Consider the following 144179-nt stretch of genomic DNA (forward strand, 5'->3'; position numbering starts at 1 on the left):
GTTTAGTTTGAGTTAGGGGAATGAGGACCCTTTCCTGCAAATGTTCAGGTACTTGTCTCCCTAATGCAGTTGAGGTACAAGGATTTCTGACCTGTTTTCAGGTCCTGCCATCCTCTGTCTTTGGACAAAGTCCTCAGTCTTCTTTGAAGGTCCTTCATATCCCCATTTGGTATTTTCTATCATGTCCTCTGGATATTTTCTTCCTCCTTGCAGACTAATTGTGTGTGTGTGTGTGTGTGTGTGTGTGTGTGTGTGTGTGTGTGTGTGTGATGTTCAGACTTGAACTTTAGGAAAACCATTTTAGTATCTGACTGGAGGATAGATTGGAGTAGGGGAGAGACTTGAGGCAGGTAGCCCACCACCAGCTATTGAAGTAATCAAAGCACAAGGTGATGAGGTCCTGCACCAGAGTGGGGGTAATATCAGAGGAGAGAAAGGGACACCTTTGAGAAATGTAGCAAAATTGACAGGCCTTGACAACAGTTTGGACATGAAGGAGGAAGGTAAGATATAGTTAGGAATTCAGGACATAAAGATGTTTGCTTGTGGGATTGGGAGGATGGTGTTGCTTTCCAGAGTAATAAGGAAAATAGAAGGTGGAAAGGGTTTGGAGAAAAGATAATGAGTTCTGTTCTGGACATGTTGAGTTTAAGAAGTTTACTGGACATCTCACTTGAAGTGTTTGAAAGGCAGTTAGAGATGTGCATTTAGTCAGCAGAGAGGCTTTGGGAAGATAAGAAGATTTAAGAATCATCCCCATAGAGCCAAAAAATAAATCCATGGGAGCTGATGAGATTACCAACCAAGAAAGTCTATAGGAGAAAAGAGTCCAGAACAGAAACTTGAGGAACACTTACAGGTAGACAGTGTAATCTGGATGTGGTTCTGGCAAAGGAGATGAAAGAACTTTCCCATAGGTGGGAGGAGAACTAGGAAGAAGGAACAGCCTGGAAACTTAGGAAGAAAAGAGTATCAAATAGGAGAGATGATCAGTGAAGTAAGAGGAGTCAAGGAAAAGGAGAATAGCAACAAAGACATTGGATTTGGGAATCAAGAGGAGTATCACAATGAAGTAAGAAGTCAGATTGTAAGGGGTTAAGAAGAAATAGAGAAAGGAGAGAATGTGTGTTGTTGTTGACGACAAGGGCTTTTTCAAGGAGTTTGGCCATAAAGGATGAGCATTAGGGGAATGGAAGAATCAAATGAGGGGGTGTGTGTGTGTGTGTGTGTGTGTGTGTGTGTGTGTGTGTGTGTGTTTCAGGACGAGGGAGATGCGAGCATGTTTGTAAGCAGTGAGGAACGAACCAGTAGGCAGGAAGAGATTGAAGATAAGTGATAGTGAGGATGCCAGAGGGAGCAGTCTGTTGGAGGCAATACGATGGAATGACATCAATTGAGCAGGTAGAGGGATCAGTCTTGGTAAGGAGTGAGGCTTCCTCTTTAATGTAAGACAGGACTGAAGGAGACAGTAGAAGAAGGAATGTGAGTGAAATGAGCAGAGGAAGAGGAAAGAAGAGGAAGCTTATGCAAATAGCATTAATTTAGAGGCCACCTGGAGGACTCTTATTTTATAGAGGATTCTGGGGTACAGGGAGCTGAAGTGATTTACCATAAGCCTCAAAGAAGGGGCAAAGCTAGCATTGGAACCCAAGTACCCTCACTCAGAATTAAAAGACTAGAGGTTCATAAATCCTTTAAAAGCTTGAAGGTATTTGTGTTATCTGTTTTAACTTGAAAGGTTGAAAATGGGCAGTCTTCTTTAAATTTTCATCTTATGAATGGACCTCGAGAACCCTGGGAAATGAGGACCCTTTCCTGCAAATGTTCAGGTGTAGACTACTTGTCTCCCCAATGTAGTTGAGGTAGAAGGATTTCTGACCTGTTTTCAGGTCTGCCATCCTCCGTCTTTCAATATAGTCCTCACTCTCTTTTAGTGGTCCCTCATATTTTTTAAATGTTTGGTAGAATTCACTTGTAAATCCATCTGGCCCTGGAGATTTTTTCTTAGGAAGTTCATTAATAGCTTGTTCAGTTTCTTTTTCTAAAATGGGATTATTTAAGTAATTTATTTCCTCCTCTGTTAATCTGGGCAATCTACATTTTTGTAAGTATTCTAGATGGTGGATTTAAACCGAATGGAAGAGAGGGATTTATCCACTTGAGTAACTGATCTACACAGATGGTAGTCATTGGAAGCAAAACTTAACGGATCAGTTTGGTGAAGGCATCTTTGAAATCTTTACAGGGACCAATTCAAAGCCTCCCATGTGGCCTAAGATGATGGTTGCCATAGAAACAGACATGACAGATCTTTCCTTTGATGAGAGTCCTTTCGAGTCTCCTTCCCCATCCTTCCAAAAGTTTCTGTTCCCATGGTTCCATCTTCTTGACTCTCCATCCTCTATCTTAGTTCTTCCCTTCACTCTTTTGGTCATTGAAATTTTTTAAATAGTTGTGACAATAATAATATTTATATTCCACTTTACAGGTACAAAGAATTTCGCATAATCTCACTTGATGTTCACAACTCTATGCAGTAGTTAAGGTAAGTTATTTTAAAAATTTTTATCTCATTTTTTTTTTTGTTGTTGATACCTTTTCTTTTTTAAAGTAACAACTTTCTTATATATTCTTTCTCCCTTCCTTACATAGAGAACTGTCCATTGTAGCAAAGGTTAAAAAAGATAAAGAAACCAGCATATATGAGAATATATGTGATGTTTCACATCCACAATTCCCCACCTCTGCTGTGAGGGTACATTTGCTCAACCCTTTTCTGAGACCGACTTCATAAAGTCCCTAGTCCCCTTTCTCTACCTTCCTGAATAAGTTGCAAAATGCTTTACCGATGTTGTCTTACTTGATAGTCAAAATAACAGCCCTATGAGATAAATTTTGCTACTGTCACCCTTTTTACAGATGGGAAAATTGAATGAGGTTCAAAAATCACTTGATTTGGATCAGACAGCTTGTCAGTATGTGCAGTGGGATTAGAAGTCAGGTTGCCCTGACTCTAGTAAGCAGTAGTTTGCTTGTCAGTTAACATGAGTTTATTATGCTGTACTGATGTAATCATTAAAAGCTCAGCCTGAGACTATGGGAGGCACTCAGGCCAGTGACATAAGCTATGAGCAAACAGAGGAAATGCAGGTGAGATGGGAATAGCATTACAGTAGTTTTCCACGGGAGTTGCTGAGACCTCAGTAGAGGAAACCTTAGAACAAACTGTAAAAAAAAAAAAAAAAAAAATTATTTATATATATATATCAGCACACCTGCTTCCCCATCCCCATGCCTCAGTAAATCATACTGGCCCCCTTTACCCTATTCTCCCATCAACACTAACTCAGTATCTTTTACATGTTCGCTAATGGCAATATATAAAGTTCTCACAACACTTTTAGTCTTATTAAGCTTAGAGTATAAGAGGAGGCATGATTTTTAAACAAAAAGTTTAATGAAATATAATGCATGGCAAACTATTGCTATATCAGAAGGGGAAGAAGGAAGGTTACCTATCATTCTTACATAAAACTGTACTCATCTACCAGTTATATCTTCTGCATGAAGCTACCTTGACATTAATTTTGCTTTTATACTAATGAGTTTATGTTTTTGAAAACATAGTTTAAGCACTCCTACCACAAAAGCCAAGAAATTGTTGAAAATGTCATAGTATCATAAAATCTTGATCTGGAAGAGACATGTGCAGTTACTTAAAATATTTGGGCTAATGGCTATAATTTGAAAAATTATAATTTTTGTTATGTCATACAGAGATCAAAACTGGTAATATTTGTTAACATTTTTGTGATACTTGTCAGAATGGAACTTGACCTACAAGTTATATTTTTTTTTTTCATTTATTTATTTATTTATTTATTTTTTACTATAGCTTTTTATATACAAAATATATGCATGGGTAATTTTTCAACATTGACCCTTGCAAAACCTTCTGTTCCAACTTTTCCCCTCCTTCCCCCCACCCCCGTCCCACACATGTTAAATAAATATGTTAAAGTATATGTTAAATACAATTTATGTATACATATTTATACAGTTATCTTGTTGCACAGAAAAGATCAGATTTAGAAAGAAGGTAAAAATAACCTGAGAAGAAAAAAACAAAAATGCAAACAAACATTAACAGAAAGATTGGAAATGTTACTACAAGTTATATTTGAAAATATAAATCACTATAGATTTTCTAAAATGAATACTAGAAGATGTAGTTTGCAAATTTGAACTTTAATCTATTTAGATAAGATAAAATCATGTCTTTTTTTTTTTGCTTGCCCATGCAGAGAATTGTCCTCTAGTGACTGAAAAGAAAAACAATAAGAATTCTACTTATGCTTCAAAAAAAGAAAAAAAAAAAAAAACAACAAACCACTTTCAGTTTCTCCCTCTTCAAGTCATCAGAATTCTTTGGTTATCTTCTCATTTACTTTCCCACATGATTGTCACTTTTTCCTACTTCATTGTTTTGTTCGGCCTTTTTCATTTTGCATCATTTCATTATATTTTTTCCAGATTTGTTTTTCCTCACACTTGTTGATCTTAAATGTATTGTAGTATTACCTTACATGAATATACCACAATTTATTTAACCATTTCCCTATCATTGGATGTTTAAGCTGTTTCAGTATAATGCTTCTATGACAAGCTTTGATTTCTTACTTTCTTTCTTCGTTTCTTTTCCCTATGCCTCATCCTCTTTCCTTCAGTTTCTATTACTGTCTCTCCCTGTCTTCAATCCATTGCTTTGAAGAGGGGGGATTGGAAAAGGGTTCTGGGAAAAACGAGAGGGAAGAAAAAAAAAGCATGGCTCAACTTAACTAAAAGATGTTAGTGTATAAGCTATGTAATATATAACTTAAGCTATTTCCTCAGGGAAAGTTGAGCACAATAAGAAATACCCAGTTTATGGTCTTATTTGATTACCTTAAACTTGTTGAGACTCCTGAGACCCTTAAGTTTTGCACTGTCTGAGAGACTCTGAATACACAAATGAGTAGAAATCTTCAAAAAATGAAGGGACCAGATAAAGAGAACAGGCATCAGAAGAGAGAGTCCAGGCAAATGAAGATTCTTGAAAGGAAAAAATCGGATAAAAATCTGAAACAGAGATAGCCAGGACAGAGGACAGGTCATCAGTCAAGCTAATCTGTAGATCTAGGAACCAATCAGTTATTCAGAACAAGGGGTTGAAGTGGGCTCAGGAGATCTTGAACCCTTTGTTGCTGAAGACTGAATGCCTACATCTCCTTTCTTCCTTGGCCCTGATTCTTCCTCTTTCACCTCTTAGTTTTTTTCTCTGCCAACATTCGAAATAGTGTAGATATAAGAGGCTTGGGCCTTAATTAGTATTATGCCAAAAAAGAATCCAAATCAAATCTATTTCAAATTAAATCAAAGAAGCTGTCAAGTGGAGGACAGATTAGACATTTTCTCTTTGCACCTAAAGAGCAGAATCCATTGCTAGAAGTTTTAAAGAAGCCATTTTAGACTCATTCAGGAAAAATTTCCTAACAGAGTTGTCCAGAAAAGGAATGGCCAGCCTCAAAAGGTGGGGGGCTCCCCTTTCAAGTGTAGGCTGGATAGTGTTTAAGTAGAATTGACTTTTTGTCTGGATTGGACTATATGGCTCTCAACTTCCAAGATTTCCCTAGAAGAGGTCGGTGAAGAGTACAGTGTTGATGCAAAGGAGAAGGGAATAGAAAAAGTAACTACAACTGTTCTTTAAAGAATATCTCTAGCTTCAGCTACATCCATCTTCTAGGTGGCTAAGGGTTGGTCCTACTACCCATGCTACTACTTCCTGAGATAGCCTATTCCATTTCTGTTTAGCTCATTTTCTTGGCAAATTTTCCCTTATATTGATCTGAAATCTACCTCCTTATAGCTTTTACCCACTACCCCTAGTTCTGTCGCAGAAGCCAAACAGTGTCTAAATTCTTCTTCCACACTTTTACCGGATAAATCTTTTTAATGTCTTTCTTAAAATGTAGAATCCAGACCTGAACATGACAATTGTGGTCTGGCAAGCAGTGTACAATATGACCACTACCTACCTTATTCAGGACACTGTGTTTTCATTGCTGCAACCTAAGACCACATTCCTGTTTAGTAGAAGGCCAGGCCGGAGTTTTTTGTTTTTTTATTTGTTTGTTTGTTTTTTACAGAGGCAATTGGGGTTAAGGGACTTGCCCAGGGTCACACAGCTAGAAAATGTTAAGTGTCTGAGGCCAGATTTGAACTCCGGTCCTAGGGCTAGTGCTTCAGGGCTAGTATTCTATCCACTATACCAACTAGCTTCCCCCGTCTTTTTTTTTTTTTTTTTTTTTTTCACATGAACTGCTTTCTAGTCTTGCATAATTTCAGACTAATCACTGAAAAGAGAATGACCACAGAGGAGGAGGAACAACAGGCATAAGACCAGGAGATAGCAAGCTTTAGTGAGAGCATCTCGTTGGGGGGGGGGGGGTGCAAGAAAATTCCCTACAACAAGATATAGAAGGGAAATATGAGAGTATGTGATCTTCAGCCTCTTTATTTCAGTCTCTAAGATTCTTCATATTGGTCATATGTGGGCACATTTCTCTAATCCCAACAAACTACATAAAATTGCTTTTCTCTTTTGTACTTTCCTTAGAAAATCCCAGAAGTCTCAGCATTTCCTGACATGCAAGAAAAACATTAGATAATATCCATTCTCTCTCTTCAACCTGATCTATTCCTTATTCCTTTCTTCTATGAGCAAGGGTATGCTGGCAAATGTTTTGGCTGTACAACACCCTTTTAATTTTAAGTTCAATCTTCACTATTAATATTTTTTTCTATCCTGCTTATGGGGTATAAAGATGCTCCATGTTTCCCAATTCCAGACCCAGATCTAGATCTTACTCTATCTAGCCTAATCCTCTGCCCTCTTCTCTTGCTTTTGTTTATGCTTTTCATTTATTTTTTACTCTTATTGTCACTATCTTTTCTTTTTTTTCTTTTTTTATTATTTTTAATTTTTATAATAGCCTTTTATTTTTCAAAATCCATGCAACGATAGTTTTCAACATTCACCCTGCAAAACCTTGTGTTCCAAATTTTTCTCCCTCTCTCCCCCACCCCTCCCCTAATTAGCAAGTAATCCAGTATAGGTTAACATGTGCAATTCTTTTAAACATATTTCCTCAGGAAAAATCAGATCAAAAGGGGGGGAAATGAGAAAGAAAGAAAGAAAAAAAGCAAGCAAACAACAACAACAAAAAGGTGAATCCATATTCAGTGATTCATATTCAGTCTTCACAGTCCCCTCTCTGGGTACAGATGGCTCTCTCCATTACATGTCTATTGGAATCAGCCTGAATCACCTCATTGTTCAAAGTCCATTACAGTTGATCATCACATAATCTTGTTGCTGTGGTTTCCTTGGTTCTATTCATTTCACTCAACATCACTTCATCAGTAAATCTCTCCAGACCTTTCTAAAAGCAGCCTCTGATCATTTCTTATAGAACAATACTATTCCATTACCTTCATATACCATAACTTATTCAGCCATTCTCCATCTGATGGGCATCCACTTAGTTTCCAGTTCCTTACCACTACAAAAAAGACCTGGTACAGACATTTTAAAATTATCTCTTTGGGATTCAGACCCAAAAGAGATACTGCTGGATCAAAGGGTAGGCACAGTTTGATAGCCCTTTGGGCATAGTTCCAAATTGCTCTTCAGAATGGTTGGATCAGTTCACAACTCCACCAAGAATATATTTGTCACTAACATTTCTACAACTGGTAAAGAATAGTAGGAAAAAGAATCACCTTTGTTTTTCTTCTGTATTTTGGGGAAAAGCTTCTAGTGTTTTCTCAGCACATATGATACTAGCTCTTGGTTTCAGATATATATATATTTTTTTCATATTAAAAATGAGCCTTTGCTTTATATAATCTGTGCTTTATAGGTTTTTTTTAAAGCACAAATGAATGCTGTAATCTTTCAAAGACTTTTCTGTCTTCGTTAATGTAATCGTGTTTTTGGATATTTCTGGTTTTAATATTACTAATTATTTTGGTTAGTTTCTTGAAGTTGAACTATTCTTAGTATGAGCCTGAATAATTTTTGATATATTGTCATAGTACTTTGCCAGGACTTTATTTAAGATTTTGAGTAAATATTTTTAGTAATTATTTATATCTTGATGGGTTCCCAATTATTTTATATATTTTATTACAAATGGTTTTTTGACCAGTTACTCTTTATTTCTTTTGTTGGCTGTATATAAAAAGGCCAATTATTTTATGGGTTTTCATTGTATTATACTACTGTGCTATTTTTTTTTTTTGCTCAGTTAATTTTTTGATCTGAATGACTTCATTTTTCTATATACACAAGATTATTTCTCAACTTCTTTTTCATAGCTTATTGATTTTGCTACTAGTGTTAGATGGGAGTAATGAGACTGGGCAACCTTTCTTTGGTCAGACCACTTCAAATGTTTTTCTAACATTATATATAATATTAGCTCACAGTTAAGGATATATAAATTTTTTGTCTTAAGAGAGATACTTTTAAATTTTACATTTTAAAATAAATGAATGTTATATTTTAACTTCACATTTGCTGTTAGCCTTGGTTCATGAGATGTTTTTTGGGGGCTGAATTGCTTTTTTCTCTTATTTGGAAATGAAGGTGATACAAGCTTAGCTGCTCCAGAAAATGCTGCTACAAATAGTTGGATATAGATGAGGCCTTTCTCTTTATCATAGACCTCCCTGGGATATATGCATAGTGGGATCTCTGGGTCCAAAAATATGGTCATTTTAATCTCTTGGTTACCATATTTTCAAATTGGTTTCCAGAATGGTTGGATCAATGTTTAGTTCCACCAATAGTGCATTAGTATCCCTTTCTTTCCTTAACTATTCTATTATTGACTATTCTTAGCTTTTGTTTTTGTTTTTGCCAATTTATTGAGATAAAACCTTAGTAATGTTTAGATGTGCATTTCTCTTATATGTAATTAGGATCATCATTTCATATTCTTTTTTAAACTATTTATTGGAGAATAGCTTCTGTTATAATATATTTGTTTAAGTTCCTTATTAATTTTGGATATTAGACCCTTATTAGAGATATTTGATGCAAAGTTTGTTTTTTTTTTACTAATTGACAACTTTTCTTATAGTAGTTGTATTAATTTGATTCATTCATAACCTTTCTCATTTCATGTAATCAAAATTATCTATTCTCTCCAAATGTCTCCATACAAGTTAGTTGTGACATAATTTTTTCAGTCCCTCAGGCTAGAAACCTGTAGCTTTCCCTCAAGTTTCATCTTCAACACTGAAGTGCCAGTGCCAACTGGTCAGTGATTTTAGCTGAGTGACACAAGCTTAAGGTCATGAAAATTTAAGTGTTAAAAGTATACTCCAGCAAGCTAGGTTAAATAATACCCATTATATGTACATTGAACATAAAGTCATATTGCTATGTCATTTATGAAACTGAACTTGGTGGGGATTGTCATTTTTACTATTTGATACCACCTAACCACATATATGGAAAACCTTTCCATTTATTTGCCCTCCCTTTAGTTCTGTCAGTACAGATTTATGATTGCCTTTATAAAGATGATCTGTTTGTCTGACTAAGCTAATACTGAAGCATAAAATGTTTCTTCTTGTGTGTGAGGTTGCTTTTTTAATGAAGTTTCTATAATTTTTTTAAAGCATATAAAAATTTGAATGAATTTTATGAGTTTATCTTGTATCTTGCAACCTTGCTGATCTCTTATTGTCTCAATTATTTTATTGAGACATTTAGATTTCTAGGTGTACTGTTGTGTTAACTGTCAATAGAAATATTTTGAACTTTGTGTTTTCAGTGTTAATTCCTCATTTTTTCATCTTTTATTATAATTGCTAGCAGTACAAAAGTGGTGAAAATGGTACCCTTGTTTTCTGCCTGTTAGTTTCAAGTAGGTACTTATTATATTGAATACAAATCTTTTTACTCCTACTTTTAGTGATTTTATTGTAAATGAGCATGAATTTTATCAGTCATTTTCTATATCTATAGATACATCAATTCTTGATTTTTAAGGTTTTTAAAATATATATGTATGTAAGCATGTGTAAAATCTTTAGTCATTTTTCCCTTATATTCAATCAACTTTGCATGCCTGGTTTAAATCTTGTTTGGCCAGGATGAATAATTTTTAAAAATCTATACTGTTATATTTTCTTAACTACAATTTTATTTAGTATTTTTGCATCTTTAGTCATTAAGGAATTTTTTCTATGATTTTTTTTTACTAGTACGTTTTCAAAATCATATTAAAGATATTGGGTAGCCTTTAGTCTATGTACCACATGAATAATCTATATTTTAAAGTAATTATTTTCCCTTAAAAGTATAAAAACATTTACTTGTGAACCCATATAGTAAAGGTTTTTATTTTTTAAGCTTTGGATTAGACCTGGAATGGATCTTAGAGATTTGGTCAGTTGAACAAACATTTCAACTTTCTCATTTAAAGAACAGGAAACTGAGAGCTAGAGAGATGAAGTAGCACACAAGTTTGATTTGTCTAATTTTTATTTCTGAGATTTGCCCATTTTGGTTCTCAGTTTCCTGTTGTGACAATTTTGGTAAGTTATAGTTTTGCAAATAATTCTCAATTTCTTTTTTTTTTATTATTATAGCTTTTTATTTACAAGATACATGCCTGGGTAATTTTTCAGCATTGACAACTGCGAAAGCTTTTCTTCCAAGTTTTCCTCTCTTTTCCCCACCCCCTCCCCCAGATGGCAGGTAGACCAATACATGATATATATGTTAAAGTATGTGTTAAATAGAATATATGGATACATATTCATACAGTTATTTTGCTGCACAAGAAGAATCAAACTTTGAAATAATGTACAATTAACCAGTGAAGGAAATAAAAAATGCAAGCGGACAAAAATAGAGGGATTGGGAATGCTATATAGTGGTTCACACTCATTTCCCAGAGTTCTTTCTCTAGGTGTAGTTGGTTCTATTCATTAGTGCACAATTGGAACTGATTTGGTTCATCTCATTGTTGAAGAGAACCATGTCCATCAGAATTGATCATCACATAGTATTGTTGTTGAAGTATACAATGATCTCCTGGTTCTGCTCATTTCACTCAGCATCAGTTCCTGTAAGTCTTTCCAGGCCTTTCTGAAATCATCCTGCTGGTCATTTTTACAGATTGCCATGCTGTCTCCTAAGCAATGGCAGAGTACCTGATTTTAAAGAAACAGATATAAAAAATCCACTGGTGCCCCTTGAAGAATTTATATTTTTACAGAACAATTATATTCCATAATATTCATATACCACAATTTATTCAGCCATTCTCCAATTGATGGTCATCCACTCATTTTCCAGTTTCTGGCCACTATAAAGACGGCTGCTGCCACAAACGTTTTGACACATACAGGTCCCTTTCCCTTCTTCAATTGGAGCTCTTGCATAATCGAAGCAAATCAAATTCATGATCTTATAGAGTAACTTGGTTGTGTGTGTTCAAAACTAAATCTTCCAGCCCTTCAACCAGCTCCCTACATACCCAGTACCCATGTGAGCCTGATGGACTTGTGACAATGCTGGAATGAAAAGTCTGAAGTTCAGTGTCATCATAAGGATGAAGAGAATAGATTTAGGAAAAATGGGGCAGAGGAAAGAAATTTGAAGATTTGGAAGATATGATCATATAAGAGACATTTCAAAATTTTAAGCCATAGAAGTTTATGAGTGATGATGAGATCAGAGGCATGGCCATCCCTTTGGGTGGCTGAGTCATGAGAGGCGAGAAGCTAATATTTTGGGAATCCAGGATGTTTGGGTGTTTATGGCTTCTTATTAAACATGGCAAGGGGGATACCTAGGAGAAGTCAAGACAATAAACACTTATTCATTCAGTACCTGCTATGTACTGTGCACTATGTTAAGTGCTAGAAAAAGAGCACCTAATACTGAAGATGGTAGCCAGGGCAGCTGCTTCTTCTTTTTTCGTACCAGTAGGCACATGTAACCTGTATTGAATTGCTTACTTTTTCAATAAAGCAGGGTGGGGAGGAAGGAAGAGTGAGAATCTGGAACTCAGAGTTTTAAAAGTGAACATTAAAATTTATTTTTACATGTAACTGGGGAAAAATAAATAATATAATAAGTAAAATGAATACATGTAAATGTAAAGAGTGAAATGAAATTGAGGATGAGAGTGAGTTTTATAACAGTAAACATGTTTTCTGGAGAGTTTGGTGGAACTGGAGAGCAAAGAGGACATGAATTCTGGAGGAGTGGAGCTGAGATGACTAGAGATGAAAGCCTAGAGTAAGGGAAGAGTGATTTTCTTCTATGTAGATAGATGTTGACTCTTGTTCATGGGGATAAAGGAAATGGAGTTTGCCTACCATAGTATAGAAAGCAAACCAGTTGAACCGAAACCAGTTGATCCTCCCCCCCTCCAATCCCAGCCTTCCCCCTTCTCTTACCTCCTGCTCCCTATGATGGAGCCTCTGATGACGGAATGCAGCATTAATGCAGGGGCTGTCATGCTGGCTTTCCTGATTGGTCACCCCAAATTCGGGAGCTGGGGGCATAGGCAGCAGGGATTTATCTGAATGAGTAAAGGACTATTATTCCTGGTTGTACTGAATTCAAGGTGGCACCAGCCCCATAGTTGCCTTACTTGATGATATACACATTAAGAAAACTTAGAATAAGCATATCTACCTTCTAAACTTTTAGTTCCCAGAACCATAGACATGCTTTGGTACCATGAGACACAAGATTTCTGAGATACTATTCCCCTTCTAAGAAGCTTTCTCCTGATTTTGGTTCTCTGAAAAAGCTTGGGATCTGTCTTATTTCTGAGACAAAATGGTTATAGATGATCACCAACGTGACTAAGTCTGAAGGATCTAGGGTGAATTCATGAAAACTGGACGCCAACTTTATCACTTCATTCCAAGATAGCAAAGGATGAGCCATAGGAGATGGGAGATGCAAGACACCCCATTGCTGAATAATAACCTCCTTGCTTTAAACTTCAGCCAACTGACTTGGATCACTTAGTGACTCTAATTGTTCCTGATGTTAGTGCATCCTCTCTTTACAAAAAGTTTCATGATCTTTAGAGGATATCATCCCCACATAGATGAACTCACTGTGATCTCTTCTCTATTATCTATTTATAAAATTTGATTTCATGTTTAATATGATTGTCCATGTATAATCCATATCAGATTGCTTGCTATTTTGAGAATGGGAAGGAAAGGGAAGGAAAGAGAAAAATTGAAAACCAAAATCTTATAAAAGTTGAATGTTGAAAATTAAAATGATTTTAAAACCGGATCTTAAAAAAAAATTCCATTTCATTTCCACAAGAACCTTAAAAATATACTTGCTTTTCAGTTCTACAGCTACTGCTGCTAGACCCTCACTCACCATCACCCAGCTCTTATGACTGTCAAAAACTCTTCAACTCTCCACCCCTGTAAATGTATTCTCACTTGAGCCCTTTTCACAAGGTGGCACTGCCTTGGTACAGTTAAAACCCAGGAGTGAACAGATGGATGTATAAATATTTACATTCACTTTATCTATTCTTGTTCATATATTAAATACTTATACATGTTAATGTCAGGCAAAATTTATCGATAGAAATAAGGAAAAAGAAAATCATGACAAAATGAATGCATGTCATGAACCCAAGTCCTTAATAGCTTTCAAAACAACATTGAAATATAGGGAGAAGGATAAAAAGTCAAACAGGACAAAAGGAAGTCGATGCTCTCCCAGTAGGTCCATCCAGCAGTTAGGAAGAGTCACCATAAAAACAGACTAAATGGAGATAGGAATGACCAAATGAATTGGTGGGGGCGGGGACTGGAAGTGGTCAGGAGAGAGAATCTGTTAAGGAATGTATGGCTGAAAGAAGAGAGAAAGAAAAAATGGCTGGTAAGGACTGGGTATAAGGAGGAGGATGGTTCATAGCATTATTATTAGTAAAAGGGGTACCCCAAATTACACAAAAATGCATAAAATGAACTAGTGCAGAGGGAGCTTGGGTGGGCTCCTGCAGATGTTGTGTCCACAGCTGGTCCTCCTAGTTCCCCTAGGCCCTTGGCTCAGCTTCTGCTGGTTCTTTGTATACCTGGTGATCTGAATTATAAAATGATTAGCCTGAGGGTGGGAAAGTGATCAGAAATATTTTTCTAGCTTGAACTGCCTGCAGATCCCTTCCTTCAGTTCTAGACTCAGTGATTGCAAAAGAGTTGTGTTGTAGATCCTTTTTATTCCAGTATTATGTGTTTTTAAGTTTTGTTTATTAAAACAGTTTTTAAAATATGATAGAAAGTGCCAAAGATTAAGAGGAGGTTTTTGTTTGTTTGTTTGTTTTGTTGTTGTTGCTGTTTTGGACCTCAGGAATTGCTTGTCTATGTTGATACTATGGGAGTTGAGCAAAGTGATTGTAGCTGTAAACATTAACTACTTGTTGTTGCTGTTGTTGTTGTTGTTGTTGTTGTTGTTGTTGTTGTTGTTGTTGTTGTTGTTTTCACTCTTAATACCATCTAACCAAGAAGAAAGCCAACACAGAATATGTGAGTGACAGAAATATCAAATGAGCAAAATTCAAATTTTTAGCTATATGATTAGACTATTGTAAAATGTTCATGTTGTAATGATTTATTATTCTTATAAAAATATATAGTAAATGTGCAATGCAGAGGGATTCTGCTTTAAAAAAAGATAAAATAAAATTACCACCCCTAAAACAAAACAAAACAAAACAAAAAACACAGTTTTTTAACCTTGAATCTGCTGGATTAATCCAAATTTAGGTATATCCCATAATAACTAGAATTTCTGAACTCAAAAGGTAACTTTAATGTCATAGATATCACTTAGAGATGACTGGAGAATATTAACTAGAAGAGTATACTTTGTTCAGATAAAAGAAGTGATGAAATAATATTCATAATAGGATAAGTACTGGACCTGTGATCTCATCGACATAAGGAATCTCCAAGTGAGAAAATGACCAATGACAGTTAACACTTCTCTGCAATTTGCCCACAGTCCCACGGGTTACCCATATCAGAGGCAGGGCTCAAGGTCTTCTAAGCTTTGAGGACAGTTCTCCATCCATTATACCACACTACCTCTTTTAGCATTGTATTACTATTATGAAGAAAGCGAATCACTGAAGGGGTGCTGCCTCAGTCAAACTGAGACCTATTGAAAACCTTAGCTTAAAAAGGCCGAGATCTCCCACCGCATCCAGGGCCATCTCCAGTTATCCTGAGCTATATCTGGTCACCAGACATGGCTCCGGAGGAAAAAATGAGGCTGCAGACTTTGCACAGCCCCCCCTCTGTTATATCCAGTTCATTCACTTGTGATGGCATCACCTCCCTGATGACATAGTTGTCTTCAATAATGAAGGACAAACAACATGAAGAAAGCCACAAAGGAAGGTGGGAGTAGGTGGGATGGGGGACATAGTGAAGAGTAGTTAAAGATCAGTGCAAAGACAGTGTTGGACTATATACCATGCTAGTTGTAAGTAACACAATAGTCTGGGGAGTATGTCCTCAGTCACTTTGAGTAAATGGATGAAGAGTTCCAGAAGCACATTATACGGAAATATGCTTTGTATGGCTTCATGTGCATAACTGACATTATATCAAGGATGAGGGAGAGGCAGGGAGGAGGGAGAAAATTTAGAACTTAAAATCTTGTAATTTTATTTTTCCAAATACATGTAAAGATAGTTTTTAATATTCATTTTTGTAAGATTGTGTGTTCCAATTTTTTTTCCCTCCCTCCCTTACTTCTCCCCTCCCCAAGACAGCAAGTAATCTGAATTAGATTAAACGTGTGCAGTCCTTTTAAATGTATTTCCGTATCTGTCATGTTTTGCTAGAAAAATCAGACCAAAGGGGGAAAAAACATGAGAAAGAAAAGTGAACAAACAAACAAAAAACAATGAAAATACTATGCTTCAGTCCATATTGAGTCGGCATAGTCCTCTCTTTGGATGTCATTGGCATTTTCCATTCCAAGTGTATTGGAGTTGTCTTGAATCATCACGTTGCTGAGAAGATCCAAGTCCACCACAGTTGATCATCACATAATGTTGCTATTATTGTGTATGCAATATTCTCCTAGTTCTACTCACTTTAGTAAGCATCAGTTCATGTCGGTCTTTCCAGGGTTTTCTGAAATCAGCCTGCTCATCATTTCTAATACAACAATATTCCATTACCTTCATATACCATAACATATTCAGCCATTCCCCAACTGATGGGTATCCATTCAATTTCTAGTTCCTTGCCTCCACCCAAAGGGCTGCTACAAAAATTTTTGCACATATTGAATTCTTTTCCTTCTTTTATGATGTTTTCAGGATACAGTCCCAGTCATATGCTGCTGAATCAAAGGCTATGCACAGTTTTACAACCGTTTGGACATAGGAACTCAAAATTTTTTAAATTGAGTGTTAAAATAATAATTTTCAAGACTTTGGCAAATGCTTTGCAGAATTCTCATTGTGTGTGTGTGTGTGTGTGTGTATGTGTGTGTGTGTGTGTGTGTGTGTATAAATACCCCAGCACAGAAAAATGAATTAGTAGTGACAGAATAGTAAGTTAGGACTTAAGTATTGGGATATTTATTGGAGCTTTCTCTCTGCTCAAGCAGAGTACCTGATAAATTCTTGACTTTATAAATTTAGTCTTCAAAAGGTAAAGGAAACAATGTGGAGAAGTGCTAATCTGGCCTGGATTCAGATCTAGAAGAACAAATTAGCTGCCAAAGTAAAAAATGACTGGAATCTTGAGAGGATGTGACCACACCTTAGAGTCAATGAGAAGGAGGGGAAAGCTAGGAATAGTCTGACACTATCCTTGATATTGAGAGGGCAGATTTCAAAGAATTTAGAAAAAATGAAGGTAGGAGCCTCTTGACTATAGGAGAAAAGGCTAGAGATAGGATTTTCTCAAGAATGAAATTCTGATGAAACAAACAAATAATTTCAATGAGGAGAGAAAAGAGGAATGATTCCAAACAGAGATCTCTGGTCAACTAATTTAGATTTCAAAAAGCCATATACGGAGAATGAAATAAAGCATAGTTACATATAGAATGAAATAAAGGGTAGTTAACAGGATGAGCTAGTGTTCAGGAAATAGCCACCAATAGGGTTACACCTAGAATCCTAGGCCACTCCTCTGAGTCCCAATATGTCAGTGGCAGTGAGCTCCACAGGAGTGTTATATTTTATTTTATTATTTTTTTCTAATTAACAAACATTTATTTTTCTATGTTCCATTCTTCCCCAATAGAACAATAATTCTTTAAAAAGAAAAGGGAAAGTGATGAAAAGAACCATCTACACCCAGAGGACTGGGGGAACTGAGTGTGGTTCACAACATAGCATTTTCACTCTTTTTGTTGTTGTTTACTTGCATTTTCTTTTGCTTCTCTCCCTTTTTTTTTATTGGTTTGATTTAATTTTCTTGTGCAGCATGATAATTGTATAAATATATTGGATTTAACATATATTTCTACCATGTTTAACATGTGTTGGACTATTCACCATCTAGGGGATGGTGTGGGGCAAAATTAGAACACTAGGTTTTGCAAGGGCTAATGTTGAAGAATTGTCCACGCTCATGCTTTGAAAAATAAAAAGCTTTAATAAAAAAAAAAATTTTTAAAGAAAGACAGGCACATATTAGTGTTCCATAAGAAATGAAAAATGGACAGTTTCAGAGAAAACTAGGAAGACTACTATGAATTCATGCAGAATAAAGTGGTTCTGCTGATTTCACTCAGCATCAGATCATGTAAGTCTCTCCAGGCCTCTCTGAGATCATCCTGCTGGTTGTTTATTACAGAAAAATAATATTCCATCACATTCATATACCATAACTTGTTCAGCCATTCTCCAATTGATGGGCATCCACTCAGTTTCTAGTTTCTTGCTACTACAAGAAGAGCTGCTACAAACATTTTTGCACATGTGGGTCCATTTCTCTCTTTTAAGATCTCTTTGGGATATAAGCCCAGTAGTGAGACTGCTGGATCAAAGGGTATGCACAGTTTGATAAGTTTTTGAGCATAGTTCCAAATTGCTCTCCAGAATGGTGGGATCCGTTCATTGTTCCACCAACAATGCATCAGTGTCCCAGTTTTCCTGCATCCCCTCCAACATTCCTCATTATCTTTTCCTATCATCTTAGCCTATCTGAGAGGTGTGGTATCTCAGAGTTGTTTTAATTTGCATTTCTCTGATCAATGGTGATTTAGAGCACTTTTTCATATGACTAGAAATAGTTTCAGTTTCTTCATATGAAAATTGTCTTCATATCCTTTGACCATTTATCAATTGGAGAATAACTTGAATTCTTATAAATTTGAGTCAATTCTCTCTATATTTTAGAAATAAAGTCTTTATCAGAACCTTTGTATGTAAAATTGTTTCCCCAGTTTATTGCTTCCCTTCTAATCTTATCTGCATTAGTTTTGTTTGTACAAAAGCTTTTTAACTTAATATAATCAAAATTATCTATTTTGTGATTAATAATGATCTCCAGTTCTCCTTTGGTCACAAATTCCTTCCTCCTCCACAGATTTGAGAGGTAAACTATCCTATGTTCTAATGTATTTATTATATCATTCTTTATGTCTAGATCATGAACCCATTTTAACCTTATCTTGGTATATGGTGTTAGGTGTGGGTCAATTGTGCCTGTCTTTCTATAACCCCTCCAACATTGATTATTCCTATCATTTGTCATCTTTGCCAATTTGCTCTGTAGCTGGTAGAACCTCAGAATTGTTTTGATTTGCATTTCTTTTATATTTAGTGAATTGGAACATTCCTTCATATGAATGTTAATAGTTTTCAATTCCTTGGGGAACTGTTTATTCACAGCCTTTGAATTCTCATGTATCATAGAATAGTTTTTGGTCTTATACATTTCTCTTATTAAATATCTTGTATATCAGACCCTTATCAGAGATATTAGATAAAGTTTTTTTTTTAACCAATTGATCTCATGTCCTAGATGAATTAATTTTGTGCAAAAGCTTTTCAATTTCATGTAATCAATTATCAATTTATTTCATTTATTTATTTATTTGTTTGTTTTTGCTGAGGCAACTGGGGTTAAGTGACTTGTTCAGGATCACACAGCCAGGAAGTATTAAGTGTCTGAGACCAGATTTGAACTCAGGTCCTCCTGACTTCATGGCTGGTACTCTATCCACTGCACCACCTAGCTGACCTTCAGTTTTCTTTTATAATTATTTCTAGACAGAGGTGTGCTGGATCCAGTGCCTACATTCTTGTAAGAACTAATGTTTAAATTTTCAATGTGAGCATTTACACCTTAGTAATCTGACATTAAACTTAATAATAGAGTTGGGTTTTTTCTGGAGGGACAGTCTAGGCTGGTCCTGTTGCTGCTTTCTTGGGGGTATTGAGTGCTACATTATTCCAGGCTTTCAGGGACAGCTCAGGCTGGGGATCTGTAAGCTTTCAATGGTTTGGGCCAGAACAAAGTCAGATTATTGCTCCTCTGGTCTGAGCTCTCCAAGGTCTTGACCTTGTTTTGTTTCTGAGCAATATGAGACAGTCTTCTGCTAGATTCAGCTATTATCAGCCATCTAGAAAGCTCTGCTGATTCTGAGCTACAGAACTGCAGACTTCCTTTTGGTCTGAGATTCCTATCCTGGCAATCGCCTGAGTCTGGGACCTCATATTGCCTAGGCCGCTGAGCACTCCATGCCCAAGCACACCTTATCTCTAGTGTCCAAAAACCTTTCTGTTTCCCTATGCTGACCTGAGCTGGAAAAATGACCCATTCTGACTTTTTCATGAATTTTATCATCAAGATTTGTCTGGTATGTTTTCTACATCTGTTTGGAGAATTTTGGGGAGTGGGGAGGAGCTCACTATTCTGCTTTTTGCTACTCTACCATCTTGGCTCTGCTTCTGAGCTTATGCTCCAATGGAGGAGGCAAGTCTATATAAAATAACAAATACATAACAAACCTTGTGGCTCACAGGAATCCATCATTCTCACTTCAAAAATGAGTGAGGAAAGAGAGAAATTTGTTGGTTGTCTTTTCTATACATACTCAATTCACGTTCAGTATCCAATTAAAAGGCTTTTCTTTACCATACAATAAAATAAAAGGCTCCTTTTTGCCACATGATAAGCAGACAGGAAACAATTATGGGATACCTCCTCATGCTCAGAAGTTCATATGGAAGATTTATTGGGAGGAGCATACTGTATATGCTCATAAAGATTAAGGTGTACTTGCCCAATCCCTTGTTTCAAATAAAGTCTACATAAAATGATAAGTAATTAAAAACATAGTAAAAGTAACATCTAGAAGGAGGGGTATTTAAGGATCTCCCATTTAAAGCGCTGGCTTTAATTCGGGGCACCACATTATACTAAGGACTTTAACAAGCTGTAGCACATCCAGGGGAGGGAATGAGGATAGTGACTGTCAGATATGAATCAGTAGAAAAAACTGTGGATGTTTACCCTGGAGAAGACTCAAGGGACATATGATAGCTGTCTTTATTTCAAGGGTTGTTATATGGAAGAGAGGTTAGGTATGTTTTATTTGGCATAGAGGACAAAACTCATATTAGTGGGTGAGACTCATTTCTCTTTAGATCCATTGCCAGAACTCCTTGAAACACTCTTCCCATCAATATGTGCTTCTTTTGCACATGTTCCAAGAGTCTGGTGACCTTGAGCAGTAGTGCATCTTGGCTGATTGGACTCAGCAGTACATTCTTCCAGGTCCTTCTTTGGAAATATGAGGGTAAAACATGAAGAATGAAAATCTATATTGGGACAATTTTATCTCAAAAGTAAAAATACAAATCATTGTTCATCAAAATGGGATTAGGTTCAATCAGATAGTATTGTGCCTAAGGGGCTTAGCTTTAGCAGCTCACATTAAATTGAATACAGACCATCTCTAGCAGAGAAGGGAGATGGAGTGGTCTAAAATCAGAAGAAAATAACCTCCCCGAATAATGGGGACAGAAAGGGAGGCTATAACCTACAGGGAAAGTATAGTTGGGCACACAGAGCAAGAAGGGTAGATTTCCCAGTATATCCTTGGATGGTTCTTTCTGAGAGATGGTAAAGTTCCTGAATGGTTAGAAATAGCAAGGGTCAACAGGCTCAGTTGGTCCTTTGAAAGCTGGAGAATGAAAGAGCAGAAGAATAGAAGTCCCACTGAGTTCCTCTCCAAGCCAGGAAAAACAAATCAAAACTCCCAAACCATGTAAGGCCACCCTTCCCAAAACAACAAGCAGGGAAAGAAAATGAGAGAAGAGGTAATAAAGCCTGCTCTTACTCTTCAGTTTCCACAACAACAGGGTATATAGATGTTATTGTCACCATTTGCTTTCTGATGGATAGGGACTTGGAGTATGTTTTGTACCATCATAAGACTTCTATTTGTTCATTCTTTTCCAAACATTTGTTTCATTGCAAATCACATAAATGTACAATAAAGAATTATAGGTTAGGTATTTCCTAAGGAATGGGGAAAATAGGATATCCTATGGAGACATTCTGTTGATTATCTTCTTCTAGATTCTGATCTGGGAATTATAAAGTAACCTTGTATGGATTTGGTAGACCTAGTTTTTTAAAATCCCATTTTGATACTGGGTAAAGTTTGATTTTAGAATTGTTATTTCATTCAGGATGATTTTGTTGCTATCCGGGGGACATAACTGTTAAACTGCTTCTTTTTTTTTTTTTTTTTTTTTCCCTGAGGCTGGGGTTAAGTGACTTGCCCACGGTCACACAGCTAGGAAGTGTTAAGTGTCTGAGATCAAATTTGAAGTCAGGTCCTCCTGAATTCAGGGCTGGTGCTCTATCCACTGCGCCTCCTAGCTGCCCCAACTATTAAGCTTCTAATAAGCCCAGTAGGGATTGCCCATTTCAAGGTTGGAAAACAATGGGGTCTTGAGAAAAGTCCTTCCACTACTTTCCTGAGGTAGGTCCTCTAAAATTGGACTCACCTCTCCTAGATAGTCACCTATGATTGATCCAGTAGCCAAACATGGCACACAGAGTCATTGTTATGGCTTCAATTTGACCCACAAACTCTAGAAGCAATGAGGAGAAGTTGATAAGGCAAATTTCACTCATAATAAGGAAAAACTTCACAATAATGAGAGTTTCATAGAGGGAGGTACCTCAGAGTCCGACTCCTGCCTGAACAAGAACATCTTCTATATCCTACTCAACATATTGTCATCTAGCCTTTGTTGGAAGACCTATTACTATAGGGAACCAATTATGTCCCAAGGTGGGCAGCGTTGAGGTCTTCAAGTGAAGACTGAATGACCATTTGTTCAGGGTCAGTAGGAAATGGGGAAAAAGAAAAATCCCTGCTTCTGATTGATCAGGGCAATGACAGTGCCTGTCTTAGCATACCTGGTAGACATTTTAGAGATGTCAACTCCTTACTGAGTGGTCAGATTGTCAATTCCTTTAAATTTCACCTGCTTAATCCTCGCTTACTGGTCTAGCTATGTGCTTCTTATTCCCTTCTGCTTTTTGACTTTCTGCAGATTTAGTATTTGTGACTCTAACTGGGCTATAACTTGGGGTTTAGAAACTAGAAGCCCTGTGCATGAGTCAGGAAATGAGACATCTGTTTATCTCCTTTCAGGCAAGGTCATACAAGCCTGAGCATCACAACTTGCCTCAGGCTTTACTGAGAAAATTGTGGCCATTCAAATGAAGCTCCCTGTTCTCCTCACTTCTATTAATTCAACCTTTGGGGCTCACTTTTCTCCTTGCACCAGGTTCCCAAGAGGCAAGGTGATCCCTTCTGACAGAGATGATGGACTCATGATGCTGAATGAGGCATATATATTTTTGGATATGGCCAATTCAGTAATTTATTTTGCTTGCCTATGTATATTAGTTACAAGGGTTTTCTTTTTCTTTTTCTTTTCAAGGCAGGAGGACAGAAGAAAGAGAGAAAAGGTATTTTTAATTAGGAAAAATTAAATAAAACCTAAAAAAAGAAAAGATGATCTTTGCCCTTCCAAGGTCAACTCCTCTATCCGTGTCTCAGTTCTTGTCTCCTATTTCTGGAGCATTTCCAAATCATGCCACCTGTACTCAGATATTCCTCCTCATCTCTCTTCCATTGAATTCTAGAATTTGCCCAGACTCAGCCCTTCTAAGTGAGCTTTTGCCTTATATGGTCCTGAACCAGGCGTTCCACATCCTGGACAATTCCAGACCATGCTGCCATGTGTGCCCTCCCCCAAATTTTGGTTCCCCTTTATGTATTATTTCCCCCTATCAGAATGTACCTTGCTTGTATTTGTATCCCCAGCAGCACTTAGAATGATATTTGGCACATAGTAAACACTAATAAATGCTTTTTTTTATTCATTCATTCATTTGATACTATTAACTACTCCTTCCTCCTAAACCTAGACACTCTCATTCCCAGATTTTGTGACATTATATTCTCTTATTTCTCCTCTTGTCTGCTTGACTGTTCCTCAGTCTTATGTATCATCAGGATCTAGAGTCTGGTCCACAAACACTCCCCATTTATGCTAAATGAGCAGGACTGGTGTCATTCTTCCTTCAATCATCAGCCATAGCCATAAAAAAGCCTCAAAGGGATTGTTTGCTCATCATTTTTATGGCAGGACAAGTATGGTTTTTGAGGTAAAACTGTGAATAGGGAACAATTTTTAAGACCTATCATTTATTTACCCATGAGTCCAGATAGAAACTAAGGCTTTGATCCCTGGAGATGGATTTTGGTTGGGGAGAGAAACTTCAGGAAGAAAGGAAAGAGTACATACTTTGTGATACAAGATGATACTTAGGAAGAGAAATATCTCATTCACTTAAATATCAAGAACATAAATGACCATTCTTGTTACTCCTTTAGAAAGGGTAATCTGGAGAAGACAGACTGGAGAGAGAATTCTTCCCATGATGCCAGAGATAAGAAGCAGCCCTTTCATTTCATAGTACCAGAGAGAAAGGCCATGAATATTAGTGATTGGAGTGCCGTTTTTCCCCCCAAATATCCAAACTTACTAGTTCTTCAATCGACATTTATTCCCATGACCTATTCCTCTGCTCCATCTGAACTATACAGAGAGATGGTTAATCAGTTTATACTACCTTCTACATTCAAATCCTTTTTTGCTTTATTGTTCCAATTTTTTTCTCCTTCCTTCTCCTCCCTCCCTCCTCCCCAAGACAACATGCAAATTGATATACATTATAAACTTACAACCAGGTTTTTTTTTTAAACATATTTCTATATGAGTCAAGTTGGGAAAGAAAACTCAAAACAAAAGGGAAAAACCATGAGAAAATAACAACAACAATATGAAAATAGTATGCTTCAATCTACGTTCAGTTTCCATAGTTTTTTTCTCTGGATGAGGATAGCATTTTTCATCCATACTCTATTGTAATTGTCTTGGATCACTGTATTGTTGAGAAGAGTTAAGTCTATCTTAGCTGATCATTACACAATCTTGCTGTTATTGTGTACAATGTTTTCCTGGTTCTGCTCGTTTCACTCAGCATCAGTTTATGTAAGTCTTTCCAGGCTTTTCTGAAATCAACCTGCTCATCATTTCTTAGAGAACAGTAATATTCCATTACATTCATATGCCATGGATGTTAGGTTCTTACTAAGTGCTAATGAGATAATGAGATATTAGGTTCTTACTAAGTGCTAAGTTGGTACTTGACAATTCTCTAGTTCCGGCCATGACTGGGAGTTTTACTTGTCAATTTCTGGGGAAGAGCTTGCATGCTTAGGAGGAGCAAGTTCATTGGTTGAAGTAATTTTTCCCAGAAGCCCTTGCATTATCCCACGCCCATTCTCTGGGAGGATAAAAGAGGGAAGTCACTACTCTGGATGAGAGTTAACTGCAACTGTCTGGAGACAACGGTTCTCTACAGGAAGAAGAATCTGTCCAAAAGATTTGAGTTGACACAGCAGATCTCCTCCCAGAGAGCGATCGGCAGCTTCTGGAGACAATTGCACGTTACACATGACTTATTCAGCCATTCCCCAGTTGATGGACATCCCCTCAATTTCCAATTCCTTGCCACCACAAAAAGAGCTGCTACAAACATTTTTGCACATGTGGGTTCTTTTCCCTCTTCTTTTTAAATGTGAAGAATTGTATATATTTTTCAATCATTTTAATGTTTTTTTTTTTTTAATTTTGAGCCATTCCCTAAATGATGGGCATCCCCTCATTTTCCAATTCTTTGCCATCATAAAAAACTGCTATAAATATTTTTGTACATACAGGTTTTTCCCTTTTTTAAAAAATCTCTTTGGGATACAGATTTAGTAGTGGTATTGCTGGATCAATCGATAAGAAATTTTTTTAGCCCTTTGGGCATAGTTCCAAATTGTTCTCCAGAATGGTTGGATCAGTTCACAACTCCACCAGCAGTGCATTAATGTCCTAATTTTCCCACATTTTCTCCAACATTTGTAATTTTCTTTTTCTGTCATATTAGGCAATTTAATAGGTGTAAGGTAGTAACTCAGAGTTGTTTTAATTTCCATTTCTCTAATCAATAGTGTTAGAGGTTTTCTTTTTTTATATGACTATAGATAACTTTGATTTGTTCATCTGAAAACTGTTATTACAGTCTTTGACCATCAGTTAGGAAATGATTAGTATTCTTATAAATTTAACTTACTTCTTCCCCCCCCCCCCCCCCCCCGAGGCTGGGGTTAAGTGACTTACTCAAGGTCACACAGCTAGGAAATGTTAAGTGTCTGAAACCAGATTTGAACTCAGGTCCTCCTGAATTCAAGGCTGGTGCTCTATCCACTGCGCCACCTAGCTGCCCCCCTTACTTCTTTATATATTTGAGAAATGAGGCTTTTGTCAGAGAAATTTGTAATTCTCCCCAAACCCCTGGCAATTTTCTGCTTTTTTCCTAATCCTGGCTGCTTTAGTTTTGTTTATGCAAAACCTTTTTAATTTGATGTAATCAAAATTATCCATTTTATTTCCTGTAATGCTCTTTGTATCTTATTTGGTAATAAAATTTTACCTTATGCATAAATCTGCCAGATAAACTATTCTATTTTTCTGACTTGCTTATGATATCATCATCCTTTATGTCTAAAACATGTACCCATTTTGACCTTATCATAGTATACAGTGTGAAATATTGGTCTAGATCTAGTTTCCACCAAATTGCTTTCCAGTTTTCTCAGCAACTTTTGCTGAGTGGTTAGTTCGTCTCTTCAAATCTTGGATTTTTGCATTTATCAAACACTATTACTATAGTTTACTAGATAAGATTACTATAGTCATGTGTTACTGTTTATTATGTGCCCAATCTATCTCACTGATCCATCACTCTATTTCTTAGCTAGGACCAAATTGTTTTGATGATTTCCGTTTTGTAATACAGCTTGAGTTCTGGTACTCTAAGCCAACTTCATTCACATTCCCCCCCCCCCCCCTAATTCCCTTGATATTCTTGACCTTTCTTTCTTCTAGATGACTTTTGTTATGATTTTTTCCTAGCTGTATAAAGTAATTTTTGGTAGTTTGGTATGGCACCAAATCAGTAAATTAATTTAGGAGAATTGTCATTTTTATTGTATTGGCTCAGCTTACCTATGAGCAATTCATATTTCTCCAGTTGTTTAAATCTGACTTTGTGTGAAAGTGTGTTCATATAGTTCCTAGGTTTCTCGTGACAGATAGACTTGCAAGTATTTTATATTGTCTGCAGTTATTTTGAATGTATTTTGAATGTCTCTTGCTACTAGACTTTGTTGGTAATATATAGAAATGCTGATGATATATGGGGGATTGTTTTTATATCCTGCAACTTTGCTAAACTTATTAATAATTTCAACTAGTTTTTTAGTTTATCCTTTAGGGTTTTCCAACAAGACCATCATATCATTTGCAAAGAATGATAGTTTTACTTCTTAATTGCCTATTTTAGTTTCCTTTGATGTCTTTTTCTTTTCTTGCTGCTATATTTGCCATTTCTAGTATAATTTTAAATAATAAGGATGACAATGGGCATCATTGTTTCACTCCTGATGTTATTTGGAAAGCTTCAACTTATCACTGTTACAGATAATATTTGTTGATGGTTTTAGATAGAGATACTATATATCTTAAATACTACTTTATCTTAAAATATTGAGAAAAGCTCTTAGGAATGAGTGTTGCATTTTGTCAAAGCTTTTTCTGTGTTTATTGAGATAATCATATGATTTTTGTTGTATTGTTATTTATATGATCATTTATGCTGATAGTTTTCCTAATTTCTAACTAGCTTTGCATTCCTGGTATAAATCACTCCTTGTTATGATATATTGTGGCAATCTCTATACTAATATTTTATTTAAAATTTGTGCATCAATATTTATTAGGAAAATTGGTTTATAGTTTTCTTTCTCTGTTTTAATTCTCCTTAGTTTAGGTATCAGTACCATGTTTGTGTCATAAAAGAATATGATAGGACTCTTTAAAAAAATTTTTTTCAAATAGTTTATGTAGTATTGGGATTAATTATTTTTAAAAATATTTTGTAGAATTTACTGGTGAATCCCTCTGGCCCTGAGGAATTTTGCTTAGGGAGCTCATTAATGACTTGTTCAATTTCACTATTCTATTTATTCTTCTATTAGTCTGGGTAATTTATATTTTTGTAAATATTCATTCATAAATTAGATTGTTAGACTTTTTGGCATATAATTGGGCAAAATAGCTACTAATAATTGCCTTAATTTTCTCTTCATTGGTGGTGAATTCACTCTCTTCATTTTTGATATGAGTAATTTAGTTTTTTCTTTATTTTTTAAAGCAAATTAGCCAATGGTTTATTTATTTTATTTTATATTTTTCTTCGTAAAACCAACTCCTAGTTTTATTTATTAGTTCAATGGTTTTCTTACTTCCAATTTTATTAATCTTTTCTTTGATTTTCAGGATTTCCAATTTGGTATTTAATTGGGGATTAAATTGGTGATTTGTTGTTTTTCTAACTATTTTTTAGTTGCATGCCGAATTCATTGATATGATCTTTCTCTATTTTATTAATGTGAGCATTTAAGCATATATAATTTTGCCTAAGTACTGCTTTGGTTGCATCCCACAAAGTTTGGTATGTTGGTTCATTATTGTAATTTTCTTTAATAATATTATTTATTGTTTCTGTGATTTGTTTTTAGATCCATTTATTCATTAGGATTAGATTATTTAATTTCTGATTAATTTTTAATCTATGTTTCCATGGTCCTTTATTGAAGGTAATTTTTGTTACTTGTGATCTGAAAAGGACACATTTAATATTTCTGCTTTTCTACAGCTGGTTTTCAGGTTTTTATGCCCCAATACATGGTCAATTTTTGTGAAGGTGCCATGTACTGCTGAGGAAAAGTTATATTTCTATGCCCATTTTATCATACTTGGCTTGTCTAAAATTTTGTTCATCTCCTTAACTTCTATCTTGCTTAATTTTTTTTTTTTGGCTAGATTTATCTAGTTCTGCAAGGGAAAAATTGAGGTACCCCACTAGTAAAGTTTTACTGCCTATTTCATCCTATAATTCATTCAAGTTTTCCTTTAAGAATTTGAATGCTATGCCATTTGGTGTATATATGTTTAGTATTGATATTACTTCATTGACAATGGCTTATTTTAGCAAAATATCATTCTCTGCTTATCTCTTTTAATTAACTCATTTTATGTTTTTGCTATCCCTGTTTTTTTTTTCTTCACCTGAAGCATAATAGATAATTCTTACTTTTACTGTGCTTGTGCCTCTCTGCTACAAGTGTGTTTCTTTAAATATATAGTAGGATTTTAGTTTTTAATCCACTATGCTATCTGCTTCTGTTTTATGGGTGAGTTCATCCCATTCATAGTTACAGTTATGATTACTGTGTATTTTCCTCCAACCTATTTTTCCTCTGTTCATTCTTCTCTCTTTCTCTTCTCACCCAGGCCCTTCTTAAAAGTGTTTTGCTTCTGATCACCACCTCCATCAGTCTACTCTGTCTTCTATTGCCCTGTACTCTGGTCTGTGAGTGACCATAAGCACCATTTTCTTCCCTGGAAATGTGGCCAGGGCTACCTCTCCTGCTATTGCTACTTTTCATCCAGGGACTGCAACCTAGAACCAAGTATGGGCAGTGCAGTAGGGTCTTATTCCCAGTGCCAGCAAATGGTCCCCTGTAATTTCCTTCTGACCAATTGTCCTACCCCCTTACCATTTGTGGCCTGAAAACTTCAGATCACTGAAGCAGCCAACCCCAATGGCCTGCTGTTGGTTGTACTTATACCCCAGTGAGATCAATCTTTCCTGCTGATCTCTGAAGTTGTCTTGGGCTGAAAAATTGCTTCATCCTGATCCATCGTTGGTTCTCCCTCTCTAGAATTTGTTTTCAGGCATTATTTTAATATTGTCTGGAGGGGAATTTGGGAGAGCTCTGATGAGTCCCTGCTTTACTCCACTATCTTCATTTCATCCCCTCTTATGCTATTTTCTAAACTTCTATAATCTAACATACAAATTCATCCTTCAACTGAAACTGTTCTGTCCAAAGTTACCATGAGACTGACAGTTTCCTTATTGTCTTCATCCTTCTTAACCTCTCTGTAGCCTCTTACCTGTCTTATTTATTTTTTGCACAGATTTTGCTGAATCTTTCTCTAGGTTATGCCATTTAATAGTCAATGGCCCCAACATTCTATATCTTGGGCCTTCTCTTTTGTCTTTACATCTTTTTGCCTAATGATTTTGTCAGCCCCATAAATTTAATTATCATCTCTAGGGAGATGATTCTCAAATCAATTTATCCAGGCTACACTTTTTTTTTACTCACCTTCAGCCTTGAATCACTGCCTCTTGGACATCTCAACCTGGATGTCCTGTAGACATATCCTTAGACACAACTTTACATCCAAAAGTGAGCTCTTTACCTTTCCCCCAAGCTCTTCCCTCTTCCTAGTTTCCCTCTCATTCTCAAGGGTATCACCATCCTCCAAATCATCCAGTCTCAAACTCTAAATGTCATCTTCTGCTCCTCAATCTCTCCAATCTTCCTTATCTCATCATTTCTATCTTCACAGAATCTTTTCTATCTTCTCTTCTTTCCTCTGAAACTGCCATCATTCTGTTCTAGGCCCTTATCAATTTATACCTGGATTATTACAACTCCAGTTCACCCTCCATTCAACTGTCAAATATTATAATATAATATTTGATTAATATAATATATAATATATAATAAGACAATATAAGTCTGATCACATCATCCCCTCCCTTTCCCACCCCACCCCCTATTCAGTAAATTTCAATGACTCCCTATTACTTCTAAGACTGAATATCACTATGGTACCACTTTTGACTTTCTTAAACATAGTGCCTGATATGTAGTGGGCACTAAATAAGTACTTGTTGACTGACTTTCTTCTCTTTAATACCACTTTTCTTGTCTGTCTCTTAGAAGTATTCTTGATTTTCAGAGTATTGGTGTGAGAATGAAGGGCTGAGCAGTGGGCAAAGCCTGATGCAAGAAGAAAGTTTCCAAGGGTTTGTCCCCTGTTGAAGTAAGGATTGTTTTATCTATTATCTTTGCATCCCCAGTTCTTAGCATAGTACCTGTCACTTATGGGAACTTAATGAATTCTTGTTGATTGATTAAAGGAATTTCAAGCTTCAGCAAACAGGTAAGGAGATTGGAGGGGAGGTGCTGAAATCATTCCATTCCTACTTGGAGCACTAACTCAGAAGATAAACCTGCTCAACCAGCTTTACTCCAAGTGCCTTGGGGTGGAGGGGAGAGGAGTGGAAGGCATCAGAAAAGCTAGTGTTCAGTCTTTTCCCTTAACTGAATCCTCCTTTCCTGAGACTGGTCTTCCTCATGTGTTCTAGCAGCCCCAACTCCTCGAGGATCTTGGAGTCTGTGCTGCCTTACTACAGCTCTGTCTGGCACACCCTATTCCCTCAAAGCTTCCTTGTCCTATGGGAACAAATCTGGCTTTCTTCCCATCCCCACCCCTACCTCATCCCCAACCCCAACAACAGACCTCATTGTTTTAGCTAGTATTTCATTATTTCATCATATGTCACTTTCCTGCTTGAGAAATGGAAATAGCTTCCCACCTTAAGATCATAGATTTAGAGCTAGAAAGGGCTTTGGAGGTCATAGAGAGAAATCCAGAACCCAACCCTCTCATTTTATGGAGGAAGAAACTAGGACCTTGAGAGATGAAGGGCCCTGCCCACTGTGGTATGGTTAGTAAAATCTCATCAAGAGATGAGGCCAGATCCTCTGCCTCCCTGACCAGTATTCTTTCCATTGCTATGTGATTACTATAATCCCTCCACCAGTCATAATGCCCTTGAGTGAATACTAATGCCTTATCAGAGGCATCATTGTGAAGGGGGGTTAACAAAAGAAGCCTCTGGTCCAGTATTGCTTATCTTGGTTATTGGGTGGTTCCCAATGTTCAATACTCAATGATCCAGAAGTATTTTACTAAAATGAGTGAGGTAGATGATGTGTGTGTGTATACATACATATATATATTTAAAATAGGTCTTTATTTTCCCCACTTCATCTACTATATATGTATACATAGATACATACATACACATACATTATATTATATGTGTGTGTATGTATACATTTCTTTTGCTTCCATTAATAAATACAGGTATTCAAATCAGAGGTTCCTAAACTGGGATCTGAACACATTGTATTTCAATAGAATTGGTTTCCTTTGTAATCCTTTACATTTTATTTTATACATTTAAAACCATGATTCTGGGCAGGAGTTCATAGGCCTCAAAAAGCAAACCAACTTCTCTATTTTTGTCAAGAGCACCACCATGCTTTCTGTTCCTTAGATTCACAGGCTGTGAGTCCTCCTTGACTCCCTTTCCTTTGCTTTTCGGTTCTTAAACAGTGGGTTTTGTTTTGGGCATTCTGAGTGTAAGATGCTTGTGGGTCATTCAAGACACTCACCAGGCAGTTGGCAGTGTGGGAGTAAAGCTTAGGAGAGAAACTGGGGAAGACATTTTAGTGTGGGAACTGGAAAGGTCACCAAAAGCTGGGGAGAACCCTGGAGGCTGTTCCCTGGAAACAGGCAATGGATGCTGATACAGCAAAGGGGCCTGAGGACAAAGGGCTCAAATCTTTTAAAGGTTTATTTTATTAAAGCTTTTTTATTTTTCAAAACATATGCATAGATAATTCTGCAACATTAGCCCTTGCAAAACCTTGTGTTCCAGTTTTCCTCCCTCTTCTCTCACCCCTTGCCCCTAGATGGCAAGTAGTCCAATATGTTAAACATGATAGAAATATATGTTAAATCCAATATATGCATACATAGTTATACAATTATCTTGCTGTACAAGAAAAATCAAATCAGACCAGAAAAGAAAATGATGAAGAAAATAAAATGCAAGCAGACAATAGAAAGAGTGAGAATGCTATGTGGTGAACCACACAGTCCTCTCTCTGGGTGTATATAGAACTTTTGATTACAATACCATTGGAACTGGTCTGAATCACCTCATTGCTGAAAAGAGCCATGTACATCAGAATGATCATCATATAATCTTGCTGTTGCTATACACAATGATCTCCTGGTTCTGCTCATTTCATTTAGCAATAGTTCATGTAAGTCTCTCCAGGCCTCTCTGAAATGATGCTACTGGTCATTTACAGAACAATAATATTCCATAAAATTCATATATTACAATTTATTCAGCCAATCTCCAATTGAGGGGCATCCACTCAGTTTGCAGGGTTTTTTGCCACTACAAAGAGGGCTGCCACAAACATTTTTGCACATGTGGGTCCCTTTCCCTCTTTTAAAATCTCTTTGGGATATAAGCCCAGTACAAACACTGCTGGGTCAAAGGGTATGCACAGTTTAATAACTCTTTGGGCATAGTTCCAGATTGCTCTCCAGAATGGCTGGTTCAGTTCCGTCAACAATGTGTCAGTGTCTCAGTTTTCCCACATCCCCTCCAACATTCCGCATTATCTTTTCCTGTCATCCTAGCCAATCTGACAGGTGTGTAGTGGTATCTCAGAGTTGTCTTAATTTGCATTTCTCTGATTAATAATGACTTGGAGCATCTTTTCATATGGCTAGAAATAATTTCAATTTCTTCATCTGAGAATTGTCTGTTCTTATCCTTTTTGACCATTTATCAATTGGAGAATGGTTTGAATTCTTATAAATTTGAGTCAATTTTCTATATATTGTAGAAATAAGGCCTTTATCGGAACAAAGGGCTCAAATCTTAAACATTTAATTAAGTGCTAGTGATAGGCTAAGTGCTGGGTGATACACTGAAAGGTAAAAGTCTTTAGGAAGGCTAATGGGGGAGAGGGACATGCAGACAACTATGCACCATAAAATTGCCAAATACAGAATAAAAGGAAATCATCTGCAGAGGAAAGGCATCATGGGCTTGGGAAAGGCTTCCTATAAAAGGCAGATTTTTCGCTGGGATCTGGAGGAAGCAAGTAGGCAGAGATAAAAAGAAAACCTTCTAGGTATGGAGAATGACCAATGAGAATGCTCATGGAGCACCTTGTTCGAGAAACTATAAGGAGGCAGAGTCACAGAGCAGAAAGAATAACAGTTCTGTTTTCAGAGGTTTGTTCCTTCATTTGAGATGCGTCTGACTCTTTACACTGCCATTTAGGGTTTTCTTGGAAGGCATACTGGAGTGATTTGCTATTTCCTTCTGCAGTTCATTTGACAGATGAGGAAACTGAGGCAAATAGGGCAAAGTGACTTGCTCAGCATGATGCAGCTAGGAAGTGTCTAAACCTGGATTTGAATTCAGAAAGAAGAGTCTTCTTGACTTCAGGCTTAGGATTCTATCCATTGTACTAACTAGGAGAAACTGGGTTCAAATCCTATGTCTTACACTGTCTGTGTACCTTGTAACCTGTCTGGCCTTTCAATTTTCTTTATTGTAAAATTAGGAGCTTGACATAGATAGCGTCTGAAGTTCCTTTTAACTCTAGAGCCCTGATTCTAGGGAACCAAACTTCTGGAGTGGCAAAACATCTACTCTATGGAGTTACTAGGAACAAAAAGTCAGTTCTTATAAGAGACATGGGGGCCTCAGTCACACAAACCCACCTGCAGAAGAGACCAAGTGGCCTTGAAACATATAAACAGCCGGTTGCTATTGTCAAGCAAGTTAAAATAGCCCAGTCTAGTTAAGCCAACATTCAACATTACTTCCTAGGTAGTTCTGATAGAAGTCTTGAATACCATTCTCTATCTCCTTGTTCCATCACAAATGAGTGTGGAGATGATCCTGGCTTCAAATCCATCACACACTCTTGAATTTGACTATCTGTTTTGCTAGTGTGGTTGACTTTGTGACTGTCATTCCACTTAGAATATTTTAGCATCATACATGATTCTATCATTTCTAATTTATTCTCCACTTGAGCTGTGGTTTACCACCATTCATTAGGCTGTTTTTGTTTTTTTTTTTGTTTTTTTTTTCCCCATGTAGTTTACATATGTAAATGTCCGACAGTTTTCTTGAACTCTAATGCACACAGACATGTCCGCAGAGGCACACATAGACGGTGGGGTCTTTTTCAGTGGTGGCAAACATATAGATTCTGCCCTGGGACAGTAAGAGGGAGAGCCAGATGAATTCAGGTTCAAATTTGGCTGATGTGCTATGTGATCTTGCACAAGCGTGAGTTTGGACAAGCCAACGCTTACATACAAGACACTAAATACTAGTTGACTGACAACCTTTGGGTCTGCTTCCCCCTGTATAAAGTTAAGGTCTCTTCCAGTTGAAAATCTTGTGATCCATCTATTGGATGGAAGGAGCAGATAACATAGTGTAGTGGAAAGATGGATGCAGTTCTGAGAACTCCCTGAAAAGGGGCTCACAGACAAGCAAGAACCCCACCAACCCAGAAGCCATGTGAGTCAGGAAGGGATGAGATGAATTTCCCTCCCCCCAAAAAACTGCATCAGGAAGGATAGAGGATTGGGTTGTCCTTGGACTGAGGAGGGAGAAGAATCAGCAAGTCCACTAGCATTTATTGAGCATTTTCTATTTATCTGACTACTGGGAAGACTCTTGGATGCCCCTGCATCCTCCAGGCCTCCCCCTCCCCCTTTATACAGTGTTGAAGGTATGAGGAAGTACAAGAAGGGAGAAGGCAGTTCCCCCATAGAGACCTCGGGGAGAACAAAAGACCACATTAAATATTCATAGAGCTCGTCTACCTTACTACCAGGTGTTTTTCACATAGGTGAGCCTCAAAACTACCCTGTGTGACAGATATCCCCATTTTACAAATGGAGATACTGAGGTACGAAGAGGGGAAAGAAATGGCTCTGAGTTACACAGGCACAAAGTGCCTGAGACAGGATGCAAACCTGACTCTCACCTTCAGCGTTCCCGCCCCTCCACCTCCTGGCGGTCATGCCTTACTCTATTTACATCTCGTCTCCTTTATTTACCCCAAGTTCTTTCTTCCAGTTAAAGACTTGGCCTCAGGCTCCTCCTAAAGGTCCGCCCAGGCTAAGGTGAGAGGATGTTTCGGACTCCTGGAGCATTAGACCCCGGGAATGGTGGTGGAACAGGACTACGAATCCCAGAATCCTCAGGGTGCCACTGTTTCCGACCTCCGGCCGAAGTTCAATCACGATTTGGGGCACTATGGGAAGTGTAGTCCCGGTTGGTGGGCGCCGAGGTTGTTGGATCCTCAGATCGGGGAAACACATTCCCAGAGTGGGTTTTGGGAAACAAAATTTGGGAGTCTGAAGAAAGCTGAGGAGCCAAAACTCGGAATCACCGCGGCTAGGGAAGACAGAATCATTCATTTCTGTCGCGCTTCACCCCAGAGCCGGGGAAACGATGAAGCCATGATACGTGGGTTGCGTGCGCAGCCTCCGAGATGTGTTCACCCTAGGGCATGGGGTTTGTGCGCATGTGCGCTTGTGCGCGAGTCTGTGGTTCTTTAGAGGCGTAGCTTGGTGGAACGTGATGATGAAACGGGGCTACGGAGGGAACCTGGGTGGAAACGGGGTACGGTGGCTCTGAGGGAAGAATAAGGGGTGGGGCTGTGTGTAAAGTGAGTAGATCCTGGGAGTCTCGAAGTACCTGAGTTCATGTATCGCCCCTGACGCTTCTTACCTGTGTGAGTCAAAGAGCGAGTCATTTAGCCTCAGTTCCCGCTCTATACAAAGGGGTACTTGGGAGGAGGACCTACTGTGGTAATGCCTTTAGAGAGCTGTGGCCTTAGAGGGCCTGGAGGATCCCTCAGAGAAGAGGGGCGGGGCCCGGCACGCGCTGCTACTCCCTGCATTTCCCCTCGGGGGCAGTCAACAAACATTTAGAGAAAAGGAAAACTGTAAAGAGGGTGTTCCAAAAGGTGAGGAGGGAGAGGATTCCAAGCTAGGGGGACTGCCTGGTGCAAAAGCTTGTTCTCAGTGAACCATAAGCCCAACCGGAGCTGCCGTTATGATGTGGCTACCTCAAACTGTTAACTCAATTGTAGGCTTAATTTATAGGGCCTAGAAATCATAGTCCCACCCTGCAAAGTGAAGTTGGAGTTGTGTGTGCAATTTTGATCATCTCTTTTTAAGAGGGAGGAGTACAACTGCATTGGATCACATAGAATCATAGTCCAACTCTAATTTTCCTAGTACCGGTAAAATGTAGTGATTTGCCCAGGGCAAGACGGGTAAAAAGGGAGCATTCCAACTCAGGACTCCAGATTATGTGCTGGTCGTCTAACCAGCCATGTCTTAGACGCTGAAGGAACTGTGGGTATTTATCTTGAGTAGAAAACTGAGGGCAAACAACTATAGAACTTAAATAAAGCAGCTTCAATTAGAAAAAAGATTACTTGGTTGTTTTTTTTTTTTTTTTTTTTTTCCAGGGAGACTCATTTTGGCTCAGCATATCCAAGAACTTTGTAACAATTCAGCTGGGATGGGCAGCCTTGCAGTAGTGAACTCCCTGACACCATTTAATCAAGAAGCAGCTAGATAACCTTTCTCTAGAAGGAATCTTTGTAGCACTTGGTCTAAATTGGGACTAGCTGATTTCTAAGGTCTCTTCTGATTCAGACTTTTTAGGATTCGAGGTGGTTTCATTTCCTTTGCCTGTTTCGTGGGAGGATTTCTTTCCTCTTCAGGCTGATCCTGGCTGCTTGTGTACTCAGGAAGGCTTTTTTTTTTTTTTCCCCACTGTTTCTGAGACAGCTTTCTCCTGTAAAATGTCCAGTTTGGATTCAGATGGGGCTTCTTCATTTTTTGTATGTCCTGGACTCCTTTGGCAGTTTGATGAAGTCTATTCGACCCCTTCTCAGAATAATGTTTTAAATGTATAGAATTATAAATATAATTTTTATATAGAAATGTAGTCTTTTTTTTTTTTGCAACTAAGGTCATAGGCCCCAGCTTAACAAACAACCTCTGGATTGGATGATCTCAAATCACTTGGGTTTCCTCCTGGGAAGGCTCTTCAGGAAGCATTTGCCTCAATGTTAATTCTCATTGTCCCACCCCACCCCCTCCCTGCAGTACTTTTGCATGGGAAATACCTTCAGCTCACTGTTGTTAGCCATTTCAATTCTAACTCTTCATTACCTCATCTGGGATTTTCTTGACAAAGATATTGGAATGGTTTGCCATTTCCTTCTCCTACTTATTTGAAGCAACCAGTGAAGTGACTTGTCCAGCATCACACAGCTAGTGTCTGGAGCCAGATTTGAACACCCAGAGATGAGTTTTCCTGATTCCAGGCCTGGTCACTTTGTTCACCCCACCTAGCTACCTAGCTGCCCACCACAACAGCCTATCACAATCAATTAGCCTTTTGATCAAAAATAGCAACAATTAGAGACAATAAAGCTGAAACCTGAATCTTTATTAGAATTATGATGTGATTACAGTAAATATAATAAGCAGCAAGCATGTTAAATAAGGGTTCACAAGTGACAATGAAGCAGTATAGCAGGTCCTGAAAACAGATAATAGCAATGGAAAAACCAAACTTCAAAGCCCCCATCTTGACAAAGACTTGTCCACTTTCTGAACCTGTTTGAAGAGAACAGAGACCATCAAGAAGACACCAAAGCTCCCTACTCCTTGGCTCACGTAGATTACTCTTTCTGAAACTTCCCTCCAGGGTAACTGCAAACCTCTTGGTGTGTACAGACCCGGACCTCCAGCGATAACCCTTCTTCCTGAACCATCTCATTCTTTGGCAGGTTAAAAAAATCTTCCAAATGAATCTGCTTATTTCTTCACCAAGGGGGCAGGGCTGGGAGAGGAAAAAGTGTGCTACATTTGGGCCCCTATTCTGAGCTACTCTATCCAACTGTCCTCCCTTCACTCCTCACTTCCATCCCCCTTGAAGAATACCCACTCTCACCCCAAGGGAAGTCAAGCCTTTAGGTGAGTGTAGTGAATTACAAAACGCTGAGCTAAGTCTAAGTCTGTTGTGAAGGGGACTTAACATCCTCTGGTATGGTGGATAACCAGCCAAAATCATGAGGAATTCTCCCCAGGCATGTATTTTCATACATGCTTAGAAGTCTTCAGCACACAGCCCAGGTGGTAATAATAAGCCTTTATGAATTCTGGACCACACTCTTCTCCCTCTTCAGTCTTCCACTTACTAGAATCCTTCAGGTTTCTGCATCTACCAACTGTCTACTCTAGATAATGCAAAAAATTAAAAGTAAGTTTTAAAAAACTGAATAAAGGAAATCACAAAGATAATAAAAGCTGGATAATTTAAAAAAAACAAGACTAATAAAAAAGCTGAATTATTCAGAATACCAAAGCTAATAAAAAGCTGGATAATGCAAAAAAAATCAAAAGTAATTTTTAAAAAATTGGATAAAGGAAAAACCAAAGCTAATAAAAAACTGGATAATATAAAATAGCAAAGCTAATAAAAAAGCTGGACAATACAGAAAATCAAAGCTAATAAAAATTTGGATAGTTCAAAATACCAAAGTTAATAAAAAGTTGGATATTACAAAAAATCAAAGCTAATAAAATGCTGGATAATGCAAAAAATCAAAAGTAATTTTTAAAAAATTAGATAAAGGAAAAACCAAAACTAACAAAAAACTGGATGATTCAAAATATCCAAGCAAAACACCCAAAGCTAATAAAAAGTTAAATAATGCAAAAAGCCAAAAAATATTGAAAAATTAAAGAAAAATCCCAAAGCTAATAAAAAATTGGATAATACAAAATAATCCAAGGTAATAAACATATCATTATCATACTCATCTATTTAAACTGATATGGAAAAACAGGCCCCAAAGGCCAAGTTACTCTTCATAGCTCTAAATCTGCTATTATTAGTTCAATACAGAAATTATTTACAAATAATCAAAGTTTATAAAAAGCTAGATATATAATGCAAAAACCAAAACTAATGAAAAATTAAAGAAAAATCCCAAAGCTAATAAAATATTGGATAATACAAAGTAATCAAAAGTAATAAACATCACTACCATACTCACTGTTTTAAAGTGATATGGAAAAACAGGACCTAAAGGCCAAGTTAGTCTTCACAGCTCTATATCTGCTATTAGTTCAATCCCAAAATGACTTGCAAACAATCAAAGTTTATAAAAACCTAGATATATAATACAAAAAAACAAAACTAATTAAAAATTAGATAAAGAAAAATCCCAACGCTAATAAAAAGCTGGATAATACAAAATAATCAAAAGTTATAAACATAATCACTACCATACATCGATTTAAATTGATATGAAAAAACAGGACCTAAAGGCCTCTTCACAGTTCTATGTGTTCTGCTCATTAGTTCAGTCCAAAAAGGATTTGCAATCAATCAAAGCTAATAAAAAGCTAGATAATGCAAAAAACCAAAACTAATGAAAAGTTAAAGAAAAATCCCAAAGCTAATAAAATATTGGATAATACAAAATAATCATAGGTAATAAACATATTGCTACCATACTCACTGTTTTAAACTGATATGGAAAAACAGGCCCTAAAGGCCAAGTTAGTCTTCACAGCTCTAAATCTGTTCAATCCAAAAATGTTTTGCAAATAATCTAAGTTTATAAAAAGCTAGATATATAATGTAAAAAAGCAAAATTAATGAAAAATTAAAGAAAAATCCTTAAGCTAATAAAATATTAGATAATACACAATAATCAATACTCAAAGGTAATAAACATATCACTACAATCCTCATTGATTTAAACTTATATGAAAAAACAGGCCCTAAAGGCCAAGTTAATCTTCACAGTTCTATGTGTTCTGCATATTAGTTCAGTCCAAAAAGGACTTGCAATCAATGAAAGCTAATAAAAAGTTAGATAATGTAAAAAAGCAAAACTAATGAAAAATTAAAGAAAAATCCCAAAGCTAATAAAATATTAGATAATACACAATAATCAATAATCAAAGGTAATAAACATATTGCTACCATACTCATCTATTTAAACTGATATGAAAAAACAGGCCCTAAAGGCCAAGTTAGTCTTCACTACTCTAAATCTGATATTAGTTCAATCCAAAAATGACTTACAAATAATCAAAGTTTATAAAAAGTTATATATATAATGCAAAAAAACAAAACTAATGTAAAATTAGATAAAGAAAAATCCCAAAGCTAATAAAATATTAGATAATACAAAATAATCAAAGGTAATAAACATATTGCTACCATACTCATCTATTTAAACTGATATGAAAAAACAGGCCCTAAAGGCCAAGTTAGTCTTTACTACTCTAAATCTGATATTAGTTCAATCCAAAAATGACTTACAAATAATCAAAGTTTATAAAAAGTTATATATATAATGCAAAAACCCAAAACTAATGTAAAATTAGATAAAGAAAAATCCCAAAGTTAATAAAATATTAGATAATACAAAATAATCAAAGGTAATAAACATATTGCTACCATACTCATCTATTTAAACTGATATGAAAAAACAGGCCCTAAAGGCCAAGTTAGTCTTCACTACTCTAAATCTGATATTAGTTCAATCCAAAAATGGCTTACAAATAATCAAAGTTTATAAAAAGTTATTTATATATATATATATATATATATATATATATATATATATATATATAATGCAAAAAACCCAAAACTAATGTAAAATTAGATAAAGAAAAATCCTAAAACTAATAAAATATTAGATAATACAAAATAATCAAAGGTAATAAACATATTGCTACCATACTCATCTATTTAAACTGATATGAAAAAACAGGCCCTAAAGGCCAAGTTAGTCTTTACTACTCTAAATCTGATATTAGTTCAATCCAAAAATGACTTACAAATAATCAAAGTTTATAAAAAGTTATATATATAATGCAAAAACCCAAAACTAATGTAAAATTAGATAAAGAAAAATCCCAAAGTTAATAAAATATTAGATAATACAAAATAATCAAAGGTAATAAACATATTGCTACCATACTCATCTATTTAAACTGATATGAAAAAACAGGCCCTAAAAGGCCAAGTTAGTCTTCACTACTCTAAATCTGATATTAGTTCAATCCAAAAATGACTTACAAATAATCAGAGTTTATAAAAAGTTATATATATAATGCAAAAACCCAAAACTAATGTAAAATTAGATAAAGAAAAATCCCAAAGCTAATAAAATATTAGATAATACAAAATAATCAAAGGTAATAAACATATTGCTACCATACTCATCTATTTAAACTGATATGAAAAAACAGGCCCTAAAAGGCCAAGTTAGTCTTCACTACTCTAAATCTGATATTAGTTCAATCCAAAAATGGCTTACAAATAATCAGAGTTTATAAAAAGTTATATATATATAATGCAAAAAACCCAAAACTAATGTGAAATTAGATAAAGAAAAATCCTAAAACTAATAAAATCTTAGATAATACAAAATAATCAAAGGTAATAAACATATTGCTACCATACTCATCTATTTAAACTGATATGAAAAAATAGGCCCTAAAGTCCAAGTTAGTCTTTACTACTCTAAATCTGATATTAGTTCAATCCAAAAATGACTTACAAATAATCAAAGTTTATAAAAAGTTATATATATAATGCAAAAACCCAAAACTAATGTAAAATTAGATAAAGAAAAATCCTAAAACTAATAAAATATTAGATAATACAAAATAATCAAAGGTAATAAACATATTGCTACCATACTCATCTATTTAAACTGATATGAAAAAACAGGCCCTAAAAGGCCAAGTTAGTCTTCACTACTCTAAATTTGATATTAGTTCAATCCAAAAATGACTTACAAATAATCAGAGTTTATAAAAAGTTATATATATAATGCAAAAAACCAAAACTAATATAAAATTAGATAAAGAAAAATCCCAAAGCTAATAAAATATTAGATAATACAAAATAATCAAAGGTAATAAACATATTGCTACCATACTCATCTATTTAAACTGATATGAAAAAACAGGCCCTAAAGGCCAAGTTAGTCTTCACTACTCTAAATCTGATATTAGTTCAATCCAAAAATGACTTACAGATAATCAAAGTTTATAAAAAGCTAGATATATAATGCAAAAACCAAAACTAATGAAAAATTAAAGAAAAATCCCAAAGCTAATAAAAAAATTGGATAATCCAAAATAATCAAAGCTAATAAACATATCACTACTATACTCATAGATTTAAACTGATATGCAAAAACAAGACCTAATGGCCAAGTTAATCTTCACAAGTCTACATCTGCTATTCTTAGTTCAATCCAAAAAGGACTAGCAATCAAAGCTAATAAAAAGCTAGATAATGCAAAAAACCAAAACTAATCCAAAAATTAAAGAAATATCACATCCCAAAGCTATTAAAAAGTTCAAGAATCCAAAATAATCAAAGCTAATAAATGTATCACTACCATACTCATCGATTGAAACTGATATGGAAAACAGGACTTAAAGACCAAGTTAATCTTTACAGTTCTACATCTGCTATTCTTAGTTCAATCCAAAAAGGACTTGCAATCAAAGCTAATAAAAACCTAGATAATGCAAAAAACCAAAAATAATCCAAAAATTAAAGAAAAATTCCATCCCAAAGCTAATAAAAAATTGGATAATACAAAATAATCAAAGGTAATAAACTTATCACTACCATACTCATCGATTGAAACTGTTATGGAAAACAGCACCTACAGGCTAAATTAATCTTCACAGCTCTACACTTAATCCAAAAATTAAAGAAAAATCCCATCCCAAAGCTAATAAAAAGCTAGGTAATACAAAATAATCAAAGTTAATAAAAATCTGGATAATGCAAAAAATCAAAAGTATTTTTTTTAAATTAGAAAAAGAAGAAACCCAAAGCTAATTTACAAAACTGTATAATATTTTAAAAAATCAAAACTAATAAAAATCTGGGTAATTCAAAAAACCAAGGCTAATAAAAAAACTGGATAATCCAAAATACCAAAAGCTAATAAAAAGCCAGGTATTTCAAAAAATCAGAGCTAATAAAAAGCTGGAGAATACAAAAATCAAAAATAATTTTTAAAACTGGATAATATAAAAATCAAAGCTAATTAAAATGCTGGATAAAATAAAAAGCAAATCTAATAAAAGGCTGGTAAAACTAATTATCTTTGTGGGGCACATTTTCAACTGAGTTAGATGGGATGAGATAAAGGAAACAATTGGGAATTAGTAATAAGGGGAAACAGTAAAATTGGAGATTTAGGAAGATGGGTCCCCATCTTCATGATGACTCTTAGCAGGCTGATCGAAACTGCAAGAAAAAAGACGAAAACATGAGATTTGAAATGTGGGCCTAAGAGGAAGCTATTTCTTCCTCTAGTCAACACCAAAGTTCCATAGCTGAAATGGAATGAATATTGTATATTGGGAGGGCAGGCTGGGGGGAAGTGGAGGTGGAGTCCAGAAAAGCACCAGACCAGTATTTTATTTAAAACTGCATTACACAAACTGGACCAAAGCTTGAAAGCCCACAGAGAAATTCAAATTGCCTCATAGAGGAATCCATGGCATTTCTTAGGACAGTCACCCCATGACTGTACTAAGAATGCTTTGAATGAAATTGCCTTTGCCTGTCTCATTACTTGTGGAAATAGTTGGGGGCTTTCCCTCACTTAAATGCTGTTCTCTTAGTTTATTTTAATGAGCAACTGTTAACAATCCTTGTTGGGTAATCAGTACTTTTCAGTATAGACATCTATATACAGTATAGATATTGAAAAGTGGGGGTGGTTAAAGCTGATGGTGTGTGTGTGTGTGTGTGTGTGTGTGTGTGTGTGTGTGTGCGCGCAGGCACATGAGCATATGTTTTAGCTCTGCTATTCTATGATCTGTCCTCAAAAAAGGGGAACTGGACCTCAGTTCAAGCTAATCAAGTCATCTATTACTTTTTTTTTCCTGAGGCAATTGGGATTAAGTGACTTGCCCAGGGTCACACAGCTAGGAAGTGTTAGGTGTCTGAGACCAGATTTGAACTCAGGTCCTCCTGACTTCAGGGCTGGTGCTCTATCCACTATGCCACCTAGCTGCCCATAATCACTTATTTTTAATGAAGTATGTGCCACAGGGCAAGTTGATCCAAGGGCTTCCCAGATTAACACTTAAAGTAAGATTCACTTCAAATGAATAACATGTGTACAGCCTGAGGGATAGGTATACCATAAACTACTAAGAAAGGCTGAGTGGATTTTCTATGGAGGATTTATGGGGAAACATGACCCTGAACCCCGTGGAATGAAAAAATCCAATCAACATAGGCAAAGGGAGCATCTGCACTGATAATGCATTATTCCAGCATCCAAAGTGTTCCCCAAATGATCTCCCAGGAACCTCATGTCCTCATGTTCTGAACCCAAAGAATGGGGAGGGGTAGACGCACCTAGAAGAGTCTTGCATAGCACTGGTCACAGTGAATGATTCCCTTGTGGATGTACACATGATCCAGCATATTGCCCATTTTCTTCTTACAAATCCCACACTGCAAATGAGATGAAGAATGACTATAAGGTTAGTGGATATCCAGCCTTATTTTCAATATGAAAATGGTAACTAACCAAATTTTATACCAATATGTTCCATAGTCATATTATTTTTTTTGGAGGGAGTAGAGTTGAAATATTTTTAACGATAAAAAGATGCATCCACTACTTATGTCCTATATTCCTGCTGATCCTGGGTTCTTGTAAGAAGTGCCAGATGTAAGTTTTGGAAAATCCTGCCCACCCTGAGCCTGTTATCCAAGAATGAACATATTTAAGTGAAAAGGAGCAAGATTCTCAGGTAGTGGGCCCTCTGAAGCCTCAGCTACTTATAGAGACCAGCTACCAGGGCTTAAGAATAGTATCCACTGATGGAAATCATCTACCTTTTGAAATACTGACTATGAAGGGAAGGAAAGGAAAGAAAGGAAAGCAGAGGTTTTGGGGCTCAGGGATAGAATCCCATAACATATTGCCCTAGTTAGGTCCTCAGATGGAAGTTCTGCCCCCGCCTCCGTGTTATTGGAGAAATGGGGTGGGAACATTATGTAGTAGCCCAAGGATTTGGAGTGATTAGCTCCTTGCAGTTGAGCTTCCCCTCACCATTTGATTGAAACATCTCTCACACATTACCATGGACATCTGACCTCCTGATTGTTAACCCCAAGGTCTTTTGGTCATGTTTGTTCCTCCTTATCTACTCTGTGGCTTTTGACCAGTTGTATCCTTTTGTGTCTTTCTTGGGCTGCAGAAATCACACTCATTATACTCTTTTGGATCCTCCCCCTTTCTACTTCCTCTGTCTCCGTCTCTTCTGCTGAACATTATCTTCCTGCCGTTGGACTGTGGGAGGTTTTGGCCTTGGGCTTTGGGGCCTTGCTTTCTTTCTGTCTGCCTCTGAAGAGGGAGACTCTTCCCCACAACCTGGTAGTTAAAATCTATACCATAACTTCACTTACCACTTATTTGCACAAGAATCCCAAACCTGAACTCTTACCTTGACATCTCTTGTCAGCTTTAGGCCCATATTGTAGTCAAACCTACCCCATTGCTTTGGCCAGTCATAGTGATACTTTACCTTGTCTCCTCCTCATCCATTGATTCTCAAAGCTCTTTTGCCACATTCAGTCTTCCCAATACCACCACCCTTCTTGAGACCTTCTTTTGAAACCTTCCATATTAATTATTTGATCTGCATTTCCAGTCTCCTTATTCTTTAGTCTAGTCTAACTATACATGAACCCTTCTATCACTGCACTATCACTATCCCCAGCTCATGCTTTTTACTCCTGCAATCTCCACAAACACCCAAGAGGCAGGATTTGATTCATGATTGCTGACTTTCTGAAGTGCTGTACCTCTTGTGCTCATGGCCAATATGACTTGCCCCTATCTGGGCTTCAGTTTCCTTCTCTGTAAAATAAAGATATTGAAATGATTTTGATGGTTCTTTTCAGCTATGACTTTAATGGCTGTAGGTCTTGAAAGTTCTAAAACAAATAGTCTGTGGATCTACTTGGGTATATCTAGTTAGACTAAAGGCCTCAGCTTTGGATAATCTTTGGAATTTGAAGAATCACCATGCTTTCTCAATGAGAGGGATGAATAGGAGAAGAAGAAAATGTTTTGTTTTTTTTAAATAGTAAAAATAATCCTTACCTTGAAGCACCACTCATGGCAGCAGATGCCCAAATGCTCCAGAGTAATTTTGGGCCCAGATCTGATCTCTTTGCCACAGTAGGTGCAGGTAGCACCACTTATCCTAGGGGCAAGGAGGAAATCTTGGTGAATGGCCAAGAGGTAGGGACAGACAATGCTGGGTTAGATTATTGGCTGCAGATGGTTCAGAATCCTGGGTGCAGTCACAGGCTCAGTGCCAGGATCACAGACAATCTACCTACTCTCCCTTCCCCCATTTCAAGATGGCCTGAGGGCAGGAATAGGGTGGGGAAGATGGACACTTGGTCATTAGCCAAAGAGTAATGGAGAAGTATTAACAGAGCCTCAACTAAGGCCCAAGACAGACCCAAGGGCCCTGGGGTTAGACAGTTTACTAGACTAGTCAGAAGAAAGGAGAATTCTGGGAGCCAAGGCCCAGGCCTGAGAATCACCATCTTCATAAAAAGAAATCTTATCTTGGTAGACTAAAAAGCTAAAGCATAACACTGCCTGCCCTCCCAGCGATGGGGATTCTGAGAGATACTATACCAATTTTAATCAAGTATTTATCAACCTCCATGGGGATTCTGAGAGATATGTATACCAATTCTAATCAAGTATTTATCAACCTCCATGGGGATTCTGAGGGATACATATATACAGATTCTAATCAAACATTTGTCAACTTCCATGGGGATTCTAAGAGATACATATACCAATTCAAATCAAGCATTTATCAGCCTCCTGCTGGGCACAGATAGTCCCTGCTCTCAAGGGGTTTTATAATCTAAAAGAGGGGATGAAATAAAGGTACCTGTCATAGCTACAAGACACATTGGAAAGGAATGAAAATGTATGAGGGCTGTAAGCTAGGATAATGAACTGAAGGAAGGAAGGATTTTGAACTGGGCAAGATCTTAGGAAAGCTTTTTAGAGGAGCTGATACCTCAGACAGGTCTCGATTCAGTAGTTGAATAGGTGGAAATGGAACAGAAAAAGGGAAAGGTCCATTCTAGATGAAAGGGACATGTAGTTAGATTGTGGAATCCCTTGAGTGACAACAGAAGCCCTGGTGTTTTATCCTTCAAGGCAATAGGGATTCGGTGAAGATGTGTGAGTATAGGAGCGGTACATCTAACTTGTGCAGTAGTGAGGTGGCCAAATTGGAGAGGAACCCACTCTGAAAAGCAGAGGGCCAAGCTGAGACATGTAAAAAGGTGCACATTTGGTAATGGACTGACTGAAGGGTGTTTGAAAGGCAGAAAGTAGATGACTGGTTAATGCCTCCTCAGGACACCAGAAATCTCAGACAAGGATGTCTGGAAACTGAAACCCATGAGATTAAAAGGGACTTCTCTTATTTACTGAAGTGTGAGGGGAGCCTAGCAGATGACAACTCTTAAGCATTTATGTATATTCCTGCATGAAGAACATCCCTTTACTACAGAAAGAGGCAAAGAACAGAAATGTGGGCCAGAGGACTTAGAGCAAGGAGGAATAGAGAGAAAAGGCACACTCTCCCTTGTGCCAACTGTTCTTGGAAAAGCTTGCACATTTCTTTCTGGGGATTTAGCAAATGGCACAGATCTTCTCTCTGGAATCCTTTGCTATGATGTCAAGGGTATAACATGCAGCAAAACACCATATAATCAAGCAAGGGACAAATGCTCTTGTCAGTTTGGCCCCGACATTCCATCCCCAGTGAGGTGAGAAGAGAAATGAAGAAGTCAGGTTCTGGCACAGGTCCATGAAGAGTGGGCCAGATTGGGAAGTCTGGAAAACATCTGACCCACCTCTGGATCAAAGAGGCCCAACAGACAGATAGGAATCTTGAGTACTGGGGCAAAGCCAGCGATTAAGATTCTTTCTAACTCACTACTGTTGCAATTGAGCACTTACTACCATCATTTCATCACCTTTGTGTTTTGAGAACTCATATTTATTTGCTCTTTTTAAATCTGATTATAGTTTACAACCTTTGATGTAAATTCTCTTTCTTGGTCTATTAGTTTTGTGAGTATTTAGATTGGCTAAAAAGTACAGTTATGTAAAACTGTAAATTTCTTATCATTGAGCTATACAGATAGAGAGAAACAGACACACATGTGCACGCACACACATACACACACGCACACCCCCCCCACACACACACAGAAATAGAGAGAGAGACAGGCAGAGAGAGATAGAGACAGAGACTTTGTATAGATTTAGGAATATTGGAACAATTTATTCATTCAGTCTTGTTAGTTTTAGAAGTGGACAATGTTTTGTCAAATAATTCTGATTTTATAGCTCTTATTACTATAATATTACCCTTTGCATAGTGTCCATGTGAATATGTCTACATATTTTTAACTAGTCAGTAGAGTGAAGAAAAGTTAGATTGACATAGAGATAGCATCTTTTGTACAAAACTATTGTTTGGTTGAAATTGTTGCAATGTTGCCTATGACTACCCTATAAAAATCAATATTGGCTACCTCAGCATCAAGCTTTTCTTGGATAAAGTTCCAAGGTGGCATGGGCATTTATTTTGGAAGGCAGTTAGTTGGATGAATGTGTCTCAGTAATATAGAAGGGATCTTCCAAGATGAATTTGGTAACATGTTTGGAATTAACTGTACAAATTTCTTTAAGCTTTTGAAGCCCTTTAGCTTGCTCTATATAAGCGTTGCATCTGTTTATATGATCTGTGAATGGTGTTCTCTAAGTTTATTTGTACATATTTGCTATGTTTTCTCTGCAATTGAATTAAAATAATACTAAAAAAGAGAGAAAATATATAAAAAAGATCCTTTCTAGGGGAAGTTAAATGATAAAAGACCAAATGGATACCACAATTTTGCTTTAGAGTAGACTGAAATTGTTCAATCAAGCTGTTAGGTTATGGCTTTTCTTGTATAACTTTTTTTTAAACCTGGAATAGACACTGAAGAACTGTCATGGACAAGAAGTAAATTCTCTGAGGCCCACGAGCCTTGCAACTGAACCAGAGCTTGGATGGACCTTCAGATGGATAAAACTACCAAAGGGTGTTTACACTCACTGGTCTTCGCAAGGCAGTGAACTAGCCTATAGAAGAAGCTAAAGTATTTGGTTCTAAGAAATCAGCAGGGGAGCCCAAATGGCTAACTTTTCTCCTTCCTTATGCCAGGAGAACAGAGACACTGAGCAGCCCCTCTCCTTTCTTACTTGGCAGAGCTAGCAGGTGGTTCATTGTCTGAGGCTGAAGCACTGTCTCGAGAGCTGGCAGGCATACCACCCATGGATGTTCTGTCTCCTGAAGCAGAGGCATATCTGAGAAAGAAGGAGAGGCATTTGTGAGCACAGAGGCCAGGACTTCCTCAGCACAAGACTCCACAGCAGTAAAAGAGTGAAAGCCTCTACTTGATGATTCTCTGCTGGTTTAAAGATGATAGTGGCCACCAAGTTACAGTAATACCATATCATTTGTGGGTAATGTCCTCTAGGCTTTACTTGAGGGATTTAAACATCCTTTTTGAGAGTCTCAATACAAGCTTAGGAAAATACTGCACGGGAACGGTTGAGAAAATGGCCTAACCTCTAAAAACTAAAACAAATGGGAGCATATCTACTCTTCTGGAAGAAGCTATGGCTTCTGTCCAGGGTGAGGGGCCCTCCATTGCCTCAGGGAATCAGCAAAAAGAGCCAGAAAAGAGAATGAGCCACCTGAGCTTCCAAGGTGGCAGAAGGCACCTGAGTTGCCTCTCATAGCAAGGGGGAGATGCCTTGAAAATATGCCCACTGTACAGCTCTCAGAAACAACAGCACTTCTGCAAGGAGGCATAGCCCGTGACCATTCCCTAGCTCTAGTCCTGTGATCTTCTGAGCTTCCAAAATGACCTGCCTCGCTCATTGCCCTCAGCACTTCTGCCTGGGCTCTGCATCCTGTGGCTACCCAAGACTCGCTATAATGAAACTTCTTCCTCCTCTGCCTCCCTGGGCCATGTGAAAAGAAAAATATGATAGATAGCAACTACTGCTACAAATACGAGGTGGGGGAAGAACCAAGTCCTGGCAAAAGATTTTTGGTTAAAAGCAATCGAAACCTACATTTCAGCTATCTTTTGGATTCACCAATCTTGCCTCACCCCTTACCTTCTGGAGCTGTACTCTTGGCCACTGCCCTTCACGGGCACCTGGTGAGCAGAATCTGGAGTGATGACTCGATAGCTACTGTAGTGAATATTTGCATCCGGGCGGGTGTCTCCCTTGGCTCCAGCATGTGCAGTTTTGTCCCATCTGGCCTCCCTGACTATGGTAGTAACACTTCTCTCCTCATAACCAGAAAGAGAGCTAGGAAAGAAGGAAACCATCCATGGAGCCCACGCCCCACACTACACTAACATGAATTTAAGATTTAATTTATAAATGAAAACCACTGTCTTCATAATTTCAAGGTGCATGGAATTTCAAGGAATCCCCTCTTTTACCACTGTTTATTTTGCTGATCAAGTGAATAAATAGAACCCCCAAAGTTCCCGGCTAACCTCCTGTGGTCAGATGTCAATAGTTCATCCACGCTGGGCAGGGTTCCAAATCTTTGGTCAGTGGAGCCGATCGCGGATGACGGAAATCTACAAAATCAGAACAGGATGTGAGATCCAAAGGGACCTTCGAAGTCATCTAAGCCGGCCCTTTCATTATTCCAATGGGAAAACTGAGTCCCAGAAAAGGGAAGGGACTTGGGGCAGAAATCACACAGTTGTGGACTAAAGAGCTCATGTAGACCATTTACTGTTGTTCAGTTGTTTGTCATGTCCGACTTTACATGACACCCTTTGGGGCTTTCTTGGCATTGGAATGGTTTGCCATTTCCTTCTCTAGCTCATTTTGACTTGCAACAGAGTCACACAGCTAGATGTGAACTCAGGAAGAGAAGTCTTTCTTACTCTAGGCCAGTAACTCCATGAATGGCAGCACCCCCTGGTTGTATCGAAGCTAACTTCCATCCTAAAAATAATCCCTCTGCTAGTATCTGCAATTGGTGGTCATCCAGTAGTTGGATGGGGGCATCAGCAATACCTTGGCCGGAACTCATCTTTCTCTCTGGGATCCAAGGCAGAATGGGGGTTAGCTTAAATGGTCTTGAAGTTCTTAGTAAATAGGTGTCTCATTGGGTATATAGCAAAATGGCTAAATAGCATTATGAGAGAGGGCCTCCCTCGAAGCCCCAGTGTCCTTATCTATAACATGGAGGAATTAGACTAGACAATGTCTAAAGTATAATATACTCTATGGACTGATCATGTAGATTGGCAGAGTAGAAAGAGCACTAGACTTGAAGTTGGAAAACCTGGTTCAAATTCGCTCTGTTACAGGCTCTGTGACCCCAGGCAAGTCAGTTCTCCTCTCTGGGTCTCAATTTCCTCATTTGTAAAATCAGAGAGTTGGAATGGATGGCATCTAATACCTCTTCTGGCTGTCAGGTTAAAAAGAACAGTATCTTTCTGGGGAAAGATCCATGCAGGATAATCCTGGGCCACTGATATTACCCTGAAGGCTCTGGACAGATTTCTTTTCCTTTCTGGGCCTCAGTCTCCCCATCTCTAAAATGAGGAGTGAGAGTGGGATGAGGTGATAATAAATGTCTTTTCATTCATTCTTTCATCTCTCAAGTCGCTTTTCACTTATTCAGAGGTTCCTCACCCTAGAGTCCATGAACTTTTTTTTTTTTTAATAACTTGACAACTGTATTTGAATATAGTTTGTCATCCTAGGTTTCATCAGACTGCCAGACAGGGCATAGGAAAAATTAAGAAGCCTTATTTCTAAATACATGATTTCTGCTCAACTTCAATTCTTTTATGACAAAGGAGTGCCATCTAGTGTCTGGAAGAACACTTCACACCAGCCTTCTAATTGGCTAATGCTATATGGCAAAAATCATAATAAAACCAAACAAAAACCCTTTCATTTCCCACCCCTTTTGTGATTGCTGCTGGAGGAGTTGTCCAAATTGGTGGTCCATGGTGGGATGGGGGGTGGGGTTCCCTAGATATGCTGGAGCCCTGCCTTTAACCCTCCATCTTTTTTCTCTCTTCTCCCTCTCCTTTTCCCTCTCTCTCCCTCTCCTTCCCTCCCTTCTTCCCTTTCTTGCCCTTCCACAGTCAGCAGAACTGAGTTCATTAGTGCAAAAAAGGACCTCTCATCCCTAATGATGGATTCCTTTCTCAAGGGCAGCTTAGGATATAGGAAGCAGTGAGAAAGGAATATAAGATATAGGGTTGGGAGATAGAAGTCTAGGCCCAGCTCTGACATTTAGATCTGGGTAACTGAACAAGTCTCTTCCCTTCTCTGGGCCTCAGTTTCCCCATCTGTAAAATGAGGGAATTGCATTTCCAGCTCATAATGATGAGTCTCTAGATTACAGACTATTTGACTTCTTTCTTGGTCCCAGGCCAAACGTGGAGGGGACCTTGAGACTGGAATGTCCTCCCTTCTCCCCTTGGCCTCCTTCCTAGACAAAGCCTTTCCTCATCCCCTCAATTCTCTTGTCCTCTTCCTTTCTACCTCCCTTGGCTTTATTCTGAATATATTTAAAGAAAACAGGTATTCTTCCCAATAGAGTATCTGCTTCTTGAGATAATTTCTTTTGCTATGTGTTCCATCTAGAATTCACAAGGAAGCTAGATGGGCTAAATGACCTCTGAGGTTTCTTGGAGTTCTATGGAGTTGATCCTGTAATCCAGGGCCATATTTTGTTTGTCTCTTCCCCTTCAAATGAGGCCAATCTTGACAGATCCTCCTTGCTTACCTCCGGGTTTCATGTGGCATAAGATCATCTGGGTTGACTGAACTTCCATATCTCTTTTCAGTGGTGGTAACAGTGGAAGCAGAGGAATACCTGCAACCACAGAAACAAAGAACCTCTGAAATGAAAGGAGCCTTTGGAGACCGATTAGTCTCCCCTTCATTCCCTTTCACTTTGTATATGGTACAAACTGAGACCTAGAGAAGAGGGATTTGGCTAAAAGCACTCAGATAGGGGGAGACCAGGCCTAGCAACAGGGTTCCCCCCACTGTAGTGCTCTTTGCTAAGAGAGCAGAGGGCCTATGCGTTGCACACTGCACTAGCATCCGAATTCTTCCATCAAAGGTCACCATGAAAGTGGGTGGGCCCTCAATTAGTGTCTTTTCCTACTTGGTAGTGTTCTCTCTGGGCATGCAGTATTGCAGGTTCATGGAATGCTCAAACTGGTCTTCTGGAGAAAATATAGCATGTTCTTCTGAGCCATGCCTAGTAAAGATAACAAATTGTAGGTTATCTGCCTTAATGCATAGACTTAAGTTCCCCTCGGAGGGACTTCAAAGGAGCTGATGAAAAGCACCTTGCGCTAGATGGTTTAGATTCTAGGCTAGAATCTACAGCTAGCTAACTGCTGTTTTCTTGCCATGGTACCTCAGGCCCTTGTTTAATGAGTGGTGGGGTTCATGCATCACTTGTGGCATTCAATAATGTATGTAAAGGGCACTTGCCCTCTGTGGGGCTACTTTAGAGCTGCCAGCCCATGAAGCGAACGAGAATTCCCCAAGAAACATACCTTACGTTCCCTGCTAGAGCAATATAGAGGCACGTTCTTTTACCAAGTACAAAACATGGATGGGATCCATTGGCTCCTCATTTAACTCTTCTGGAGACCCTGGGTAAGAGGTATAAATACCAGGAGGCCACATTCTGATCAAGGAGCTGTGCTATGCTTTTTCAAGTTTGCTTTTCTTAAAGATGGCTTAGAACCAAAGCACTCTGGGTCAGGCAGAGGTAAATGAGAACAGTACTGACCTTCCCAGGTTCCACTATGGCACTTGCATTCTCTGCTTGAAGTTGGAGCCAGAGGAAAACCTTGACTAGGGCTCTGTAGGGTATGCATGTCAGAGCCGATAAAGGGAATGAGACGTGAGGGCCCATGTGTCGGGATTACAAATATCTTATTTCTCTCTGGAAATCTATGTTGAATCGTAAAGATCCACTATTTTGAACTATTTTTGAGGAAATCAGCTTTTTCCCCCATGAGAGTTCATCTCTGTAGTTCAAGTGGAAATGTACAGTGAAACACAATTCGATATGCACATCTTGGACATAAAGATTTTTTTCTGGCATATAATGGGTTATGTGAGGTCAAGATGCCCTGGTATAAGATGAGGAAAAAGCCTGCTGTCCTAGAAGGCATGTGAAACATCAGGAGGTGTGGTTTTGAGTTCTGGCTTTGCCACAAACTTCATAATGCAGGGTTATTGTGAGGGTCAAATTGGATAAATATAAAGTGCTTGGCAAACTTCAAAGCACTATAGAAATGCTAACTATGAGGACTGATGATGATGATGAAACTAGTCAAGTCCCTTCCCTTCTCTAAGCCTCAGTTTCCCTCATATGTAAAAGGAAAGAGTTTAGAGTTGGTGAGCTCCACCAAGGGCTCTTTCTAGCCCTATCACTCATTTAAGTGTTACTTCCCCCCATTTTGTAGTTTAACAAATCAAGGCTCAAGTGGCCTACCCAGGGTCACACAAAGAATCAAAAATGATGGGCAGCCAGCTGGGAAGTGTAACTAACATGCTTCTTCCATGTTTCTCCATTTTCTCCATCTGGCTTTAGCGGATGGGGCTCTCACTAGGAAACATTATGAGCAAAATTAGCTATTGTTCATGTGGAAAAGGTCTTTTTGATTCTTTGAGGAGCCATTGTGGCTCTAAGGCCACATCAGAGATCAAATGGTTGTCTAAGTCTAGGAGATCTTAGATCAGTGAAGAGAGCAGGGTGAATGCTCTCATTTTGGGAGTTCCCTACCTTGTTGGATTCCAAAAGGAGGGTCTGTAGTCTCTGGGCACCGGTGGAGCCAGAGGTATCTCTCGAACACCGCCTTCTTGAGAATGTGGATCAGGTCGGCTAAAGACAAGTAAATATGCACCAGATTGACGAATACTTGATTCCTCTATGGAAGCTTATTTTGTGCCTTAAAGGCTCTGATTCAAAGTGGTTATTAGTGAAATATTTCTCAAAGTAAATATCACTGCCAGCTGGTCTCAGATTGAATTTCCTTCCAGGGTACATTCGTTTCTAAATGCCCTATAGCAAAGTCATCTTCAGATGGCATAAGATACCACATTCAGTTACTGTCTATCCTCCCCAGTCAGTGGCTGGTGCTAATTGTTTCTTCCTTTTCTTTCTACTTTGCCTTACAATTAAAGAGGCAGCAGTAATTTGGTGGGCAAAGAGCATTGGAACAGAGTCATTTGCTACTTGATGTGCCCGTGGTCAAGAGACATTAAATCATGATGATTTTCCAAATAAATGCAACCTCTGGATGATGACCTAAAACAGCTGCTCAAAATCATCAGTGATCATAAAAATAGAAATCAAAACAAGTCTGTGGGTAGGTACCATTTCAAATTCATCGAGTCAGCAAAGGTGCTAAAAAAAAAACACGGAAGAACTAATTAATGAGGGCTTTGGGGAGAGAAGCATGCTAATTAGTGTTGATAGAAGCGTAAGTTGATTCAGAAATTTTGGAAAACAATTTGGCATCTAGTGAGGAAGGTTTTGAACCCAGACTTACTGATTCCGTGTTCTATTATATTTCATGGGCTTCCAGGTTCTGCTCATGAAATTCACATACCTGATTTTCCAGTTTAAATTGGAATGCTATTGATGCTCATGAACTTCACAATTAAGGGTAGAACTGACTATAAATCATGGCTGCTGCAGATGCCTGGAAGAATCTGCTTCCTTCAGAGGACAATGATGTGTACACTTCATGGTTAGAAACTGAGAGCATCCTTACTGTTCTGCTGTCATTGGACCAGGAAGAAAATTGCTACACTGTGATCAGATTGAATGTGAAGTTGACTTATTGTAACAAATATTGTAACAACAAAGTTGACAAATTATAACAGATTCTGCTCGGAAGCAAGGAAACAATTGCAGTGGGAAACAGACACATTTTTCTATCTAAGTTCTAGTCTTGGCTGTCGGGTAGTTTTATTGTTGATCTTGGATAAGTCACTTGCCCTCTGAAAGCCTTTGTTTCCTCTAGAATAAAATTAGGGGCCTGAGCAGGCCAGACTGTACTGATCCCTGGCATCCTCTGGCCCCCTTACCTTGGTTTGTTGACTTCCACAGGTTGCTGTTTACCAGGGCCCTCATAGTCTTCTCCATGAATGCCACTGAGGAAGTGATCACCATAGCTGAGGATGGGTCTGCATGGGAAGAAAAGAATACTTGAGTCCTTTCAGCAGGATGTGGGGTTAGCTAAAGAAATGCTGAGGTCCATGCTGGAGAATCAGGCTGTGTGGGTTCTGGCAGCAGCGTCCATTTAGGCCTGCTGTGGAATCTGCAAAGCAGCCTGCGGTCCATTGTGGAAAAGCCAAGCAAACCAAATGAAGAGTCGACACATTTCCATCACTTTGGGTCAAAGGCCCTTTTGCAATGTTCTCAGGGTTCTCCTAGGCCTACATTTGTTCTCCTAGTTACTTTCTTGTGGCTGGACTGTTTCGTCTGCCCTGTCTTCCCTGCTATGAATGCTATATATTAAGGCCTGCAATCACTAGGGAAAGGTCAAGCTCTGGAGCCAGACTTACCCTTTCTTAGAGGGAAGGTCTACTTCATCCAGATCATTTTGTGAACCAGAAGAGCCATGGTTACTGTCAGTTGACCAGGTACTTGCCCTGTTAGAGGCAAAGACCCATTAGAAGCCTCAGGACTCTGCATCTGGTTTCCTCTAACTACAAGTACCCATTGTTAAGACATTAAGCATGAGAAGTTAAGAGATTGCATTCCTTGTGGCAGCACTCATGGGTGTCTCAGTTTCCCCATCTGGAAAATTGGGATCATTCCAGACCCAAGTTCCAATTCATATTTGAAATGTCTGCATCAGCTAAATGCAAGCAGGAGAGAGCATCTGGTCACGTGGAAATTGCAAAGCCAGATTCAGGCTTCAAGACAAAGTCCTAGCAATTCGAGTCCTCCAGAAGAGGAATTCATGGTCTGGGGAGCTAATGAGCTCCCCCTCACTGGTTGAGGAAGTCCGAGGATCTTCAAGCAGAGGTTGGAAACCTTTTGTTAGGGCTCTAGTCAGGAATGAGCTGGATAATGTCCTAGGATTCTAGGGGGATAAGTCATGGGATTCCTGCCAAAAATTGAGCAATCTGAAATTTGATTTGATTGCAAAGCATTTCCTTGTTCCAGGCCCTGGTTTCTCCATCTGTCAAATGAGGGAGATTGACAAGTTTATGTCTAATGATGGTCTCTGCCAGCTCTGAAATGTTCAGGTTCTCTTACTCCCGAGGTGCAATTTCATCAAGTGTCATGGGCTAGAGTGAAGCCAATCCAGGGTTTATTACATGCCAGGTGCCAGGCACTGGGTGCCAAGGACAAAAGCAAAACAATCCTTGCTTTCTAGTGGCTCACATTCTGTTTGGGGGGTGGGGGGGATAGCATGGGCAGAGATACCAAATCTGTATATTTTGATGTGGGGAGGAAGGTACCAGCAATCTGGTATGGCAAGAAAGGCCACCCCTAGAAAGTAGCATTTGAGCCAAATGGAGTAGACTAGGGATTCGAAGAGGTAATGATGAGGAGAGAGTGCATTCCAGACAAGTGAGATAGACAGCCAGTGCCATTAAAAAAAACCCAAAAATCCCAAACAAAAACTCAACAAAAAAAAAAAAATCAGAAAATGGAGTGCCACAGATTGGAAATGGCGAGAAGGCTGGTGTGAAGGCATTGTAGTATATGTGAAGGAATGTAATGATTAAAATGGTCAAGAAGGTAGACTCTGAGCAGATTGTGAAGGGCTCTAAATGTAAAAAGTAATTCATATTTGTTCCAAGTAGTAATTGGGAGCCAGTGGAATTTCTTAAGTAGGGAAGTGACAAAAAGCTGTCAACATTTCTGTAAGGAATATCAGCAAGAGTGTCCAGAGGCTAGCTCAGAGAAAGGGACGTGGTGGAGAGTAGCCCTGAAGCTGGGCATGAATTCAGGATAAGCTAGAAGAGTCAAAGTTTGCCCCCTAAGCCTCAGTACCTGTCAGCATCATCTGGATAGGTATCTTTGTCCCCTTCCTCTGTGGGAATGTCCTCTTTAGTGCTGGAAATGTTTCTTTCCTTATGCTCTGAAGTTCTAGAGAGGAGACAATTTGTTCAGAAAAGATGCCGCTCTATCTCGTGGACATTCATCCTTTCCCAAGGAACTTAAAAGCCCCTCAGAGATTTGTTTAAAGCCTTGGTTTTTAGGTGCTAGTCATCTCCCTCCACTCTGCTCTCCCAGTCTCTGCATACACATGCACAACACACAACCCCGGGCATGTAACACCACCACTGAGATTTCAGAAGCTGAGGACATAGCATCTGGCAACATACACCCTATTTCACATCTGCAGTGTGCTTCTACAGGTCTTTTAAAATAAGTCTCAGTCCCCCCCACAAAAAAAAAGTCTCAGTGATTTTCATAGACAAGAGTCTACTCTGTCAGAGTACCACAAAAGAAAAGCTCAGGGCTCACCAATCCATTTTATGCTAGAAGAAACTGAGATCCAGAAAAGGTAACATAGCAAATAAGTAACAGAACTGGGAGTATAATCTTGCTTTGTTCCTAGACTCCCAGCCCAGGATATTTTTCATTCTACTTCCATTGCCTTCTAGGAAAAAAAAATGACTAATATGCTTGAAAGTGACAACTTCGTTGAGAATCCCAGGAGGAATCAACCTTGTCTTTAACCTGGGAGTTTGACCTGTTAAAGGAACATAATTCTGTGCTGTTAGGCTTCTCTCACTGTCCTTGGGGCAGAAGCACATAGCAGGACCTGGGTAGGTGGAACTACCTTATTTCCTGAAAAAACACTTTCCATGTTTCCTTACACACACACACACACACACACACACATGCACACGCACACACGTACACACACATGCATGTGTGTGTGTGCATGTGTGTGTGTGTGTGTGAGAGAGAGAGAGAGAGAGAGAGAGAGAGAGAGAGAGAGAGAGAGAGAGAGAGAGAGAGACTGCCAGATCATATCCTCTGCCCAATCTCCACCATTTTACCTCTTCTGACTGGTCTCTGAGGAAAGGTCAAGAAGAGTGGACTCCATTTTGGGCTCCTGGGATAGCAGAGTGTGAGTTTCTTCTTTCTTCCCACTAATGAAGGAAAAAGAAAGTATGATCAGACCCCTCTTCCATCTATCATCAATTATGAATTATTGAGGACTAGCCAACAGAGATTCAGAACTGGAAGGAACCTTACAAAGGTCCCAGAGACTGAAGGAGATAAAAGGCCTTGCCCAAGATCATTTAGAAAAGTAGAATCTGAGCTAGGATACACACCCAGGTCTTGGGCCTCGAATTCCATTGTCCCCATGTGGCTTCCCCACTTTTTGCTTTGGGGCTAGATGAAAATATGGTACAGAAACCAGCTTTGGGTCGGGAGGCAGAGACTCTGGGTTCCAATCCTGTCTTTGATTCTTGGGAAAATGTCTTTGTTCCCCCCCCCAGACCATATTTTCTCCCCTGTAAAAAAAAAAAAAAAAAAAAAAAAAGAGGATTGGACTAGATGATCTCCCTACTACTATGGAAGTCTAGAGACAGTATTCTGTCTCTATGGCAACAGCTCGGCAGTAGCTGCTGGGACTTATCAGGCGACCACAGTTCGATAAAAACATCTATTGAGCCCACTCGGCTCCCTCTGCTCTGATTCTTTCCTTGTCACGTAGCCGCAGCTTTTAATGTGGCTTCCCTGCTGGGGTGAGAACAGGCTGGCCACCCGACAAGAACATCTTGGTCTGCTTGGCAATTACGCTTATTTTTGGAAATGAATAAATTGGCTTTCTGGACCACATCAGCCATATCTGAGTCATTTCCCCCAGAGCCTGATCCTTAGCGGGGGAGCTCAGGAAATGAAGTCTTTCTGCCTATCATGCTGAGGGGCCAGCCTCTGCACTAAACCATCAGCCCTGCCAGGGGTCCAGCAGGCCTGGTTAAGCTTTCCTCACCACTATCACCCCTTTGGGGGCCTCTCCATATTGTTCCCCTTCTTGGGTTTTTAAAAAATCATATGTGAGGGTGCATGGGGGCAAAGGAACATGGCTGTATATGTGGGTAAATGAGGGGGAGCTGTGAGTACATTAAGGGTGTATGTGTGCATGAGGGGCATTGGGTTATGAGAGGTTGCATGAGGAGAACCCAGAAAAGCCATAGGAATGAGGGGAATAAGAGAAATACACCATATATAAATGTATGGCTTTTTAAGTGTGTGCAGGCAACATGTGGCTAGAGAATTAAGGGAGGAGGGAAAGTAATTGCTTCTGCTGGTTGATGTAAGTCAACCATTGTTTAGGTGTAGCGATCGTAACTGACTCTCATAAGCCTTTGTTACATGGTTTATAAGCAGCTATGTGAAAAAGCCAGTCCTCCCCTTTTTAAGTATTTTGTTGTACTTTGCCCATGTGCTGGCCTTCTGAGAAGGCACTGGGACAACTGGTACTTTTGGCTTTCCTCTATTCCTTGTCCTCCCGGATACCTTGGTGCCATGATTGTTACCCAGAGGTAGGATCAGCTCACTAGAAGGATGAGTCTACGATGACATGGTAGTTTATATTGAGCCTAGATGCATATCTTCAAAGGAGATCAGTGGGAGAATCTGGCCTGGTCCCCTAGGATCCTATTTGAGGATCTTTGGTGTTATAGTTCCATCAGCATAAGCATGTGTACACCCTTTACTTTTCCTCTGTCACCCTGAAGGGTATGTTATCAACTATCTAGAGACTTGCAAAATATCTGTATGAATTAGACTATGCCTTTTAGGCTAGTGTCCCAGCAAGGGTGGTCTACTTATATTAGAAAGACTGTCCTTAAAGTGCCACTCACTGTGCAAATTGGCAGCAGTCCCCCTCCCCTAAGTCACCTAAAATCCCATTATTTGTCCTAAAATGCATTCTATGGCCAATAGGAGCTAACACTGAAACCATGGCCTCTCCCCTTTTGACAGATTAGGTATGGGTGATCCTTAGAAGGGGCCCCTTGAGAATGAACAGCTCCTCCGATGGAAGATGGAAGCTACCTGATGGGGAACTCTCAACAGTATAAGGTGGGTTCCTGATAGTCTGAGGCTAGACCCCCTCATTGCAAGAAGACATGAATGGTACGGCATTAACCTATAGCACTGACCTAGTATTAGCAGGATAGGCTCATCACGGATAGCATTTGAACATTAGTGTGGCCAGAGCAGCCTAGCCTTAATCAGAGCTTAGGCCAGGCTTGAAACTGGGCCACAGGATGCCCATCAATTGGGGAATAGATGAATAAGGTATGCTATACGAAGATATTATTCTTCTATAAGAAATGACAAGCAGGCTGATTTCAGAAAAGCCTGAAAAGACTTACATGAATTGAAGCTGAGTAAAGGGTTTTTTTTTTTCATCCATTTAATCTTTCCTTTTCCTTTTTTTATTATTAAAGCTTTTTATTTTCAAAGCATATTCATAAATTTTCAACACTCATCCTTGCAAAACCTTGCATTCCAAATTTTTTCCCTCCCTTCCCCTCATCCCCTTCAGACAGCAAGTAATCTAATCTGTGTTAAACATGTGCAATTCTTCAATACACATTTCCACAATTATCTTGCTGCACAAGAAAAATCAGATCAAAAAGAAAAAAATGAGAAAGAAAATAAAATGCAAGCAAACAACAACAGCAAAAAAGAGCGAAAACACTATTTGTGATCCACATGCAGTCCCCTCTGCCCTCTCTTTGGGTGAAGATGGCTCTTTTCATCACAAGACCATTGGAACTGGCCTGAATCACCTCATTGTTGAGAAGAGCCATGTCCATCAGAGTAGATTATTGTGTAATCTTGCTGTTGCCGTGTATAATGATCGCCTGATTCTATTCACTTGATGCTGAGTAAAGTGAACAGAACTAAGGGAACATTGTACACAGTAACAAGATTATGTGATGATCAACTATGATGGACTTGGCTCTTTTCAACAATGGGGTGATTCAATGCAATTCCAATAGATTTGTGATAGAAAGAAACATCTGCATCCAGAGAGAGAACTATGGAGACTATGTGAATCAAAGCATAGTATTTTCACCTTTGTTGTTGTTTGTTTGCTTTTTTTTTCTTTCTCATGTTTTTCTCCCTTTTGAATTGCCTTTTTTTTTTTTTTTTTGCATAGCATGATGAATATGCAAATACATTTAGAAGAATTGCCCATGTTTAACCTATATTGGATTGCCTGCCATCTAGAGAAGGGTGTTGGGAGGAGGGAGAAAAATTTGGAAGACAAAGTTTTGCAGAGGCAAATGGTGAAAAAAATATCTTTCATGTATTTGGAAAAATAAAAACCCATTTAAAAAAAGAAGGTGAGTTGGAGCCTCAAGTCAAGGGAACCTGGAGCTAGCAGCCAGTGGTGAATAGTGTCCTGTCTGAAAACATGGAAGGCCAGGAAATCTGGGGAGGGGGGAGAATTCTTGGCAGTCAAGCCTTTTAAGCCTAAGTACCTGGCCTGCATTAAAAAGGCTCAGGACAAGAAGGTACAGTCTAGTTCTCTGACTCTACTCTTGGCAGAACTTGTAAGGGACAGGGAGGAATAATGAGAACTCTGAGTAGTCATGGGTATCAATCAGGGCAAAAATCAAGATATGCAGGAGGAAGGTACAGGAAGTCCTTTATGCAGAAGCATACCTATGATCCTATGTTCTGTTCTCAGATTATACTCACCAGCTGCTGGCCTTGGGGTCAGCAGGCAGTGTACGATAACACTTATACTTATAGCTACACTGTAGTTGACATGCTTTGCTTTCTTTGATCACTGTAACCACTCTGGGAGAGGGGTACTATGGATATTTTATTGCTATTCTAGTTTTAGACACAGAGAAACAAAAGAGTTCCTTTACCTGTACTCTTGAACTTTGGGAGTTGAAAAGAGATTCCTGGACACGTTTCCGGGCCAAGATGAGGAGCTTGGTCTCTCTCTGCTTGAATCAGAACTATAAGAGAGGGAGAGAATATAGAATCAGACCCCCTTAACAAGTCCACATGCAGATGTTGCTGGATCTGGGACGGTTAGAAAGCTAGCTGACTCCTAAACCATTGAGAGGAGGTAGAGAGGAAGGCTCAGAGGTCAGGAGTAGGGAGAGCCAAAGAGACGGCACTATGAGGAAAGGCTGGGGAGGGGGGAAACCTTTTTTAATTTCCATTTTTCTTTTTCATTTGTGAATTTAGCAGAGAGCAACAAACACCAAAATTTAAGTATCCAAATTAAAAATAGAAAAGCATAAACTGTAAATGTCTATTGTGTACAGATTTTTTAAAAGTGGATAAGAAGTTGAACATGATAGCAGCAAAACTGCCAAGAGAGGGTGGAAGATTTGCAAAGTTTTTAGTAAAACCTCTTCTCTAGGGTGAAGGACATGAAGATAAAAGAGGAGACGCAGCTGCTTAGGGCTCTTAGTCTCCATTAGGGGAGAGGAGGCTAGCTTTGGAAGAGGGACGTGGGAGCAAATCCAGAGCTTTATATGACCCCGAGCAAGGCAGCTAATCTCTTGGGGCTTGTCTAAAAATTCGGGCTTAGGCCAGCTGCAGTTGTAAATCCATAAATTCCCCCTAGCATGGTGACTTCATAGGTGTAAGGAGCACCCAGGGAGGGCCCCTTCTACCAAAACAGGTCTGCACCTCCTTTACAATTTTCCAATTTCAAGAGTTGCCTGGTCCACTGAGAAGTGGCACACCTTGGGCAAGAGCAGCTAGAATTGTGAGCCTTGAGCTCAGGATTTTCAGCCTCTAAAGCCTGTTCTCTATCCACCAGGCCAGGCTACCTCTCGTGAACTAGACACGGGTAAGAAAATAATTCAGTGCATGGGGGAAGTCAGCCAGAAAGGCCTAATGTTGAAGCCTTTCCCTCTCTCTTGCTGTGCTCTATTCCCAAGGTAGAGGGCTAAGGCTGCTGCCTCAGCAAGAGATAAAGAGTCCTCTCAAGCCTATTGCTTTTAGGGAAACTGAGGCTATGAGGGGAGATCAGAGCAAAGTGAAATGATTAAAACAAATGGGAAATGACTACCTGGTGAAGTTGAAAAATTGTCTTGCCAAAGATGGCAGCGTCTGACTCTTCTCAGAAGGGGCTTCATCCTCTGCGATTTCAACCCTTCAAGGCAACAGCACAGATATTCTCAGTAAAGAGATGCAAGTGGTCCCCAGGGCCGGATATCTCCCTAATTTATATAGCCTCTTCTCTTTTAAAGCTGGTAGTGCCCAGTGAAACCACCCAAGCAATAGCTCCTGCTTTCCTAGGCCAGGAGAGCACAAGGTCTTCTCTTCTAGCCCACCCCAGTCTCAGGGGAGGAGAGCCAGAGGAGACCTTCTCCTCAGTCCAGGGAAAGAACTGCTAGAAGCCTTGTTGCTCGAACCTTACCTCTTAGCCATGTAAGCAGGTGCTGAGTCCTGAGCAGAACTCCTGCGAGGGGGATACAAAGAACAAGTTAGATGTTGGCAGGGAGCAGTATAAAATAAAGTGTGTGTGACCCAAGACTGACTCATCCGTTGCTATCCTCCCGATCAAATTCAAATGCTTTATAACCTTGCACCCTTTAAGCCAGCCCTGTCCCACCTCCCAGTCTCCACCTCTTGGTCTCTTTCCTCCACCCCCCCCCCCCCCATTCCTTAGCTCAAGGTGTACTGCCCACAGCTCCCTTTCTCCCCTCCTCCCGAGACATGCACTCACTCTGAGTTCTTCTTGGCAGCAGACAGCACATAGGAGCGCCCCCAGGTGGCAGCTCGTGGAAGCTGGCCGGAGGAAGCTTCAGCTCTAGAAGAGCAAGAGTGGGCAGGAGGAAAGGTCAGAGGTCAGGACTCTGACCATCCCTCCATCTCCCACTGCACTCCCTTGGGGACATATGGCACATTCTTCTAGCCTGCTCACCTGGCTTCTTGCTGCTTAGGGTACATACAGGGTGGTGTGTACAAAAGAACAAGGAGTCCTAATTCTCTATCTGCTCCATGCCAGCCCACCTCTGTTTCAATCAAGAGAGCAGGGAGAATGGGGCCCATCACCATTATAACTTGCTAAGACTTGAATTCTTTCTGAGAGAGAAAACTGCCCAGAAACTGGGGGTCATCCCCACAATTTGAGTTCACATAGCCCCTTAAGGGTCACCTCTGCCTTTCCAACCATCGCCATGCCAGGCTGGGGGTGCAGGGCTTGTTACAACAAGGAAGCTGAAGCTTAGAGACTTAAGATGACTAGCCTCTGACCCACACTCCTAAGAACAGAAATCAGGGCTTATTCCTAGGCTTCGGACTCCTAGCCCAGGTATTCTTTTCCACCATATTGAGTTCTCTCTCAATCATATTATGTCTGAATAAAATCAGCCTCATTAGGTGGGAAATTGTTTAGGGGAATGAGAAATGAGAACATAGAATGAGAGAGCCTGTAAAGAGGACCCCTTCCCATTGCCCAGATTTTCCCTTTCCACCATCTCTGTCATGTTTACACCCTAGTAGTACAATGGGGGAGGGAACCTCCCCTGATTTGGAGTCAGAGCATTTGTTAAATCTCAGCTTTTCCTTTTACTTTGGGCAGTGCTCCCCAAACCTGTATCATCTAGATGACTAGATGTAGTAGCAGTAGCCCTAAATCTAGGTTTCTGTGAGATCTTCCAAGTTTTTTTTTTAACTGGACTATGATTTCATGAGGAAACTGAAGCAGACAGAGGTTAGGTGATCTGCTGAGGGTTTCACAGCTTAAAAATGTTTGAGGTCCAATTTGAACTCAGATATTCCTGACTGCATCCTCAGCATTTACCCACTGCTCCACATAGTGGACTGCCAGACACCTTTGATAGGCCATCTAGTCCGATCTCGTTTCTCAGAGGAAGAAACTGAGGGGAAAAAGCTTATGTGGCTTGTTCTCTTGACTCCAACCTGGCTGAGCTCTTTGCTGTCCCCCAAACACAGTCTTTCACAGACTCTTAAAGCTTGAAAAGAACCTTTGAAAATCTAACTCTCCTCATTTTGCAAGTGGTGAAACTAAGGTCCAAAGAGGGGGAGGAACTTCCTTGTGTAAAATTCATTTTTACTTTCACTTCCAAATTCTCCCTCACCCATTGAAAAAACAAGAAATACAATACTTATTACACATATGGTCATGCAAAGCACATTTCTGCTTTAGCGTTCATGAGAAAGAAAGGAGAGGGAGAGACAGAGAGAGACAGAAAGGGAGAGGGAGACAAAGAAGAGAAGAGAGCTAGAGAGACACAGACAGACAAAGAGACAGAGGAAGAGGCTCAGAGACACAGACAGAGAGGAGAGGGGGACCAGAGAGAGAGGGAGACAAAACCCTCCGAATGCAGCTGCGCAGCTCATTGTACTATATACCAAGTGACCTCGAGAATGCCTTCTAGCACTGGCACACGAGAAAAAGCAAAGAGGGTCATTCCTAAAGCACACTCACATCTTCTTGTGGTATTCATCAGGAATGACTTTATAACCAGAGACCACGTGTCGGGGCAGTTTGGTACTGGCAGGTTTCCCTGGAATTGTAGAACTGGGAAAGAAAAGCAAACTCAGTTGGTGCCACACCCAATATATAGCCACAGGCCTGTGGAGCTGTCCAGGGTCCCAAACATGCGAAGTCTTGGCTTCATCAGACCCACAGATGGATCTAAGAGACTCTCCCTACTTTTTTAGACTCAGCCAGCCACATGGAGAAAAGTACTAAACCCAGCCTTTTGTGAATGGAGGTCTTGGGTTCCCCTGAACCCAGGAGAGTGGGCTACAAGCTCTTTCCTGCTTAAAGCTCTTTCCTGAAGACTTAGTGTGAGATGTCTCTCTAGCCAAACTCACATTGAGGGATATGGTACTTTGTAACCATATTGTGCTATAGAAATAGGAACTATTCTGCTTGGGGCTCCACTGATATGCTTCAAGGAGGCAGGCCTGAGCAATGAAGATAAAGCAACCTTTTTTCTGAGGACCAGTCCTACCTATGTCTGGACAGGCTCATCACCAAGGGGATGACGGCTAGAGGAGAAACTAGTTGGGCCCCAACAACTCAGGAATTCAGCAAATAAATCATTTGTATGAATTGGGGGGGGGGGAAGCTATCAGCACCAGCAAAGGGAGTATCTACCTTCTCCACAAATTTTCCATGTGAAGTGCTTTGGGAATCCAAGGCTAGATATCAGCTGTCATTATGGGGATGCTGTGAGGAGCTAACTCAAACAGGTACCTACAAAATGCTCAGAAGAGTCCCAGACTGAGATCCAGCACCTAGCATAATGTGTGGCACACAGTAGGTGCTTAATAAATGCTTGTTAAATGACTGATTGAGCTCCTCAACACTAGCCAACGATGCTACCATTTGCATCGGCTTCCCTCTGGCCACATCAGGCCTGACCTTAAAGGACTGGACTGTTGCTACCAAAACCCACACTTTACTGTTGTGACAAGAAAGACAGATGCACAGCCATAGTTTTGTATGTCTCAGAGTGTCTCCAAATCTATCTCAGGCCTATGTGTGTGGAGGAGAGGAGATGAAGAGGGAAGGAAGTGACTGCCTAATTCCTAAAATACAATGAATCTGACCCCACTTAAATTCATTGGTAAAGATTTGCCGAACCTCAGCACTAGTCAACTACCCACTTCCCACGGAGCTGTTGGCTGCTTCCTGTCCTTGTCCCACCACTCCACACTTAATAGTTACTTGCTGAACTGGGAAGAGCCCCTTGGCAGGGCATGAAAAAGGCCATACTGGCCATGGGCAGCAAGACTACTTGGTACTCTTAATATGTGTTCTTTGATGAGATTTCTACTTCTTGCCTCCCATCAGACTAACCTTTTGGAAGTTTCCATAGGTGGGCAATGAATCTGTGGCTGAGATGTGCTATCAACAGGCTTGGTGAACACGCCCCTGTATGAACCCAAGGAGGAGACATCTCATTAGTACCCAAAGCAATTTAGAATAGTTGGCAGAAGAAATCCATTGAAAGAGAGCACAGCCCACATGATCCTGGAGGTGGGCTGGCATAGGTTTGCCAGAGACAAAGCGACTCCTTACAGGGGAGTAAGCAGGCCTGCCCATGCACCAGGATTCTAGAGAGGGCATCTCTTCAAGTTGGACCGACATTATATCAAACCCATGGAGAGAGAGACCCTCCTTTCCTATGGCATGACATTTTCCCTAGCTCAAGCTAATCTTATGGCCTTGTGGCTGTTACACTACACCCTGGGGGGATGATAGATCTATCTTGGATCCCTCCATCTCAGGGGTTTTGCTTACAAAAGGAAAACCATCCCTCTTCAGGTATTCATTATCCTGGAAAGTATCTGCTGAGGCTCTAAGTTGCAGTATAGTCCTTCCTGACCAGCAACTTCGCTCCTAGCTCTGATTTATTAGAAGTCAACTTTCTAGGCCCTGAGGAAGCCTTCTGAGGCTCTCTCAGGCAGACCATTCTGAAATGGGCCCTCCACAGACAAGGACCCCAGCCATGTGGTGAGTGCTACCTTTTTCTAAAGCTCCAAATGCACTTCCTCTGGGTCAGTTACCATAAATTGATCCCTCTTTTTTCCTTTGTCCAAAAATCCCAGATGGAAGATTAGGAACGATCTCACTAAATATACTATCAATCGCTGGGCTAGAGTCAAATCACTGGCCTTGGCAAGAACCCAGAGCCCCACCATTCTCCTAGTTTTTTCGACTCTCCTGCCTGTTAATACCTACCTGATAATGTAGCCTGGTGCAGCCTTGGGAGCTGGAGTCCTGCACAGAAAAAGAAAAAGCCAAGAAGTCAAGAGCTGCTGGTTTCAACACAACAGGGAGGCCAGGCAAGGATAGTTTTAAAGGCCCTGAAGGAAAAGAGCCACAAAGGCAGGCAGGGTCTTCTGACATGGCCAGTTTGCTCTTTACACAGCCCACCTTGCTTTCAGAGTTTGGGCAGCAGACATGGGCTAACAGAGAAAATCCTCTCCCTGGCATGGAACGTCCTCCACTCTATGATCGTTGGCTGACAAAGCCATTATCCTGGCTCTAACATTGGCAGGAAGAAACTGACTAATTTCCATTGAGTGAGAATCTCCCACAATGCACAGAAATGTATATCACTTCTCTTGTAGCATCTGACCCCACTGCCCATAGGGCTCTCAAGAACATCCTCATCCTCTGCATTTCTACCACCTGTGTGATGAGAAGTGCTGGGCTAGATGAAAGGGCTACCTTCTACCTAACGGGCCTTACTCCTGTCTCAGTGAAGAACAAACAAAGGAGTTTGAAAAGGTGGCTTTATCATACCTCTCCTTCTGAGTTGTTACAGGTGGAGGTTCAGATGAAGACTGCTCCTGGGTGGGAGGTAACTCTCTGGGGAGGAAAAGGTATAACTTTGTTGACGGTCTCAGGCAATAGTGTTCCCCCCCCCCCCCCAGCTACATTCTTGAAGGGGAAAGCAAGTCCATCTTAATCTCATGTCCCTACCCCATGTACTGCATCAAATCTGCCTCATGTACCCAGCCAGTCTATGTTCTCCCAAGTCGCCACCCTCTTCCACTAAATGCTTCTGTCTGATACACCTGGTGGCCTCTGGGCCACATTGATAGGAGCTCTTCCTTCCTCATTTAGTTAAGTGGTGAATGAGTGACAAAGAATATGACTTAAGATATGACAGTTCAATCACTGTTAAGTCAAGTGTCAGGAAGCTAGGCTGACCACCTGAAACTAAGAAAAAAATGTCTCTAGCTAGCATTAGGACAGGGGAAAAGGGTATTCAAAGACAAGCAGGGATAAGGAGTACAAGGAAGTAGTCATGGTCCTATCAAAATCTCTGTTCCTCCTTGTCCCTCCCCCCAGTCCTTGCCTAGTGCCTTAGGCCAGACACTGGCATGCTATTAGGGCCTGGATCTTGGCTAAACTGAGCCTCTTTCACCATCTTCATCAGGGCCCCTTTCCTTCCCTGCCCTTTTCCATTCCTTCCCCTCTTCATTCACAGGCAGAGAAGTAGTAGGGAATGCAGCATTCCAAAATCACGATCGGGAATTTCTGTAGAATACTCACATGGTCTGGCCTTCTGTATCATCTGGTTTATGAATCCAGCTCTTGTCCCCTTTGATGAGGTTTCGGACTTTTATTTGTTTGATGACATTTTTTCTATCATCTTCTCCGGATTGAGAACGTCCTATAAAGAAAGTATAGATTGCTACTTTCAAAAGGAAAATGGAATCGGGAGCAGGGAGAAGTAACCCTCTCATGGGTAAGTATGAACAGTGTCCCTCAGTAGTCAAAGCTTAGGAGCCATTTGTTTGAAGGGTCCTATTCATCTGGGTGAAAGATAATCATCTATTAGCTAAGTAAGATTCTATGCCTGGGTCATCATTATCATGGGTGGGTGGGTAGGGGTGGTTAATCTGTATTAATCCTTTCTTCAACTATTGCAAGTATTAGTCCTGCTCACTGAGGGCCACAAATAAATAAAGGAAACCAAAGGGATCTTTACTCAAACCAATGGTTACAGTGAAGGCTAAGATCTTCTTTCCTGTTTCTCAATTACACCCAAATTCAGTCTTTCTTTGTGACAGATATGTCCACTGTCTATTCCAGGGACAGAAGTGGAGGCAGTTTTGCCCATTTCCATTCTAGAGAATATCTGCAGTCCAAAGATCCTTCCTCCCTAGCTCCTTTACAGCTGGAGGAAAAAAAAATTGGCTTACAAAGTCTGTACAGTGAGTTCCTGGCAGTTTCAGCAGCATCACTAGTCACTAGAAATCCTTAGCTATCTGCACAGCACTAGAGAAGGAAGAAGATATGGCCCTTAGTTGTTAGGGAGCCTATTGTCTGAGACAGATAAGGATGATGATGCAGTTAATAGGATTTCAGGATATGAATTAAATAAGCAGCTGCATTTTAGAGTCACCTAAGTGAGCTCCTGGAATAGAATGAGTGAGGACCGGCCAGAGGTGCCATGCATTGGAAGGGATACAGAGCCTAGCATGGCATTTTCAGCCCGACTCTCTCAGCTGAGAAGTTCTCAGAGAGCAAAGGAGAAAGGCAGAGGTCTGAAAGAAAGGGCTAGGGATCTGAGAAGCAGAAGCCAATAGACTTACCTTTGAGATTTTTTTTGAAAGGCATCATATTGAAGTCGTGTATTCACGGGTCAGAGCAATATGGCAAATGGTTCTGGGGACAAACAAGACAATGACTGTTACAGATAGTGGCAAAACTGGGTTCAGTGCCCCAAATCCCATCACTCCCAGAGAGCTCTGCCAAGCAGCAATGGTTTCTTTTTTACATCTGTGGGTAACAAGATTAGCAAGGACCCTGGAAGCAAATGAGTATGCCCAGCAAACTAATTGAATCCAACAAAATACCAAGAAACAATTCTTGTTCACTAAAAGCTTACATTCTGTGGGGAAGAGGGGGAAGCAACAATATGCAAGCAGCTCAGTATTTATGTGATAATTGAAGGAGGAGATGGAGAACACTAACCCCAGGAGCTGAGCCTTAAAAAAATCCCATGGAAGATCATGGGACTAAAAATGGTCAACTGGAAGGGACCATGGACATCATTTAATCCAATTTCCTCCTTTTACAGCTAGGAAAGGTGAGGCCTAGAGAGATCAATTGGATTGTCTGAGGTCCCACACACAGAAGAGTGATGTAAACCTAGCTCTAGTGACTGCAAATCCACTCTGCCACTAATACAATGTATCTAAAAAATATCCTTCTTCCTCCATGCTGCTATTTTCTCTTCCGCTACATACTATCCTGGCATAAAGAAGAGCAACAATGAAGAGGAAATTAAAGCAATAACTAGGAGCTACTTTGCCCAGCTATATGCCAATAAATCTGACAATATAAGTGAAATGGGGGAATGTTTACAAAAATATAAATTGTCCAGATTAACAGAAGATGAAATGAAATACTTAACCCCATTTTATTTTTTAAAATAATAATAGTTTTTTTTTTATTTTTCAAAATACATGCAAAGATAGTTTTCAAAACTTTTTGTTCCATATTTTTATCCCTCCCTCCCCATCTCTCCCCTTCCCTAGACAGCAAGTAATCCAATATACTTACACAATTCATCTATCAGATTGACTAAGATAACAGAAAAAGAAAATGATAAATATTGGAGGGGATATGGGAAAACTGGGACATGCACTATTGGTGGAGTTGTGAACTGATACAACCATTCTAGAGGGCATTTTGGAATTCAAAATCTTGCAAAAATGACTATTGAAAACTACCTTTACATGTAACTAGAAAAATATTAAGTTGAATAAAAGAATATAAGTAACTCCCTAATTGATAAATGGTCAAAGGGTATGAATAGGCAGTTTTTAAATGAAAAAATCAAAGTTATCTATAATCACATAAAAAGTTGCTCTTAATCACTACTGATTACAGAAATGCAAATTAAAAGAACTCTGAGGTACTATCTCACACTTATCAGGTTGGTTAATATGACAGAAGAAGAAAATAATAACTGTTGGAGAGGATGTAGGAAAACTGGAACATTAATACATTGTTGATATAGTCTTGAAGTGATCCAAGCACTCTGGAGAGCCCTTCCTTCCTTCCTTCCTTCCTTCCTTCCTTCCTTCCTTCCTTCCTTCCTTCCTTCCTTCCTTCTTTCCTTCCTTCCTTCCTTCCTCCTTTCCTTCCTTCCTTCTTTCCTTCCTTTCTCTCAAGTATCTTTCTAAATATGACTAATATGGAAATGTTTTACATGAATACATATGTAGAATCTATATCAGATTGCTTACAGTTTCAGGAAGGAGGGAGGGAGATAATTTGGAACTCAAAATATTTTTTTAAAAGAATGTTAAAAATTGTCTTCCCATGCAATCAGGGGAAAAATAATGTATTATTTAAAAAAAGAACTAACACTAGCACCAAAATAAAAATAAACATAAAATGTTCAAGAACACAGACTCAGGTCCCTGGAGGACTTTTTCTAAGGAGACATAACCTCACTATGGACTGTTCTTTGGATGCAGATACACTGACTCACATACTGTACACACACAGAGCAGGAATAACTTGGGTAAATGATTGGTTAAAATCTAGGTAAACTTTTCTTTCCAGTACTTTTCTCATCTATCCATCAATGGCCAATTGTCATGACCTGTTTGTGAAGAAGTCATGCTGGCTTTCTCTAATTAAACACTCCCGTTTCTAAATGTTCATGAACTGTCCCCTTAGTAAGGTGTGTGAGATGTTTGTCAGGAATTGAGATCAAGCCCATTGGCCTATAATTTGCAAATGGTTTTCTCCTCTTATTTGAAGTTTGGAATATTTGCTCTTCTCCAATCTGGAGTTAACTTCTCCTATTCTTCAGAATACCAATAGAGGCTTAGTAATTACATCAGCTAGTTTTTCAATACATGGGGTATTTGGTTCTTCTGGGCCAAGTTACAAATATTTTCTTATTATCTGCCTATTTATCTTGAGTTTAAAGGCATTTTTATTCTGTGCTTTCTAGTCCAAAGATCAAAGATCCCTGGCAGAGAAAACAGAATCAAAATGAGAGTTTTGAGCTACCTTTCCTTGGTCAGTGAACCATCCTCTCATACCACTGCCCCCATTCCCTGAGCAGTAATGTTCTGAGCCCCTCTTTCATCCTCTTTTCCTCATTATAACTGAAAATGAAAACAAATGAATCCAAACTTACAGGAGAAATTAACAGCCCATGTACAGGCAAGTCCTGGTGGGGCTGTAGAGCCATTAAGGTCAGGGCTTGCTGCTGAGAATTGCCTTCAACTGTCCAGTGCCTAAGGGCTGAGCCTGATGAGGGTGGGAGATGCCTCAGCCCTCTATAATTGCTCGGTTTCTGGGGGTTTGTTCATTGAAAGGGTCACTGAACCTCATCTGATTCATATCGGTGCTATGTGAACTTCAAAAGGCAGCAGTGGCCATATTTTTCTACAGAGATACATGTCAAGGGGTTTCCTATGACTCATGGAATTATGCTGTTGTCTAACTGATCAGGAATGACTACAGTTGGGTACAGTGGAAATTTTGTCTACCAGAGGGCCTGGGTCCAAATCCCAGTTATGATACTAGCTGTGTCACCTCTCTGAGCTTCAGCTTCCTCAATTGTAAAACGAGGGGCTTTGACTAGATGGTCTGATGTTCATTCCAGTTCTAGATTTATGATCTCATAAACGCTGTGATGCTTAAGAATGCTTCATCCATTCTTGCCTCTCCACTGTGGTCCAAAGCAGCCCGATGTAGTGAAAAGAATAGTGAGCTGGGAGCTGGGAAACTGCCATTTTAGACCTGGCCCTGCCATTCATTAATTATGTGACTTTGGTTCCAATTACTTTGCCTTTCTAACCCTCAGTTTCTTCAGGTGTACAAATGGTGGCCCTGAGCTTCTACAGCCCTTTTGCCATCGTTTTCATTCTGTTTAGTCTGAACCCACAGATCCCATCAGTCATTTCCTTCTCCTCCTCCTTCCAAACACATACTTGCTGCCTTTGAGCCTGTAGCAAACAGTTATTCCATTGGTTACAGCCACCTTCCTTTGGATGACTTAAAAAATGGATTCCAGACTTCTTGAAAAAATCACTTTAGTTAAAGGCCACCCAGAAACCCCCTACTTTGTGTTGTGTGAATGTGTGTGTATATGTGCTCACATGTGCCTGCTTAACCCCAACCATGCTGGCTCATCCTTTAGACCAGTCTGGGAATTCCTGGCCTCCAGGGAAGGCCCTCCTACACCCCTTGTGAGCCAACCAAACCAAATCAATAAACACTGAAAAATACCTGCTAGGGGTAGAACCTCTTTAGTTTCCCAAACTGGTCCTAAAAGAGAATCCTACTTCCGGGGAGCATTTCTTGAACTGTGGGTTTCCAGGGAATATGACGTGATCTTTCAGGCCAACCCAGGCTGATCCCTGGAAGGTCTCTCCAGTTGGGCATTTAGTCCAACTCTCTCATTTTACAGATAAGAGGACTGAGGTTCAGAGAATGCTCAAGACAATGCCCATAGCAGAAATGGCAAGTGCCAGTTTTGCTGAAAACCAAATTTGTTGAGGAAATGAATTAATGAAGGCACTAGAATCATAGAGTCTAAATGTGGGAAAGGAGCTTGGTAGCCATCCAGTTGAAACCATTAAGAAAAAAGAATTCTCTTTCCAATATACCTGGTGATTGGTAATTTCCCCCTTGGTTTGCAGATCGCCATTGGGGGCAAACCCCACTCCCTCTCCTGACAGCCCATTCTGCTTGTGTCCTGGTAGAGAGCAGACTTGAGCCTCTTCCCTGTGAATGCCAAAATCATTGCACAAGTCCTTCTCTTTGTGGTGCTTCAAATGATCCTTAGAGGAGACTCTCCTGAACCTGGCTCCTAATTTCTTAAAGATGGTTTACAGCTCTGCCTGTGACAAGAACTGTCATGAAGACTTCCTGAACCAAATTATGGGACAGCTTTGGAAGTCAGAAAGGGATTAGCTCCTCATTATCACCCTCATCATCCCCATCAGTAGGGTGCCTCCTATGGGCCCCACTCCAGGCCCATCCTGGCAGGGCTTGCTGGGCCTAGGGTGTGGTAGGGCCTTTGCAAGCAGCCTCTTGGGCGCCCTGGTGGGGCCTGCTAGGTTGGGCTGTGGGAGGGCTGGCAGCAGCTACCCTCGGCTTGTTTTTATAGACCTGAATCACTTGGCTGTGGTTCTCCCAGCCAGCCGGTTCCAGCCTGTCCTGTCCTAACAAACCCTACTCATTGCTGCAGCCTCCCATTTCGGTGAGAACCCATGGGCTTATGGCTCACTCAAACTAGAGAACCCTGTGGAAGAAAGATGATACTAAGCATCCCCAACCTGACCAGTATTTTCCAAGCATCTTCGTATCCCCAATGGGTCCGCAGGCCTGCCAGCTGGAGTGGAGGGTCTAGAAGGAATCTTTTCTCTCCACTCACTAGGTTATCACCAGCATTCAGGACCTCATCATCTCCTGCCCTAACTTTCCCAAGGCCTTCCTTATCAACCTCCTGGTTTCCATCTTCTTTCCCCTGCTAAATCATTTTTTTTCTAAAGCATAAGCATGACCACATTACCCACCCTGTTCCGCCTCTCCATTTGTCATTCAGCCAGAACAGTAAAGCCCCCATCTCCCCTCACTATGCAACAAGGTGGATCCCCGTTTTCTTAGGGAAACTTATCTATTCTCCAAGGCCAGGCTCATTGACCACCTCTTCCAGGAAGTCTTATTGGTTTGTCCTCCAGCCAGTAGGGAATGGGAAAAGAAGAAGAAAGAAGCACTTGTATAGTTCATTTATATTCACTTATATATAGTAATAGGTCTCTCTCCCTCAAGTGAACTCATCAGCCACATCCTTCAGACTTTGCTTCTATTCTTGTCACATTTTGTCCATTCTGTGTTTGAATTATTTTTGTACATCTCTCACCTCCTCTGACAAAGTAATCTCTCTGAGGAGTCCTGTTTCTTCTCCTCAAAGCCTTGCAGAGGGCAGGGGCTCAGTAAATCCTCACCTGGAGGTGAGGCACCTGAGGTTGGATCCTGAAACTGAGAAGAAGGAAGGAAGAAAGAGAAAGGGAAGATACACGGAAGAAGTCGATAGGGAGCAAAGCAGAAGAGGAGCCATAGCAAGGATGGGGCCACCCAGTGTGGCCATGGGCAGAGGGTGGCACAGGGCTCATTGTTCAGCTACCTCCTGGAGACGCCACGGGGCCAGGCCTAGATAGCTCTGCCCCACACGAGACAAACTTAGATCTCTCTTGACTGATGGACTGAGCCGGTGGCCAGGACAACCAGAGGTGATGGTCAGCTCAACCAAGAGCAACTGCTTTGAGGGCGGCTCTGCTGCAAAGGAGGAAAAAAGAGCCAGATACTCCTCTTCTGCCTTGGTGTCTACTAGAACAAGATGAGTTGGGACAGCCTGCACGTGTGGCTGTTTGGGCTTGTAGGTACTAAAGGTATATGCCAATGCACAACCCCAATTCCTGTGAACACTGACACTGCAAGGGGCTCATGTGGCTGTTGTTCAGGGTTCAGAATAGGGCTGCGCACAAGGATGGAACAGGCCAGTCTTTGAACTGAGCACAGGGATGGAGCGGGTCAATCTTTCTCTAAAAGCCAGTAAGAATGCCCCTGCCCAAGGTTCAAAGTTATCCTAGTTTCTTCTCATAATGTTATGATTTGGCTTACTTGTGTCCAAGCTAAAGCAGGCTCAGCAGGGGACTACGGAAAGAATGCTGAAGCGGATGGAACCTGGGGGTCCTTGGCTGAGGAACTTAAAGGCAGCCGTCAGATGATGGCCTGGGACTCAATGACCTTGGAGGGCCCTCCAATTTTAAATTATTATCCTATTTTATACTGGAAATTCCTGGGGTCTCAGTTGGCTTGGCTATTTGTCCTTGCTAGTAAGGGTAGGGATTGGGAGCTGCCTGTCCCCTGGAGATTTATCAGCAGTGATTTTGTTGTTTCTGACTGTACTGTCCTTATTCCTTAGAAGTTTGACTTGGTTTGGGTTGCTGGTATTTGTAACAACCCCATTCAGAGAGAATAGGCCAAACTCTGTCATGGATTCATCAAAGCTGGAAGGGACCTCAGAGGCTCTCAAATCCAATCTTTCTAAACAAGAAGACCCTCGAATACATGCCTCTAAGTAAGAAACTCACTACCTTCTAAGCAAGATCATTCTACTTGTAGGCAGCTCAAATTGTAAGGGTTTTTTCCCCTGACCTCACATTTGGCTTTACACATCTCTTATTAATGCTACCCATTGCTTCTTCTTCTGTTCTCTGAGGCCAAGTAGACCAAGGCTAATTCCTCTTCCACGTGAAGGCTTTCCAATATTTGGAAAACTATCATGGTTTCCCCAAGTCTTCTTCAGGCAAATCATCCCCAGTTCAACCTGTTCACCTTTGGCTCTTCATCATCTTGGTTTCCCTCCAATTTATCTCTGTCTCACCTTAAACATGGTGCACAGAAATGAACATACTATTCTAGATGAGATTCAACTATCACCTGCCTAATCCAAGACATTCTTCCTCCCTTAAAATAGTTCAGGCTCTTATTAGCCTTTTTGGCTCCCTTATCAAATGACTAATTCATATTGGGCATTCAATACACTAAGACTCCTAGATCTTTTTCGAGAATCCCTGCTGTCTAGCCACACCTCCCCAGTTTGTGATTATGAAGCTGATTTTTGGTACCCATGCGTGTCATGAGGTATCATCTGCAGAAGGGGTCTGCCACTTGGACAGAACACAGCTCAATCCCATCAATTCTCCCCATTCTAGGATTTAGTGAGGGCCTCTGATGGTAGGCACTAAGGGCAAAGAACCCTGGACTGACAGTTTGGGAAATCTTCAATCTAGTCCTGCATCTGCTACTGAACTAGTCATTTTGTTCTGGGACTAAACATCGTCATAGGGCCCAGAGTTGGAAAGGATCTTGCTTAAAGGCCATGTCCTACAAAGGGAGGCCTCGAGAAGAAAAGTGACTTGTCCAGTGAGTAAGTTTCAAGGGTTGGATTTGAACCCAGGGCCCTGGCAACACATCCACTGCCATTTCTACTTACCCCATCTATTTTATCCCTCTGAGCTTGGGTTTTCCATTTATAAAATGGGCACATTAAATAGTGGCACTTTTATTGGCTTAAAAACTAGAAATAAAGTGGACATCCATCAACTGGGAAATGACTAACCAAATCAGGGTATGTGAATACTCCTGCCATAAGAAACAATGACCACGAAGAACTCAGAACCTCATAAGATGCCTATGAACTAGTGCAGAATGAAGAAAGCACAGCCAAAAGAATTATATCTAAAATGACTACGATCATTGAAAGAACTTTTCTTCATGATAACCCCCAGTTTTAGACAAGGGGAACCAAAGATACAATAGGATTCCCTTAGCTTAGTAGAATGGTGGTGGACTAAGGAGCACTGGCAGGTTGGCTGGTTGGACTTAACTTTTTTTTTTTTTTTTTTTTTTTTTTTTTTTGCTACAAGTAAAGTGTAATGGAGGAATAGGGAATTTCTTTTTTATCTAGCTTTTCATTTTTCCAAATACATGCAAAGATAGTTTTCAACATTCCCATTTGTAAAACCTTATGTTCCCAATGTTTTCTTCTTCTCTCACCTCCCCCCCTTCCCATAAACAGCAAGCAATCCGATATAGGTTACACATGTGCAATTTTTCTAAACATATTATAGGAAATTTCTTTGAATAAATCTGCACATATTTGGAGTCTGGAATCAAGTAGGACAGGGCCACTGCTCCTATGACTGTCCCTCCACATCTCAAGAATGGACATCCCATATGTGGTTTCCAAAAACCACATCAAAGGGCATCAGAAAACCGATACAAGTTACTGTGTCCTTTTGTGAAAGAAAGGAGGGAAGAAGCAAAGATAACAGTATGGTGACATGTCTCCATGATTAGAAATCAGGGCTAAAAGCTAGAATGAGAACTGATTCTCAGCCCATGTAGATTCTAATGCTTTAATATATTCTGCTTATTACTACTATTTGATTACTGCCAAGCAAATTCCTTCATTCCTCTGTCTCTGAGGGGCATGCGGTATGTATGCCCTTCCAGTGGAAAAAAATGATAGACGTGGCTTCAAATCCTAATTCTGCCATCACGACTAGATTATGACATGCTGGAGGGACGAGACTATTTTTATAGCCTTTCTTTGTATCTGCTTAGTAAATGCTTCTTGTCTTACTGTGGGATCTTGAGCAAATCACTAAACCGCTCTGGGGACTGTTTCCTCAACTGCAAAGTGAGGACATAAGGTAAGATGGTCTCTGTGGGCCATCCAGCCTAAAATCAGTGGTGTGATTATAGGGTTTGGACTGTCTTTTCTCGGGGCAGGACAGCCCCCCAGTGGCCCTTGGATCCAGACACAGCGACGATTTCTATCCAGCCCTACCAGCTTCCATCCCAGGTCCTTCGGTAAAAAGGGAGTGCCGTGTTCTTATGACTATCTTTCTATGTTTTCTGGCTCACTGTTCTCTGCTGAAAGTTGAGTAGCTCACTTTTGTCATAATTCCTCCTTTCTTCCCTCCCTCTCTTTTTTTTTTTTTTTCTGAGGCAATCGGGGCAATATGGCTTGTCCAGGTTCACACAGCTAGTGAGTGTCTGAGTGTGGATTTGAATTCAGGTCTCCCTGACTCCAGAGCTGGAACTCTGTCCACTGAGCCATCTGTGGTCCTTCCATTTCTCTTTAGTGAAAGGTTGCCCATGTCCTTGATGCAGGGATCCTTCCTCACCTCCCAGACTGTGCATCTGAGACCCTGTACTCCAGAGCTCTAGGAAGCAAGAATTGCTCAGGCCTCTCTGTGTTTCTTTGTTTGGGCCTTTGTCAGGTCTTTCTGGGCTTGCGCAGTATCAGGTTTCCATGGCAATAAAAGCAGTAGGAAGTCAGTAAGAAGGAAGGAAGAGATTACTATGGCCAGAGACACCTGCTGGTTTTTCTTTTTTTCAATGTCTATCTCAGTTTCTGTAAGAGTTATCCTTAGCATTCGGCCACCCAAATAAAGAGAAATAACCGGTTTAGTGAGAATAGCCTTCACCTGAGTCTCCAGCCCTGGCTTCCAGACCTAGCTTTGCCCCTCCTGGCTGTGTGACTTTGGCCAATCATTCCCTCCCTTTCAAAAAGAATCACTGAATTGGCATCTTCAGATCTAAAATTTCCTTTTTGTGACTTCCACCTATGTGTCAGTGTTCCCTTGGCCAGAAAGATGAATAGCTTCCTTTTGTTTTGTAAAAAGCACCTTCCCTTCACTAGCCTTCTGCCTTGGGTGGAGCAAGCACATTAGCAGAATGAACAGTGGAGTCACTGGAGGACTGGGCGAGAATCCCACCTCCAATACTCATAGGCAGGGAAATCATGGGCAAATTCTCCCAGTCATAGTCATGGGGAAGAGGCCAGCTTCCTTGTCTTCTTCTATTGACAGGTAGGGAGGGTGGAATCACTGACGGGTGAATTTTTGCTTCCGGGCCTAATAGGCAGTGGCTGGCCCTTTGGGTGGAAGGCCAAGAAACCCAATTCTATCAGCCTGGGGAACTACGGTTAATGTTAAAGTCAGATGCTCATTCCAGAGACTTTGGAGTTTTCTCCGATGGGGGTTTGGGGTGTCTTCCCCAGTCTTTGCACCCTGAGCTCAAGCATTCCATAGCCCTCAGCACACAGGTCATATGTCTAGGCTCCTGTTCAATAGACTATATGCCAACCTGACTATGATGGCAAGTTTTCCACATGACTGGGCTAGGTGAGGGACCAGGGAGGGGACCAGATTCAAGCTCAGATGATCTGGGCATTAACAACCCACTCTGTTACTCTGTACCTCTGGCCCTTGAACTTCCTCAGGCCTCAGTTTCCCCCTTTGTTTAATGAGGGGGTTGAGCTGATTGGCTTTTGAAGGCCAGATTTCCAGCTATAACTTGATTAACCTGGGATTTAGGAGGTGTGGTCAGAAATGTACCCTTGGATCTATTTATTTTCTTCATGGGAATGTATTCTGAACGAACTATGGAAAACAAAAAGAAGGGAGGAGAGAACTATGTGTTCACAGATGTTCACAGCAGCCTCATTTGTCATCACAAAAAGCCTAGAAGCAAGAGAAACGCCAAACAACGGACGATGGATGGTTCAAGAAAGTGTGGAATGCTCTCATGCCATTGAGCTTGCTAAGACAGGAGGAATATCAAAGAAACGGGGGCCGAGGCAGAGCTAGAAAAAGCTGGGACACAGTGGCCGTGACTGGAGAAGGAGAAGTCAACGAGGATTAATGGACAGAGAATGTCAATGGGGCCAGAGAGGGACAGAAAGGGTGAAAGCAGATTATTTATTAATTATCCATGCAAACAGGCCCTTGTGTTGTCCCTAAATGGTGATCATGGACTCTCTCTGAAGAGCCAGGGCCAAATCTTGCCTTTCACATGTCCTGGCAAGGGCATCGCAAACAGATCTCTGAAGCTCTCTGGAGCTCAGTTTCCTTATCTGTAACAGAGGGAGCTGGGCTAGCTGGCTTCTGGGGTCCCTTCCAGCTGCAAGTCCAGGGGGCCTCTGAGATGCCTCCACAAGGTCAGATCAACAACTCGTCTGTAACCTAGACTACTAAGTGCGGTTCAAGAGCTCTGGGCATTGAATTCCTCTACCCAGTAAAATCGGAGATCTGGACAAAAATATTACCATTGTAATAGCAATAGCGATGATTATAAGCTGCTCTTTCTATAGTGTTCTAAACTCAAAAAGTGCTTCACACATATCACAACTGTAACATATATTAAGGTAGGTGTCATATCTTTATTTTCCCCCTTTTACAGATGGGGAAACTGAGGCTGAAACATGAATAACATTTTATGGGTTGAAATTAATTAAAGTATAAATAGTTTCCAAGAAAGTTTAAAGGATTGATGGTTGATATTATGTATCATCTTGTCTAAAAAGGGAGAGTAGCCATTTTGAAAGGACATATTAAGGTTTATTGGCACAAGGAAGGAAGTTAACATGGGACCAAAGGCCCTGATTGTTTTCTATCTAGCTTGGGCTGTGATGATCAAATGAGGTCTGATGTAGTTGGTCAGAACTGAAAGGGATCCTGGGATCCCAGGATCACAGATTTAAAGCTAGAATAGACCTAAGTGAGGCCATTGTGTTCAACTCCCTCTGAGGAAACTGAAGCCCAGAGAAGGATGAGCTTTGACAAGATCACATGCATGGAACTAGCTGGACCCCATTCTTTTTTCTTTTCTTTTTTGCTGAGGCAATTGGGGTTAAGTGACTTGCCCAGGCCTCGATTTCCCTCTCTGCAATCCGGGAGGTTGGACTAGATGCCCTCTCCCGTTCACCTCGCCGCTATTGGCCTTGGTCAGGAGTCAATACTTTCAGTGGGATTAAGGTCTGGAAATCTAGTTACTCTCATGACTGTTGCACAAAAGCCCAACGTGGAGTGCGAAGGCATGGGGTGGCTCCATGGATGCCTCAGTGGCCAGACCCAAAGGACCGAACACTCTCGACCCTCGATTCTTGTACCTCCCTTTGCTCTAGGGCATTTTTCTTTTCAGGCCGTATGTTGCCCGAGATTAGCAGAGAGGCCTATTCTAAATAACAGCTAGCGCTTCTAGAACACTGGCAGGCTTGCAAAGTACTTTCACGTCACTGTGTTTGTGCTTCAGAACCAGCCTGAATGGAGGTGTCTTATCAACCCCATTTCACAGAAGAGGAAATATGGTAGCCAGATTAAGTGACTTAGTACCAAGGACCACACAGATGCTAAGTATCTTAAGCCAGATTTGAACTCACATCTCTTCCTGACTTGAAGGATACCATACCATCTAGTTACCCAGCTTGCGTTCTCATATTTAATTCCCAAGTGTCCAAAAAAACACAGCTTCCCTCTCCTCACCTCCGCCTTCCCCCTGCCAGAGGGTCAGGGTCACCAGAGCCCCTGGCTCGGCTGTGGCCCGGGGATGGATGGGACAAAGATGTTTCTCCTGAGGAATTCTCTCCCCAGTGATAAAGCCAAAGCCGGGTGTGTGCTATTTTCTGGGCAGGAGGTACCCGCTCCTCCTGCTCTGGGTCACTCCTTGAGGTATCAAGGAGCACACATGACCACAGCATCATCTGACACCAGCTTCCTCAGTGTCTTTGCTGGTGAAACCGGGAGCTGGATTTTCAAGTCTGGTCTCTAAAGTCTCAATCTGAATCACAAGAAACTTCCGAGGCTATCTAGTTCAACCTGTATTTGAATCCAAGCGCCCTCTGCAAGAACCACTCCTAGGTGAGCATGAGCAACTTAAGAATGAGGACAGCTAGCATTTATTTCTTCTTGTTTCCTTGGAAACTCGATACACTTCCTACTGTGCACTTAAAAACATTGTTCTGAGATCATATAGTGCCTACTATGTGCCAGGCACTGTGCTAATTAGAATTGCCATCTCAATTATTCTTTATAACAATCCTTGGAGATAGGTGCTATTATGACCCCTGTTTTACAGACTAAAAAAAAAAAAAAAAAACCAAGGCAGGGATTAAGTGACTTGGCCAGGGTCAGACAGCTAATAAGTATTTAAGGCAAGACATGAACTCAGATTCTCCTGATTCCAAGCCTGGTCTTCTATATTTAAGAATGTAACTTTTTTATTTTCCCTTTTCTACCTTTCTGAAATGGGTCTCTTGACTCCCCTCTTCCCACTTCACTATGTCCTTTGGCCTAGAGTTCCCACCTAGCCCAGTTGGTGTGCTGACATTGAGAACTCAGGACTCCAGTTCACTGCCCCTGGGTGTCAGGTGGGATTCTGGGTACCCCCACCCAGGGCTGGGCACTCAGAGATGGAGAAAATGGGATCATAAGTCTGGGTGAAGAGAAAATTCTGGAACAGGAATCCCCTCTACAGCCCACCCAGGAGTCACCTGAGAATTCCTCCCCCAAACCACTGTAGAGAGGATTCTTTACTGTTCTAAGCACATTCTACCGCATCTTTGGCTTTCATGTCTTTGCCTGGAATGTACTTCCTTATCTCATCCACTGCGGGATCCCTGGCTTTGTTCTAGTGCCACTTCCTCCGAGGGTCCATTTCTACATCCCTACCCATCCATATGGCTCCTCTTTATTAGCTCTGTGTGTGATATGTGGAAGAGGGAGTCAGCAAGCTGGGGGAGCCGAACGGAGGTCTGGAGGGCTAGCTAGTTCGACTTCTTTATGGGGCTGTGGAAACTGACGCCCAGGGTCACTCACTGACTTAAAAGGCAGAGCCAGGTCTAGCCCTTAATCTTCCACCTCCCAGCCTGCTGTATTTTCCATTCTCTGTCTTTGCTTCCCATATACCAGCCTACCACTGAGAATCGAATCCATTGTTAGCAGTGACAGGCCCTTGGCCCTGGCCCCCTGGATCTCTGATGCCCTTGGAGAATGGGAGTGAAAGAGGCATGCAGCTCCTCACCCCACCCCAGCCAAGGCCCAGCCTCCCCCACCCCACTACTTCTTTCTGTTAGGGGGGCAAAGCTGGCCTGGAATGAGGAATTCAGCTTCTCTTTCTTCAAGGCTGGTTTGCCTCCCTCTTTCCCAAAGAGATAAGACCACGGCCAGCTTTGCGTTCCCAGAGCTGAGCCAGGCCCGAGCCTCCCCACTAGTGAGCAGAAAAACTCAGCTGGGAGCCCTGAGTCTAGGGGTCTTATGCTCCACACCTCCGGCTCCTCACCAAGGGGCCATCCTGCATGTGCTTCCTCCCCAAAGGTCACTGCTGGCTCCTGCTGGCTATTAATGAGATAACACAGACTTAATCCACTACCACCACCACTATCACTACCATCACTACCACCACTGCCACCGTTCCTGTCCTGCTTTACCTAGAGTCTCTGGTGTGAGGATCTCAGCAAGCACTTGAGACTTCCTAGGGTCATTCCATGAGATTCATGATTGCTAAGATACCAAGTCATACCCAGGGTCTTGGGACAGAGTCACACAGGCTGACTCGGTCCGGTCAGACCAATCACAGCACAATTGTTCTCTCTCTTCAAGAATGAGTGAGGGTAAAGGTGACGATAGCCAAGTCTAAAAATCAGGCCATTTCCCCATTGTTCATTGATCATTTTAGGAACAGAGATGTACAATGTGGCCTTTGAACTCCTCTCATACCTCATCCCTAATGCAGAGAGCCAGAGAAGTCAATTGATTCGTTCAGTCACACAGGTTTTTACAGAAGCACAGGCACAATTTGAACTCAGGTCAGCTTCCCACCAGGCCATGCTGCTGGAATACATTCACGGTGACTGCTTTCCTTCTTAAGGCTCCCATTCTGTTAAAATTGGACTAGACCTGTGAAATCATTTGGTACAATCCCCTGGCTTTACAGATGGGGCAGCTGAGTCAGACACAATGAAGGGACTTAGCAAGTGAGTGGTAGAGCAAGGACTAGATCTCCTAGTTCCAAAGCTGGGGTTGTGTTCTCTGTCTCCCCCCAAACCTTCCCCTCGATTCCACCCCCTGCCAGGGGCTGGATGGCTAAGGCCAGTCTTACCTGCTAATGCTCTTCAGTCACTGCTAGGGTTCAGAACTCAGACTGCCACTCAGAAGGTGACAGGATCTTCTGGGTTCTGCTGGGCTCCTCCAAAGGAAGAGCTAGATTGGGTCTCTGGGGTCAGCTGGGCTAGTCTCCTGCCTGCACAAAAGAGAAAGGATACACTCAGGAGAGAGGAACTATCTGGGAGTAGAAGGCTGGGTGTGTTGTGCCCTTCAGGGGAACAAACAGGTTTATCTTCACACATACACACACACACACACGCACACGCAGCACCTCACCTGCCTGCTCTCCTGCCCTCCCTCTGGCCCCAACCCACCTTCTTTCCCTGGCCTCCATCCTCCTTTCTCCTCTCTCCTAGGGGAGGAATTTACTCCCTGGCTATCGTCCAGGCAGGGGGCAGTAGCTTTCCAGGCTCGTTCCTCCTGCCAGCCCCTCTCGGAGCAGACCTCCAGAGGCTTGTTGGAGAAGTCAAAGCCGGAAGGCCGGGTGCCTTTTCTGCTCACCTCTCCATCACCCGGGGCAGGGGCTGGGGGCCCGGAGGACCCTGGACACGAGGCCTCTGACCCTCTTTTCTGGTGAGGGACAAGAGCTGTGAAAGCAGCCCGGAAAGGGAAGGGAATGACACCCCCCCCATCCACTGAGTTCATTTCCCTAGTTTCACACTGGGCCGGAGGCTTCCACAGATACTTTCCTAAGACTGCCCCAACTGAAAGCGCATTAGTGGGTCCAATTTACAGTTGGGGAGCTTAAGCCCAGGGCAAAAGACCGATAGAAAAGTTCTTTTTGGTGTAGAAAGAAACACTTCCTTTCTTCTTGAGGTAGTAGAGATGGAGTAGCCAGTGGGTAGCTGGAAAGGCAACTGAAAACCACCAAATAGCAATGAGAGGAAATGACTAGCACAGGAAGACACCGGACCTAAATAGTAGTGCTTGGAGTTCAACCTTCAGCCTCTGACTTTAATCCCCTGCATTAGAGGGGTCTGGGATACAAACCTCCTACAGGTCTAGGGACCCCTAAATGCTACTGGTGGGGCATGCTGAATGCTGAGAGTCCTTCCAGTAGCAGGGTGTTGTGACAAAGCCAGCCTCGATGTCAGGAAGGCCTGGGTTTAAGGCCTGCCCAGAGGCATGTGGTGGCTGGGTGATCGGGCTAGTCTCTGTACCATCTCTGGGTGCCTCGGGGCATCTCTTTTAGACCAGAAATGGCACAGCAGGTAGAGATGTGCCTGGGCAAAGGGAGCCCCCTCACCACTGAAATCCCAGATCTGATCTCCAGTAACATGAAAGAGAAGGATTACATGGGAGATGCTGACTTTTCCCCCAAGCCTACTTACAGCCGGTGGGGATGGAATCCAGTTGTCTTCCAGCTACCCACTGGCAGAGAGTAGAGACATGTCCCCCCACCTTAAGTGGAAAGGGAATGTTTCTTTCTCTACCAAAAGTACCTTTTCTAAGCTCCCCATCTGTAAAATGGGCCCAGCGACAAGTTGTCAGCTGGGACAAGCTTAGGTATTTCATGGTGAGTTTGACACTGCTGGGCTACATGGTTTCTGATCTATAATCCCCTCCCCTCCCTCTAGATACCCACAATTCCATAATCACATGGGATCCCAGGAGGTGGCAGCTGACATTTTCTCTCTGCCAGCTAGGGGAGGCCCCAGGGACCCGCATGGCCCTGAAGTTTCCCCAGCCCCAGGAAGGCCATGACATGGAGTGGAAAGAACATTGAGTGAAAGAATTTAAAGATCAGTGCTGAAGCAAGGACCCCACTCGGCAAATAAACTTCTCTGAGCATGGCTCTCTCTTAGAGGCAACCAATCACCAAGCATGTCTTCGGTGCCTGCTGAAGAGACCCTAGATATCACCTAGCCCATTCTCTTCCCTGTACACATAGAAAACTGAGGTCCTGAGAGAGGAAGTGACTTGGTCAAGAACTGACCTTCCTGAGGCAGTAAAGAGCAGAGCTGGATTTGGAACCTGGGCAGGCACTGGCAAATCACTTGACCAGAGCCTCAGTTTCCTGTTCTGTAAAAACATTGCCGAGCACTCTTCTCCCAAGGAGTATGATGAGGGTCAAAAGAGGATGTGTGCAGAGGTTTGCACATCCACTAGTTGCTAATGGGGTGGGAGGGATACCCTGTCACAACTCCAAGGACTTCTAGAAGACAGGATGCAGTGTCTGGTGGTGGACTAAGGCAAGCGGGACAAGTGGGGAATGTTCTTGCTTTCCCCAATGTTGTTTCTTTCTTTTTCACACCCAGAAAAACAGTCATAAAGCTGGTCTGTTACCCAGCATTCACTCCCTTCTCCCAACACCCGACAAGCAGTTTCTGATGAAGAGATTATCTCTGCTCTGGGGAACAGAATAATTCTCATGTGCCAACTGGGGAGCTTTCCAAGCTGGGGAGGTGGAAGATGGGTGGGGCTGAGAATAGTGCTGGTCTGCTCCTGAGGAGGGGTGGGAGAAGGGGCCATGGGATCCATGGCTATACTTCCAACTCTTGCCTTGTGGTGGAAGCAAGACAGGGCCTGTGGCCACAGCTGGGGGCTGATGAGGGAATTCAGATCACGGAGCCTAAGGAGGATGGGGAGTAAGAGGGGATGGGTCAGATTTCAGGCTTAAATTGTCCTGGCTCATCTTCCCTCTCCACCTTCGGCTCCCCTCTTCCAAAGCCTGGAGGAGGAGCTCTGCTTGAGCAATAATCTTACTTTCCCCCCTCCCCTTCTGTCAGCTCTTCCTGGCCATGCCTCAGCCTGTTCCCTACCTCACCAAGGCACACTGGGCCTTCAGCTTTCTAAAAGGATCTCAGGAGGCACCCACCGAGGATCCCCCTTGATGCCCAATCACTTGCTATAGAGAATCATTTTCTAAAAAAGCCAAGCCAAATGTCCAGGACCAACCCTGGACCTCTCCTTGGTCTTTTTCCCCTCTTCAGATACATTATGCTTCATTTCTTCAGACCCTCCTTTAGCCAGCTGGTTCCTTTTCCATATTGCCAGTCAGTATTTTTAGGGTGCTTTAAATTCTGTACCCTTATCTTAGTGAGAGGCTCTCTCTATGAGAAAAGCTTTGGAATGGTAAATTGTTGTTTCTCATCTAGACCTTGGATTCTATTGCTATAGAGAAGCCCTGATTTGGAACATTCCTTCTACTAATACAGATCAGCAATTCAGTCTGTAACTATATCGTTTTAGACAGTTTCCTAGGGCACTTAGGGATTAAGTGTTGCCAGGGGGCACAGAGCTAGGAGTCACTGAGCCAGAATTTAAATCGAGGGCTTCCTGACTCTAAGACTGGCCCTCTAGCCAGCCTCTGCATTTATGGCATCCTCTCTCTGAGATTTTAACAGAGACACACGTGTGCACACACACACACACACACACACACGTCACCAAATTGTATAGCACTGGAAGATCCCTTATGGAGCAGCTAAACCTAGGAAGTTGCTCAAGTGCCCTGAGGAGCTGCCTGCTCCCTCTAGTGGCCACTCCTGAGTTCCACAGCTCTTTAGGGAATCGGGGCTAACCCTAATCCCAACCCTGTGAGCCACCATCTTACAGGAGTGAGCCAAGTATAGGACTGAGAAAGAGCTGCCTTGACTCCATGCCTGGAATCAGGAAGGAAAGTCCTGAGTTCGAATTCCATTTGGGACACTTACCAGCTAAGGCCATGGCCCAATTACCGAAAGTCAGAGCTAGAAGGATTCCTTGGAGACAGTCTAGTCCAACCCATACTGGGACAAGAAGCTCCTCTATATAATTAGTCCCAAGAAAACTCTGAGAGAGGTTGAAGCTCTCTTTTTGGGGGTGGGGGGTGGGGAATGGAGTTAGAAAATTTAAAATTTTTCATTAACAAGTATTTATTTTCTCCCCTCCTTCAAACTGGAAAAAAAAAAAAAAAGAAAGAAAGAAAAAGGAAAAATAAAACCCTACATAGGCAAGCAAAACAAATCTGCACACTGGCCATGACCAAGAATGTATATCTCAATTGACACCCAAGTCCAGCCATCTTTCCATGAAGAAAAGGACAGCATACTTCATCACTGGTCCCTTGGAATCATGATTGGTCACTACATTGCTCAGAGTTCTGAAGTCTTTCAAAGTATTTAGCCTTTAAAATGTTGGTATTATAGAAATTCTGGATCTGCATTAATTTACACTTCCTGGGTTTTTCTGAAACCAGCTGCCTACACAGCACAATAGCCACCATACCTAGCATTTATATAGTGCTTTAAGAGCTATATTATCTAAATATCATCTCATTTTATCATTCTGAGAGGTAGGTGGTATTATACCCACTTTATAGATTGGGGGACAAGTCAGTTACTTTCCTGGGGTCATAGAATTACTAAATGTTTGAGGCTGGAAATGAACCCTGGACTCCTTGTCTCCAGTTCTAGCTTTTTATATATTGGGCCCAGCAGCTGTCTTGGAATGCAATTCCAGTCTATTCATTTATCATAATTTATTCTCTTCCCCAATCCATGGACACCCCCTTAGTTTTCAGTTCTTTGCCATCACAAAAAGAATTACTATACATATTTGAGAATATATATGCTCTTTTCCTCATTCTTTTGTCTTTTTGGGATATAGACCTAGTCTAGTATATTACTAGGTCAAAGGAAATGCACTTTAGTTTTTTGATGCCTTATTCTAAACCGTTTTCTGGAGTGGTTGGACCAATTCATAGCCCCTAAGTGGAAGTTGATATGCATTTTTTCACTGCCCTTTCAACATTTGTAATTTGACTTTTTTGTTATTCTTTGCCAATCTGATGAGTGTGTAGTAGAACTTTGGAGTGGCTTTAATGTGCATTTCTCTAATTAGTAGTGATTTTCATAAGGCTATTGATAGCTTGGATTTCACTGAAGACTGTATATACAGATCTATCTTTCATTTATCGATTGAGAAATGACTTCTTTCTTGTATCATTGTTGTATATTTTAATCAGTTCCTTATAATCTTGGAATTTTCACAGTTAACCTTGTTTTCCCTTTTAATTTTATTTATTTATTTATTATTTCTTTATTTTTGATGAGGCAATTGGGGTTAAGTGACTTGCCCAAGGTCACCCAGCTAGAAAGTGCTAAGTGGCTGAGGCCAGATTTTATCCCTTTTAATTTTTAGCTGAAATGGGTTCAAAGCCTTTTTAATTTCATGTAGTTAAACCTGTCCACTTCACCCCTGTGATCCTCTAGTCCCTTATTTGGTAGTGAATGTCCTCTCTCCATAGATATAAAAGGTAATTTCTTACTCTATTTTTTATGTGACCTTTTATATGTAAGTACCCATTTCTAGTTTATCTCAGCATATACTCTGTAAGTTATTGGTCTTTACCTAATTTCTACTAGACTACTTTTCAGTTTTCCCAGTTTTTTTGTAACTACTCTGTTCCACTTTTCAATCTAATTTTTTTTTTAAAGAAACACATATTTATTTCATTTATAGTAGCTTTTTATTTTTCAAAATGCATGATAGTTTTCAACATTCACCCTTGCAAAACTTTGTGATCAACCTCTTTTTAATCAGTATTCTTGAAGATTTCTGATGAGGGGAAACTCACTATCTCCTAACGCAAAAACCCCCTTTGGGTTACAGATGAAGAAACTAAAGCCCAAGGCGAGATTAAATGATACTAAATTTGAATCCATGCCTTTTGCTGGAAGGGAGGGGCATACAGAAGACAGAGAGATGCAGAAAGCAAACTCCAGGGTGCAGACAGGGGAGAAAAGATGTGCAGAGAGAAAAAGGAAACAGAGGCACGGAACAGAGAAAGAGGCAGTGCATTGAGAGCACCAGCGCGGGAAAGAAAGGCGAAAGGAGCTCAGGGGGGGGGAAGCATGGAAGAGAAGGGGGGGGACAAAAAACGAAGACATTAGAGCAAGACTGCAAGGGAGGGGCGAGAGCAAGGAAAGGGACTGCAGGATGGGCGGAAGCAAAGAAAGATGACGAAAGGGGCGGAGTTAAACGCCGAGATTGCGGAGCCCAGCGGCGAGATTGCGGACGAGGCGGGGAGTAGGGTTGCGGAAGGAGCTAAGCACGGAGGGCGTGCGTGTGACGACATAGGAGGCACGGAGAGACGGCGCAGGGAGCGTAGGGTTGCGGAAGGAGCTAAACGTAGAGGAGGAAGAGGCGGGAGCTAAGAGAGGAAAGGGCGGGGCTAAATGCGGAACTGAGGTTGCGGAAGAGGAAAAGCGAGTGGAAAGGTGGGGTCATTGGCCGGAAGTACTGGGACGTGTGTGTGAGTGCGTGTGTATGTGTGTGTATGTGTGTGGTAAGTGGAAGAATACCGAGGACGCAAGGAGGAGGGGCTAGGAGAAATAGAAAATAGGGAAGGGTCTGGAAATGAGGGAGAACAGCTGGGAAGCAGGGAGGAGGCCGAGGGAGGGGCTCGGAAGGGAGCAAAGAGGGGCGGGGCTCGGAAGGTAGCGCCAGGGTTGGTGCTCAGCAACAGTTAACGGTTTTTTATACAGTGGCTCCCATTCAGCTAAATTCATACAGGGTTAATTTAATAGAGTCTTAATTCCTGGCAGTCAGCACCCAGCAAATGATAAAGCAAATCTTAGCAGTAATAATTTTAAAAGGCATTATTATTTTATAGAGAGATATTTAATAGTTTCATAATTATTTTCCTCAATAGCCCCACAAAACAAACTGCCATTGGGTCATTCCAAGCTTGCCCAGCATCTCCTGGTCCCCTGAGAGAGCACTCCCTCCTCCTCCTCGTCCTTCTCCCCCTACCCCCACCCTGGATTTTCCTCTTCTTCCTCTGATTTTTCTTCCTCCTCCTCCTCTTCGCCCTGGCTTTTCCTCCTCCTCTTCGCCCTGGCTTTTCCTCCTCCTCCTCCTCTTCCTCCTTCTCCCCCTCCTCCCCCTACTCCTCCCTGGCTTTTCCTCTTCTTCCTCTGCTTTTTCCTCCTCCTCCTCCTTCTCCTCCTTCTCCTCCTTCTGACTTTTCCCATTTTCTTCTCTATTTTCCTCAGGAGAAACAGCTAGTCCAAAGCAAGCTGATGGGCCTGCTTTGTCCCAGACCCTGACACAGCCAAACTAAGCCCAAGCCTCAAAGGTAGTTCCTGCCTTGAACTGCCAGTAAAATTTCTGCCCTATCAGCCAAGATGGCCTCCATAATAGTTAACAGCATTCAGCAAGGATCCAAGGTCTCCACCAAAGGCCTCCTCTACCAGGCCTCCATTGTCTGATGTCTCCAGTTATTTTCTAGACCATAAAATGGGCAGACTGGGACCCAGAACAAATACAAGAAAAGTGATTCTTACAAAATCAAGAAGAAGCTGTACTAACATTCTTGTAGCAATGTACAGGTTTACAAAGCACTACTCACATTTCACTTAATTTTTGCTATAATCACTTTACAGGTGAGGAAAATTATAACTAAATGAGCTGAAGAGGGAGGTTGCAAACCTAATATTCTCCTCCCTTTAAGCCCATTGCCCTTTCTATTGTTTTACCAAAATAAAATTTAGGACCATTAATACCTTTGCTGAGGATCAAAGCTGTAAAATAAAAACAAGAAGTGATCTAGAAATGGACCCTGGTGTTTGGGAAGCTTTTGAAAAGCATCCACATTTCCCAAGGTGCCCAGGTAAACTCCCAATGAAAGTTACTTAATGGCCCACCAAAGTTGGCCCAAGATATATAGGGAACTGAAAGGCCCACATAAAGCCCATCTTGCCAAAGAGAGAGGTACTCTAAAATATATTATCACTGACCTGAAGCAGAGTCCAACTCAGAGGGAACGGAAGATAGCCTCGATCGATCGAGCGAAGCGGATCAAGTGAGTCAGAGAGCAAGGTGGGCAACGCCACTTATTGCCTGGCACAAGAAGGGCGTGTTCAGTAGATCCTCCCTTTAGACTCTACATCTACCAATCATACTGTAGTTTGATGTTTAGATACAAAGGGGGTCCAATCATTGATGGAGTTCCTTTTTTTTTTTTTTTTTTTTTTTTTTGAGCAGCTTATCAGAACTGGGGGTACAGGGAAACTTAATTTCAAATCCATCTAGGTTGTGAAGGTTGACTAACATTCTTCCTGGACTAGTAGAAACTTGGTTTCAAATCACTGTCCTTGTGTAGGTTGGCCAATAGTTACTTTTGGATTAAGGAAGTAGGCCTAGAGGTTATCAACTCTTAACTCCCTCATTTTATAGATAGGGACAGAGGAACAACACATATTTAAAATATTGACCAAGGTCACTACGAGATAGTTTTTATTTTATCTTAGAGACAGCTCTGCGATTTTTAACCCAGTTTCTCTGTCTTCCAAGGCCAGTCAGTTTGCCCCTACATCATAAATCAAAACTTCAATAGCTTCCACCTAGAATTAGGTTCAAAAGCTAATTTAGCAGATAGATGTATAGAAAAATGGATCTAAAAACTCTCTGGCATGTCTTAGATATTGTGTTCACTTGCCCAGCACTTTTTTCATTAGTCCCTCCCCAGCTTCATATTTCTGTAGTGTTTTAAGGCCTACACTTCTTTCGCTAAAGTTCTCTGCCAGGGCATTGTACCATAGAGAATAGTTCTAGCCGGCAAGACTAAGCCCCAAAGGTTTCCATTATGGCCCTAGTAATGGATTCTGGGCTTGCTGTCTAATGACCTAGAAAACATCCAAAAACCAAAACAGTGGTTAATATTTCCAGAACACATTACATTTTCTAAAGCACTTTGCACCTATTATCTCTCATTTGGTCCTCCCAGAAGCCCTGTACAGTAAGAATGCCATTATAATAGTCATCCTCCCTATTTTACAGATGAAAACACTGAGGCAAAGAGCACTTAAGTAACAAGTAAAAGTACACTGAAGAAAAGAAGCAGAACCAAGATTCAAATTTTGGTTTTCTGACTCAGGTCCAGTGTGAACCTGATCTGCTTTCCTCCTGACTTAAAAAAAAAAAATCTATCAAATTCCTATCTACAAAGTCAGGGCTTTTCACAAAGGGCTGGGATCTAAGTCAGTGTAGGTTAGATGTCATATTTAGGTTACTTAAAGTTTTCAAAACATCTTCCTCGTCACACCCAACTCTGTAAGGTAGGTTAGTATTATCGTTAATTATTTTAATTCTTGTTAATATTATTCAGATGAATATTATTCAAATGAGGCTTAGATTAAAAACTTGTAGGAGATAGCAGAGGTAGTGGATGTCCAAGGCATTCCAAATCAAATTGACTAAGAACCATATATGAAAAAGAACTTGGCAAGTAACCAAAGACAGAAAGGTTAGGCTGGGACTTCCCGAGGGGTCAGCCCCTATCAGCAGGGCAATGGTGACTTCATAAAAATGAACATGGGCTTGAGGCCTTCAGTATATAGTATTTGCTTTGGTCTCCCACCCCCAACCAAAATGGAATCTAAATTAATGTGGTGTGAGTGAGAAAGAGGTTGACCCAGACACCCACTGTTCCTGATCCTATAGGTCAAGGGTTTCTTAACCTTGGCAGTGCCCGGACCTTCTTGGCAGTCTGGTGAAGATTTTGGATCTCTCCTTGGAATCATGTGTTTAAAAGAAGAAAAATAAAATATGTAGTACTGCAAAGAAAATGTAAGGTTAGTAAAAATACATTTTTTTTCATATAAGTTCATGAAGTAATATAGTTAATATATAATATAATATAATAATAATAATATAGTTTATAATAATAATATAATGATAATAATATAGTTTCCTAAGGGGTCAAGGCTGTTAAGGCTTTTTATTTTGTTTTCAATTATCATAAAGTATTTCCTTTTTCTCTCACCATCCGCTCTATGGAAGAAAAAAGGAAACAAAACATTTATAACAAGTATACATAGTTAAGCAGAAACAAACTTTCTATTTATGTACCTCTCACTCTTTATCTTGACCTTTCAGTCAAGATGTGGGTAGTCTGCGTCATCACTGGTCCCTCTGGAATAGTGATTTGTTACTGCAATCAATAATTACAATTCTCAAGTATTTTCAAAGTTGCTAGTCTTTACAATGTCACTGATATTGTTCTATCCTAGCTCTGCTGCCTTTACTGTTATCAGTTTATAGAGGTCTTCTCAGGTTTCTCTGAAATCAGACTTTTTGATGGGAAACTTCTGTTTCCAGGTCATTGCCATGACAAAAAGAGCTGCTATAAATATTTTTGTATATATAGGTCCCTTGGCTCTTTTAAGCAAAAAATTTCTTTAGGATACTGGCCTTATAGTAGCACCATTGAGTTAAAGGGTGAGTTAAAGTTTAGTGATTTTTCTGGGTATCGTTCCATATTACTTTCTAAAACATTTGGATCAATTTGTAACATCACAGCAATAGCGCATTAATGTACCTGTTTTCCTTCAGCTTTCCCAAAACGTGTAATTTTCCTTCCTTTTGGTCATCTTTGCCAATTTGATGGGTGTGAAATGAGAAACTCCAATGTTGTTTTAATTTGCATTTTTCTAACTATATGAGGTTGTGTTATTTTTTTTCACATGGCTATTAATAACTCAGGTTTCTTCTTTTGAAACATGCCTATTCAAATCCTTTGACCATTTGTCATTTGGGAACAGTTCTTATTCTTCTCCATTTTTATTGGTTTCCTGATATATCTTAGAAATGAGACCTTTAGCAGAGAAAATTTCCCCTCAGTTACCTGTTTCCTTTGTACTCCATTAGTTTTGTCAGGGTAGAAACTTTTTACTTTCTTTTTTTTGGAAACTTTTTACTTTCACATAATCAACATCCATTTTATCTTCTGTGATCATGTCTATCCCTTGTTTGGACAAAAACTCTTCCTCATTCATTGATCTGAAAGGAAATTTTCTCCCCCCCCTGGCTTATGAAGTCATCCTGTGTGTCCAGTCATTCAAAGTTTATCTTGGGATAGAGTATAAAGCAAGTTTATCTGAATATATGTGTTACTGGCCTATACCTATATTCTACCAGATAGCTTTCCAGGTTCCCAAAATTTCTAATAGTGAGTCCTTACTTCAGTAGCTGGCGTCTTTGGGTTTACCAAACACCAGGCACATGTGTTTGTTTCTGTATGTTGTGTACCTAATCTGTTCTGCTGATCAACTTATGTATTTTTGACCCAGTACCAAATTGTTTTGATGATTACTGCTTTGTAGTACATTTTGAGATCTGGTACTTCTAGGAAGGGTCTCAAATTTCGAGGCTGATCTGAACTTCTTGGGGCTACTGCTGATCAGAGAGACATATTCTCAAAGAAGCGAAAACTAAAATTGTAATGGAAATAAACCAACTTCTGGAAGGCATACCAAGCAGCACTCACTCTCTTAATTAGGTAACATTTAAGCTCTTAATTCTGTCAAGCATGTCATGAAGAATGCAAAGCCTGAAAGAAATAGCTAACGTATAATATAGTGAGAAAGTCTTTCCTGGGATCCTAGACTTTGTTAAGAGTTATAAGGGACCTCAGTGGCCACTGAGTCCAATCTACAACCCAAAAGAAACCTTACAACAATATATCTCGTTAGTGATCACCCAACCCCTGCTTGAAGACCTCCAGTGAAGAGGGACCCACCACCTTCCAAAGTAGCCCATTATATCAATGGACAGGAAGCCTTTAGCCTCTCTGTTACTTCCATCCATTCTCCTAGTTCTGCCGTATTAAATTTTGTCTTAGAAACATCCAGGATCTCTTTGGAGGTCACCCAGCTTTGTGCCATTGGCAAATTTGATAAGCATGACCTTTATGTCTTTTTCCAATCATTGATAAAAATGTGAAACAGTAAAAGGCCAAACACAGATCCCTGGGGCCTTCCACTGTAGACCTCCTTCCAATTTGATGCGAAAGCAGCAATATAAATAGGATTTGAGCCCAGGGTTCTTTTGATCACAAGCCTGACTCTCTTTCCACAACTATAACACACTAACCCAGACCATCTTACATAATATCTTGGGAGATGGTGGAGGACAGAAGGGCCTGGTATGCAATGATCTATGGGGTCAAGACATTACTGAATAACTACAACATAACATAAGACTACTTCTATCTCAGTATCTCTCTCCTTAGACTTCTCTATGGTTTGGAGGAGCAAGAGCCCCTCTCTAAGCCCTCCACTTTCTCTGATTTCCATTTTTGCTAGGCCAGGCGGAGCTGCAGGTGATAGAGTGCCAGGCCTGGAATGAGGAAGACACGAGTTCAAATACTGTCTGAGACACTTACTAGCTGTGTGATGCTGAGCAAGTCACTTCACCCTGTTTGTCTCAGTTTTCTTACCTGTAAAATGAGCTGGAGGAGGTGGCAAACCACTCCAGTATCTTTGCCAGGGAAACCCCAAATGGATAGTGAAGAGTTGGGCAGGACTGAAATGCACAACAAAATAGCCCGTGCAAAACTTGCTCCCCCCCATCCAAACCTTTACTAAGAAATCTGCTGTTTTATGTGGAGTTAACAATCCTCAGTCGGACCTCCCACCTACCTCCCTAGATTTGTCTTCTTCTGTTCCAACAAGCAAATGATTTTCTAGTCACCTTATGTGGGCTAGACTTGCCTCGGTACCTTTGTTGAGTTCTGGCAGCTTGGAATGTTCCCCAGCCCCACCTTAGTTTTGGTGACCCAGCTTAAATGGTGTCTTGGCCCCGAAGTCTCCTCTGATCTCCCCAGATGTCTGCTATTGGGATTGGTGCCCTAATATTACTGTCTTAATTCTTTTCCTGACTTGATAATGTCTCTGGGATCAGGGGCTGAGCCTTATTCATCTCCATCCTTCCCTCCCACCCCCACCTTCTGGGCCCCTTCCCTGTGGCACGCAGCAAAGGGTCCTGCCCCATAGAATGAATGGAAAGACACCAGGCAGCAGGTACAGTACTATGAACTTTATTTAGAAGCAAAACCACAGCAGAAAATTTCACTCAAAAGCGCGTTGTTCCAAGTATCCCACCGATGAGTAGAAAAGGATGAGTGATGTCATGTAATGGCTCCCTCCTCCACCAACGCCTCGTGGGGCATAGCGGTGTGTTCGACCCTAGGGTCTCAAAGGCTGTGGCCGGGGGGTGGGGTGGGGTGGGGGGAACAGAGCCTGAGCTCAAGTAGGCTTAGCAGGCTGGAAAGGCTCAGAGGCTGGGCCCAGGTATAGACTGGGCATCTTTTCTCTGAGGGGCTTAGCTCCATAAAGTAAGCCACTAGGGAATGCATTCTTTGTTGGCCACAGCGACTCACGGAAACCATATCCTAAGGCATAAAAAGGCTTCAATCTGCACTGGTAGACGGGAAGAGGGTTACTCCTCGCAGAACACAGAATGGAGCTCTTCCCCTCACTAGGTAACAGAAATAATTTACACGCGGATTGCACTTTACAAAGTACCGTCACATGTCATTTGATATGAACCTCACAACAAACCCTGTGAAGGAGATAGGGTAAATGGGATCTTCCCCATTTTATAGATGTAGAAATTGAGGTTCACAGAAGGGAAGCAATTTGCTCACGATCACACAACTAGGTGCCAGGTGAACACAAAGTGGAGAGGGGGCAAGGGAGCACAAAATGGAGGTCAGGAGCTAGAGCATAAAATCGGGGTGGCATATATGCCCAGAAAGCACAAAATGGGGGCTGGTTGTCATAGAACACAAAATTGAATTCGGGTGATCAGAGCACAAAATAGCAGTAGGGGTAGATGTCAGAGAGCACAAATTGGCAGTGGGGGTGGGTGTCAGAGAACACGAAATGGGGGTGGTAAAGGAAGGCAGGAATCACAAAATGAGGCTGGGGGAGATCAGAGAACGCAGAACTGGAGTAGTGGGAGAGGTCAGAGAGCACAGAATGGGGGTAGTGGGAGAGGTCAGAGAGCACAGAATAAGGGTAGTGAGGGTGGTCGGCGAGCACAAAATGGGGGTAATTCGAAAGGTCAGGGAGCACAGAATGGGCGTCGTGGGAGTGGTCAGGGAGTACAAAATGAGAATAATCAGAGACATCGGAGAACAAAGAATGGGGGTGGTGGGAGAGGTCGGAAAGCACGGAATGGGCATGGTAGTCGGAGAACACAGACTGCGGATAGTAGTCCGAGAACACCGAATCGGGGTGACGCGGGAGCTCCGATAGCCCGGATGGGGGCTGATAATCTGAGAACACCGAATCGGGGTGTCGTGGGAGCTCAGAAAGCCCAGATGGGGGCTGGTAGTCTGAGAACACCGAGTCGGGGTGACGTGGGAGCTCGGAAAGCCCAGTAGGGGGGTGATAGTCCGAGAACACCGAATCAGGGTGACGCGGGAGCTCCGAGAGCCCAGATGGGGGCTGATAGTCCGAGAACACCGAATCGGGGTGTCGTGGGAGCTCAGAAAGCCCGGATGGGGGCTGGTAGTCTGAGAACACTGAATCAGGGTGCCGTGGGAGCTCCGAGAGCCCAGATGGGGGCTGATAGTCCGAGAACACCGAATCGGGGTGCCGCGGGAGCTCCGAGAGCCCGGATGGGGGCTGGTAGTCCGAGAATACCGAATCGGGATGTCGTGGGAGCTCCGAGAGCCCAGTAGGGGGGTGGTAGTCCGAGAACACCGAATCGGGGTGTCGTGGGAGCTCCGAGAGCCCAGTAGGGGGGTGGTAATCCGAGAACACCGAATCGGGGTGACGGGGCAGCTCTGAGAGCCCGGTCGGGGGGTGGTAATCTGCAAATACTGAATGGGAGTGGAGGGAGAGGTCAGAGATCACAGAATGGGGGTGGTAGTCCGAGAACACCGAATGGGGGTGGCGGGGGAGCTCCGAGAGCACAGAATGGGGCTGGTAGTCCGAGAACACGGAATGGGGGTGGCGGGGGAGGTCCGACAGCACAGAGTGCGAGTGGTGGGGCATGTCAGAGAGTACAGAATACGGATGGTACAAGAAGTCGGAGAGTACAAAATGGAGGTGGTGTGGGTGGTCAGAACACAAAATTGAGGCAGGGATGGGTGTCAGATAGCACAAAATGGGGGGGTCAGTGGAGGCCAAAGAGCCTAGAATGACAGTAATGGGGGAGGCTAGTGAATCCAGGATGGTGGTGGGGGAGGTCACAGAACGGTAATAAGGATGTGAACGCGTGATGGGGCGGTCAGAATGCAAATAACGTTGAAGGCGGGCCCAAACAACAGCAAAATGGAGGGAAGGGGTAATAGGAAAACAGAAAGCTGTCACCGTGGTCGGGGCGAGGGGGAGGTGGAATTGGCAGCTGCCTTATCTGAAGGAAATACAAAGGGGGCTGGTTCTTACAAAGGTCAATACTGTCCCTTCCCTCCCCCCAAGCAGTACCATTCAGAATAAGGCATCAGAAGTTCTACCCTTTTGCCAAAGAGAGGAGGCCCCGGTCCAAGAGAAACCTGTTTTTAGTAGCAGAGGCCCAAGGTGCAGGCTGGGAATAAAGAGTGAACTATCACTTCCCCAGAGGGGTTATCTGCTGGGCAGCGTGGATGCACTTTAGTTGGCCTTGCGCAGATGGTAGAAGCTCTTCACAGTGCGCTCAACAGCATGGTCCAAGGTGACCAGTGGCTGGTAGCCCAACAGCTTCTTGGCTCGCTCACAGCTGTAGTAGTGGTACGTGCCAGCCAGTGCCACTCGCATGGGTGTGAAGGTAGCCTTGACCTTGATGAGAGGACTGATCACCATGATCACCAGAGACAAGAAGAAGGCCAGGTAGTAAGCCAACCAGTAGGGGATGTGGTATTTCGGAGCCTCGTAGTTCAGGCCTGTTAGAATACGGGACAGGAAGGCCCAGAAAGGGACCGGCTCGTCATTGGTGATGTGAATAGCCTAGAGAGGGAGGGAGGGAAAGAAAGAGAGAGAGAGAGAGAGATTGATTAAGAGAAAGCAATATAGATGGCAATTTCAATGGATTCCAGGTTCACCCAATACTGCTTCTGCTTCAGATCACTAAATAGTGTCTTAAAAAAAAAAAAAAAAAAAAAAAATTCCACAAGATCCATTTACAGTGAAACTATATCCGGCAAAATTTCTCCTTGAGTGAAAATATTTCAAAACCCTGCCAAAAACACAGGAAGTGCAAACAGAATACACATCAAAGAGACACTTGTCAGGATATCGGCATAGTGACATGTTACCTGCCCAAGTGGCACACTTTATATCTCTTCCCTTGTAATAATTTGTGATAGAAATGATCTTTTTTTTAAAATAATAGTTTTTTGTTTTTCTAAATCCATGCAAAGATAATTTTCAACACTCACCTTTGCAAAACCTTGTGTTCCAAATTTTTCTCCCTTCCTCTCCCCTACCTCCCTTAGACAGCAAGTAATCCTACACAGGTTAAACATGTACAATTCTTCTACACATATTTCCCCATTTACCATGCTGCACAAGAAAAATAAGATCAGAAGGGGGAAAAACACAAGAAAGGAAAAAAAAAAAACAAGCAAGTAAACAACAACAGCAAAAAAGGTGAAAATACTATGTTGTGATCCACATTCAGTCCCCACAGTCCCCTCTCTGGATGCAGATGGTTCTGTTCATCACAAGACTATTGGAATTGCCCTGAATCACCAAGAGCCAAGGCCATCACAGTTGATCATCACATAATCTTCTTGTTACTGTATGCGATGTTCTCTTTGTTCTACTCACTTCATTTAGCATCAATTCATGCAAATCCTTCAAGGCTTTCCTGAAATCAGCCTATTTGTCATTTTTATAGAACAATAATATTCCATTACTTTCATATACCATAACTTATTTAGCCATTCCCAAATTAATGGACCTCTACTCAGTTTTCAGTTCCTTGCCACTACAAAAAGGGCTGCCACAAACATTTTTGTCCATGCGGGTCCTTTTCCTTTTTTTATGATCTCTTTGGGATACAGACCCAGGAGAGACACTGCTGGATCAAAGGGCACGTACAGTTTAATAGCTCTTTGAGTATAGTTCTAAATTACTCCAACAAATGTCCCAGTTTTCCCATCCCCTCCAACATTCATCATTATCTTTTTCCTGTCATCTTGGCCAATATGAGAGGAGTATGAATGTCAGAGTTGTATGAATTTGCATTTCTCTAATCAACAATGATTTAGAGCGTTTTTTCACATGACGAGAAATGGCTTTCTTTGAAAATTGTTCATATCGTTTGACCATGTATTAATTGGAGATTGGCTTGCATTCTTATGAATTTGAGTCAGTTCTCTGAATATTTTAGAAACGAGGTCTTGATTAGAAATATGGATGTAAAATTTTCCCCCAGCTTTCTGCTTACCTTCTAAGCTTGACCGCATGGGTTTTGTTTGTACAACAACTTTTTAATTTAATATCATGAAAAGTTTCCATTTTGCATTTCATAATGTCCTCTAGTTCTTCTTTGGCCCTAAATTCTTCCCTTCTCCATAGATTTCAGAGGAAGACTATGCCTTGTTCTCTTAAACTGCTTAAAATATCCCTCTTTCCGGTTAAATCATGAACCCCTTTCGACCTTATCTTGGTACAGGGTGTTAGGTATTGGTCAATGCCTGGTTTCTGCCATACTATTCTCCAGTTTCCCCAGCAATTTTTGTCAAATAGTAAGTTCTTATCCCAAAAGCTGGAGTCTCTGGGTTTATCACAAAATCATGTCTTAAGCAATATGAGAATCCTTCTCTGAATGGTTTCCTATCCCCAAATCTTCCATATCCCTAATGGAAGCAACTTGCTAGAGAGAAAAGGGGGGGGGGCTCCATAAGTTCAGGGCTGAGAATGAAAGGACCTACCTGTCCACACAAGCCGGAGTCTGAGGAAAGATGTTCTGCAGCCAAGATGTGGCCATGGACCACGTTTTCCACAAAGGTGAAATCCACTAAATTCTTCCCATTCCTGCAGGAACAAAAGCAGAAGCTTGACTTCGTATCTGGAACAGATAATTCTCACTCAGACCTTGAGGTACCTTTGAAGTGAAGGCCTATCAAAGCAGCTGCCTCTCTGGGCTCCTAAGATGCTGATGGATTTCTTTGCCAAAGCCACACAAACAAGATCCCTAGGCAGCTCCACGGCCGCCCTGGCCAGCTGTCCTTGTAGTCCTGCTGTGCTTCATTTTGCTCGTATTCTCTAGTTTGAAGGAAAAGCCCCTCTCTGATGTACCCCTTCCCAGACCCCCGGGCTGAAGCCAAGCAGATATTTTACTCCTCCTTGTACCTTCAGCCCCTCCCCACTCCCCATCAAACTTCTTCCTGGCCCTGCACAGAGACATGATCACCAGCACAACACAGAGGAAGACCTAAGTTCCGATCCAGCCTCAGACACTCAGGCAAGTCACTTCACCCTGTTTGCCTCAGTTTCCTCACCTGTGAAATGGGGATAATCACAGCACCTACCACCCAGGGTTGTCATAAGGATCAAGTGAGAGAGTATCTGTAAAAACCTTAGCACAGTCCCTGGCACATAGTAGGTGCTTAAGACCTGCTCGGTTCCTTCTTTTCCTGTTCCCCAAAGTAAGAGATGGACCGCCAGAGAGGGATCAGCAATCTAAACTGATGGAAGGAGGAGGAGGAGGAAGAGAAGGAGGAGGTGGAGGAGGAGGAGGAGGAGGCGGAGGAGGAGGCGGAGAGGGAGAAGACAAGAGGGCTAGGGAGGAAAGAATTCAACAGAAGAAGTCAAAGGTTGGCCGCGCAGCATTAGAAGGAATCGGGAGGAAAAGCGAAAGCCCCAAACCCCCAAACTGGAAACAGCTGAAATATCTAACAATAGGGGAATGGTTAAATAAGTTGTCATACATTCATGCAAGGGAATACAAGAAAGTAATTAAGTCAGACAAGTGTGTGGAATACAAAGAAATCTGGAGAGACCTTTATAAAATAATCCCGAGCCAAAAAAAAAGCTAGAAGAAAGGAGTCAACTCCAACTGGGCCAAGGGAGAAAAAGTGAATGAGAAGGAACAGACAAAGGATCCCGCTGGGGATGAGGAGGAAGGGACAGGAATTCATTTAAATGGAAATAGCTCTGCTTCAGCTCTTTGCATTACAGTTTGGCCTCAGTTTCTTCACCTGGAAAAATGTGGGCGTTAAGACTTTTATGACCTGGGAGGTCCTTATCAGATCTAAAAGCTGGAACAGTACGTACAAAGTGAAGTTTCTAATAAAGCATTGAAAAAAGATGAAAACAACAACAAAAGAGAAGGGAGGGCAAGAAATCTCAAAGATCTGGAACTTAAGGTCTTTTGGAAGTTGACTGTCCCTCTCCAGGTCCTCTGTGGGGGTCTCCCAAACCTGTTCGGCAAGACCGGGCTGGATGATGTCAAAGCCCTTCTCCTGTTCTAAGAACTGCGTCTCTGGAGCCAGAATCTCGGGGTGGGTTTTGTTTTGTTTTGGAGGGGAGGGTGGGCGGCCAGTGAGTGACTTATTTTTATCAGTGATCTTAGCACAAGGATCACATTTGGATGCCACCCCCCCCACCCCCCCACCCCCAGTCAGTACCTAGAGCGCTACACAAAGAAGTAAGCCATATACACAAAATAAATCTCTCCTGGAAACAAGACAATTTTAAAAGCCCTCAGGCTTCTACTTTCAAAATCTTTCCAAAAGGGTTAAGATTCCTAGAGAACGCAAAAGATCACACACATATATGATTAGCAGAGTACTTTTTTTTCATTGTTGCTAAAAGTTATTAAGAAGATATCCCAACTTCTGGTATAGCCGACTATAAAATCTTTAGAATGATTTAGGAAAGCACCAAGAGTTCCTAAAATACGAGAGAGAGGAAGACAGACTTTCTCTTAAAAACAAACAAACAGATTCCCAAAGAAACCTACAACTTTTTTAAACTAACAAACAAAAACCCCAGACCGCTGCCCCTCCCCCCCAAAGCAAACAACTATTCATTTCATTTTTCTTTTAAATTAGCAAGCATTCAGTAGCTACCTTTAAAGCAGGCTTTCCATAGTGCATGACATGCAAAGGGATGCTTTGGATGATCAAATCAGCAGGCCCCTTGCTCTCTTCTTTTTCCACATTACTTATGCCTCCTAGGAGAGGCGGTGTTAGCAGAGCAAATTGAGCACTGGCCTTGGAGTCAGGAAGACTTGGCTTGGAATCCTACATCAGGCACTTCCTAACTGCGTGATCCCAGGCAAGTCACGTTATCTTTCTGAGACTTGCTTTAGCCTCATTGGTGACAAGGAGATAATAAAGAACCAACCTCATGGGGTTGTTAGGGAGGTCAGACAGAGAGTTCCTTATGCAATGGAAACTTTATGTTGACTCCATTATTTATTTATTTCTTATCATTATTTATTTGAAATGTCAACTTTTATTATCCTGGGTTCTGGTACAGGTCATAGATTCTAGTCTGGGCTCCTTTCCTTAGGAACGGCAGGACTTGGAGCTTCTCACTTAATTAAGTTTCCCCATCGGTAAAATGGACAGATTTTTTTTTTTTTTTTTTTTTATCTCGGGGACTCAGATGAAGATTAAATACAACAGTGCTGTGAGAGCACCCTAAAAACTGCAAAGTGTTCTGGAAGGGCAGAAAAGTAGTAGGGAGGGCAGCAAGTAGAGGTAGCAGTGATGTGGAAATACGGTGGGAAGGAGTAGCCGCTAAGCTTACCCAATCATAAACTTCATTCTGCCACTCCTGGCTGCCTCAACAAGGATGGGGACCAGCTGCTGGTCTCTTGGGCCAAAGATGCCATGAGGGCGGATTGCTGTGGTTAAGAAATTACTGCTGGGTTCATTGGCATTCAGCACCTCCTAGGAAAACAAAACAAAACATCAGAGGGCATCGACAAGGCCTAGGCTCCGTCCACAGATGGGAGAAGCCATTAGCATCTGTGGGCAAGAACAAACCTTTAGCCCAGCACCCTCTCCATTATGGAAAGAGGGGCAGGCGGAAAAGATTGAAGTAGCACTATGGATCACCTGCACATCCCAAGTCAGAAAGGATAGGGCACAATGGGGAAAATCAAATAGGGAAAAGGGAAGGCGGGCTTTGGCTTCTAAAGACAGAAAAGAGAAAATCTGGGGTCTGAGGGGCCACTGGCTCCGTAAGTCAACAATGAGATGTGGCCGCCAAAGTCAGGGACTGTGTCCAGGCTGAGAGAAGTTCTCATTCCCCAGATTAGAGTTTGAAAGAGATGTTAAAGAACCCTTGACAACCTTTTGGAAATACCAGGAGTGCCAGGTGACCTCAACCTTCCCGCCCCCTCACCCTACCTCAGGACATTTCTGAAGCTACGAAGCTGAGCCACAGCTAGAGTTTCCTTATGTTTCACAGATGGCAAAGTCTTCCCTAACTGGAGCACAAAAACAGTACGGTGCATCAGAGAGTATGTCAGATCTCACGCCCGAGGACCTGGGTTCAAATCCTGCCTCTGCCACTTATGCCCAAGTGAGACCTCTCTGGGCCTCAGTTTCCCCCTCGGGAACATCAGACAGTTGGGTAAATGAGCTCCAAGGCCCTGTCTGGCTCTAAATCTATGACCCATTAACATCATCAGAGATTCCAGGCAGCAAGACACGGGCTACTTTGCGCTTCCGCGTTCGCTGAGGGGTTCGCCGGAGGCCAGAGAGAAGCAGGGCGACGAGGGCCAGCCATCCTTCCTAAAAGAAATCCAGCAGTCCACGCCGTGAGAATGGGACTGGTGGTTCTCGGGCCCCACGTTGCCTCGCTCACACAATCTTTACCACTCGCAAAGCAGGCCTTAACTATTTTGTTTTGCGGACGTCCCAGACCCCTCTAGCTGTCTGGTGAAGCCTCTTGACCTTTCTCAGAAAAATGCTTTGGAAACGCATCAAATAAAACACACAGGCTCACAGAGGAAGCAATTATGCTGAAATACAGTTAGCCAAAAGCCAAAGCCCAAGTTGCCAGGCCCCGGGTTAAGAAGTCCTGCTCTAAAGGGAGGAGGGCTGGAAATCAATGTATCTTAGCCTCCAGACGGTCCAGAGAGAGAGAGAGAGAGAGAGAGAGAGAGAGAAAGAGAGAGAGAATCCTGGCTCCCCTGGCCTCTCAGCACCTGAGTCCCCCCTGGAGGAAGGCGGGGATCCAAGGAGATGCCAACCTCTGACCTTCTAGCTCGGATCTATGTTCCTGTGGACACTGCCCTTAAAAAGTCACCAGCTCTCCAAGTCCCCAAGCTTCCAGAGGATCTGCCCCCACCCCCCACCCCCCTCTCCCCCCCATCCAGCCTGCTCCATCTCCCATCTTGACTATGGATGGCAGATTGGATGGGAGTTTCTCAAACCTGTTCTGCCAAATGGAAGCCCTGGGAGATCCCGTGAGACGGCCGTGATTTCTGCTCAGCGGCATCGAACGACACACAGAAACCAACGGGGGCCCCTCTTTCAACCCCCTGGAAAAATGGGGCCCTACTCGATCCTTGGGCCTTATTTCTTAGGCACCACCCTCAGTTTTCAACAGGTTTCTGAGTCTCGTCGACAGAGGGGGCGGAGCAGCTCGGCTAAAGGGGCAATGTGTGCTCAAGCGTACCGTCAGGGGCCCCTCTCCAAGGGGCCTGCCCCCGGTCCGCGGCCAGGAGGGGCCCTGGGGCACCCACAGGGGCAGCCTCTGTGTCCACCTCCCCCAGCCGCCCCGCCAGGGCCTAGGTCTGATTTGTTCCCTCGGGGAGGCCGGCCTGTCGAGTTCGCAAGTGGCTTTTTTCAAAAAGAAAGAGCAGCCCAAAGACCTGCTTGGAGAAAGACTGAAAAGCTTCTGGGGGGAGGACCTGGGATAGGTAATTGAGTTCCAAAGCCACTGCTGCCGGTGACTTCGCTGTCTCGGCCGCCAGCTGCCTGCTTTGGGGGAACTGCTTTATTGATACTCTTTCCCTACCTCCCTGTGACTTCCCAAGGATTTGTTCCCTCCCAACCCTCCCCCGCAACCAAATCCTCCCCACTTGGAACAAAGACCAACAAGTAAGAAAAACAAATGAGAGCCGGCTGCTTCTAACGGGCTTGCCTCCACATCGCCGCCCCCCCTCCTTCCCCACTCCCCCCCCCCCCCAGCCCATCACTTCTCTCCCTACGGAGTGGAGGGAGCAAGCCAGCCAGCAGGCGAGCGATGGGCGCCTCTGATTTCCCTTCCTAAGCAAGTAAATAACTTACACGTGTTACCCACACGGCTGATTTTACATTTCCTAGAGGGAGGTGGCAGCACTTGGGGGTGAGAAGTTTTCCCCTGAAATCCAGAGGGCTCTAGCCTGCCAAGGGGGGGGGGGGGGAAAGGAAGATGTCTCAGGCAGATTCGACCCGAAGACCCCGGGCGGGGCCCAAGCTGCTTTAAGGGGCCCTTCCTGGCTGCTCCCCAGCCGACGGCTCAAGAGGGGGTACATACTCTCTCCTGCAAGATCTTGGTCTCAGTGTAGTAGTCGATGGGTTTCATGGCATACGGGAGGTCCTCAGTCCCATTCTTGATGTCGACGCCCTCAAAGACGACACTGGCACTGCTGGTTAAAATGAATTTCTGCCAAGATAGAGAAGATGCTTTTTGACTGAAAGAAGCAGGAGTGATTCCTGCTGGAAAATTCCCATTTGCTCACTGCTCGCTCCTGGCGGGCCCCAGTGCTTACCCCGAGGCTCTAGCTCCTCTTTTCACTGTGTCCCCCACCCACACACAAAGGAAGCGCACGCAATGGGCAGCTGAAAGGGAACCCGTTCACCTCTAACTACGTTTTGCAGATCTGTGGATTTCAGGCCCCGATCTAGGAGAAGGAAGGCACACTGGCTGCTTTCCCCACCTTCTAGCTTGCCGTCAATCCCGCTCTCTCAGAGGTCAGCACAGTCTGCACCCACACAATTTAGCATTTCATTAGAGGTCGTCCTGTCCTGTTCCTTAATTGTTTCATGTGCCTGAGCTTTGCCTTCCCAAGCAGACTGTAATGTCCCTGCTCTTAAGAGCCAAGCCTTCTCTCTCTCCCCCCCCCCCTCGCTCTCTCTCCCTCGCTCTCTTGCTCGCTCTCTCTCTCTCTCTCTCCTCTCTCTCGCTCACTCTCTCCCTCTCTCTCTCCCTCGCTCTCTCTCGATCTCCTGTCACTGCTGCGCCCCCTCCCCCGCACTCCCCCCCCCTTCTCCGGCTCTGAGTACAGAGCAGGGGCCCGGAGTGGGCACTTAATAAACACTTGTGGGCTGGTTAATGGATACACAAGCTGCCATTAAAGGTAGAATTGCAAATCCCCCGCCCACGCTCCTTGCTGGCTCCAATCCTTTTTATTTTATTTTTTTATTTTTTTATTTTTTTGCTTTAAGTCCATGAAGAGGGATGGCAGTCAGTCCAGAGTCCAGAGATTTAAAGCCAGAAGAGACTCAAAGACCATTCGCTTTGACTTTCTTATTGTACAAAGGGGGTAAACTGAGGCCTACTGAGCCAAAGCCCACCCAAAGTCATACCGGAAGGAGCAGTCTGGATCTTCTGGCTCCAAAGAGAGCACCTTTTAGGCTCTTTTTAAATTTGGAATTTCAAAAGGGGGCTACAGAAACAGATGGTCAGTTTGCAGGGTTCCATCCTTCTCCCCCCTTCAGCCGGTACGCAAAGGGTTTTCCAATTAAAAAGTGACTGGGCCCTCTGCAGAGTATGAACCCCAAGGGGCCATTTTGAAGCCAGCTCTTCTGCCATAATTATGGCCATTCCCCCAAGGGATGCTGATAGGTGGCCACAGGACCTGGTCCTTAAGAGTAGGGACCTTTTCATTTTTCTTACCAGTATTCCTACCTGGTATAGTGCCTGACATATAGTAGGTGCTCATTAAACACACATTAGGTGATTTATTTGGACTCATCTGAGTGAATGCCATAGTGTTCAGCTGGTGAGGATGTTGGGATTCAGGGGTGGAGGAGATCCCTCAAATGATAATATTCTAAAGGGTTCCCTCACATCAGTAAGAACAGGAACAGAAAGTGACTGGCTTAATTCAAGGCATGGCCTTGGGGAGGAGCTTGTGAGGGGTGCAGGGAGCATAGGCTCCTGCGGAAATGCATAGTAGGACAAGATTGGGAAATGGTAGACCTTGGTGGGAAGCTAAGAATGTGTGACACAATAGCACAAAGGGAAGCTGAAAAGATTCTTTGAAGTCAGACGGCCTTGAAGGCCAATCAAAGGCGCCGGTTCTTTATTTGGGTGGCAAGGGACAAGGGTGGACATTTTTGGTCTTTTTTTTTTTTTTTTTTAAACCAGGCAGGTTAATGTTCCTGGATATTAGTAGGATTACACTGTCATCTCAGCACAGTGCCTGGCACATGGTACTTAATAAATGTGCAGTGATGGACTGATCTGTGTGACAGAGAAAGAAAGGGGGTGAGTCTAGTGGGAGACAGAGGGTATTCCACTAGTCTAGGCAGAAGGAGGTGAGGGCCTGAATTCTGGCTTGGCTATTTACTATCTGAATGAGTCCGGGCAGGACATTTTCCCCTTTCTATGCTTCAATTTTCTTACTTGGAAAAAAAAGAGGGTTGCACTAGAGAGATACCTTCCAGGAATAAATCTATGACTCTACAAAATAATTCAAGAACACTTATTAAACTCCTACTGTGTTTCAACAAGCATTTATCAAGCACTTACTGTGTGCCAGAGCACTCCATTACAGTATGTTCTTGTGTTAAGGTACTAAGGGTCCCACAAGGTTCCACCTCAAAATCTAACACCCTTAAAAGCTATTCAATACACTTTGAGATCAGATATAGTCCACTCTTTTGGAGCTCACAGGCTCTCTCTCTCTCTCTCTCTCTCTCTCTCTCTCTCTCTCTCTCTCTCTCTCTCTCTCTCTCTCTCTCTCTCACACACACACACACACACACACACACACAAACTATGCTTCTTGTTACTAAGCAGAAATACTTCTTGTTACTAAGTGCCAGAAAGAGGTACAGATTGCTCGGTGAGGTCACAGGGGAAGGTAGCAATTTAGGGTGGGGGTTGGAAACTACAGTGGGCAATGAAATAGTGGGTCCCAACCTTCTCAGCCTTCTGTAGTTTTATGCCACCCCCTCTCTCACCACGGCACCCCTTGGTGGGTATCTATTGGTCAAGAAAACACATGACAATATTCTTGTGGCTCAGGCAAAAATTCTGTGGCCATTCCCTCCCCGTTTTCCCCTATCCTCCCCACTCTCATCCCCCAGCTTCAGGAATTTGATAGGCGTATGGGAACCTGGATCTGGTCATTGTGCCAAAACCACAAAGGGGCACGCAGAAACACTTAGTGCTTCTCTCTTTAGTGCAAGGTACAGTGAAAGTCCATCAAGAGAGGACTGGACATTTTGCAGATTCCACTTCGCCTCGGGGCAAAAGATGAGATAGCCACCCATAGTTTATGAGCAATAAAACAGTAATAACTTTTCCTATTGTGAAAGCCCTTTGAAGTCTGAGACAAATATCCAATGAGGAAATACAACTCTAGTTCCATTTTACAGATGAGGGAACTGAGGCTCAAGAAGCTTGCCCAGGGTCACACAGTTCGTGTCTATGATAGGATTCAAATTCAAGTCTTCCCTACTTTTAGCCCTCCATTTCTATTCTATTCTATTCTTTAAGAAGTCAAAGAACTGTGCTAGTCTTATTTGCCCTCCTAAGAGGTACAAACTGGTGGCAACCAGAAGCTTTTCAGGACAGAAATGTCCCAGCTCTTTAGGGTAATTAAATGGGATGAGAAATTAATTTCTCTCTCTCTCTCTTTTTTTTTTCTGGGGGGGGGGGGGAGAATCAGAGCATCTATTTGGCTTCAGATCCTAGCTCAACTACAGTCTGTCTACCTATAACTTCAAGTCACTTTTCTCTGGGCCTAGCTGGACTAGAAAACCTCAAAGGTCCTTTCTCATTCCAATTGGTCTGAGATGACTATGGCACAGATATATCTGTTGGGGAAGCAGTGGCTCTGGCTGAGTCCCTCCAGAAGCCCCCTTCAGCTCGATTTCCTGCGAGGGCCTTGTCCCATTTAGGCTTGCCGCATATAGCAAGCCTCACCATTACATTGCTCATCCAGGCTAGGGGCTAAACTCACATGGCCTGTGACCCCCACCTCAGAGGGTCAAAAGCAAACGCAATGGTTTCGTAAAAGGCAGACAGCAATCACTTGTTGTGGGTCTTTCATCTGAGACCAAGATAATCAAATGATCACACACTGTCAAAAAGAACCCATTAGCTACCCTTGAACTGCCAGAGTTATCGCTTAGCTAAATCAAATACAACTGTCCTTCTCACTCTGTTTCTCCAGGAAAGTTTGCCCATCTAGATAAGCAGTGACTTAGAGAAAACAATTTTTCAGGTTCCCCCCCAAAACCAAAACAAAAACCCCGAGGAGGCATCCAGATAGAGTTCAAGGGAAAACATGGCCCAGCATGCAACATTGGACAGGGACACTGGATTAGGTCAGGAAGATTGACTTCAAACGGCTGTGTTGCCCTTACTACATCTGTGACCTTGAGCGAGCTTCTCTCCCTTTCTGGGCCTCCATTTCCTTCTCCGTAAAACAGAACGGTTACATTCCTTTCCCCCTTTGTATTAATGATCTTATATGTAACTTTCTGCAAGCTCTCTCCCTGCTGTGAACTTTTACTTCCTCCTCTGTAAAACGAGAGAGAACAAGAAGCCAGATCCACCTCAAAATCTTTGGGCCAAGATCTAACACCCCTAAAAGCTGTTCAATACACTTTGAAAGCATCAGTGCTCTAGGCTGGTACTCTGTACCTGAACTCCAGCCTCTTTGCATGCTTCGATGACTGTCTTGGTGCCAGTGTAGTTCACTCTATAAAAGAGCTCCTTATTATCAGAAGATGGTGCCGGTGACGCACAGTGGAAAACTGTCTTCACCCCCCTCAGAGCAGGGTACAGATCCTAGATGGGCAAGCAAAGGGAAGGGAAAAAGAAAATCAAGCAGTAGCCTTGGTCTTCTGGATGGCTAGAAAGCCCAATTCACCTTCTATGCTTCCTCTCTCACATTTCTGATGTCACCCTCAAAGATCGATTGGCATCGAGCTTTGGTCTTAGGGAGAGGAGAGAGGGCCTAAGTCTTCCAAATTTGCCAAAGCGCTGAACAAACTGAGCATTTCCACATACAAAGGAGAGCAGAAAAAAAGAGGATTGTACAAAACTGCAAATCTCTCTTACATACAGCTTGCTTTTCCTTTTAAGCATAAAACAAATTCAATGCATGACTTTCAAAGTTATCCTATGTTTCTTTCTGACCTTCAAGTTTTTTCTTTTTTCTTTCTTTTTTTTTTAATAATAGTACATTTTTATTTTTCAAAATACATGTAAAGATAGTTATCAACATTCACCCTTACAAAACCTTGTGTTCCAAATTTTTCTCCCTCCCTCCCCTCCCTAGACAGCAAGCAATCCTATATAGGTTGCCATGTACAATTCTTCTCAACATATTTCCACATTTATTATGCTGCACAAGAAAAATCAGATCAAAAGGGAAAAAAAGTTAGGAAGAAAAAACCAAGCAAGCCAACAACAACAAAAAAGTGAAAATACTATGTTCTGATCCACACTCAGTCCCCACAGTCCTCTCTGGATGCAGATGGCTCTCTCCATCACAACAGAATTGGAACTGGCTCGAATCATCTCACTTGATGAGAAGAGCCAAGTCCATCACAGTTGATCATCACAAAATCCTGTTGTTGCTGTGTAGGATGTTCTCTTGGTTTTACTTACTTCACTTACCATCAGCTTGTGTAAGTCTCTTCAGGCCATTCTGAAATCATCCTGCTCATCATTTTTTATAGAGCAACCATATTCCATAGCATTCGTATACCATAGCTTATTCAGGTATTCCCCAACTGTTGGGCGGCCACACAGTTTCCAGTTTCCAGCCACTACAAAAAGGTCTGCCACAAACATTTTTGCACATGTGGGTCCCTTTCCCTCCATTAAGATCTCTTTGGTTTATAAGCCCAGTAGAAACACTGCTGGATCAAAGGGTATGCACAATTTGATAGCCCTTTGGGGATACTTCCAAATCGTTCTCCAGAATGGTTGGATCAGTTCACAACTCCATCAATAATGTCTTGGTGTCTGAGTTTTTCCACATTCCCTCCAATATTTATCATCTTTTCCTGTTATCTTACCCACTCTGAGGGTTGTGAGGTGGTACCTCAGAGTCTTCTTAATTTGCATTTCTCTAATCAATAGTGATTTAGAGCATTTTTTCATATGACTAGAAATAGTTTTAATTTCTTCATCTGAAAAATTGTCTGTTCATATCCTTTGACCCCATATCAACTAGAGAATGGCTTATATTCTTATAAATTTCAGTCAATTCTCTAAATTTTTCAAAAATGAGCTGGCCTTCAAGTTATTAAATTGCCTATACCCTCTGACTCAACAATACCACTATTATTAGTCTGTTTCCAAAGATGATCAGGGAAAAAGGAAAAAACCCTCTATGTTCTCTAGCAGTTCTCTTTGTGGTGGCAAAGAACTGGAAATTGAGGGGAAGCCCATCAGTTGGGGAATGGTTGAATAAATTGTGGTATATGGTTGTCATAGAATACTACTGTGCTATAAGAAATAATGAGCAGTAAGCTTTCAAAAAAAAAAACTAGAAAGTCTTGCATGAAGTAATGAAGAGCAAAATGAGCAGAACCAAGAGAATACTGTACACAGTAACAACAATATTATTTCAAAAACAATTTTTCAATGATCAGAAGTAGAATTTAGTAGGGAAAAAATTGGGGTAGTAATCATTGATCTCAGACAATGTCAAACTTAAAAAAAAAGATTAAATCAAAAGAGAACTCTACAGTATATCAGGCATTTTAATATTTTTAAATGTATGGATATCTATGTGCATAGGCATATGTATGTATGTGTATGTGCATGTGCATGTGTGTATATACATAGGTATACATAAATATATCCATGCTTAACTGTAGCCTGCTTGGAAGAACAGGAGGGGAGGAAAGGGGGAAAAAGAATAAAGTAAAAAGTGTACAGCAGATAACAAAAGGAAGCAATGAAAAGATATAGTTCTGAATACAATGTCTTGTACTATTAAATATTTTCTTGAAATGGAAATTTATTGTTACATATTTTGAATCCTCCCTGGTGTTCAGTTGGGTACAAGATAATTTTTTTTTCTTTTTCTGTCTTTTTTGGTTTTTTGAAATTTTGCATTTAAGTTTTAAATACACTTTAAAAAAAAAAGACAACTTTGAGCAAATATGGATTATTATAAATGGACAGTTTGACTATAATAAATACCCAAATTAACTACAAAAAACATGTGTAGGATGTTGCTATCTAAATCCAGAGAAAGAATTGACAAATAGAAATATGCACAGAATGATTTTATACATATATACATATTTGTGTCTAAAGGTGCCAGAGTGGGAAAGAGGGAAGGAAAAAAAAAGGAAAAAAGATATTTATATGATAACTTTATTATACACTTCAAAGGAATAACAAGTTGTACACAACATATTTGCAGTTTTATGTGCAGTCACCTTTTTTATTAGACTACATTGTGAAAATGCTTGTTTCATTCTAGAAATTAAAAACAAAATAAGTAAAAAAAAATTTTAAGTGCTTCAATGCCCTCTTTCCTTTTCTTTCTGGCAATTCTATTGCTAGCCCCTTTTTCCCTGCCCTCCCCCCATTGAAAAAACAAAGCAAATTCCTTAAAACATATGTATAATCCAGCAAAACAAATTCCCACATTGGTCATGTCCCCAAATGTGTGCCTCATTCAGTACCCTGAGTCCATCACCTGAGCGGGCTTTGCATCACCTTGAGGGTCCACGAGCACGATTCGGCCATGTGGCGGATGTCTCATTAGTTGGGCCAGTCCACCTTGGGGTTATACCCAATGAAAGCTCATCTTTTCAGTAGGGTTTTCTACTTCAATTAAGGGCTCTCATGCTCATGTCATACAATTGTTCCAGCCCCCATTAAAAAAAAAAAGTACCACAACTACTCCCCTCCCAGATGGCAGCCACAGGTCTTGCTGCTTGCATCACACCCTCCTTGGCTGGCTGGGCCCATGTCTTGCCCATGGCACTCATGACTCATGGCACTCTCTAGACAGAACTGAAAAGCCTAGCCTTTGGGGGCTTCCACAAGGAGACGGCTGGATATCTGGGAGATAATGGGGGCTCGGGCTCGTATGAGACAGAGTTTAGCCCAGGATCAATTCACTGAGCCATCTCATCCTCACTCTGGTATCTAATTACTGACTGTGTGACAAATCACCTTCCCTCTCTGACCCTCAGTAATTTTCTCTATGAAATGGGTGGGGGTACTAAGCGATCTCTGAGGTCCTTGTTAGTTCCAAAACTTATAGGCTCTAGAAAAGGAAAATGTAGAGTAAGCCTGACTTAAGGTGGCTTCAGGAAGCCCTGAATTCAAATTTTACCTCAGATGCTTACTAGCTGTGTGATTTTGAACAAATCACGTAACCTCTCTGAACCTCAGTTTCTTCATCTGTCAAATGGGAATGTTAATAATAGTATCTACTTCACAGGGTTGTTGTAGAGCTCAGTTGAGATGATATATGTAATGTGCCTTTTAAATCTTAAAGAGCTCGAAAAATGTTAGCTATTAGGATGATGATGACTAAGTTGGAATGTGGGAAGAACACCAGTCCCACAGAATAATCAATCTTCAGGCATGGGGCGAATCTGGGATCACAGAAAACACATAGAAATTCCTGCTAGATTTTAGGGCCTTCTGAGACTCTGAGGCCCCGGAGGAAGGCTCTGGTGTAGGGGAACTGGTAACAGGATCATGCTAAGTCTGGGTAACTTAACAGTAGCTGGACAGAAGAGATTAGAATATGTCTGAGCCTCCTAATACAGGCTGAACTAGATTTTTTTCCTTCAAACCTGTCTCTCCCCTCCCCTGGTGTACAGTTTCAGAATTCATAGACTCTCATTTTCTTTGTCAAGAAATCCTAGGATACACAGTCCCCTGGGATCTGAAGTGTCCAGTGGCTATGGGGAAAAGGTGAAGAAGCGAAGGGAGGTACCAGAAGCAGGCTCCAAGAGACAGTGGGAACAGCAGTAGGAACAGAAGAGGAGAGATAAGGAAATTAATCAGGGATGGAGCAGGGCAGCTCCCTGAACCTAGGATTGAGCTGGTTTCAGGTCTCAGGCGGGGTTAAAGCAGTGCTTTAAAGGGTGGTGACAGACCTGAGGCCAAAGGGCAGAGGTCACCTAGACAGAGTCAAAACGGAGAAGCTGGCGGTGCACCTTAGAGGTGACTAGCTTCAGTGGCAGGACTTCTATCGTGGCTCAGTTGCTCATAAGAACCCAACTGACTTTCAGACTCCCTGGGAACTTGCACCGAGAACAAAAAGGACCCTCGAGGTCATCAGCACCACCGTGGCCCTGATCCTCTGATGCAGCAATGGACTGAACTAAACCTCAACTAAAGGGCTCAGTGCCATTCACAATTGAGGACCCAAATGGAAAAGGTCTATAGAAACTCAATGCTAGATTCAACAAGAGCAATCAGATAGCATCTCCCTGGCTCCTGAGGATCTGGGGCAGGCAAGCGAAGGCTCACTGGCACGGTACCTTTTTATTGCAGAGGTCTCCCAGGAAAAACTTCACCTCGGGGTTCACGAACCCTTGCCGAATGTCGAAGACATTGACCGTGTAGCCTCTGGCCAGCAGCTGTTCAACCAAATGTTGGCCCAAAAACCCAGAGCCCCCGATCACAGTACATTTCTTGACCTGTGGACATAAAAAAAGCTCATGGAGAGAGACAGAGGGGATGACAGTGGACAGCAGTTGTGACATTGAGAACCACTGACCTCTCAGATGTTACTTGGGTTAGTGACCCTGGTGCCAATGGAAGGAGATTCAATTTTCCCTCTCACTAGAGGCACAGACGGGATCTGCATCAGTAGGGATTACAGATCTGATGATTCACTGAATTCAGCTCTGGTTGGCTCTGATGAACAAGAGATATGCCATGTTTCCCTGGCAGAATGCATACCCATGGGAGACAGCAGGCAGTTACTCTGAAAGCAGGTGAATTAGCTCTGACGATGACAGTGCCAACGCCAACAGAAGGAGGAAGACATTCTCATTCCTGATTTCGAATGCCTCCCCCGTTCTCCCTTCCTGTGCACCTTTATGCCAAAGGAAGCTGGCACTCCAACCAGAGGATGCTCTTCCAAAAGGAATCAAGTAGAAAGCAGGGTCTCAATGGTAGCAGGGTTGGGCAAGGGATAGAACAGGCAACTTTGAACATGCCACTTGGCCTCTCTGTGCCTCAGTTTACTCATCTTCAGATGGAACAGTATTAATTGAATCTATCTCCTGAGATTTTAGGGTTAGGGTGAATATGGATCAATGAGTCAACAGTTGTTCGGTGTTCAGCTATCTATTCAGGTCAGGGGGCTTTACTTTTTTTTCTCCTTGGCTCGCTGAAGAGCTGAGCTTATCGTATTAGCAAAGCACTCTATTGATTCCATTTGGCTTGGGCAACATCAACAATTTGTCAGCTAAGTCCAACTCTGAGATTGTTGTCGCCGGCGGCTGTGTATGGGAGAGGAACTGCATACGGAGAGCAAAGATTCTGACTATGGGAAGAAAGTGCAGAGAATAAAGCATACCCCACTCCCCAAGCCTCACTTGCCTCCCAGGGGCATTTCTCCAAAGCCGCTTTCAAGACCATATCTATGTTTCACTTCTTTATCGCATCCAATCCCTCATTTCTTGATCTCGCAGACAGCCAGCAAAGTCAAGGATTGGTAGAGGTTGGGGGAAGGGAGACTCAGACGAGATAAACTCCGCTCCCCACTCCGCTCCCCACTCGAAAAACGCCAGCTCCCAGTCACTTTGAGTAATGCTTTGATTCTCAACCTTATTTTGTCGCTTATCTCTGAACCACACCCAACACCTCTACACAAGGATTATTGACAGGCACCCCAGCCCTCTCCAGCACCAGAGCAAGTCTCAGGTTATCAACAGCACTGAGCTGATAGAAGGGCAGTGAGGAAGGATTGGGAGGGGAGAGCAAGTTGGCTTTGGATGATATTCCAAAGGCCCCGTGTAAGTCAATTTCAGATGGACTTAGTCTCTCTTCTCCACTGGTTAAAGGGCTCTCTCACTTTTTCTTTTCTTTTTTTTCTTTTTTTTCCTGAGGAGGCTGGGGTTAAGTGACTTGCCCAGGGTCACACAGCTAGGAAGTGTTAAGTGTCTGAGACCAGATTTGAACTCGGTCCTCCTGAATTCAAGGCTGGTGCTCTATCCACTGTGCCACCTAGCTGCCCCCTCTCTCACTTTTTCAAAGGGAAATCCCCTTTCTTGACATATCAGATGCCATCTCAGCATATTAGATATATGAACCCTCTTTGCCATGCTACATTATGATGGAATGTTTCATGATCATTACGCAGGGATTGAGACCTGACGCCACTTAAAAGTTTTCTGCTAACAGCCCCAAATCCCTTTTATTAATGGTATATACTGTGTCGAATATTACTCAAACAGATAGGGATCCTGGCTGCGGTTTGGAAATCTACATGCTCCAGAGAGAGACGCTCACAGGAATGGGATCTGAGCTGGAGACAAAATGGCAACTCTCTTCAAAGAGAATACTTTCAACTATGTAGCAAACAAGTGGCCATAATGGATACAGAACATTACCATTTGCCAGAGCCATGAAGGATGGAAAAGAGGGAGTAGGCTTAGATGCTAGGAAAAAGCACTGGGGTTAGAAATGAGGGGGAAAAAAAAAATTCCACGCCCAGATTGGAAACAAAGCACGTGAGGTTCACAAATGGACTTCCCAGAGAAGCCAAGAACTCCATGTATCTGAGGATTTTCGGAGACCCCCATATCTCTACAGTTTCATTCACAGCAGTACAAGCCTAGAGAGGAGAGAATAGACTCAGCAGTCTCTGGACATGCCTTCAGATCCCAGAGGCTCTGGTTCGGAACATCTCAGCATGACAGTCACATTCTTTTGCTCCTAAGACTGGCTCAGCTCTGCCTAGACTGACCGACATGACTATGTTTTGGCCATCATGTACATAAAGTATTTTGCAAACACCAAAACACGATTGAAATGCCACCCTAGGTTGTAATCAGTTATTATTTCATGTGAATTCCCTCGAAACCCCCTCCTTGGTGGAGGTCGGTTCTGTCCACATTCATTGGCTTCCCCGGTTTCTTTGTATTATTGCCTCGAGGGATCTGAGAGGCAGTGACGCTGTTAGTGAAAACAACCCATGGACCTGGAGTGGCAGCTCAAATCTGACACTCCCACAGCTGTGTCCCCTCGGCCAAGTCACTCTACATCTCCCGGCCTCAGTTTCTTTATCTATCAAATGAGGATAACAAACAGCATTAACCTCCCGAGATCAAATGAGACACTGTACAGAAAGGGCTTTGCCAACCTGAAAAACCCCACTTAAATGGCAGTTTTCATTATGATAACCAAGACTCCTTGAGTACAGGTTAGCTCTCTCCTTCCCATCGCTTCTACCAAAATCAAGACTGACCTTGTCTAACTGGCTGCCATGATGAATGAATGACACATGCCTCTCAAAATGGGCCAGACGCTTATGGAATCCACTGCTCACAGACACCATTACAACCAACTAGGTAGCCAACAGTATGTTCGGGGTCATCATCACATCCTCTCCCGGAGATGTGTTTTATGCCCCCTTCCTCTAATATCTCAATGGCCTCTAGTTCCAAGGCAACATGGCCGAATGCCACCTCGCTCAGGCGGGCCCGGCTCTTAGTCAATTCTCCTTCCTGTCTGCCAGATGTGATCATTATTACATTTTTTCCCATTTCTCTCAATTCTTCTTATCAGTACCCTGAGCATTTGACTTCAGACTCAGGCAACGGTAATTTCCTGAACGGCTCTTTCTTCTTTTATTGACTCTCGGAACAGTATCAACTGGCACCAAGCTCATTTTCAGTTATCTTCCCGAACCATCTTTGTCTGGGCTGGACTGCTTGCGCCAACCTCTCCTCACAGGCTTGCTGTGAGGAAAGGGCTTTTAAAATCAGAACTCTCATTTAACCCTGAAATCGCCTCTTCGGCACTGTGCTCTAACTACAAATCCTCTTGGAAGTAGGCGGGTACAAGACTTAAAGAACACCATGGCCTGTCAGATCGACTTCTTACGGTGACCTCACCTGACAATGTATCCACCATTCTGCCCTAGCAGACCCGCACCATTCTGCCAAGAAGAGGAAGAAGAGGGTGGTCTCTGTCATCATCTGATCTCCAGAACCAGTTATTCATTCACAGTATGGTTTCATTTGAGCGGTCTTTTCATCTACATGCCTGGGAGCTGGTTAACTGCTTTACCGTCCCTGGGTGTGTGGGTCAATGGCCTGCTGAGGTACCCCCCATCCCCTTACCTGCTGCTGGTCACTAATGTTTTCTGCCACTTGTTTTTCTTCAGGCTTGGGCACCATATGCTCACCAATTGTGCTCTCCATTTTCTGTTCAAATATTGGGTCCAGTCTGATGACCAACTTTTCTCTTCCTAAAGACAGACAGATGTAGAGACAGACATTGAAACGGTGACAACCCCGAGGCCTTCAAGCACCAGCTCCCTTGAGGTTCCTCAGACAGGCCTTGGGAGAGGGCCCGGAATATCTCTCAGGTCCTCTGAGAGGATGGCCGGCATGCTACGCGTTCCCTCCGCCCCCGACATACACAGACAGACAGACAGACAGACATGATCCTGGCTGCCCTCACAGACACCGCAGAGCCCTGACTGGACCTGGGAGAACACGCCATCTCATGCCAAATGAAGAACCTTGCCAGAAGAGCACAACCCAGGAGACCAATGCCTACATGTTCTCTCTTTTATGGGGAGTACAAGGGCTACACGTCAGCCAGGAGAAACACTGAAACTGCACTTGGTCGCCATCTCCCCCAAGGAATGGGAGAGTCATTGGCCAAAGGTAAAGAAGATCAGCTTTGATGGAGAGATTCCCCTGAAACTGGCCAGAAGTCCACTGGAGCGTGCTATGGGTGCAAGCAGGTGACCCACTCATAAATGGCCCAGTTGGCTTCCACATGCTAGTACAGAAAAATCTCTTAATTTGGGACTTAGCATCCCATACAAAACCGAGAGAACCGATCTGTCCACTGGAGGTCTCTCTCAAGTCAAATACACTGCCTTGCTAGGAGGTCACAGGAACAGCTCTTTCCCCCTGCTGGCTCAGGAGACACACTACGGAGATTCTAATGAAGGCTTTGGGAGGCAGAGATGAACAGGATCCTGGCTGGGCCACATGTCTGTTGTCTGTGACTCTGGGCAAGCCACTTCCTGTGTCTGGGCCTGTTTCTTCATTGGGGTTCTGCTAGATGACCTCTGGTGTCCCTTCCGGCTCTAAAGCTATACTGCCATGACCTTGGACACCATCCACAAATTCTAAATAGAGGGAGGCTTGTATGCATAGTGGGGGTGGCGGTGGTGGCAGTAGTAGTAGTAGTAGTGGGCCTGGGAAGTGCTAGCAACATAGAAAGGAACTGGTTTCTCCAGGGTTCTCTCCCTCTAGTCATTGGCTAAAGAACATTTTAGAAAAACTAATTACCCCTTCCTGCCCAAAATTGGGAATGTAAACATCTGGGAGGGAAAAAAAAAGAATTGTGATCTCCAAAACTTTCCAGGAAAGTTTTAGGAGGGAGGATAGTCACCCTGGGTAAACAGAGGCAAAGGATGACCTTAGTTTGACTAAAGTCATCTACAAGCTATGAAAAGTGTTTTTTTTTTTTTTTTTTTTTTCTGTATTAGAAGGCCTTTGTGGGTAACCTTTCGGACATAAACATTTATTGATAGAATAGGCCTAACCTTAGTTTGACTAAAGTCATCTACAAGCTATGAAAAGTGTTTTTGTTTTTTTTTTTTTCTGTATTAGAAGGCCTTTGTGGGTAACCTTTCGGACATAAACATTTATTGATAGAATAGGCCTAACCCTTTCTATCCTTGCCATCTTCTCCCCTCCCCCCCCCAAAAAAAAATACTCTTCTTTAAACCAGAAGTTTTATTAGTTGGGAACTGCTGCTAAGACAACTCTCTCCCTCATGCCTGTAGACATCCCTGGCTACTCAGGAGAAGTTGCCAGGGGCCCCAGTCCGTATGTAGTAGAAACAGGATTTGAGGTCAGGATGTGTAGCCTTTCTTTCTGCAAGGTGAACCGCTGCCCATTTTACTACATTGACCCTTCCAAGATCTGAAAAGCTCCCTAATCTAGAGATGGGAGGGTCCTCAGAGGCCATCTGTGCTACCCCCGGCCCTTCTAATTTTATAGTAACATGCCCAAGGTTACAGAGGTTACATGCCAGAGACAGGATTGAAGCCAAACCCTTGGTCCCCAAAGCCAGTCTACTAGGCCTCCCCACATGTGACTTCAAGCTAGGCTCTCGGGAGCCAAAGGAGCTGAGCCCCTTTTCTGCAGCTCCTCCAGGATATATATACAAGAAATAGATGACAAGTTTGGGTCAAAGGATCAGGACCTGAGCTGACTTCTGATTTCACTGGTACTGAGGACTCTGGGATGAGGAAGCTCCCTTCAATGCAGCCAAGTGCAGGCTAGCACCTTCTGAAATTGCCCGGGCACACTGTAAAAGAAGGGTGATTTACTCAGAGTCACACAGCCAGAGGGTGTTAAAAATAGAGCTCAATTCCAGGCCCTCCTGCCTTTAGGAAGATTCTCCTTTCACTATTTAGGAATAAAAGCTAACTTAGTAGATTTATAAAAATGGCCAAGATTGGACACAAATATTGGCTCCACAATCTGACTGCTTTCTGGGGGAGGCTAGGCGGTGCATGGTGGGAAAAAGCACCAGGTTTCAAGTAGGAAGGACCTGCATTCGAATTCCAGCTCTGCTCCTCATTACCTGTATGACTTTTTAGATAACTCACTTACTTCTACTTATGTGGGCCTTGGTTTCATCATATCTGTGAACTGGTTTTTTTTTTTTTTTTTAATTAAAGGTTTGGATAATTACATTTCAATATAATTGATTTCCTTGGTAATGCTACACATTTTAGTTGTACATTTAAAAACCTGTATCTGAAAAAGGACTCCATAGGTTCCTTCAGACTGACTACTCAAGGGGTCCAGGACCCACAACCAAAGTGAAGAAGCCCTTTCCTAGAACAGTGGTTCTCAAAGTGTGGCTCAAAGGATCCTGGAATTTCTGAAACCCTTTCAGAGAGTCTACTAATTTAAAATTATTTTTTATTTCAAATGTGGTATATATCTAAAAATATAACCCTCATCAACAAAAAATCTTTGGGCAGATCCTCCAAGTATATGATAATATAAATATAAATTATACATATAATATAAAGGGATTCTGAGAATACACGTTGGAACCACCAGCGTAGAGGCTCTGTCAGGCGCCTTCCAACTCTGGCTTCTTTAAGCCTGGGCTCCTTCCTTTGTACCCTTACTTGCTCCATACAGAATTGCATGTGGCACCCCCAACAGGCTTCTTCCCCTACTTTTACTTTACCCTCTCCTAAACTCCACTGCCAGATCACTCTTTTCAATATCTCTGGTAATAAAAATTTTCCTTTGGTAAATGAAAAAAACTGCAGTCTCAGAGATATACTTTTTTTTTTTTTGGGGGGGGGGATTAAGTGACTTGTCTAGAGTCACACTGCTAGGAAGTTTCTGATGCCAGATTTGAATTCAGGTCCTTCTGCCTCCAGAGCTTCTGTTCAATCCCTATGTCACATAGTAGCCTTGAGAGCAATATTTTCTTTCTTTTTTTATTTTGGCAAATACATTAGGAAATAGTTTTCACTATTCATTTTTGTAAAGAGAACTGTACCTTCAAAAGGAATAGATCTTCTTTTAAAGGCAACCCTGTCATAGGAGAAACAAAGCCAGAGATAGATAGAGACAGAGACAAAGAGAGAAAAAGAGAGAAAAGGAGAGAAACAGATGAAGAAAAAAAGTGAAACACAGAGAAATAGAAATAAAGAGAAATGGAGAAAGAAACAGAGAAGTAGAAATAGAGAAATGAAGAAAGAAACAAAGAAATATAGAGAAATGGAGAAAAAGAGAAACAGAGAGAAAAATGGAGAAAGAATAGAAAGAGAGAAATACACAGAGAGAAATATAGAGAGAAATAGTGAAACAGGGAGAGTAATAGAGAGAAACAGAGAGAGAAATAGAAATGGAGAGAGAAACTGAGAGAGAAAGAGAAACAGAGAAACAAAGAAAGAGAGAGACAAACAGAAAGAAAAAGTGAAACAGAAATAGAAATGGGGAGAGAAACAGAGAGAGCTCTAGTAAGACCGGGAAATGTAGAAAAAAAGAACATGCCAAAAAAAGAGAGAAATAGAGAAATAGAAAGAGAAAAACAGAGAGAAAGAAAAATAGAGAAAAAAGAGAAAGAGAAAAAAAGAAACAGAAAAATATATGGAGAAATGGAGAAAAAAGAGAAAGAGAGAGAAATGGAGAAAAAAGAAAAAGCAGAAGAGAAATAGAAAAATAGAAAGAGAAAGAAACAGAGAAAGATAAATGGAGAAAAAAGAGAAAGAGAAACAGAGAAAATATATAGAGAAATGGAGAAAAAAGAGAAACAGAGAGAGAAATGGAGAGAAAAAGTGATAGAGGGAAGAAATGGAAAAAGACAGAAAAACAGAAATAGGGAAAGAGACAGAGAAACAGAGAGAAAGAGAGAAATGGAGAGAGAAAAAGAAATATACAGAGAAATGGAGGGAGAAACAGAGAGGGAGAGAGAGAGAGAGAGAGAAATAGAGAGGGGGGAGGGAGGGAGAGAGACAGAAAGAGAAATCTTCAGAGAGATAAAGAGAGAAATAGAGAAACCAAGAGAAAAAGAAACACACAGAAAGAGAGAAATAGAGAGAAAAAAGACACAGAAACAGAGAGAGAGAAACACACAGAGAAATGGAGAAAGAAAAAGAAACAAAAATGGATAGAGAAAAAGAAACATAGAGAGAAATGGATAGAGAAAAAGAGAAACCGAGTGAGAGAAACACACAGAGAAAAATGGAGAGAAAAAAAGAGAAACAGAAATGGAGACAGAAAAAGAAACACAGAGAGAAATGGAAAGAGAAAAAGAAACAGAAATGGAAAAGAAAAAGAGAAAGAGAAAAATGGAGACAAAGAGAAACAGAGAGAGAAAGTGAAACAGAGCGAAATGGAGAGAAAAAAGAGAACAGAGAAAAAGAGAGAGAGAAAGAAACAGAAAGAGAAAGAGATAGAAAGAAATAATAGAGAAAGAGAAATGGAGAGAGGAAAAAGAGAAGAAACACATGGAGAGAAATCTAGAAACACAGAGAAATGAAGAGAGAAAAAGAAACACAGAGAGAAATGGAGAGAAAAAGAAACACACAGAGAGAAATGGAGAGAAAGAGAAACAGAAAGAGAAATGCAGAGAAAAAAGAGAAACACACAGAGAAAGAGAGAAATGGATAGACAGAGAGAAAGAGAAACACAGAGGGGGAGAGAGAAATAGAGAAACAGAAAGAGAGAGAAAGAAACAGAAAAAGTGAAAGAAATGGAGAAACAGAAATGGAGGGAGAAAGAGAGAAAGAGGCAGAAAGAGAGAGATATAGAGAAACAGGAAGAGAAATGGAGAGAGAAGAGAAATACACAGAGAAATGGAGAGAAAAAAAGCAAAAGGGAGAAACAGAAAGAGGGAGAAATAGAGAAAGAAAAATGGAGAGAGAAAAAGAGACACAGAGAGAAATGGAGAAGAAACACATGGAGAGAAATAGAAACACAGAAATGGAGAGAGAAAAAGAGAAACAGAAAAAGTGAAACACACAGAAAGAAATGGATAGACATAGAAACAGAGAGGGAGAGAGAAAGAGAAACAGAAAGAGAGAAAGAAACAGAAAAAGTGAGAGAGAAATGGAGAAACAGAAATGGAGGGAGAACGAGACAGAAAAAGATAGAGAGAAACAGGAAGAGAAATGGAGAGAAAAAGAGAGAAACAGAGAAAGAGGGAGAAATAAGAGAAAGAAAAATGGAGAGAGAAAACAAGACACACAGAGAGAAATGGAGAAGAAACACATGGAGAGAAATAGAAACACAGAAATGCAGAGAGAAAAAGAAACACACAGAGAAGAAATGGAGAGAGAAAAAGAGAAACAGAAAAAGTGAAACACACAGAGAAAGAGAGAAATGGATAGACAGAGAAAGAGAAATAGAGAGAAACAGAGAGGGAAAGAGAAAGAGAAACAGAAAGAAACAGAGAGAAATGGAGAGAGAAAAAGAGAAACAGAAATGGAGGGAGAAAGAGAAAGAGACAGAAAGAGAGAGAAACAGAAAGAGAAATGGAGAGAAAAAAGAGAAATACACAGAGAGAAATTGAGAAAGTGAGAGAGAAAGAAACAGAGAAGAGAGATGCAAAGAAAGAGAGAAATAGAAATGGAGAAGACAAAAAGAAAAAAGGAATGGAGAGAGAAAAAGTAAAACAAAGAGAGAGATGGAGAAAGAAACAGAAATAGAAATGGAGAGAGAAAAAGACACACACAAGTGGAGAGTGAACAAGATGAACAGAAATGCACAGAAAAAAGAGAAACTGAGAGAGAAAAAGTGAAACACACAAAGAGAGAGGAATGGAGAAAGAAACAGAGAAAGAAACTCTGAAGCAGAGAGGAAGAGAGAAGTGGAGAGAAACAGAGATGGAGAATGAAAAACACAGAAATAGAGAAACACTGAGAAATGGAGAAAGAAAAAGACACAGAAATGGAGAGAAAAAGTGAAACAGAGAGAGAAACAGAAAGGGAAATAGAGAAATACATAGAAATGGAAAAATGGAGAGAGAAAAAAGAGAAACAGAGAGAAAGAGAAATCGAGAGAAATACAGAGGAAGAGAAATAGAAAGAAAGAAAGAGGGAAATAGAGAAAACCAGAAAGCCTTGGAGCCAGTCAGTCAACAAACATTTGTTAAGTGCCTACTGTGAGCTAGGAAGATCAAGGCTCAAGTTCTGCCCCTAAAACACACTGGCTGTGTGACCCTGGGCAAATAATTTCTCCCCTGAACCCTCTAGGCCAGAGGTGTCAAATCTGCCAAATGCTACCAGCCTACAGTGAGTCTTCTGTATGGTTGGGTGGTCCCATATCTTTTTGAGTTTGAGCTATGGCTCTACATTGCAGAGAAGATGCTGATCTGCATTGGGAGAAGGTATTTCCCCTCCTGAGAGTTATCTATATCAATAAAAGGGCCAGACTCTAACTCTATCTTATTTGTTCTTTCTTTCTTTCTTTTTTCTTTTTCTTCTTCTTTCTTTCTTTCTTTTTTTTTTTTTAAACAAAGCAATTGGGGTTAGGTGACTTGCCTAGGTTTACACAGTAGGTGTTAAATGTCTGAGTCTGCACTAGAACCAGGTCCTCCTGCCTCCAGGGCCAGTGCTCCACTGTGCCACCTAGCTGCCCCATCTTATTTATTTGTATTTGAAAGAGAAGAGTAAAATTCTTATGATATATGATAGCCTTAATGTTATTTTATATAATATAATAGGTATTTTTTGTTTATATATTATAATGACCACAAACCCATCAGAATATGAAATATTGGGTATCGACACATGCAGTAAACTATGCTGGAATCTCAAATATCGAAAATGTGACAGTTCTACCAGGGAAGTTTAATACTTGTGGTTTTTACCCATCATGCATTAAGGACTAACAGAATGAGAACCTAAGTATGGCAATGGCAGCCATGAAGTGAAATGTGAAGAGAGCTAGAAGAAGGCCTTTGGCACACTGGACAGGTCTTCTTCCTAAGGTACTTATGGGAAGATGAGGACAAGAATCCCATAGCATAGGAAGGCATGGCTCAGCTGCAATCTGCATTGGAGCATGGAGTGCCCAGAGCCATAACTAGGAATTTTTTTTGCACATAAGCACTGTACACTCTGCCTAGGGCAAACAATGCCCTCAGTTGAGGCATGGCAGGCCAAGAAAATCAGCCTAGTCTACGCTGCCTATTTTAACCCCTTAACTAATTCTTTGCCAGCTCCTATATAGCTGAAGTGATCTCAAAATTTGGCACCCTGGGACGAAGACTAGTTTGCCCCAACTTGGTCGCGGCTCTTAGAGCAACACGTAACGACAGATCTTGGATACTTGGAAAAGCCACCATGGGACTTTTTTATCCATTAACAAAGAATGTTTCTTTTAGCCAAAGCTCGGATTCTTTGATATAAGACACAAACCATGAAATCCTTTCTGTGTGGGAGAGCGCAGTGCTGAAATTCTAACTGATGCCAATAGGAAAATGGGAGCGAATAGATGAGCTTTATACACAAACATTTTAGAAGTGAGTCTATTGTGAAACATCAGGTCAGTTCAAAGTACTACTGAGGGTACATTGCCATGCTCCACCCCATCCCTCCCAGAATATCTGGCCATAGAGCTAGCTACTCTAAGAACTGCTACTACTTGCCCATATCCCACCGAGTGTACCTAGCGCTCCCAACTTGCACATGGCCCAGAGGGGAAGGCATCAACCAGGCGATTACTTAACCAGTGCACCAAAACACATCCCAGACAGTCCAGCCCTGCTAGTGAGAGTCCTGAGAATCAAAATTTCCCAATTAAATGATCCACCTAAAGCCCAACAGGCAAATCTACCAACTTAACCACTTCCTGAAATCAGCTTCCCCCTTTCCCCAAGTCCAAAAGACTGCATGCAGCTGGCCTCGGGACTAGGAGAGACACACGGCCTTCCACCTACATGATGTAATGCCCTCTTTTAGAGATAGAGGCCTCAGGGTCAGAACAACTGAGGCCATAATTCTATGGACAATCTCCACCACTCAAACACGTAGACAGCATTGAAATTTGTGACTTATATTTGTTTGGGGTCCAGAGCTGTGATTTTTATCAATCTATAGAGATTTTCCAATGTGAAAACTTCTTCTCTTGATGCAAACTGGCAAGCAGATTGCTTGCAAGATACAGTCTTAAAGAGATGCCCAGTGACCCGTCCTGAATTCAAGTAACAATGACCAGGATGTACTCAAGGGCTTCCCGATTCCAAGGCCAGATCTCTATTCACTATACTATAATATATGTCTAAATACCACATGCTTCACTTTAGTATTTCAAGGGTATTGACACCCCTGCAAAACCTTGTGTTCCAAATGTGTCTCCCTCATCCCCCCCCCCCCTCCCCAGACAGCTTATTAACTGTTTTCTGAGAGTCACCTTCATTGCACTGTGGCCGACCAGGTGCGAAGCCTCTGACCCTAGCAAGGGTGGTCTCAGGAACCCACGGACACACTCAGAATATACTATGAGCACAGAGACACGACATATCCGGCGCACACACGCCACAATGAGAAGCCCCCTCAAAGGGCAGCACCTGCCACATCTTATCTACCATTCCCCAACTCTTGTTGACGCGATCTTTGAGAACTGAGAGTATGAGAAGGTATAGGAGGAGGAGGAGATTGCATAGCACACATATATTTTAAAATAATGTTTAAAAGGCACGCCTCTAGCACGATATTCCTGAAGCAGAAAATCCATTAAGCCAGGCTCACATTCATTTCATTGAAATGGCAAAAGGAGGCAAGTCCACCCTATTTTGATTAGGCCAAGTAGATCTCAATCAAGCTATTAATACTTTATTATCACCATCATTATTACCATTATTAGACCCAAGATTTGTGATTTAACTGGTATAGGAATTCCCTCTACTTCTTGACTAGCAACCACCAAGGAGCATAGAGCCTTTGGGAATAGTACAGAGGACCGGCTTGTCCATAGTTGCTCACACAGCTAATATAGATCAGAGGCAAGAAATCTGGCCAACTCTTAGGCTGCCTCTCAATTGTGTGTGTGTGTGTGTGTGTGTGTGTGTGTGTGTGCTGAGGCAATTGGGGTTAAGTGACTTGCCCAGGGTTACATAGATAAGCAGTATTAAGTGTCTAAGACAGAATTGGAAGTCAGGTCCTCCCGACTTTGGAGTCTGTGCTCTATCCACTCAACCAACTAACTGCCCCTACTGCCTCTCAATTCTTCAGAATAGTTAGAAACTCCCTGCTTAAATAGAAACTGCCTGACCAGCACTGGATCTTCAGCCTCCTTTTTGATGTTATATCTTAAGTTCTCAAAACTGAAGCCTGTTCCATTTAGACCAGTGCACATTCATTCACATAGGACAGCTAGATGGTGTTAGACCTGCAGTTAAGAAGCCCTGAATTCAAATCTGACCTCCTGACATGTACTAGTTGATCCTGGGCAAGACACTTAACTTACTACTGCCTCAGTTTTCTCACTGTGAAAGGTATCTGTCACAACACCTTACTAGGTTGTATAAGGCTCAAATGAGCTAATATATACAGATCTTCAAGTGCTATAGTATTGTTATTCTTGTCAAGTCATTTCGGTTGTGTCCAACTCTTCATGACCCATTTGGGGCTTTCTAGGCAAAGCTACTGTAGTGGTTTGCCATTTCCTTCTCTAGCTCATTTTATCTTACTTATTTATTTTTAAATAACAGCTTTGAATTGTCAAAATATATGCGTGGATAATTTTCAACATTCACACTTGTAAAACTTGTGTTCTAAATTTTTCTCTCTCCTTTCCCCCCACTTCCCCTAGGTGGCAAGTAGTTCAATATAGGTTAAACATGTGTAATTCTACACATATTTCCACATTTATCATATCTAGCCCATTTTACAGATGAGGAAACAGAGGCAAAGCTAGTAAGTGTATGAAGCTGGATTTGAACTCATAAAGATGAGTGTCCCTGATTCTAAGTCCAGTGCTCTATTCATGGCACCACCCAGCTGCCCCAAAGTACTACATAAGTGCTAGCAACTATTTGATGTTTCTCAGAGTGGGCCTATAGGGCTTAGTAGCACTGGATTTGGAGCCAGAGGGTGTGTGGGTTCAAATCCAGGCTCTACCTCTTACTGTTTGTGTGTCCCTTGGTAAGTCACTTAATCTTTCCAGGCCTCAGTTACTTCATTTGTAAAAAATGGGAAGAGGAGGGGAAGGGTTGGACCCAATGGCCTCTGAAGCCATTGAAATTGAAAGTCCCTGTGATCTTGGGATCCATGTGGGAATGCTATATGTAAGACCTGGGTCTTCTTGAAATGTCATTTTCTGGGGGCTTCTCAGTCTCCAGAAACTGGCTGTGGTGCACACAGACTAAGGGATATTGGGGTGCTGGGAGCTGGGGTGAGGAAATACCAGCAACAAAAGAGGCTTAAGTAGAGAAAAACTGATTTCCCCAGTCTTCTAAGGCCTAAGATTTTAAAACTTTAAGTGACTTTTTCCCTTAATGAAAATAATTATAGAGGAAAAGATTAAATTTATTCAAGCTCCTCTCCCTAGTCACAGTATCCCATAAATGGTGATTTGGAATATTTGTGAGAAAAGAAGAAAGGAGATTCCCTAAACCTCACCACAAAGCTATGCAAGGGAGGCCCGTCACCCTCAATCAACTAAGGCCCAGAATGATATCAGCTTGACCAGAGACACCAAAGCTAAGTCAGAAGCTGCTGTTGGGCTCAGTTTGATATCTGATCCTTAGACCTACTTTTCATGATGAACCGGGAGAAAAACAAAGGAAGTCGGGGAAACAACAGAAATAGCCAAGTTTGGTGCTTTCTTTCTCTCAAATGACCCAAACCAGCCAGCTACCCCATTTTGCCAATGGTTATCCTTAAGGTCCCAGAGACAAGCCTCCCTTTCCGGGGAACCAGTCCTCCTCCCTTGAGTTCACCAATAAAGTTGGAAACACAATGCAACAATATATATATTTTCAACCTTGACAGTCAGCTGCTGATATTGCAAGTTGAGAGGTCCCTGAAGAATATGAAGTACCCGAAGTTAGTTACAAAGGTAGCGGCCACCAGAGAACAGCTAGTTTCATCCCATACTTTTTGATAAACAAAAACTAGCCCCTGGATAAGCAAACAAAGTATTCTTTTTCCAATGCCAAGCACTATTGCATATTCTTCAAAGTTACCAAGTCCCACTGAGGAAGGAAAAAATTAAGAACTTAAAGAATGTTATCTCTAAGCCAGGTAGTTCTCAGCGTTCCCCTCACTCCCTCCAAACCCAGTCGGGAAAAAATATCACATTGGAATTCCCTACCATTCTCTCACCCTAATTTGTAGCAAGCTGTTATCAGGCTCAAACTGAACATTATGGGCAGCCTTGAAAGTGGGGGGGGGGGGGAAAGGGACAAAATGGAGGGTGAGGGGAGGGAAGGAAGGGGAGCTTTCATGGGTTTGCAAATTGGGAAGGGGGCTCGTCTTTTTCTGCCAATTCCATTTGCCGCCCATCTTCTCTGCTTAGTAAGGGAGAAGGGGGCTTTTTGCCTTCTAGATTTCTTTCTTTTCTTTTTCTTTTTGATATGTTTTTATGTCTTTGGAGAGACAGTGGTCAGTTTAAAAGGAAAGAATGGGAGAGAATCCCATCCCTTCTTCTTCTCACCACAGATCTACCCCAGGGAAATCGAGACCTGGATACCCAAGGTTTATGGCTACTAGTGTTGTCTGCCAACAAAAACAAGCCTTCCAGCTTGAAGGCAGCAAGTAAACACATTTACTGATCAAGAGGGACCTCAAAGGAGTCGAGTGAGCCCCCACTCCCCAAAGAAAAGATTTCTCTTTTACATTTCGGCAAAGTTCCTTTCATGTACCCTGTGCAAATACAGACAGGAAAAGCCTTTTGTGAGAGAAGCAAAAAAGAAAAAAAAAATCAAAATACATCAGGAGTGTTTTCCTACACAGGCTAGGAAGAGGTAACTGGGACGCTTCCTTGCATCTTGGAGTGGAGAATCAACTTCTCTCCGAGATGTAAAGAATGTCCCAAACAGTAACTCCCCTCGCCACTGAGTTCTTTCAAAAGCCCATGACCAGTGGCCCCGCACAGCTCCTGTGAAAGGCCTCTCAAGGGGTGATGCAGCTGGGAAGAAGCAACGAGAGAGAGAAGAGCAGCTTTTTTTCTGTGCACATACTAATTGGCATAGTTGGTACATTTCTTTGAGAAGCTGCTGCAAAGCAGGAGTCCTGGGAAAAACAAAATGAAGGCCTTTCTCTCCAAATTCAAATGCAGAACACGTAACAGAAAAACTTCCCCAATTAGTATTAATGATGCAAATAACGAAGCGTTTGCTTTTTTGCAAAGCTGCCTCTCCACTGTTACCTAAGAAACCCGGCTTGAGCTGGTCCCTATTCTCACGTGCGTCAGCTTGAGCCAATACGAAAACATACCATTTTTTATACAGAAATCAGCAAAATGCAATATTTTCAACATGGCTCCCGGGGGAGCTTGTTTCTCGGAAATGAAAACGGGCGATACTGTATAGACAATTCCAAGGGTATATGAAAATAATGACATCTTCAAGAAACTCACGATTTACATTAGAACAGCAAAGGAGAAACCAGAAATGAAGTCAAACTAGCCAAGGAAACTGAGGTGTGGAGCGTTAGAGGGATTTGGTGCAGGAACACAGCTGGTCGATGACGGAGCTGGCATGGCAACCCAGATCTCTCCTGCCTGCCAAGCCACTGCTCTGGCCATTATACAGATCACCTTCCTCCCTTCCCTCAACAATCCAGAAAACACAAAGCTAGCCAAAACACACCTTGCTTTCAAAGGCTCAGAGATTTCAAGATCTCCTAGATCCTCTATCCTGTGCTTCTTACTTGGGGAGGGGGATACAGCTTGCTTCTGAAATAGTTCAATAACTGGATTTCAACAAAATGATTCCCTTTATGATCAATCCTATGGCATTCAAAATAGACTTCATCACACTGTCACAGAGCTCCATGACACAGCCGAGGTAAAGAACCCCAACTCTAGTCCAACCACTTAATCTTCCAGATGAGGAGACTGCACCCCAGACAGGTAAAGTGATGGGCCCGAGTCACAGGAGCAACAGGTAACAGAGCTGGGATTTAAATCCAGGTCCCTGACTGCAAATCTGGTACCTTCTCCACTGTACTATGTATGATTGGTCTCATCTGGGCCCTCCAGCCAGGGCAGCCTGATGAGTGAAGTACCCAAAGGTTCCCCCTCCCATTCCCCTTAGGAAGCAGGCCCACAACAGTGGGGTGTCAGGAGACAACCTGTATTCCTTCTAAGATCACCTGACTTTGCCTCTGTTTTTTTTTGGGGGGGGGCATTTCTTGCAGCATTTCTTTGTTTTCTTTCCCATCATCCCACCCTTGCTGCCCCAACCCTGGACAACCTGACTTTGGTTCAGGTTGCTCCATTGAGGTGGGTGTAGTACCTCTTCCCAGCTCTGTGACCCTGGGCAAATGACTTCTCCCTTCTGGGTCAAAATTTCCTCATCTGTAAAATGGGGATAATAATGCTGACATTCACTTACCTCACAAGGCTGGTGTGAGAAAACAGAAGTCAACATAGAAATGTGAGTAACAGTTATTACTACTCACCTAAGATCACTCACCTGGAACCACCTACAGCTCCGGACAGCAGTTGGATGTTCCCTTTTGGGTCTTTGCCACAGCTTCTTAAAGCAAGCCCACGAGCATCAAGTTTGCTTGGGTTTCTTATGTTTTCTCTTGAATATATTTTTCTATTTCTCTACATATCCTTTTGTCATCTTTGTGGATTTCTCTTCTATTTCCCTCTCCCTTCCTCCCCACTGAGGATTCGGTTCAACACACTAATCATTTGTTAAGCTTTACTTTTTTATGTAAGACGCAATGCTGGGTCTCAGGTTACAAAAATGAAAGATGCAAGTGTCCCTGTTTTTCAGGAGCTTACAATTCAGTGATCTGGGGGGACAGGGGCACAGAATGGGAAGAATGCAACTACATCAACAAATATAAGTCAGAATGAGGAAGATACAAAGGTATCAACCGACATGAGTGACTGGAGAGATTTCCATCTTCCAAGATTTGATCCCAGGCTTTCCATTAAAAAAATTTTTTTTGTTGTTTTTTTTTTTTGCCCAACAGTATTTATTGAAGGTCATATCATTGAACCGGTCAGCAATTCATCATAAAACTAATACATGTCTCGAGAGAAGATAGCATGAAATATTAAGGATTATAATGTAGCATTAGAATAGAAAATTGGCAGAGGGAAGAGAGGGAAGAGGTAGAAGAAGGAATAAAAAAAAAAAAAAAAGGAAACAGAAACCCTTTCTTTGGGAAGATTATAAATTAGTTCAACATTTCGGGATGAGGAACCTTGGAGACCATAAGATGGGAGAACTGGACTTGGAGGTCAGGTCCCACCCCCTCATTTGACAGAGGAAGAAAATGAGACCCAGAGACGGGGAGGGGCTGCTGAAGGTCGCAGCTAGCAGTGCCAGCAAGGTGACAGAAATCATAGCATATAATCCTGTTCAAATCTCGTGAAAGCAAAGGCTATACAGCCCCTGATTTATCAACCCCATTTCCAAATGACCCACATAGAAAAAGAGCCTTACTAGCTGCCTCTTACTCTGGCCCTCTCCCCTCCCCCTCCAAGTGTCTACTCGGGTTGCCATGGGAGCCAGAAAAACCTTGGCGTTTTCAGAGGCCCTGTGGGGTTCCAAGGGCCTTTTTTCCCAACAGAATCTATGGCTCTGCCTGGTCTCAGCTCGACTTCCCACCCCACCCGATAAGGGGGACCCAATCCAGACCCGCTTGGGTCTGTGGTGATAATCTAATCCCAGATCTCCCCCACCCAGACCCTTCTGATTTATTGGATGTCCCCTCCAGGCTCACTCTGGTCATACTCCCTATCCCCAGCTCTCCTAGGTCCCCTAGTTTTTATGGACAAGATCTCACCATAGCTGGGGAAGGATTGCTTGGGGGGCGCTTCAGTTATTAAGATCTACCATTCACATCCACTAATCAGCCCATCTGATTCTCACAATTCTATCCACTGCAGACATTCATTTTGAAGTTGCTATTATTACCGGACCAGAGGACTCTGGACATTGAGCTAGGAAGGCGATGGAGGTCTAGCACATTCTCTTCATGTTCTAGATGGACAAACTGAGGCCCAGAGAGGTAATTGAGGTTTTACTGAAGGTCTGGGAAGTGGGGTTTGAGGGGGGAGGTGTCAACCAATCACCAAGTATTTTTCAGTGCACCAGGTACTAGAATTACAAATACAAAGAATAAACCAATTTCTAAAATCATCTAATCCCAGAGTGGGCCAAACCAGTTTATAGCACTCCCCAGTGTGGCCTGAACCAGATTCAAATGTCATTGGGAAATATTTCACAAAATAAACAACAATACAATAAAACAGAGATAACATTACACTTTAAAACTAAGTCAATATGTGCCCCCCCCCCCCCCGGGGATCCTTCTGTAAGGATTCGGATGGATCCAAGGGATGGTCTTCCTTTTATAGATGAGGAAAATCGAGGCACCGAAAAAAGCAGAGTGAGCTTCCTGTGAAGGGTCCTGCAGTTACTGAGCCAGGCAATGAAAGGAAAGCTGGATTTGGAGTCAGCAGAGGTGGGTTCAGTTTATTTACTAGCTGTGTGAGATTGGACAAGTCCCTTTACCTCTCTGAGCCTCAGTTCTTTGCCCTATAAAGAAAGTAAGGAAGTTGACTTAATGAACCAGCAAAGTCCTTTTTCCAGTTGTAAAGCCATGAGCCTGTAAATAGAAGGCTGAGGTGGGCGCTAAAGCCAAGTCTTTGAGACTCCAAGTCCAGCACCTCAAAGTGACATTTGTCTTGAGGGGCCTTGAGTGGTGGTGAAGGATAGAAGACTTGTAGTACAGCCATACAGCCATACAGGATGGGAAGACCTAGCTCTAGCCTCCTGGGAAACAAACCAAAAGCCACAGGGAGAAGGGAGCTGGCTCCCAGCCAGACCTTCATTGTGGGTCCCTGAGAGGCAGCCAGACTCCAACAAAAGGGACAGTCTGGAGCCACCAACCAAAGGGCATATGTACACTGATGTATGGGGGCGGGCAGAGGACCAGGGGCCCCACCTGAAATACAGACAGCACTCGAGGTTAGAAGGCCATCCTTGGATAGATTCTATGTTTCCCTTTCTCCCAGGGAGCCTCAGTTCAAACTGCAACTCTTGGGTGACCTTCCACCTGTTGCTTAACCCCTCTAGGCCCAAGTGTAAAAAAAAGCCAGTGGCTGGGGTTAAATGAACTCAAAGATTCTTCCCTCCTCCAAATCTAGGACTGTCTACAGGTCTCAGAGAACAGAGACCACAGTTTAAAGTCCAAGGGATCCAATGCTTGGCAATCCATGCCTAGATGTGAATCACGTGCAAGTTTGGGGAGCACACAGATTGTGCTACAGCTAGATTTCAATGAGGTCCTCACGCCCCCCCCCCAATTGGGATAACTCACACATCTATCAGAACAATACCTATGGCATTCAGCTCCCCAGGTCCAGATGGGAAAACCTCTGTAAAGGGTTTTACAATCTGGACAGTCGAACAATCCCTTACAGCAAATTCAATGGCATTGAGTCTGGTGGTTTTGATAAATGACGGAAAAATAACCATAAAGCTATAAAGTCTTTTCTGGACAATGACCAATGGCAAGCAAAAGGTCAAGGTCATCCTATGAGATGGGGCAGAACAAGCTGTGCTGACCCCTTGAGTCAGGAATCTCACCTCTCACCCCCACTGGCAGCTGGGGGGCAGAGGAGAAGAGAGGGAGAAAAAGACAAGACGCAAAAACAGAATGAAAGTTTAACCCCCACACACACAGTGGGAGGCAGAGACCCCAGCCTGCCCTTCCCCACTATCTGAAGGCAAGGGTGGCACCACACAGTGAGAAGGAGCAGGCCAGCCATCCCTAGACCTTTAATAAACAAATAACTAATTAGCACATTGTGGATATGCAAATGTCAGAGCTAAAGAGCCCAGAGAACACTCAGTCCCCTGCAGTCTCTGGGTTCACATTCCAACTGCTTTAGAATTGTAAAAAAGGCCCCTTTCTCAAAGGGGAGCACAGGGGTAAACTTCCAGCCAGTTGCGGGTCTTATCACCAGTTGTGGATCACTCCTCAGCCAAATTAACAAAGTCTCTAAATTCTTTACAGGTAAGCCAAGGGAGGGGGAAAATATCAAACACTTGGATCTGGAAGGAGCTTTAGTTCAACATCATTTTACAGAGAAGGAAACTGAGGCTGACAAAGCAAAGTGAACAAAGTGAGATCTGAACCCATTTCCTCTAACTTCCAAATCCTTCCAACCTTACCCTGGTTGGCTTTGGATTACTAATTTTCACTTGTAACTTTTTGAGTGAAAGAGACAGAGACAGAGAGAGACAGAAACAGAGACAGAGACGGGAGAGAGAGAGAGCCAGAGGAAGAGAGCCAGAGAAATGGGGAACTCTGATGGGACTAATAAGAAAAACAGCTCTGAAAGCAGGAAAGAAAAGGTGTTTTCAAAGGCCATTTTAGCTCCCCAAGGCCTAAGTATAAGCAATTACAGCACTTTGGCAGCCCAGAGATATATCCAAAAAAAAAAAAGTAGAGGAGAAAAAAAATGGCATTTTTTTTTTTTAACTGAGTAGGCCAAGGACTTCCACAGAGTAACCATCTTTCATTTTTGTCCCAGAGGCCTTTAGGGCACTGTGATAAGGGAGGTGAGATGACATGCTTCACCCCACCCCCAACTACAAAGGAAGCCCATCAGATATCACCTCCCAATCAAAGCTGGCCATTTCTAGAAAAGTGAGACAAAGTAAACTAAATACCTTTCCCTTTGCAGGAAGATTATGGGGGAGGCCTCGAAGGCTTGCTCCTCCTAAAGGCTAAAGCTATTTGGGAAGGAGGAGGGGGTAAAAATGGGACCTGGGGGTAAGAAACATCTCTTTTAGTACCATCCCACTTGCTTCCTTTTTTCCAATTGTCTCTTCTCAGCTCCCATGGACTGAAACTAGTGAGACCTGGTAGGCTGAGGTGGTGAGAAAGACCCCAAAGGATGGAAGAACAAGGAGTAAGGTAGCTATAGCCCCTTAGTCCCATTGTCCCCTAGTCCTGGCAGAAAATGACAATTATATTGTACAAATCCCTTCCCTTTTAAGAAGATAAGAAATCGGGTTCAAATGAATATTCTGAGCAGCCTTTTCCCCCTTTTTAAAGGGGGAAAAAGTCAGAAAATGCAGGGAGAAGGACAAAAGGGACTACTACCACTAGCTTTGCTCCATAGAAAGGCTGAGGGCTTATAGGAATTTCAAGTCTGTCTTTCTTTCTTTCTTTTTTTAATCCCACACTTCTAGTATTTACTAAATGGCAGAAAAAAAAATTCAAAAATTGTTTATGTTCTTTTTCACAAGGCAGTAACGAAGTTATACAACATATCTCATCTGGATTTTGCTACCACTGAATGGAACCTTGTAATCACCTCATTTTGTTGTAAGTATAGCTGTTTTTTTTTTGTTTGTTTGTTTGTGTTTTTTTTTTGGGGGGGGGGTTGGTTTTCTTTACCCAGAACACCTCATCTAAATTTTGCCATACTGAAATGGAATTGTAATCTCAGCAGTCTGGATGTTCCCTCCACTGGTGTATATGACAAGTTACCCTAACCTCTTCCTTTTTTGTGTGATTCTTAACAGGTGGTCTACCTTCTGTGCTAAAGGTCTGACATCATGAAGATAGTTGTGGGGAACCCAGACTGTCCCGAGTTTCTGATATTTCCTAATTAAAAATGGTGATCTGTTGCCTGAGTCTCCAGCTAGTCCTCATGGTGAGTGTGCATGTGTATGTATGTATTTGTGGGGTTTTTTTGGGGAGGGGATGGCAAAATATCATTAGTTCCATTTTTTTCCTGCCTCCCATTTCTACCCTTTGATGCCAACTGGCTAAATAACAGAAATGTTAGGTGAGTTTTGGTAAAACTTAGACTATGTGGTGTGCTGTGAGAGATGCTGATTTCAATGCAACACAACACATCTCTGTGCTCACAATGTCTGCCATGGTACCCTGTACCTAGTTAGTACCTATAGAGTGTATCACCCATTCTGAATTACACTTCTACCAAATTAATGGAGTTTTCCTACTTACTTAAGCAGCAGAAGTAAGCTGTAAGAAAAAAGAAAATCAGTTAAGAGAAAACAGAGCGAGCACAGCCAGAAAAAAATAGGCGCAAGACCCCGGATGCTGGGGATAAAAACAATTCAAAAAATCCAATCTCTTACTCTCAAGGAGCTTTCAATCCAATCCCCTAGAAAGATAATAAGCCATATATACAGATAACCCAAACATAAGTTAGGGTGTTACTATATACAATAGTATATACTAAATACAATACTAAATACAATAGAGTAATGAAAAATGAATTGCTTGACATGGGGGGAAGAAGGTAGGGGTCAGGAGGTGGTATTTGAGCTGGAATTTGAAAAAAATGGGAGGATTTCCAGAGCTAAAGAGGGAGAAGAAGCAGATTTGGGGATAGCAAATGGCTAGTGGCTCCGACTGACTAGACTTGGGGGGGGGCGGGGAAGAGAAGGGGAATGATTATGAAATTAGGTTGGAGGGGAGACGGAAGAGCTGACAGGTACTGAAAGCAAGGGGAGAGAGTATTAGGAAAGGGTGTGGCGAGCAGTATGCAATACTGCAGAAAGGTCACTGCCCACTGAAAAGGCACCCGGAGCCTTTGGGGAGGGGGAGAGGGGAACAGTGGCCAGGATAGTCAATCCATTTAGGAGCTTGGCAGAAAGGGGAGAGATGCAGAACAGCAATCTGAGGGGATGGCAAGATTATGGGATGGATGGAGGGGGAAAGGAATGGCGGAGATCTGAGCCTGTCTTTAGGGGGCAGTGGATCCAGTAGAGAGGGAGGGGTTGAAAATGTGAAAGCAGGGTAACCTGGGAGAGGGGGGAAGTGAGTAGTCCTGGGGAGTATGGTAAGAGAAGCAAATGTTGCACTGAAATTAGAAGGCATGATTCTGTAGTGTATACATTTAGCAGGGTCCCCTAATTTCCTCCAAAGAGCTCCAGGTATCTCGGTCCAACACAAAAGACTTTGCTAACCACCACATTTAGCTAATCTTTAATGTCTGCCGGGTAATCAGCCCTCTCCCTTTCACTCACTCCATCTCCATTTTCTAGCCTCAATCCACAAGCTCAATTTCCCCCCAGGGCACCAAAGGTACACACACCCTAAAATCCAAATCAAAAGGCTCCAAGGGCCTTTCGAAATCCACCCAGAGACTACGCAGACAACCTCCATTCGAAGCTAAAAGCAAATTTTTTTGGTAAACAAGTCGAGGTTCATTTTCTTCCCAGTCCTAGCCTCGTTGGCATGGCAACCAAAGAGCCCTTTTCTATTGTTTAGTGAAGTCAGAGCCCAGTCCAGTGACAGCCCAGCCCTGGCAGCCGCCTTTTTTTTTTTTTTTTTTTTTTTTTTTTTTTTTTTTTTTTTTATTGCTGCTTCTAATAAATATCCCTTGGTTCTTTAGCTGATCATCAGGGCTTAGACAATGAGGGAAAATCTCGCTAAGAATTAGGATGGTGGAGATCAGAGAACGTCAGAGCTGAAATAGACTTTAGAGGTTCTCTAGGCCCTGCCTACGTTTGACAGGGGAGGAAACTGAGGCCCAGAGGGGTTCAATGACTTGCCCAAGGTCACACAGGCAGGAAGTGGCAAAGCTAGAATTCGAACACAAACTAGATTAATTAGAGCAGTTTGCAATTGAAAATTTGGGAGAGGGAATCGCGT

At 41.8% G+C, this 144179-nt stretch overlaps 3 protein-coding genes across 7 annotated transcripts in view; 1 reads left to right on the plus strand and 2 right to left on the minus strand.

Annotated features, from left to right (window-relative positions):
- Positions 1-41240: 41240 nt before the first annotated feature.
- ZNF185 (zinc finger protein 185 with LIM domain) lies at positions 41241-94593 on the minus strand. 4 transcript variants are annotated; one of them, XM_074277501.1, is made up of 24 exons: positions 94508-94593; positions 86779-86919; positions 71880-71952; positions 70834-70954; positions 70078-70143; positions 69511-69549; positions 68626-68700; positions 67243-67335; positions 65515-65598; positions 65206-65247; positions 64855-64938; positions 63692-63784; positions 59843-59935; positions 58824-58919; positions 57380-57466; positions 56900-56998; positions 55590-55688; positions 53562-53651; positions 51295-51381; positions 50903-51100; positions 49976-50080; positions 46784-46886; positions 45025-45123; positions 41242-43899 (listed from the first exon to the last, which is right to left on the minus strand). In XM_074277501.1, exons 3-23 carry the CDS (start codon positions 71905-71907, stop codon positions 45025-45027), a joined length of 1881 nt encoding a protein of 626 aa, XP_074133602.1. In that variant the 5' UTR covers positions 71908-71952; positions 86779-86919; positions 94508-94593; the 3' UTR covers positions 41242-43899. The 4 variants fall into 4 exon arrangements, with proteins under 4 accessions (XP_074133605.1, XP_074133602.1, XP_074133604.1 ...); XM_074277504.1 differs by lacking the exon at positions 50903-51100 and having other exon boundaries at positions 41241-43899; XM_074277503.1 differs by lacking the exon at positions 57380-57466 and having other exon boundaries at positions 94508-94592.
- A 4979-nt stretch (positions 94594-99572) lies between these two features.
- Positions 99573-144179, minus strand: part of NSDHL (NAD(P) dependent 3-beta-hydroxysteroid dehydrogenase NSDHL) — a 45581-nt gene continuing 974 nt past the window's right edge. For both annotated transcript variants that reach the window (XM_074277507.1, XM_074277506.1), the window contains exons 2-8: positions 122959-123086; positions 119143-119301; positions 114311-114457; positions 109967-110095; positions 107243-107385; positions 104416-104518; positions 99573-102484 (exon numbers count right to left, since the gene is read on the minus strand). In XM_074277507.1, coding sequence (XP_074133608.1) covers positions 102152-102484; positions 104416-104518; positions 107243-107385; positions 109967-110095; positions 114311-114457; positions 119143-119301; positions 122959-123039 — 1095 coding nt within the window. In that variant the 5' untranslated portion in view covers positions 123040-123086 and the 3' untranslated portion in view covers positions 99573-102151. The remainder of the gene's footprint in view (positions 102485-104415; positions 104519-107242; positions 107386-109966; positions 110096-114310; positions 114458-119142; positions 119302-122958; positions 123087-144179) is intronic.
- The window catches only part of CETN2 (centrin 2), a 10149-nt gene continuing 8045 nt past the window's right edge, over positions 142076-144179 (plus strand). Inside the window, exon 1 of the mRNA XM_074277508.1 lies at positions 142076-142206. Coding sequence (XP_074133609.1) covers positions 142168-142206 — 39 coding nt within the window. The 5' untranslated portion in view covers positions 142076-142167. The remainder of the gene's footprint in view (positions 142207-144179) is intronic.

Source organism: Sminthopsis crassicaudata, chromosome X (genome assembly GCF_048593235.1).
Source record: "Sminthopsis crassicaudata isolate SCR6 chromosome X, ASM4859323v1, whole genome shotgun sequence".
Lineage (NCBI taxonomy): Eukaryota > Metazoa > Chordata > Mammalia > Dasyuromorphia > Dasyuridae > Sminthopsis > Sminthopsis crassicaudata.

Excerpts from the sequence above, each read along its gene's own strand:
- ZNF185 (XM_074277501.1), bottom strand. The coding sequence starts at position 71,907 with ATGATGCCTTTCAAAAAAAATCTCAAAG. Across the intron at positions 65,599-67,242 it reads GATGAATACCACAAGAAGAT|AGCTGAAGCTTCCTCCGGCC; the intron begins GTGAGTGTGCTT and ends TTGCTCTTCTAG. Across the intron at positions 50,081-50,902 it reads CAAGAGTACAGCTCCAGAAG|ATATGCCTCTGCTTCAGGAG; the intron begins GTAAGGGGTGAG and ends CTTCTTTCTCAG.